At 40.1% G+C, this 143,214-nt stretch overlaps 4 protein-coding genes and 2 long non-coding RNA genes across 15 annotated transcripts in view; 2 read left to right on the top strand and 4 right to left on the bottom strand.

The window, feature by feature from the left end:
• The window catches only part of LOC104604291 (early-responsive to dehydration stress protein (ERD4)), a 2,996-nt gene extending 894 nt beyond the window's left edge, over positions 1 to 2,102 (bottom strand). Inside the window, exon 1 of the mRNA XM_010268579.3 lies at positions 1 to 2,102. This exon is cut by the window's left edge and continues 894 nt beyond it. Coding sequence (XP_010266881.1) covers positions 1 to 1,790 — 1,790 coding nt within the window. The 5' untranslated portion in view covers positions 1,791 to 2,102.
• A 37,278-nt stretch (positions 2,103 to 39,380) lies between these two features.
• On the top strand, positions 39,381 to 45,546 carry LOC104604292 (putative protein phosphatase 2C 60). 4 transcript variants are annotated; one of them, XM_010268580.3, is made up of 5 exons: positions 39,381 to 39,807; positions 40,343 to 40,766; positions 40,995 to 41,362; positions 44,073 to 44,309; positions 44,882 to 45,546. In XM_010268580.3, exons 2-5 carry the CDS (start codon positions 40,448 to 40,450, stop codon positions 45,149 to 45,151), a joined length of 1,194 nt encoding a protein of 397 aa, XP_010266882.1. In that variant the 5' UTR covers positions 39,381 to 39,807; positions 40,343 to 40,447; the 3' UTR covers positions 45,152 to 45,546. The 4 variants fall into 4 exon arrangements, with proteins under 4 accessions (XP_010266882.1, XP_019054476.1, XP_010266883.1 ...); XM_010268581.2 differs by lacking the exon at positions 39,381 to 39,807 and adding an exon at positions 39,897 to 40,055; XM_088889510.1 differs by lacking the exon at positions 39,381 to 39,807 and adding an exon at positions 40,079 to 40,205.
• Positions 45,547 to 53,903: 8,357 nt separating this feature from the next.
• LOC104604294 (protein CHAPERONE-LIKE PROTEIN OF POR1, chloroplastic-like) lies at positions 53,904 to 95,580 on the bottom strand. 6 transcript variants are annotated; one of them, XM_088889293.1, is made up of 5 exons: positions 93,185 to 95,577; positions 88,904 to 89,261; positions 87,867 to 87,943; positions 83,116 to 83,256; positions 53,904 to 53,933 (listed from the first exon to the last, which is right to left on the bottom strand). In XM_088889293.1, exons 1-5 carry the CDS (start codon positions 93,536 to 93,538, stop codon positions 53,919 to 53,921), a joined length of 945 nt encoding a protein of 314 aa, XP_088745419.1. In that variant the 5' UTR covers positions 93,539 to 95,577; the 3' UTR covers positions 53,904 to 53,918. The 6 variants fall into 6 exon arrangements, with proteins under 6 accessions (XP_088745419.1, XP_010266885.1, XP_088745418.1 ...); XM_010268583.3 differs by lacking the exon at positions 53,904 to 53,933 and adding an exon at positions 82,095 to 82,428 and having other exon boundaries at positions 93,185 to 95,580; XM_088889292.1 differs by lacking the exon at positions 53,904 to 53,933 and adding an exon at positions 82,102 to 82,344 and having other exon boundaries at positions 93,185 to 95,579.
• Positions 75,382 to 79,824, top strand: LOC104604293 (protein ALTERED PHOSPHATE STARVATION RESPONSE 1-like). Its single transcript, XM_010268582.3, has 4 exons — positions 75,382 to 76,903; positions 77,364 to 77,587; positions 78,399 to 78,622; positions 78,709 to 79,824. The coding sequence occupies exons 1-4, from the start codon at positions 76,018 to 76,020 to the stop codon at positions 79,553 to 79,555; spliced, it is 2,181 nt and encodes a 726-aa protein (XP_010266884.1). The 5' UTR covers positions 75,382 to 76,017; the 3' UTR covers positions 79,556 to 79,824.
• Positions 95,581 to 109,069: 13,489 nt separating the features above from the next.
• LOC104604295 (uncharacterized) lies at positions 109,070 to 110,056 on the bottom strand. Of its 2 annotated transcripts, none has more exons than XR_016077125.1 (2): positions 109,914 to 110,056; positions 109,070 to 109,666 (listed from the first exon to the last, which is right to left on the bottom strand). It is a non-coding gene; the product is annotated as an uncharacterized LOC104604295 (long non-coding RNA). The 2 variants fall into 2 exon arrangements; XR_002023061.1 differs by lacking the exon at positions 109,914 to 110,056 and adding an exon at positions 109,755 to 109,907.
• A 619-nt stretch (positions 110,057 to 110,675) lies between these two features.
• Positions 110,676 to 115,727, bottom strand: LOC148791109 (uncharacterized). Its single transcript, XR_736382.3, has 3 exons — positions 115,478 to 115,727; positions 111,497 to 111,771; positions 110,676 to 111,421 (listed from the first exon to the last, which is right to left on the bottom strand). It is a non-coding gene; the product is annotated as an uncharacterized LOC148791109 (long non-coding RNA).
• Between the last annotated feature and the right edge of the window lie 27,487 nt (positions 115,728 to 143,214).

Below are 143,214 nucleotides of genomic sequence, written 5' to 3' on the forward strand. Positions count from 1 at the left end.
TTAATCCAGGGGACGGGAGCCAAAAGATCATATGATATACCCAAGAATGTGCTTGTGATGAGAAATGCAAGAGAAGAAAGACATGATCTGGACAAGAACGATGCACTCATATACTGCTCAATCTTTTTGCAATCTTCTCCATCCAAATAACACCGACCCATCCGCAGGATTGCACTCTCCAGAGATGATTCAACTAGAGCCCTCAGAAGGATAAGATTTACCAGGAAGAAACAAACCATCTTCAAAAGTGCAGCACGTTGCTCCCCAGAGACAGTCAGATGCCGTTCAAACTTGCACATATAAGAAAGAACTGATGGGATCACTATATACATGCTGACAAATATAAGAACATTAGGCAGGAATTGAAGAATTACAGTTGCAGCCCAGCTTGAGCTCTGGACCCAAGCCAGCCACATTTGTGCATTATCCATTGCTTCTGCATTGATTATACGTCCAGCACTCTTTAAAGCACTAATGACAGCAAGGGGAGAACTACAAAACAACAACATCAACAGAAGGCACGTGTTCACGAAAACTCTACGCAGTTTCAATGAGATCTTTGTTGAGCCCAAGTTGTTCCAGTAAATGTCAGTGGCTGGTGGGGCTCGCTCTACTTTCCAGTGGCTCCTACCTAGTCGCAGCTCCATGACAGAGAAGAACTTCCCAATTGGCCTCTTCTTTTCAGTACGAAAATCTTGCACTGCCTTATTAGCTGTGTAGACATCCTTAAATATCACAAATGCAATTCCAGCACCTTGTGCTTGGCCTTCTTTGTAGGCAACCAATTCAGTCTCTAGTTTAGCTCTCAAATCTTGTAACCTCTTCAACCTATCTTCGTCTGTAAAACCCAACCGAGAAACAACCTCAGCCCAGAGATCCTTTAATCTCCTCCTAAGAAAATGGAACCAATTCCAAAATCCCTCAGAGGAAGCTCCCCCAGGTTCGCAATTCTCACCCTCGTCAGATAGAACTTGAGAGTCTATACGAGCCACCAACCAAGAAATACCATTGCGAACCTTCACCAGTTCTGTAACCAAATCATCCAAAGCACACAAATCCATCGGGACAACAACCCTATAAACCTTGCCAGGATACCTATGTTGGAAATATTCCTCCAATGCAGTCCTATCTGCCGCTAGTGTCTTGGGGATCCCCTGAATCATGATTGTAAAGATCGCAACGGAGTTTGCATTGGGATTACTAGGGTTCCCATTACCGTCCCTAAACCTAGTATATCTAAGCCTTTCCTCAATCATGGAAATGCCAAAATGAAGCAAACCAACTACGACAGTCACAAAAAGAAAATGAATCCATAACAAAGGCGAACCTTTTTCAATGTGAATGATGGTGGTCTTGGAAAATTGATCGGCCATCGCTGCAGTCCCAGCATAAAGATTGACAGGAAGAATGACAGAGATGGCGAAGACCGCGATCGACAAAAGGACGGCGCAGCTTCCACCTTCGATAAGGAGGAACTGAGCGGCGTCGGCACCACAGTGGCGGGCGATCTCCCGGCCGGTGGCGTGCCAGACGGCAAGGAGCTTCGTGATTAGGGCAGCGGGGCCGGGCATCCGACGGTGATCGCTTCGGAGCTTGACAAATAGAAAGATAAAGACGCAACAAAATGCGCCGATGGCTGAAATGTTTAAGAGGTACTGAATGTTTCCGTACCACGCCATTACAAATTCACCATCATCGTCACCGGAACTAGAAGGGGGAAGAGAGAAAGCGTAATCCACGGTGGGTGAAGCGGGGGAAGACGCCATGGTCAATACTAAAGAAGGTTTCATTGGTTTAGACGGACCAGTAAAGGAGGAGGCGGAAAACCAAGAAGCACCCAATATTTAGTTTTAGGTTTTCTTCCTCGTCGATTGAAATGGATGGGATGATAAAAGTATGGGTTTTCTTCATCTGGAGCAAAACCCTAAAAGATGAACAAAAATTGAGTTAAGAATTTTGCTGGTCGGAATGCATAGTCGCGGTATTGCAAATAGCAACAGAGAGAGAGAGAGAGAGAGAGAGAGAGAGGACGTGCCTTCGGGGTCTGAATCGAATGGAGAGCAAAACACGTCGTCTAGTTCAACTCGGGCATCTCTTGTTTTCGTGTAGAAAGTAGAAATCCAAAAGCGTACGCCGAGGAGTTGGAACTTGGAAGTCAGCCCGGAATTGAGACTGGGCCTGGGCCCAGGTTAAGCCTATTATTCTAATTGTAACTTATACGCCTAGTCGAGCTAGGCCCACGATCATCCGTTTGGGCTGCAAGTTGTGTCCATTTGAAGTCCGGAACTGCTGACCACAACACATTTGCTGGCCACATTCACTCAGCTGCACATATGAAACATCGGTTGTATTGTGGTTATTGATATTGATATTCTCAATGTGCGGCTGGATGAGTGTGGCCAGCAATGTATTGTGGTCAGCAGATCCAAATTCATTCATTTGTCTGTATTCAATTTTGAATCAGACTAAATTCACCTGAATTTGATCTATTTATAATTGAGCTGAATATGGATAAATATCCCAATTTGCTAATCTGGGGGCATTTGGTAAGTTTTTTCGTCTGGGTTTTTTTCGAGCTTTTCAAAGTTTGGAAGACCAAATTTTGGTTTGGCAATGAAAGACAAGAAGCTAAAAAGATCTACATCCTAAAAAGTTCATAAAAGCCCAAAGTAGTAAAAAATCTAGAACCTTCAAATGAAGCTTATCTGCAGCTAAAATCTTTCGCTTAATAGATTTGTAGATCATAGTAGACTAGGATACTTACCAAACAGTATATATTTAAAGACAAGATTAAAGGACCTCAAAAGCTCATTACATCTTTTGACCATCTAGGTTGTCGGAAGATCTTCCTTAAAAAACTTGCTGAATGGTACATAATCTAAAGATATTTACTAAATAATTATGGGTTTAAGTCTCATAAAAGGAATTTTGAAATTATTTTATTTATGATTAGAAGTATCAATTGACCTCATAAATAATAGTCAAACCAATCCCGGTCCTAAATGTATAGGCTTTTTCAAGTTATTTTAGCCCATGAATGGTATCATTTAAAATAAGTACTTATTCAAATAAATACTTAAAATAAGTAGTGGGACCACACAATAAGTAGAAAATAAGCACTTATTCCTGTTTAGCAAAATAAAGGAATAAGTTCTTATTTCGAAAATAAGTACTAAAAAAATAAACAACCTTTGAGCTGCTTATTTTAAGTGCTTATTTGTTTTTCTTGATTTTTTTTTAAGTTTTTTTTTGCACTATACATTGAGTAATATGCATTAGACGAATAACTTTATGATGTTCTTGCATAATATAGTGACAAATATGCACTATCCTTTTTTTTAATTTTTTGGAACAATATGTAATTTCTGAATTTTTATTGTTGTTGTTATTATTATTTTATTTTTTAGGCGTCCATGTGTGTTTTGCTAGTTGGTATGATTACATTGGATTTGATGTATATGTCCAAGTGACGAGTTCACATCTCCGCCCCACAGTACATCCCCTCCGTGTATTGGGAACATCTCCTGATGATAATACAAGAACCGATGATATCATCATCGGGAGATGCTCTCAATACACAGCGGGGATGTGCTGTGGGGCGGGGCATTGTGGGGCGGAGATGTGATCTCCCAAGTGACATGCGATTTCAAATGTCTAAGTGAAAACAAAGATTTGGAAGCACAATTATAATAGTTCTTCCTAAAGTAGTTTTGTGAAAGTTGCTTTTTTGAAAGTAGTTTAGGTCAACAGATATTTCTTTATGCAATTGCTTCGTAGAAGTTGCTTTTTGAAAATACTTTTTAAATGTACTTTCAAGAAATTACTCCTTAAAAGTACTTCTGAAAATCAATTATTGCAATTACATCTTTGTAAAAGTACTTTTTGAAAGTTATTTCAGTGTATTTTTTTTTTAAAGTACTTCTATGGACTTTCTTTTTTAGAGAGTAATTCATGAAATTGCTTCTTGAAAGTATTCTTTATACGTATTATATATTAGTTTTAATATTATTTTGTTATTTATTAATATATTATTATTTTAATATTAGAATTTTTATATTATTATTATTATTATTATTATTGTAATTTTTATTATTATTGTCGGTATTATTAGTGCTATTATTATAGTAATAATACCACGTGTGTTCCACATGGGCCACGTTTAATTTCACATGCATTACATGTGGGCTGATGCGCGTGTTGAAGGAATAATGTGGTAATTTCCTTGAAAACAAATAATATATTATTAAAAAACCAACATTTATATTGATTTATAAAATAGAGATTAAAAATGTTATTTCCGCAAAATTTATACAAATGAGTTGTCAAACATCCTCTCCCTAATAAGTGTAAGTGTTTTGACAAAAGAATTATCAAACAGTAATAAATAATTAAAAATAAATAGTTGTTTCTCAAATCACTTATTCGCCAAAATAAGCTTAACCTAATATGTCATTATGTCAATCAGGCTTATTGAGTTTGGAAAAGGATGATCAACAACTGGGCTGGGCTGAGCCTGTTCTTCACCCCCATGTTTGATATTGTTTAGGGACTAAGGAGGCCGGGTTTTTTGGGCATATGGTTTTAACTATGGGACTATGGTAGGCTCCGCCGGCTTTATGCGTACGCTTTTATGCGCCCAGGATGTCTAGACTTGTAATTTTTCGAGCTACACAGGCCAAGGGCTGATTGGACTTGATCAACCCAAGGATTACATAGGGTTCATTTGGTAAGTTTTTTTGAGAAGATCTTCTCGTAATTTTGACGGTCAAAAGATGTATTGAACTTTTGTACGAAGATTTGAATAGCTCAATACTAGTTTGGTAGATATACATCTTTTCGTGCATCTTTTTGTCTTTTTCCGTATGAGAATAACACGCGAAAGATGTAAAAATGCGAAAAGCTTTATTTGGAGCTTCTCGAAATCAGTCCAAAATGGGTTTCTCACAACTTTTTGGTGGTTCGACTTTTGGCGACTAGATTTTCCACGAATCAAACGGGAATAAACCAAAAATCGATCTGCCCGACTTGTAAATAACCAAAAGACCGCATGGAAAGACACGCCAAACGGACCCTATAATTAATTCAGGTCTTAATAATGCTGAACAGGCAAAATCAGTGCCAAAGACTGACATATGCTCTTCTAACTGAAAAACCCATAGGGTAATTTTACAATTAACTATGCCACGTGGCAACGTGTGGATCCAAAACCTGAGTGAACGTAATGCTGTGTTTGGTTGAAGTGCAATTTTATTTGCACTAGTACAAGTGCATGAGAGTGCAAATAAAAAAAAGTGAAAAATTCTTGTTTAATTTTGTTTTGGATTTTATTTTATTCTGCTTCATGTCTTAATTTACTCCTTTTGTGCTGCAATCAAACAAGATAAACTAAAATTTGAGACAAAAATATGTTAGAATTTACACTAAAAATCATTTGCACTGCTACAGTTTTGCATAAGTGTAAATTTATTTACATTGCAACCAAACACAGCCTAAGAAATCTTCCACATGACTGAATTTGGAAGGAATACAGATACAAATACAAGATCTAAAAATACAATATACAAGGTTTGAACAAAAAAAAGTTGATTTGTGTTTGGGGTATAATTGACTAAGCCAAATAAAGCCAATATCAGCTTATTAAGGGGAGTTCATTTGTTAATGGCTTGAAATAAAAAAAAAAACATTATCCAAGGGTGTAAAACAAGGGATTGACCATGAACAAAATTGTGTTTTACTTTATGCTATGTTTGGTTTGAAGGAAAAGATAAGAAAATCTATACAAAGTTTATATAGGTTTTCCTGTCTTTCCCTTCATTTCCCTACTTTTTCCTTCAAACCAAACACAGGATTAATTTTTTAATAGATTGAGTTTGTTTATCCTTACATATTATGTAGAAGAGCAATAAATAGATCGATCATCTTAGTTATTAATTTTTATTCCTTATCATCATCATTATTCATGCCTTGTCTCCTATGGAGTTGACTATATGAATCCTATTTAGCCAATCCACTCTAGTCTTAAGAAATTTAAACTCATTAAAAACTTTTTTTTTTAATTTTGCCTTTCTCTTAGTGGAACTTAACTATTTGTGTCAATGGTCATTTTTGAAGGAGTTTTTCTTTTTACCTTTTGCCAATCCATTCTATTCTTAAGTTGTTCGTGCTTATTACAAATTAATATTTCTTTTTTCATTTTCCTTTCTCTTAGGCTGTGTTTGGTTGCGATGCAAATAAATTTGCACTGATGCAAAATCATGGTAGTGCAAATGATTTAAGTATAAATTCCGACCTATTTTTGTTTCAAATTTTAGCTTTTTTTTTGTTTTATTACAATACAAATGAAGTAAATTAATACATGAAATAGAATAAAATAAAATCCAAAACAAAATTAAACAAGAATTTGCATTTTTTTACATTTGCATTCCCATGCATTTGTACTAGTGCATATAAAATTGCACTGCAACCAAACATAGTGGAACTTACCTATTTATGTTAATGGATCAGCTATACTAAAAACAACCAAGGAACTTGAACCCAACCCAGACTGATTGATCAAGAGTCATTACGTGGGCATAGTAATTCATGTCATTGTCTTTCTACCCCACGAATTACCTAAGATCTAGATGTAATATGCATTACAGAGGTTGATAATGGCGATGGTTAGGGCATATGACTAAGCAAAGATCCATGTCCATAATACCAATATTGTTCTTTGTTCAAATTGAAGCATCTTTTAAAAGGTTGTCGAGGGAGGCGAAAGAAAAATAAAGGCTTGACGTCAGTAGCCTCAGATTCCATCATCATGACTTCTTTTTTTTGGGGGAGGGGGGGGGGGGTATTTGGTGATATGCACCACATAACTTTTATTGGGATTGTGTCTTATTTTACAACTACTAGATTAATTTTAATCTAACGGTTGGTGTGGTCCCTCTTTAGGTTAAAGAGGTTTTACATATAAAAGATTTCTTTTGTATGTAGGGTTAAGGTCTTTTGGGAGAAAAGGTATGAGAAAAAAAACATAGAGTGCTCTTAGTGTGAGAGTGGGTTTTTTCTCTTGTTTTTGTTCTTCGGGTTGAGAGGAAAGAGAGAATGGGTGTACAAGAGTTAAGGGCTGGTTTGGGCTGCAATCCGCAAGGTACTTGTATTGTTTTCAATTTACCCTTTCATAGTGAAGAACAAATTTTGTTTCGCCTATGGACGTAGGTGGTAAGGCCGAACCACATAAATCTTTTTGTCTTTGTGGTGCTAGTTTTATTTGTCTTTGCTTGGATTTCATCTTTTTTGCTTCTATTAGATTTCTTGTAATTGTTATTTTATACTGTAGATGGTTATTGTGAGGCCCTAACAAAGTGGTATCAGATCCAGGTTAGTGTTTACAAGGTATTTGTGAAATTGCTTGAGAGATAATGGCAGCAAAAGTTACGGGTTCTCAGTTCTAGATTGAGAGGTTTGATGACAAAGGTAGTTTTACCCTATGACAAAAAAGGGTAAAGGACATCCTGGTTCAACAAGGTTTGGCTAGAGCGGTGAAGCGAAAGGATGGGAAGCTAGAAGACATGAAGGATGCTGATTGGGAGGACATCGGGTCAAAGTGTGTTAGTAAGATTCGATTGCTCCTGGGTGATAACATTATTTTAACGTTATGGAGGAAGATTCTGCACCAGAATTGTGGGATAAGCTGGAGAAGCTTTATTTCAGAAAAAACTTAACGACAAAGCTATATCTAAAGTGGCAATTATATGGGTTGAAGATGGAAGAAGGTGGGAATCTCCTAAAACACTTAAATGTGTTCAACAATATCTTGGATCAACTAGGGAAAGTTGATGTCAAGGTGGAGGAAGAAGACAAGGCCCTTTTGCTTCTTATCTCACTTCCTAATTCGTATGAAAACTTGGTAACAACATTTCTGTACGGGAAAGATACAGTGAAGCTGTAAGAAATTACTGCATCTCTTCTATCTAATGAGGTTAGGAGGAAGCCCAAGTATGAGAGCTGGCAAGACACTGCATTGGTCATGGTGGGAATGGATTGGAAAGGAAGGTCGTCTGATAGAGGATTTGAGAGCAATAGGTCTATATCCAAGGCCAGGGAAAAGGGCAAGGTACAATGTTACAGATACAAGGACTTTGGTCACATGAAAAGAGATTGTCCTGCACGAAAAAGGAGTGGGGATGAATCCAGAAGCGTGGCAATTGCATCTGATGATGATGGAGGCGTTCTCACAGTCTCCGAAGGTATGTGCAATTTTTCTCCAAATGAGTGGGTTTTAGATTTTGGATGTTCTATGCATATTAACTCCAGGAAAGAATATTTTGACACGTTCCAAGAGAGAAAGACAGGTGTTGTCCCCTTGGGTGATGGATCTACATGTAACATCATGAGTGTTAGGACAATGAAAATCAAAATATTTGATGGAGTGGTTCGCACTTTGGGTGGTGTAGCATATGTCCAAAAAATGTGCAGGAATCTAATATCACTTAGTCGGTTAGACTCCAAGGGATGCAATGTTTTTGCTGCAAGTGGAGTCATGGAAATTACACGTGGTAGTATGGTCTTGATTACGTGAGAAAAATGCAAAGGTTTGAAAAATCTAGTTGGGAATACAGTGGTTCCCAAGACCTCGATGGAATGTTGGAAACGGAATGCACAAGGTAGTGTGGCCACACGGAGAGTCTCTTTTGCGGATAGAATGGAGACAAGTGCTGCAAGTTTCCAAGGTATAGATGATGGTGAGAGGAAGATTCTTTTTGGAAGAAAGGAAGGATCGAGGTTCTTCCTTGAAATTAATTAGGATTGTTAGTTTGGGTACAGTTGCACAGGTACATTGGCCGTCCTATTTAAATCAGGTGGAGTCAAGACTGAATGATTCAAATTATGTGTAGCTGGTAATGTTTTACAAGGCCAATGAAGGTTTGCGGTATTTGCAAACAGGTGGAGGCACAAATATTATATCTCTAAGGTGGTTGAAAAATAAGCCAAGGTGGAGATTGTTGGGATTGTGTATTATTTTATAACTGTTGGATTAATTTTAATCTAACGGTTGATTTGGTCCTTCTTTAGGTTAAAAAGGTTTTACATATAAAAGCTTTCCTTTGTATGTAGGGGTAAGTTTTTTTAGGAGAAAAGGTGTAAAAGAAAAACATAGAGTGCTCTTGGTGTGAGAGTGGGTTTTTTCTCTTGTTTTTGTTCTTGAGGTTGAGAGGAAAGGGACAACGGGTGTACAAGGGTTAAGGGTTGGTTTGGGTTACAAGCCGCAAGGTACTTGTATTGTTCTCAATTTTTTCTTTCATAGTGAAGAACATATTTCATTTATCCCATGAACGTAGGCAGTAAGGACGAACCACATAAATCTTTGTGTCTTTGTGGTTCTTGTTTTATTTGTCTTTGCTTGGATTTCATCTTTTTTGCTTCTATTAGATTTCTTGTATTTGTTATTTTATATTGTGGATGGTTGTTGTGAGGCCCCAACAACTTCATCTTCCTCCAAGTTGGGTAGAATGGGGCTATGCAATGTATTTCCTCAATCTCCTACCAATTGCTTATAAATGGGAGCCTTAATTCCACTATATCCCCTTCCAAAGGGCTCAGACAAGGGGATTTCTTATCCCCTTACTTGTTCCTAATTGTCTCTAAAGTCCTTTCTTTGGCTCTCCATCATGAGCACCTTGTAAGAGCTATTTCTGGAATTAAGATAAATCACAACAGTCCTACTATTACTCATTTGTTTTTTTGTAGATGTCTTCTATGTTTTCTTAAGAACCAACATTGTTGAGGGAGGAATGATAATGGACACTTTGAAGTAGTATGAGGAGGCCTTCGATCAGAAGGTGAATCTCTCTAAATCTGATATCCTTTTTATTCCAAATTTATACCCAAATTTTCAAAAAAATCCTAATAAAAGTCATGGGCATTAAAAAAGTAGAGAACCCTTCTAAATATTTGGGCTTCCTTCATCCTTATAGATAAAAAAATGACATTTTTAATTATTTATGTGAGAGAATGGGTAACAAAACCAATGGGTGGAAGATTTTTTTTTATCCCCTTATAGAAAGGAGGTATTGTTAAAAGCCGTGCTAACTGCCATTCCTTCTTATGCAATGTCATGTTTCTTGATCCAAAAATCCATCTGCAATCAATTGTAAAAAAAATAACCCAAAGATGTTTTATGTGGGGGAGTTCAAAAATCCAAAAGAAAGTGACCTAAATTAGTTGGTCCAAAAATCCATGGGTGGGCTAGGTTTTAGAGACCACATTTTTTTAACTTGGCTTTAGCTAGGCTAGCATGGACATTTTGCACAGAGAAAGATAGCTTGTTGGTGAAATTAGTGCATGGCAGGTATTTTAAAGGTAAGAGTTTTTGGAATATTTCTGTCGTGTGGAAGTGTTCTTGGGGATTTAGAAGTCTATTATTTGGAAGGGACATCCTAAAGGAAGGGGCTTGTTGGAGCATAGACATTCAGATTTGGGATGATCCTTGGATCTTGGGGCTGCCAAACTTTAAACCCTAGGAACCTAGACCCAGAAATGGATCTATCAGTATGGTTAATGATCTTATTGACCCTCAAAAAAACCGTTGGGATGAGGAAAATTCAGAGGTTGTTTGATTAAGTCATTGCCAACACCATTAGTAAGATGGACCTTCTAAGATTTGGGGGCGGGGGGGAGGACAAACTAATATGGACCCCAGATTCTAATAGTAGATTTTCTGTCAAATTTGCATACCATGTGGCTATTATATTTAAGGATGGGGATTTTGGTGTTCTTGTCTCTAAAGGTCCCTCCAAAGTTAAAACATTTCATTTGGAAATGCTGCCACAATAGTATAGCTACAAAGCAAGTTCTTTTGAGAAGAAAAATTTTAAATGATGCAACCTATGCCTTATTCCAAAGAGAGGAATGCATCCTACATGCTCTCTTCTTGTGTGACCATGCGAGGGCTACGTGGTTTTGAAGTTCCTTGACTGTTGTTTGTTCAAATTTTGAGTCCTTTGGTTTTTTTGCAGAGTGGTGGTATTGGAGGTTGATATAGAAGGATTTGCTTGCTAAATGCCATGATTATTCTTTTGAATTATCTGTTATTATATTGTGGCCTATTTGGAAGGCAATAAATTGTTTCATTTTTTAAGATATTCAGCTTAATCTGTTTGTCTCTTTGTTTCATGTGAATAGGAGGATGAGGGAAGTGTGGAAAGCTTCCCATCAAGAATAAACTGTTTCTTCTTCAGATGATTCTCGAGATGTAAAAAACTTTTTGGTTACTAGTTTAAATCCTCCTTTTTGTATAAGCTAGAACAAATGGAAATTTTTGTTCCTCTGAATCCAGTGGACATGGTTGTTAGATTGTTGATACCTCTAGGTCTTTTTTGGTTGCTAAATGTGGGGGTTGTAGAGGTGTTTCTGCAGAACATGTTGAATTAGTAGCTATTTTGGAATGTTGTTGTACTGCTAAAGAGTTGGGATTATTTTCACTCAGTATAGAGAGTGACTCTCTTAGTTTGGTTAATGTCTTAAATCAATGATCTCATGCTTTCTCTCCCATGGTTTGGTCATGGTTTTCAAAACCATATCAGATTGGACGGTTGGACTGGAAAACCAGTTCCGCTTTACACTAGAACCATTATTTTGCCAAAAGCCGTTGGTTTGGTTAGCAAACCATTAACTCAAGTGGTCAAACCATTCAAACCGTCCAACAGTTTTGACCATTTTTTTATTTTTTATTTTTTGGTTAGAACGGGTCGTCCTTTCAGTTTAAATGGTCATACCATTTAACCTAGGAACCGGACCCCTAACTGATTCATTATCCAATTCAATTAAAAAAACTAGGTCAGTTAATGGTGCAACTCACAGGTTGGCCTCTAAAGGAAGTTTAGGTTGGCATGCTACTTGGAGGAGTTCCCCTCATGGCTGATTCCTCTCCTTTCGGTAGAAGCTAGTTGCTTAGTGCCTGAAGTTTTAGAGCCTTCTTAGTTGTTTTAGTTAGTTAGTTGTTCTGTTTTCTTTTTTGTCCTATTGTCTTTCTTATTGTTCTTTGTATGTTAGTTTCTTTTTATCTTTCTGTTTGATTTGCTTATTGTTTTATCTACCAAAAAAATGTCAACGCTGGAAGGAACCAACTAATATATTAATTTAGCCACCCCTTAGCTGGTGACTCCACCATTAGCAAGGCTTAGGCCTTAGTGATTTGGAGCTTACATCTTTAAGCTTTAGGCATTAAAATGTCTAACGTTTAAGCCACAAGCTCAATTTGGAAAGAGTACAAATATAAATATGTACAATGCAAATACATATAAAATAATACAAATTATAAGGTTGTGTACTCTATATATTTGTACTTATACTCTATCCAAATTGAGCACCAAGTATTTGGCATGTTAATGTTGAATGTAAGGCTCAGTTTGGAAGGAGTACAAATATAAATTTGTAGAGTACAAAACCTTACATTTTATATTGTATGCATTTGTACTGTATATATTTGTATTTGTACTCCTTCCAAACTGAGCCTAAGGTTCAGTTTGGAAGGAGTACAAATACAAATTTGTAGAGTACAAAACCTTGTATTTTGTATGTATTTGCACAGTACATATTTGTATTTGAACTCCTACCAAACTGAGCCTAAGGCTGCGTTTGGAAACGATGCAAATAAGCACAAATGCAAATATATAGAGTGTAAATCAGTTTATATAAATTGCAAAATTGGGTTAGTTTTGCACTGACAAATTTACCTTCTTACCCAACATACTTTTAATTGTAATGGATGCAAACATGAATTCCAATAAAGCATATGCATTTTTTTATCAAAAGCCCACTTGAATGTAAATTTACTTCTTTTTTTATTGATGTACTTTTACATCTTATTATCAATGTAAATATGCATTGGTCTGCCAATTGTCAATGCATAAATGTAATGTTGCCAAGCACAAGCAAAAATGAACCAAAGTGGAAAATTACCCTGAACCAGGATTTACACTTCATTTGCATCGTTTCCAAATGCAGCCTAAAGGTTTATATAGGAGTAAAATAGAAATTTGAGATAGAAAAAATACTTTGTTTTGTATTAGAACGTTGAACAAATAAAGAAATATGAAAAAAACAAATACATACGAACGTGCACGAAAATAGCTTGTTCTATTGTTCATGTTCTATATATTCATGCTTTGTTAACCCACTTCTCCATCTACTCTTATAGTTAATAATCCTTTTCTTCTAAAATACATTCATAACATGGGTGGTCACTCTTAGGGGGAATTCTGTTTTTGGATTTTAGAGGGGGGAAAGTTGGTCAATGGGATTTTGGTTCCCATTGATCAAGAATCCCATGTTCAATTTTCAGATTTGTGGGAGTAGGGAAAGTTTATTTTTCAGGTAAGTGATACCCATCTCGTAGGTGGGTAAATAACTTGCTAACTTAGGGGGAAAGTTGCCAACACTTGAATGGGACAAAAATATCCTTTTAATAATGGATTTTTGTGGCTAAAGTGGTCATTGCCTTATTTACATTCGAAATAAACATGGGTAAATGCACTTACCCAGATAAATGTTTCCAAGGAAAAACTTACCCAGGTAACTGCATTTACCCGGGTAAATGACTTACCGAAAAGCAAACATGGCCTTAACTCATTCATACAGGTGTAAGAAATGAAGTTCGAATGACTTGCTCTTAAAACATTGTTGGTTCATGTCTATGAACAACTGAATTATATGATATTTTTTTATAGTGTGTAGATTTTAGGCTCCAATTTTTTGGATTTTGAGAGGGGGAAAGTTGTTCCCATATGAGTAAGTAACTTTCCCACCCAGGTAAGTGATACCCGTCTCCTAGGTGGGTAAGCCAACACTTGGAAGGGGCAAAATTGTCCAATTAAATAATAGATTTTTATGGATAAAATGGTTATTATCTTGTTTACCTAGGAAATAAAAGAACATGGTTGGGTAAATTCACTTACCCAGGTAAGTGATTTTATCCGGGTAAATAACTTACCGAAAAGTGAACAAAGCCTAAGAGGAAAAAAATCCTACACTAATAAGATGCAAAAATCCAATATATCATACAAGTCGTGTAAATCTTAATTTTATGTTTTCATGTCTTTATTGTTTATGAATTATATCTCTTTTATAGAGGCTTTTAATGCCTAAAAAAAACAAAAAAAAGAAATAAAACTCTTTGAGGCTTATCCCTCATCTCCACCTTTTAACCTTTTAAAACCTTGAATCGAAGGACTCATCTTCAAGTTTTAGCAAACCTATTATAAGCTGTTCATTCTTCATGTATGGATAAATCTTCTTTCTTTTAGGCTATGTTTGATTTAAAGGAAAAGGCAGAGAAAAGAAGGGAAAGGTAGGAATCTTTTACAAATCTTGTATAAGATTCCCTACCTTTCCCTTCCTTTTCCTTAAAACCAAACACAACCTTAGGTTCTAGAATCTATTCGAATTGAGGGAGATATTGAACTTTTTCTGAATGAGTCAATTGTAGGGAACGAAGGTCATCCTATGATCCCTCGGTCACGTAGAAGGGAAGACGTATTGACATTCTTTACCAAAAAGAAAAAAAAAAAGTGCCCTCCTTGGTCACCATCATGGATTCAAAACCTTACAAGGTATATTAGTCATCTAATTTGAACATCTCAATACTTGTTGTGCTTTCTTTGTTTTCCTTAATACTAGTGAATATTGAAGAGCCCAGATCTACAGGCAACCTTTGAGTTGTGTTGAATCCCCAGTAGGAATGCAACTTCAAGGCTGTTATTACCTTTGATTTTGGTAGTTCAGATCTGCTACCAACAAGTGCTTCCAACACTGTCCCAACTAGTATTTACGGCCAGACATGGGAATATCTTCGCATAAATGACAAGGAATATTTTCCCATTGTAGACTGCAATGTCATTTTGGGAATGTTTTGTTGGTAGAAGATCCCCACCCGATCGATATATATGTCTACTAATTCCCTTATCTCTGAAGTCCTGCTGTATCTAGAAATACTTTCAGATCTTCCGGTTAACTATGAGTGAGATCTATGGCTGGATCCTTAATAGGAAAACACCTTCAAGCATGGGAATCCAGATTTTGTCCTCACAACATTGGTTCTCACACTGTCCTCATAACACTTGCAGCCATGTATTGGGAACATCTTCCCGTGAATGTAAACATAAAGAATGGAGATGATATCAACGCACAGCTTAGTGTTGTGAGGACCAATTTTGTGAGGATAAAATCTGATTTCGTATCAAGCTTAGACTACCCTTTGAATACATGCTCCCAGCTCCCAGGTGCATTACTAATGGGGCTCAGCTATAATTCACTCGGGATCTGATGCTCACCACAGTGTGTGAAAACCTAGCAACCAATCACATATGAACATTCCATTATACAGTATTAACACATGATTGGTTACATAACCCTTTACAAACAGCTGGCAACTATATATGTGAGTGGGGATGAAATTGGATTTGCTCCTCAGAACACATCACAACATTACATTAAGAACATCTTCTCATAAATAACAAAAACAAGTACAATAGTGCATAGATCATGGCTTTAAAAAACGATTGGAAAATGGAATCGTTCTAACCACTAGTTTGAATGGCCAGTCCATTCCGACAAAAAATTAAAAAATGACAAAAAACCATTGAACAAGTTAACGGTTCGACCTCTTGAGTCAACGGATCATTAACTGATTTAATGATTTTTGGCCAAAAATTAGACTTGGAATAAAAGAGAACCAATTGTCTGAATGATTCCCGAGCTGAATGGTTCAAATGTTTAGATGAATGGCAATTCGAAAACCATGGCACAGAAGCACTATAAGGTTGGTGTGAGGCACGCTCCATGAAGAGAAAATCTGGATTCGGTGGGAATGCATTAACAAAGTTTTATTTTTTTTTAATCTCTTGTGTTGAAATTAGATAATCACTTTTAATTTACCTATTTCCACCTCTTAAAGGATAATAAAATAAACAAATAAATTAGACAAATGATCTACAAGTCAAGGACTAACTCATGCTCAATTGCTCCGTCCTTGCCACTCTATCTCTATGGTGTGACATCTCTAGATGAAAGGTCTATTTGCACACTCATGTTTTTCTTTTTCAAATTTTTTTCCTAGCCTACACATAATTATTTTCCATTCATGAATTCGACAATGCATTTAGTTACATCCAAATTTTGTCAAAGTTTCAACGCTGGACTCTTTTGTAAATGGACAAAAATTAATCAATTACTTCATGGTCATAACTTTTCTCATTCTTTGAATTATTCAATGTTGAAACAGTTTTTTATTTAGAATTGTTATATGTTTGGAATGTAGTAGAACAGTTTATATCGTAAATATCTTTTTAGGGAGATTATAAATTTAGAATTTGAATAAATATAACTTTCTAATGCATAAAATTCAACCTTCTTTGATTGTCTGACAAACAACATGGTTGCATTGTTTTATGGATTTTTTTGGGGTGTAAAGAATTATCAACTCCTACCTGGTTGGAGGAATTGTGTCTGACCAAATGCATTTTTCAGTTGAAGTTTAGGGTTTAAGGTTATGATTTAACAATTTAGGGTTTCTAATATAGGGTTCAGGGTTTATAAGTTTAGGGTTAAAATTTAGGGTTTCTATATGGATGTCGTTCTGCTAAGGTTAAAATTGTAAGATCGCGATAGTCCAAGTAAGATCAACTAGGATGTTGAATGAAGGTATTAATCTTGACACATGGGATTTGTTTGCCTCTAGGAATCTTTTATATATATATATATATATATATATGTTTTATGCAGATAAGAATCTTTTATATCTGTTCTAAATTTAAAGTCTTAAAATCTTGGCTGTGCCCCTCACCACATATTCTAGCTACAACCCTATAGATTGTTCTTAGTTATTCTACGTGGCCTCCTTATGCATGATGACATATAGAAATAGTGAAGCAACCAATTTGTATGGTAAGAGTTGCCGCCAAATCTGGAATCGAGGGCAGCTTGGTAATTTCCAATGTTAGATGGCTGAAGATCTCATCTACCAAAAGTGAAAAGATGTCAGTGGTCTTGGAAGTAATCCCAAGGGTAAAGTCTATGACAAGAGAATAAAGTAGAGAATTCAAGTGTGCATGGATGTATACCTTAGGCTTTGATGCCCATTCATAGTTGGAATCGCCTAAGAGAGCAGTAATGGGCAGTCGGTAACCGTCCCATGAATCTTGGTTATGAATGTGGTTGTTACAGGGGCGATGACCAAACGCTACCCCCATCATAAGTACGCTAGGAGTGAGTTCAGCTGAGATAATAATGCCTGTAATGAATGCCTCACAGTAATGACTCAAGAAAGTTACAACTATGCCCCTAGCTGAGGACAAAGTGATGAAATTGCCTTGGGTGGTGCCACGTGTCATCATCTGTTGAAGTAGCTGATTATACCCACATTAGTAAGTAATACATATATAGAGGACGTCAGTTAATGATTACATCATCTCAGCTTGCCAATAAAATGAGAGGATAGTTTTTCAATTAGAGGTTGTTTTGTGACGTGGATTAAAAATTGGTGAATATAAACTGGTCTATAGACATTAAAAATTGATTTCATACTATAGACAAAATGCGTAAATAAAACACCCATATGTAATTATTGAATATGCCAAATAAATACCAAATATTAGAAGATAAAATATATATGATATGAATTTATCTAATAATAAAAATAATTTTTATTAACAAAAAAGATAATAAAAATAATTTAAAAACAATTACTTTTTATCTTTAAATATTAAAAATAAAATAAAATCAGAAGGAAAATAAACTAAAAACAAATTTTACCTATGAACGGGAACCCTCTGCAATGAACCAAACGGGTACACGATATATTCACGCAACTGAACACAATAATCACATTGGTCTAACTAGAAAGCTTAACCATTCAATCCAGATCGACCGGAGGATTTTGTGTAATGCCGCGAATGAAGCCTAGCTACAAATCTATGGTCAGATTTTGATTGATGTAGCCACGGGGTGCACTTGGTCTCACTCACACGTTGAATTGGATTTTGGACCGTCTAATCCTTTGGACACGTGTCAAACTTGACCGACATGAAGCCTCATTATTCATCATGTTAAGTCTTTAATTTGTTAGACGTCAACTTCGTTAATTGAACTCAACCCTTAATACATACACATTGATGAGCAAGAGTGATTTTTTGGTAGCAGGAATTGATTTCTATAAATCACTTCTCATGTCTCTTTTACGTTTATAATGAATAACCACTACGTTTAGTACGGAAATATTGAGAAAGAAAAATAAGTCCTTCCTCATGTCATGCCCACATGAATAAAACAATAAAAAAGGTAATAACCACTACGTTTAAATAATTTGTATTAAGGAGAGAAAAACAAATAAACAAAATGGACCAGTATTGTATAATCAGTTTTTTTTTTTTTTTCTTTTTAACTTTATAGATATACAAAGCCATTATATAAAGGTAAAATATATTGGTATGGTTTGTTTGCAGTGCAATTCCATTTTCCTTGGGCTTCGTTTGGAAATAGGGTAAATGCAAGTTTGTAGAGGGTAAATGCAAATAATCATGGTTCAGGTAAATGTAGGGGTGGCCACAAGTTGAGCCTTTCATGAGTTATTCGAGTTCGGCTCAGCTCAGTTTAAATTGAAATTCGAGCCCAATATATAGGCTCATTTGCTAATCGAGCCAAACTCGAGCCCAGTGAAACTCAGCTCGTGAGACTCGCAAGCCTAGTATTAAATAAATATTTTTTTATACATACATACATACATACATACATATAATATATTATTTTACTATATATAGTGATATTTTATTAATATAATGTTTTTATTTTTTATGTATAATTGTAAATAATTTTTTATCTAAAAAAAATTATACATATGATTTTTATTCAAAAGAACTTGACTTATAGTTGAGCTCGAACTTGCGAGCTATGAACCGAGTTGATCTCGAGCTCGAACTTGAAACTATTCCTGCCAGTCGAGCTCGAATAACCAAGTATTCAGCTCGACTTGACTCGAATCCACCCCTAGATAAATGCAAAAGTTAAATCGGTTTTATGGTTATTTGCACCCATGATTGTTTGGTTGGAAGAAAGCAATATGAGAATGCACTTTTTTGTGTGTATGTGTGTTTGGGAGTTTTTTACACTGCAAATCCAGAGAATGGGTCTTTTCATCATGCCATGGATTTTTTTTAACCATTTCCCCCAATATTGGACCGTTGAAGTCCCAGCATATGTATATTTGGATTCCCATAAACGAACCGTCTTATCTAGGATATATGCTCAACCGTTTGCACTAGACTTCACTATTTTTTTGGTTTTCCAATTTAACTTAGCTAGGATAGGATAGAAGAACGAGTGAGAACAAGTGAGATCTGGCCTTTGTCAAGCCCTACTGCCTACAAAATACAAAAATAAAAAAAATACAAAGATTGTTTTCCCAAATACATGCACGAACCAAGGGAAAAGTAGAAGAAAACCCAAACAGAATTTGGCCTCTATGTATTCCGGTGTTTCCCAAATCTATTTTGGGCGGCAATTTTTCCCTTCCAAATATTGTGAAATACGGCAGTGATATGATGTCACCGGTGAATCTCCATGGGGAGGACATAGATACCTGAGATGTTCTAAGGTCTTCAGAATAGCTGGCGATGCCGTATGTCGATGTCAAGTCCGTTGGAGCTCGAACAGTAGTTTTCCATTTCCGTCGTCGAAGGTCGAGACGATGATAGGTAGCCGTTGAAAAGTAATTGATGTAGCGCAATCTAACTGTTCTCTGTTGGAGGTGATTTGGCTTCCAGTCAGACGACGGACGAGGTTGATTAACAAGGAGACGATCAGAGAACCCGGGGTGGCTAGCCCGGCGAGGTCGCTCCGATGTTTAAGTTAGTATACTTGTTGCGAGCTGAAATAGCTTGAGAATATAGAGAGCTAGAGAGCAGAGAAATCACGCAAACCTTGTGCCCTCGGGGTTGGAGCCTTTAAATAGTGAAGTCCTCGCGGGTTTCGGGGAGCAGTTCCAGGATCCTCGTTATGGCGAGATCCATTTCTGCGTTAATTGGGGGATAACATTGCCAACTGATAAGGCTTATCTATTCCACCCGAACCGGGCAGGGAGGAAGATAAGGCTTGCCGTTACGAGGCATGATCCCATAAGGTTCGGAATCTGATGGCGAGGTTTCCGGGGTCGTCAAGTAGTGGTCTAAGTCGGTATCCCCGAATTGATGCTCTTCAGTCCCGAACTGGAGTGAACCCCGAAGTGCCTTGGGATCAAGGTGGTCCTAATGCTACCTTGTACTGAGGTGACCTCGTCCTGAGGTGGTTTGATTATCCGAGTTCGATCTGTTGCAGTCTTGGTATGTTGGGTTGAGCTGTCATCTATTAGTCAGGTTGTGTCCACGTGTCCCCCTATTACTAGGTCGGGCCAAATCACCATTCATCAGTAATCATTGTTGTGGTGTTCCTCAATGAGAAGATGAGACGAAGAGAGCAAATCAGTGTTCTGTTCCATTGATGGAAAGTGAAAACACAGGTTTGCTTTCTTTTTCTCGATGTACATTTACACTAGGGTTGTTCATAAGAAGGCCCAACCCGAGTTGGCCGGGTTTTCATCAGCATCGGTCGATTTCGGGTTGTACAAACTCATAACGACTTAGTTCCTACTTAACTAAAAATTGAAATATCTAACAATATATATTCCAATATCTATATCTAAAAAATATATATTATGAAATATGTCAGATATATATTTCCAGAAAATATATATTACAATATATTTGTATGTATATTTTTGTTTATATATATATATATATATATATATATATATATATATATATATTTCTAAAATACATATTTCAGTTTTAAATATATTTCCAAAAAACTAGGTGGCCATGGGAGGTATGGATGAACTTAGAGCTGAAACCGACCCAAACCGACCCAACCCGATTCAAACCGACCAGGTCGGTTTTGTTTAACACTAGGTCGATTTCGGTTTCCATCTCAGATAACCCGACCAGGTTGAATTGGTTAGAAAAACCTTAGTAAACCGACCCAACCCGACTCATTAAATGCTTTGCATAGCCACATCTTCTCTGCAACCAAATTGATGTCTTTCATTTCAGTTCAACTCGGTTACTCAGTATATCGTCCCCACCTTGATTACCAAATCTCTGTCTCTCTCCATAGTTCACTCTCAAGATGGAAAATTCTTCTTCAATCCTTTTGTAGTTCAATTCGCCCAAGGGACTTATCGGTTCGAGCTTTCGAGTCGTATTCCAAAACTAAGAATGAGGAGATTCCAAAAGCTTCCCGATGAAGGGAAATTTGGCCCGGCCTCGCAATCACCCGACACGTGGCAAAGGCAAGCAACTCGGGATAGTAGAGTGCCCGAAGCGAACATCGGAAGCAAGTCCAAGCTCACTACCGAGCCCGAACTCTAGACTGCTCTACTGAGTCCGAGCTCCCTACTAGGAGCCCGAGCTCCCTGTTAAGAGCAAGCTCCCTGTTAAGGGTCCGAGCCCCCTAAGTAAGAACCCGAGCTCCCTATTAAGAGCAAGCTCCCTACTGGAATCCGAGTTCCCTATTAAGAGCGAGCTCCCTACTAAGAACCCGAGCTCCCTGCAAGGAGCACGAACTATACTGGGCCCCAAGCATCACAAAGCTGACCCGAGCTGGCCCATGGCAGCTCGGAACACTCCAAACCGAACTCAAGACACCTCGCTCACCACTCCAACACTTCGCTTCCGAAACACCAGGCTGACCAAACGTACCCGACACCAAGGACGTCCGTATCCAAGGGCGACGCACCTGACTGATTTGGGATCTGACGCCTGACAGCCGCACTTCAAACGGCTTCCTGCTACCGCCACCTGCAACCGTCGTCACTAGCCGCAGAGACGGCTCCGACAAAAGGAACAGTGGCGGTTCTGTCCGGCCAGAGGAAATGACATCCGAACTGGCAGGAGTTCAGAAGTAATCATGCCCGATCTGACGGAAGCCTGGAAGTGAGTGCGCGAGGTGGTTATAAAAGGCTCCTACCCCCCAGGAACGAGGTATGTTAACTTTTGCGCTATCTGGTTTATCTTGCCTTTGAAGGATTCTAATTTGAGCTTCGGAGCCCTTACGCCGGGTTCTCCCCGGAGCTTCTCTTCTCCTTCCATTTCAGGCCTCTGTTACTCAGTTCAGAGGCAAAATCATTGACAGCTAAGACCGGCCAGATTGTGCATCATCACTTCCCAACATGAAGATTGCTTTGGAGGAACTTTTCAATAGCAATGGTTCGACTATTCCCATGGACGAGAACAGCCTACGTGTCTCGATAAACACACCTAATTCCAATTCACCCCCTCTGTCATTATCACCGGATAATGATCTCCATCATCTTCATCAGATTCAACTTCTTCTCTGACAACAATGAAGCGTCTGGATCTTTTGCACAATCCTCCCTCGAGTGCTACGTATGCATCAAATTAGAGAGTGTCATGTCAGTACTCTCTCATGCTTCAACCTCGAATAGGAATCCGACTTCTAAGAATTTAACGTCTGTTACTCCCACTGACACATGTGAAATTTAAGCATAAGACAATATTAACATGGCACTCTCTGATTCGATGTACAGGAATCTCTTGAGGAAGGATTGTGCAAGAGATCTGGATTCACCTTGGTGAAAACGCTCATAGGAGAGACCTAAGGAAGTTTCATTACAGTTGTGTTCCTTGCCCTGATTTCAGAAAAGGGGAATGCAGATGCAGAGATATGTGTGAATATGCAGATGGAGTCTTCGAGTGTTGGCTTCACCCGACGCAGTACAAGACTCAACTCTGCAAGGCCGACACAAATTGCATAAGGCGTGTTTGTTTCTTTGCCCACACTGCTGAGGAGCTGCGCCCCCTGTATGTCTCCACGGGCTCTGCTGTTCCTTCTCCTCGCTCAACTGCTTCAGCTGCTACTGCTATGGAGATGGCTACTGCCATGAGCCTCTTGCCTAGTTCACCCTCTTTAGTCTTTGTTTTGTCACCATCCCCTTTCACACCACCCATGTCCCCGTCTGGTAATGTCATTAATTACTCATCCTTGGCTTGGCCACAGCCCAATGTCCCAACCCTACATCTTCCTGGTATAGTAATCTTCAATGTAGTCGCCTGAGATCCTTTCTCAATGCAAGGGACATACCAGCGGAGGACAGTTTATTTCTATCGTTCATCTTCTGGAACAACGATAGCCCATTCTTATCATTCTTTTCGTTCGTAACATCTTTGTTCATCTTCTACAAATTTTTTATTAGTTGAGTTTTATTTTGAAAATTTGAAAAAGAATAGAGGATAAATTTGATATTTTATTTTTCTATTATTATTAATTTAATGATGGCAACAATTGTTAGAAACAGAGGGATACTTTAAGACAACCGAAACAATAGAAATATAGTTATTCAATTTCCTAAAACCTTAGGGGTAGTTTAAAACATTTGGGTTGATAATATATATATATATATATATATAAAGCAACGATTCGTATGGTACTTAATAAGTATAACTAATTTGGGTTGTCAAGATAAACTAGAGTACATCTTTATAGGGGTGTTTTGTAATGTAAACTAGAAGTTGGTGGATATGGACTTGATGTAGCGCAATCTGGCTGCTCCTAGCTGGAGGTGATATGGATTCCAGTAGACAACGGACTTGGTTGATCTGCAAAAAGCAAATCAGAGAACCCGGGGTTGCTTATTCAGTGAGGCTGTTCCGATGCTTAAATTAGTACTTGGTTGCAAGCTGATAATAGCTTAGAATGCAAGAGAGCTAGAGAGCAGAAATTACGCGTACCTTTCACCCTCAGAGGGTGGAGCCTTTATATAGTGGAGTCTTCGCGGGTTTTGCGGAGCGGTTCCGGGATCCTCGTCACGATGAGGTCCGTTTCTGTGTTAATTGGGGATAACGCTGCCAACTGATAAGATTCATCACTTCCGCCTGAATTGGACGGGGGAGATAATGTTAGTTGTTACGAGGCGTGATTCCGTGAGGCGCGGAATCTGGTGGCGAGATCTTCGGGGTTGCCATGCAGTGGTCGGCCAGTATTACCCGAGCTAGTGCCCTTTGGACCCGACCTGATACGAATGCCGAAGTGCCTTGGGACCGAGGTGGTCCTGATGCGATCGTGCACCGAGGTGAACTCGTCCCGATGTGGACTTGCCCCAAGGTGGTTTGGTTATTCGAGCTCGATCCGTTGCAGACTTGGTGCGTCAGACTGAACTGTCATCCTGCTAGTTAGGTCGTGTCCACGTGTCCCCCTATTACTAGGTCGGGCCAAATCACCCTACATTAGGACTAATTCTCATTACTATAATAGAATCCAATCCACACACAATGGTATCTACAATTGTTTTGAATTATAGATAAAATGTATATATAAATTGAAATTGTCCACACCTAAAAGGACGTTGTGCATATGGTATAGATTTGTTAATTTCATACATCTTACATACAACTTATAAGATAATTTATATAATGGATTATGAATGGAAGATTTGTATATTTTAAGCCCAAAATAAATTGAAAAAATAATACAAAATAATAATAGATAAAATGGAATACCAATATGTAATTAATGAATATGTCAAATATTAGAGGATAGAATATATAGAATAGAATTTATCTAATAATAAAAAATCATTTTTATTAGCAAAAAAGGTAATAAAAATAATATAAAAGTAATTACTTTTTTATCTTCAAATAATTTTTTACAAAAAATAGTGAAAATAGTTCAATGTTAAAGAAAATCATAATATTACCTTCAAATATTAAAAACTATTAAAAATAATTTAAAAATAAAATAAAATCAGAAGAAAAATAAACTGAAAATATAACTATAATGAATCGGGACTAAAATCCTATCGTGGATGGGGTGGATGGTCCACATCCACCTGTTTTACCTATAAACGGTATATTAAATAATGAATGGTCTCTATCGACGATATATTGTGGACAAAGACCATCCACAATGAACCAAACAACTACACAAGATATTCACGCAACCAAATACAATCTTAGGCCCCGTTTGGTGTTTCGATGCAAGCTGTCAACTGTTTAGAAGTCGAGTAATTTACGTTTTGATATTTTCTTATTTGGTTGAGAAAAGATGTCTCCCTGAAAAGATGCACAAAACCCATTTTATATTATTTTGGGGAAACTCCCAATGGAGCTTTTTGACTTTTTTCATTTCTTCTTTGTACAAAAAGATACACGAAAAAATACACCGTAGCCAAATAATCTTAAGGCTACTAAGATCTTAATATAAAAAGCTCACATCATCTTTTGAGTGTTAAATCTATGCAAGATTATTTTAAAACAGACATACCAGACATCACCTTGATTAAACAAAATCACATTGATGATAAACTTAACTATTCAATCGAGATCGATCGAAGGCTAATGAACCCTACCTACAAATCTCTATAGTCAGATTTGGATTGATGTAGCCACGTTGCATTTGGGCTCACACATTGAATTGGATTTTGGACCGTCTAACCTTTGGACACGTGCCAAACTTGACCGACATGAAGGCTCATTATTCATCATGATAAGTCTTTGTCTGCACGTCAACTTCGTTAATTGAACTCAACCCTTAAAGAGATACATACTGATGAACCAATACATATCAAATTGAAGAGTGATTATTGTTTGGTAGGATGAATTGATTTCTATAAATCACTTAATGTTTAGTAGGAAAAAAAACTGATTATGTGATTTCTCCTTAGAAAAAGGAATTTATCCCATACAAACCGTCTGAGAAGCTTCCAAGGCAAGACAGGAAGAGGCAACTTTGATTGATTAGTGCTGACTTAATTAAGGGCTATTTGGTACCACTACCATTAGTTTATTCAAGTATAAATGCTATTGCATCAGGACCATATAGGAGTTTTAAGTTAAAACATCCATACAAATACATTCAATGAAAAATCCATGCTAATTAAGGGGTGTGTCAAGAAATATCAATTTAATATTTTCATCTTTGAAAAATAAAGTCACAACACCTGATTAATGTGGTGCTGACCTGGATGAAAAATATACTTTTTTTTTGCCAAACAAGGTATATATATTCAAGCACAAACAATGATGTTTGTGTTTCAAGTATAAACGGTGTTTCAACTCAAGACATTACATTAGAAGTGTAAATCGGGTCATGCCGCTTACGGCCTGACATGATGGTCTGCGGGCAGTGTCAGGCTCAATACGACGATCCGTGGGCCGTGCCAGGCCCAGTACGATCGTATGGGCCATGCTGGGCTTGGGGTTTTAGGTCCACGAGCCGTGCCTTCCGCGGCACGACCAATATATTAAATATATAAATATATATTTATATATTTATATATTTATATATAACACAATATATAATATATTATATAATAAGATATAGTATATAATATATTAATAAAATAAACAAATCTTTTTAATTTTATTATACTAATTTATTTAATTATTGTATATATAAACAATTGTATACATCAAAATTTATATAAAATTAAAATTTTAAGTTTTTGCTTTCAATTTTTTTAAATAAATAGCTTTGACCCAGTCACGGCATGGTACGGGCCTACACAAGCTTGGGCCATGAGCCGTGCAGAACCAACCCCCAAATTATCGCAAAGGAGGGTGTCATGACCCGTTTTTCACCTCTACATTACATATTGAATCACCAATGATACCAAACACATCCTTATTTAAGTAGTTTAGTTTCACCCAGTTTAGTAAACTTAGTAATATTTATGGGGTTCATCATCAATTCATCCAACAATATGGGGTCGGCTATATGAACCTTATTTCATCATCTCCTTCTAATGTCATATCCATTAATGTTAAATTAATTATATCTTATAGTTTTATAAGTATAAAGCAAATTATCAACGTGTATTGACTTCAAAAAGAAATTATCAACATGTATCATTCTCCAATATATACAAATATAATACGTGGACCATTCTCTCCCATGAAGCTATCTCTAGCATGTTTTTTAAAAACGAATCGGTGATCGAATCGGTCAGGGGTTCAGTTACCAGTTCGAATGGTCCGACTGTTCAATTTGAACGGACGGTTCATTCTGACAAAAATTAAAAAATTAGAAAAGGTCAAAACCATTCGAACGATTAATCAGCTGGTTTAGCGATTTGCTGACCAAAATCAACAGTTTTGGAGAAAAAGCAGTTTTGAAGGAAAACGAAACCAGTCAAGTCCCAGTTTTTCTAATCCGACCGTCAGGTCCAGTCCGGTTTTAAAAACAATGATCTCTAGTTCTCTACTAACGATAACCATGTCTATAATTTTTCTATCTGTTGAAAACGATGTTTGCCAATTAATACTTTTTTTTTTTGGCTTCATTCAATCAATACACTATTATATTCATAAAAATATCACAGAGGAACGCCTCCACCATACGCCCCTCTAATTTTCACCAAAGCTATAGCTCCCAGTTAGAGCCGTGATTGGTGGGTTGATGGTTTGGTCGTCGATCCACACTTTGTCTGGCTGTTGAGTTTAATGAAACTCATCTCTTCTGCCAGGAAAAAATGAAGAAAGAAACTAATCGTGCTAATCAATAAGAATAATTTATTTTGATATGCACACAAATAGTGCTTGCCTGAAAGATTGTTGACAATTGACATCCATCAATTTAAAATAATAAAAAATAAATTGCATCACCTTAACCATTTTTATTATCCACTGATCGACCTACTGACGACATATCACTTTCCTTCATTTATTTGCTTAATGAAGATACGTAGAATCTTAGAGGATGACTGAGGTATTTGGGTGGCCCAGTTTCAAGAAACGACTACCAAACTTGGACCCCCACCAACTGATACATGAGAGAGATTTTACATGGGTTTTGCTCAAAACATAACTATCAAGTAATTAGGTCCAGCATATATATTCTGAGTGAAAGTCAGTGTGATTAAGGATAGAAAGATAAATTACTCCAATAACATATATATACTTATCAGACTTATTGGGACCAACCTTGAGGGAGGTTTTAACCAAGTTGTAGCAGTTCCTGGAGGCCGGCTGGAGGAATGCAGACTTAAGGAAAATGACACCATTTAAATTATTTTGAGGTGGGCTAGCTTTAACTAGGTTTTGATGATTCTTCTGAATGTTAACTTTGACTCTTGTATCCGTTCCTCGTTTCAGTTTTCTTTTTTTGAACATTATTTTACTGTTAATATATCTCTTTCGGACCCATGGTACCAAACTACCAATTATGCAATTAAATGTTAAACATAGGAAATGGAATCACTTCATCCCTGGAAGTTTCTATTTTCTAAAGCAATGTTTGGTAAAAATTTTACTCTAAAATATCACTATTTGAAGGAAGGTTTTTAAAATCGAATCGGACAATGAACTAGTTCCCGGCTTGAACGATCAGACCATTATGACAAAAAAAAATTAAAGCCGGCCAAACCGTTGAATGGTATGAACAGTTTGACCGCTCGGGTCATTGGTTTGTTGATCCAATCAACAGTTTTTGGAGAAATAACGGTTCTAGGGTAAAATGGAAATGGTCACCTGATTGGTTTCCGATTTTTCCAGTCCGACTGTCCAGTCTGGTCCGATTTTGAAAACCATGACTTGAAGAATGAGTTCGGAGTAAAACAATGATGATATTTTGAAGTTAAATTTTTTAGCTTCAAACAATTAATTATACTCCAATGTTGGTCTTAGCCATCTAGGGTCTTGGCCGGGAGGGAGAGTAGACTGGTCATAGTTCTAACCTTAATTTATTAAAATATTTTTTTACACAAAGTAGCCCTCTTAGGCTAAAACCGCATTACATTAGAGTGCAAAGCCTTGTATTTTGTAGGTACTTGTACTCCCTCCAAACTGAGCCTTAATTAATTTATAAAATTGCATTAAGCATTCTACACTACAATACTTAAAAGTAGCATTGACAAGAAGCAAAATACAGGACGTTTCAATATTCTTCTTATGAATCTTAAGGCTGCCTTTGGAAACAATGCAAATAAGTGTGAATGCAAATATGTAGTGTAAAACAGTTCATATAAATTGTGAAGTTGGGTTACTTTTGCGTTGACAAATTTACCTTCTTACCAAAGAGACTTTTGGTTGTAATGGATGCAAACACAAATTCCAATAAAGCATGTCTTTTTTTTTATCAAAAGCCCACTTGGGTGCAATTTTACTTCTTTATTGATGTACTTTTACATATTATTATCAATGTAATTATGCATTGAAAAATGTGTTTTCTGTCATTTGTTAATGCATAAATGTAATGTTGCCAAACATAGGCAAAAGTGAATTGGAGTGCAAATTTACCCTGAACCGGGATTTACACTCCATTTGCATTGTTTCCAAACGCAGCCTAAATGTTTAATCTGTGGAGACAGCTTAGGATAAACTTAACTACTTGAATATTTATTGAGTTTTCTTATGGGGTGTTCTATAGTGTAGATGAAAAATTGGGTGGTTGTTGTGGTGTGGATGAAAACACACCCCCCACCCCAACAAGGTAGTTGTTCTGCACCGTGGACAAAGACGTGTGGATTGAACCACACCACACCTCTGTATGCGTTTTACAAGGTTTGTTGCATTTCAATCCACACCTTGTGTTACGATTCCATGCATCTCAATTAAAACATGGGTTAACACATGATATGACAGTAATGGGAAATTAGGAATGCTTCTCCCAAAATCTATCTAATTTTACAATAGCATGTGCATAAATTCTTACCAGTGGTGACGATAGTTGTTGCAGCGACAGACAACCCCTGTTTGGATCTTCGAGATCTGATCATATTTAGTCGAATTCGGATCACCCCTGTTTGGATCTTCGAGATCTGATCATATTTAGTCGAATTTGGATCACCCCTGTTTGGATCTTCGAGTCGAATAATAGGATCCGATCAAAAATTGGATTAGATTCAGATCACCCCTATTTGATCCGAGAAGATCGGATCCGATATATATGTTATATATTTTTTATATAAATATATAATACATATGCATGTTATTTATTTATTTGTATTGTATTTTTGTAAATTTGTTATATTATTTATTTTTTATAAAAACATGTATATATATAATGAAAATAATTACAAAATTACTTGTATTTTTTGTTTTTCTTTATTTAAATTGGTATATTTTAGTTTTCTTTTAATAATTTATTATTTTTTAAAGAAAACAAATCGGATCGGATTATATTCGAATATCGACTTCTCGATCAGATTTTAATTCAAATCCTTGCCTATCAGATCCGATCAGATCGAATCTGCAACGAACAATGTTGGATCCGATTTGGATATACCCTTATTCGAATTTGATTTGATTTGTTTGCATCCCTAACGGGGGGAAATGGTGAAAAATAGTGAGCTTCTACCTAGCAACAGATTAGCAGTGGCAAGCCTTGTAATGACCAATGAAACCAAACAGTAAGAGGGAAATATTGCACAAAAAATAAAAACAAAATGATAGTGGAAAACGGAGATGAATCACTTACATCTGATGGTCCAATGATGCAGTGGTGTTCAGAGTAGCAACAGTGACCAACATGAGATAGATAGGTAACATACTCGAGCTTCACAGTGATGAGCCTTAAATGCGATGGTAATATCACCGTGAATGATATTTTGCCTTGTGATGTAGACCAATCCATGATATAGTATGGTTTGATCTACACCACGATGTAATCGAACCGATAATTTTGAAATGACGTATTTAAAAACACAATATCATGTAGTGCATCCACACCACCGAACACCACCTTAATGGTTGAAAATGCAAGGATAGTAGCAAATAGAAAATTATTTAAAGGCATGGCAAATTGAAGATAACATCCAATATCCCCACAACAGTGAACAGGATATTCACTAAGACTCAGTGTAGAAAAAGTACAAATACAAATATATATAGCACAAAGGTAAACAAAATGAAACAAAATACAAGATTTACAGTCTACACATTTGTATTTCGAAAGGAGTATAAATACAAATATGTGAAGTGCAAGCATAACAGTAATTGCATGTGTAGAAATAAATCAAATTGTTAGAGCCCTTTTCTGTTTTTTTTTCACTTTTTCAACAATGATGGACCATTGCTAGGTGTAATGATAAATATATCGGGCTTATATGCATGGGAATGTGGATTTCAGCATGTCATGTACATGCATGACATGGCTACTTTCCAAAAACTTGTACAAAAAGCCAAAAGTTGGGTCCATATCTAAGCATCCTGGTCCACCCCTCGCAAGATCCCATGTAGTTAAGGCCAACAGTGTATAATAGCTTATTTACTATTTCAACAATACACCATATGAATATGGTGTCAACTTTTCATGTATTTTAGTTAAAGTGGATGAACTATGTTAAATTGGAATCCTTGTCATTATCATAGGTATTTATGCTTAATAAAATTTCAAGATGACCACCCCTCCACTTAGGGCAAATATCGGAGATAAAAAAAAAAACTACCATGGATGGCTACATTAAAACTTATTAGTTCAAGATCATATGCTATGTTTGTGCAATTAGATATTAATTTTTATGACTAGCACCAAAATCAAGGTAAGTATTTGTTTTATATCGTATAAATCATGATTTTTAAAATTGGATTGGACTTAGACGGTTGGACCAGAAAATTGGGAGTCGGTTAGGTGACCGATTTTGTTTTATCCCAGAATCGTTATTTCACCAAAAATCGTTGATTTGGTCATCAAACCACTAATTTGGGTGTTCGAACCGTCCAACAGTTTTGGCTATTTTTTATTTTTTTTTAATTTTTTTTGTCAAAATGGACTATCTGTTCAATTCAAATGATCGGACCATTCAACTGAGAAACCAGACCCATGACCGGTTCATTGTCCGATTCAGTTTTAAAAACCTTGGTATAAATAGATTAACTCTTTGTTTTAATTTAGAATCGGATTGTATTTTCTCCTCTAGAATACTCATCACACCCACCTCAAAGTAAGTTGCAGTCGTATATCTGGAATATCTCCCATGCTTTTATGTTTTTATTCATGGGAAATGCTCCCAATGCAACACTGCAAATGCTATAAAATCTAGATTGATGGCATGGCACCAATCGTAAAATATTAATGCATGTTTCTAATATTTTGGCACAAATCTGTGATTTACCTGGATCTGGACTCAAATCACGGCTATCCATCAGTATTACTAACCGACTAAACGGTCGAGATCATTTCAACGTACAATTTGACAGTTTTTTATTTAAACATCTTGAAACCGGATTCAGTTAAAGCAAGGCCCGTTCGAACCGTGTTCGAACGGATCTTGCACTGATTGAATCCGATTTCAAACATCTCATTGTCTTTGGATGTTTGTCCTGGCCCCTGTGGCAGATGGGTCAATTTATTATGAGAAAAGAAGAAAAATGAATAATGTATGGGCGAAGTATAAGGTCTTACATATTACTTTCACGCTTGCGGCGCATTATTGCCTCTGAAAGTGAGCTAATAAATGGTCCTTGTGTCCTTTTGCCCAAGCCTCTCATACTGTTCACATGTCCAAATTCTGAAACAATCCAACCGAGGGATCTTGGACTGCACATGGCTTGTAGCAGTTGAAAATACAGAAAGAGAAAGAGGAAGGGCCACAGTTCAGTTCATTAACAGAATCCAAACCAATCAAAAAAGCTAAATCAATACAAGATTACAAAGAGGATCCACTTTTCCAAAATCAGTAGGAACATATAGGGTGTAACGGGTCTAGTAATCACTTGGTTTGAATGCTTTTTTTTTTTTTTCATTTCCCCTAGGAGTAGGGGTGCCAGTAGACCGGTTTTGGGTTGGACCCATCTAAATTAGAATCAATTTGGACGGATTGAAAGGACCAATAAGATATATTGAATTTGAACCAGTCTAGGTTTAATGGTCCAAAGCATTTATTGGGTTGGATTGGACCTGCTCCTTAGTCAGATTGAACCAATATCTGATCCATTGATAGAATATAAGAATACAGGTGTCAATGGATCAGGTTTAGGTTGGATTGTTGGAATAAATCTAAATGAAAATCAATTTAAAGTTTTAAACAGATTGAACGATCTGAACATTGAATTGGACCAATCTAAAATGGTCTTGATGAGGGCGGATTTGGCCCTCTAATGATATTGTGACACATGGCACCTCAGAACAACTAGGTGAGACCTAGAACCACTTAGGCAACCCACCTGGTGGCCTAGCCCAGGCACGAACTGGCGGTCTGGCATAGGTGCCGACATGCGAGATGTGCTCGCTGACAAATTTGGCATGGATATCCTGACCTGGCCTCAGGGAATCTCGGACCACTTAGACGATTTCTCGGAAATCTCGAATGCAGTGCGTGAAGTCCACGCCAAACTATGTTTATATAAAGGCACCAACTCCAATGGCATAGGGGGCAAGTAAGTATATTCTAGTTCTCATACTTTGTAATTTTTAGCTCGCAGTCTACTATGATTGTTCTAACTTAAGCATCAGAGCGACCTCGTCGGGTTAGCCACCCCAGGTCCTTTGACATTGATTCCTTGCAGGTTTCTAAAGAACTACGAAGCTCAACAATCTATCCAGTTCGGCACTCTGGTCAGCTCGGTAACTAATAGGCAGGTCGACCCTCTGGTCAACTCGACAACTAATAGGTAGCTCGACACTTTGGTCAGCTCGTCACCTAACCTGCCTAGCTCGGCCCAGTTAGTTCGACATCTAACCTGCCCAGCTCGACCTTGTTAACTCGGCACCTAATCTGCCCCCAACTCGGCCTGGTCAGCTCGGCATCCAGTTCCTCATCCAGCAAAAGTTCACTTCGGTCTCTGAATCTACTTAGCACAAAAAATTAATACATCACCAAAAATTGATTCATCAGGTCCAAAGTATTCATTAAATTAGATTGGACCTGGTTCATTTGTAATAGACTCATGTTGGACTGGTTTGGCTTAGACCATATCTACTCCAATTGATACCCTACCTAAGAGATCATTCAAACTAAGAACAAAACAAGGGGATTGAATTGAATTCACATGGGAAAATAAGTTAATAGAGTTGTGACTGTGACCACATGAATTGAATGTCTAAATGGCCAATGAAGGGAGAGTGGGAGATGGTAGAGTGAAGACAAAAGGTTTATATTCATTCACACAGTAAACGGGTACATTTATTAATGGTTCATTGTAATGTTTAACGCGTGGCAGATGTCTAATGTATATGCTCAATCTGCCCGTGAGTTCTTAGTACTCTTGTATTGTTTTGTCAATATCTCAGTCCTCCATGCCTAACCACTAGATTAAAGAGAAGAGTCCAATGGTTTGATTGCAATATAATGTAGCTATGATATCTACTTCCCTTTATTCAAGGATTGCAATGTGTTACCAATTGTACGAGCTTAGGAATCAGAACCCAATTTAAAGCAAGAGGGAGAAGTAGGTTAAAACTAGCCTTGGTTGGAACTGTGCTCAGTATTGCTACCCCTAAACTCAAATGAATAAGAAGAGTTCTGTCTAGAGGCTAAATTTTTGTCAAATCTATTCCATCAATATCCTGGGGGTTATTTGGTTAGTCTTTTTAGATATACTTTTTCAACAGTCGAGTAGATGAGAAGGTGCATTAAGCTTTTGGGATCTTATTTTTAAGGGTAAATCTTCTCTAAAGTTTCTGACAATCATAAAAATATCTCCTATAGTTTCATTTTAATAAATATCTTTCCTGAACTTTTGAAAATTTTGACATAAACCTCCCTTCCATCACCTTCCCAGATGGAAAATGTTAGACAAATGCACCATTTTTTTCTAAATACCCATTCTACCCTTTTATAAACTATTTACATACAAAATTACTAAAATAGCCCTGTTTTCACTCAACAAAAACTTTAGTAGATGATCGTTAGATGAGGTTTTGTCAAGTTAAAATAGGGTCAATTCATTAAATTTGTATGTAAAATAGTTTATAAAAGGGTATAATGGGTCTTTGGAAAAAAAACTGATGTATCGGTCTAACATTTTGTGTCTAGGAAGGTGATGGAAGAGTGGTTTTTGTCGAGTTTTTCAAAAGTTTAGGGGAAGTACTTATTAAAATGAAACTATAAGGGAGGTTTTTATATTTTATCCTATTTTTAAAAAGTCAAAACTGTTTCATTTACATTGTAGTCTATTGGACTGTTAAAAACAACTGGAAAGGTTATTTTCAACATCGAAATGCCAAAAGCTTTATTTGAATTGTCATTTTTTTTTTTCTGTGCATTTGTCTTTGAGTCTTTCGGTCTATGCAATACCAAACAGGAAAAACCATTTTTTGGTTTTTTGAGCTTTCCGCAGACTAAAAGATGCACCAGACACTGCCTTAGAGAAGATTCCCAGCTACTTTCTAGTGACGTCTTTGACTGGTTATAGCAGAGACTCCAATCCCACGTTCGGGTTGGGGCCGGGGTTTGAGATTGGGGTTGCCAATGGGTTGGGTAAACCCGTCAGACCATTTGATGGATGACCCAATTATATGTGGGTTTACATTATCATGTTTCTCAATTATAATTGGGTTGGGATTGGTTTTAGTTGTTTTGAACCGATTAAGACCCAAACTGATTACATAAGTATGTATATGTGCTACTAAGATACCCCTAGTTTAATACTTATTATATAATTATATTCAAATTTGTTAATAAATAGGGAAGTCTGTTGTTGTATTGTAGGCTAGAATATAGTTGTTAATTATAATCAGGTTAGACCAGTTAGGCCCTATAGGGTCTCTGGTTTGGGACTGGATCCACGCTGTCCTCAATCCATAGGCATCTCTATTTTCAGAGAGTAGGGAGCATGCTAAGACATGTTGGATTAAGGTTTCCCAATTTCTCAACCCTAACCCTAGTCCAACTCTCCCCTCCGAGTTGGACTCACTTAGAAGTGGGTCCCACTTTTATATTGATAGGGTGTTGGAACATGTTTTATTGTCTAGTGATTTGGATTCTTCCCCTTTCCTTCCCCATTGTATACTCCATTCATATTCTTAGATTAGAAATGTAATGCCTCTTTTAATAAATTTAATATGGACATAGTTCAAGCCAAGCCAAACAAAATCTAGAGATGTGTCTATTTTTTTTTTTTGAGATTTTGGCACAGAGTCCATTTCTTACTACTTATATCTGAGTTCACATCAGTGCCCCACGAGGGGGTGCCCCACAGCACATCTGACCTTGTATTATGAATATCTCCTAATGATAGTGTGGGAGATTATAAAACTTAATCAGGAGATGTTCCCAATATACGGTCGGGATGTGCTGTGGGGCATTGTGGGGCGCTGATGTGAACTCCTTATATCCATTGTCTATTCGCAGCATGATCAGATTGTAGCAACAAACCCTTGTACCTATCATCCAAATAAAACTAAGAGACTAATAAGGGAAAAATTAGGCTATGTTTGGTTTGAAGGAAAACAAAGAGAGAGGAAGGAAAAGACAGAGAATCCTATACAAGGTTTGTAAACCTTTCCTTTCTTTTTCCTACCATTTCCTTTAATGCTGTGTTTGGTTGCTGTGCAAATTTATTTGTACTAATACAAATGCATAGGAGTACAAATGTTAAAAAATGCAAATTCTTGTTTAATTTTATTTTGGATTTTACTTTATTCTTCTTAATGTCTTAATTTACTTCATTTATACTGCAATCAAATAAAATAAGCTAAAATTTGAAACAAAAATAAATCAGAATTTACACTCAAATCATTTGCACTTGCCATGATTTTGTACCAGTGAAAATTTATTTGCATTGCAACCAAACACAGCGTAAAATTCAAACTTTGCGCTTCACTACAAACTAAACTACATCATCCTCTGCTTTTGTTTTAGCTGGATGGATTATTGAAACTAATCTCTCAAATTGATTCAACTCATTTGTTCATTGATTTTACTATTTTTTTTTACCTGGTAAATTGGGATTCCAACAGATCCTAGAGGCTTGAATTGTGTATGTTTTTTTTTTCAACCACCACTTATGATACCATTTGACCAGTAAAATTTATTGAAAAATCGTTGATTTTGTAATTGGTTTCTAGAAACACAGACTCGACACCAAGGAAAAGGTAGAATCTCCTACTAACTTATTATAATTTATTATAACAATATAGTACAGCATAGATGGACTCGTTTGATGACATAATGAATATATAAACATCACTCTAATCAATCCCTAATGCTAATAATGAATGATAATGACTTAGTGATTTAGAGCAATTATATCTAATACCCCACAATTACTCCTAATTCATAATTAAGGGAAGCATATGTCAGCTCTTTCCAGCAGAGGTCCATTGCAAATTAGATCCTCTACATAAACAAATGGTTGAATCAATGCATCGGGTTGGGCAGGTTGGGATGAGTCATTGAATTAAACCGGATCAATGCGGTGTGAAATGTGGAGACTTCAACAGAGGAGTCCAGATCTGTACCTCACAGAGCACGCCTCAAACAGACCTCACAGCCTGTTTTGGATATCTTCCGGATTCTTCCTTATTTGCACTTATTATTCATGGGGAGATGGTATTAATAGAGAGTGGAATGTGGCTGTGAGGTTCGTGTGAGGCATGCTCTGTGCGGAGCAGATCCCAATTCTCAACAAAGCGCGTTCATGGGCCACTTCAGAATCTCAACAGAGTGCACTCATGGGCTACTCCAGAATGTACAATTAAGGTGAGAGGTCCCATTGGTGCTCATGGCCCATGGGTAATTTTTTTTTTGTCATGGCTTTTAAAATCGGACCGGATTGGACGGTCGGACCAGGAAAACTAGGAAATGGTCAAGCAACCGGTTCCATTTTCCCCTAAAATTGAATTTTCTACTCCAGAATGTACACTCATGGGCTACTCCAGAATGTACAATTAAGGTGAGAGGTCCCATTGGTGCTCACGGCCCATGGGTAAATTTTTTTTTGTCATGGCTTTTAAAATCGGACCGGATTGGACGGTCGGACCAGGAAAACTGGGAAATGGTCAAGCAACTGGTTCCATTTTCCCCTAAAATTGAATTTTCTACAAAAACCGTTGATTTTGGTCAGCAAACCGCTAACTTAGGGGTTAACGTTAAAACCGTTCGACTGTTTTGACCATTTTTTATTTTTTCATTTTTTTTTAATTTTAAATTTTTTTGTTAGAACAAGCTAACCGTTCGATTTGAAGATTGGACTGTTTGACCTGGTAACCAGACCCCTGACGGATCAGTCTCTGAGTCGGTTTTAAAAACCATCTTTTTTGTAATAACCCATGGATAAACTGATGTAGTTGAAACTTGAAAGATGTTTAAAAAATCTTATCGTTGTGGGGAATTTACATCTGCGCCCCACAAGTGCCCCACAGCACTTGTGAAATGCACGGTTGGGATGTGCTGTGGGGTGCAGATATGAACTCTGTGGTGGGACCATGGGAAAGGTGTCATCTCGTTCTCAGCGTCTCATCATATATATGAATTTACTTAATTAATAATGAGGCGTGGGTTCTGGAATTTAATTGCCACTCATTGAGAGTTGATCTTGGCGCACATTAGCATTAACTGCGGATACCATTTTTTACGGTTATTTTTCTCTTGAAAATAACCATTTTCACAGTTTTAATTTTATGTATGGGAATCAAAAGGCGTTGGAAAAAGAAAACGCAGCCCACGTTGAACGGACCGTTGGTGGCTTGGTGCTTGGGTAGCACTGTAGCCAAACTGGCTGATGCTGTAAAATCAAATCTTTTTTTTTTTTAATAAAAAAACCCTCTCTCTAAGATTGCTCATTTAAAAATAAGTGTTTAATGTCTTTGATGAAAAAGCACTTTTATAGGGGTAACATGAATTGGGATTAACAGTGTGTGAGGAGCAGATTCCACTAGGGTAATATAGGTATTTTTAAAATGATGTGATGGACCATGTTAAATAAAAAAAAATGAAATTAGTGATTATTGAATTAATATTTATAAGCTCGGATTTTGGGCTTCTCAAATAAGACTAAGTTTAAGAGTGATTAAAAATAAATGATTATTTCAATAAGTACTTATTTTGGGTTGAGACAACATCCATAAGTATTTATTTGACTTATTTTTAAGTGTTTATTTCCTTTTTGATCTATCTTTGCCCGTTATATCATTTGGAAAATACCTATATTATCCCAGTTTAAAATAAGTGTTTTTTAATCAAATGCTTATAATCACTTGTTTCTAAACACTTATTCAATGAACAAGCACTTATTTTTCAAATAATTACTTTTAAGCTTGGTCCAACTGTCCAAGTGCTTATTCTTACAATAATCAATTATTCTTGATTTATTTCTCAAACGGTGATAAGTACTTATTGGTATGGTCCCGCCTTATAATAATTGTTTATTCTCGAATAAACACTTATTTTTATGCACCTCCCAAACTTGGCCTCTGACTCGTTATATGGAGACCAGAGTAGTCGCTCTGCTTTGCTGGCTTTGAGCTCTCCCTTGTTGGTTTTTATGGGTTTGTCTGCCGGGAGAAACGAGAGTTTCATTTTGCCCAATCGGTAGAGAGTGATCGAGAACTATTTTTTTTTTTCTTTTTCTTCCTGAGGCCCCCCCCCCCCCCTCTTGTTCAATCTGTGCATTACTTCCTCCATTTCTCCACTAACGAAAGATTAAAGCAGGAGAGAGAGAGAGAGAGAAGAAACGAAAAGAGAAAGAAAAGGAAGTCGTCGTCTATTTGTATTCGATGGATCTACAGATCTAACGCTCTCGTAACCACATGGATTGACCTCTCTCCTTTCGGATCCCAATAGACTCCAGCTGTAGAACCGAGTAGCTGTCGACCAAGGAAGGAGAAAGCTCCAAGAATAAGGTCCGATTCTTTTTCTGTACTATTTATTTGTTTTCGGGAAATGTGTAATTTCTGGGATTTAAAGCGTTTCTCGGATTTTTGATTTCTAGGTTTTGCCACCCTTTTTTTCTTGGGTGAGCAATTTCTAGTTTTTTAGGTTTTGCCTGGAGTGTGAAAATGGAGACGGGATTTTGATTTTGGGTATCGAGACCGTCTCGATTCGAGATGGCTGACCAAACGCTTGTCCTATGAAAAGTGGGGAAGTAAAGGTAGATTTGGCCTCTTTCTGTTTCGACTCTGTTCGCTATTCTTATTTTTTCATTTTCATTTTTCTATTTCGACGAGAAGCAGAGGTGGGTCTTAGATTTCAGGCTTTTTTGTTGTGTTCGTATGGGGTTTATCTGAAACAAACCAAAGAGGCGGGTTTTCCTTTTCTTCTTCCTCATTTTTTTTTCTGCTTTTCGTCCTCGATTGTTTTCGACTTCTTCAATTTGCGGTAGCTTCATTTCTGGTTATGCGGCTTTTCTTTAAATTCATTTTTTCTGACCTTGTGCAGTGGAGCAGAAGGTAGGTCGACTTCTTTTTTGTAGGGGGGTTTGGATTTCTGTTACATCCTTCTCGGATGTGGAGAAATTGGAGGTTGGTTTGGGTGAGATGAGGTATGTTATCGAGATTGATGAACTTTCTGAGGGCCTGTTGGCGGTCATCGTCGGATCGTTATGCTCACACGAGCTCGGATGCTGTGGGTCGACAAGATGGGCTTCTATGGTACAAAGACACTGGACAGCACTTGAACGGCGAGTTCTCAATGGCCGTGGTTCAGGCCAACAATTTGCTCGAGGATCAGAGTCAAATTGAATCAGGCTCTTTGAGCTCACTAGAGTCCGGACCGTATGGGACTTTCGTCGGGATATATGACGGGCATGGTGGCCCTGAGACTTCACGCTACATCAATGATCACCTCTTTCATCACCTAAAAAGTAAGAATTCCACTCCCCGTTGGGATATCAAATGACTGATTGACTTTCATGTACGCAATGGATTCTGTTCTGGTTCCTTGTTATCTAGCCTTTCAAATTTCAAGCGTCGCGGTTCATTTCTTTCAATTGAGTGACTATTACTATAGCTGTGTTCATGGTGTAGTCTTGGGCTTGCAGATCACATGGCCGCTTTTCTAATGCTTCAGCTCGAATTTATGTTTTGTGCAGGATTTACCACCGAGCAACAGTCCATGTCAGTGGATGTAATACGAAAGGCATTTCAGGCAACAGAAGAAGGGTTCCTCTCTGTCGTTACAAAACAGTGGCCGATGAAGCCGCAAATTGCAGCTGTTGGATCTTGTTGCCTGGTTGGTGTGATATGCGGGGGAACCCTATATGTTGCAAACCTTGGAGATTCCCGTGTTGTCTTAGGAAGGCTTGTCAAGGCAACCGGAGAGGTGCTGGCTGTCCAGCTCTCTGCAGAGCACAATGCTGGCATAGAATCTGTGAGACAAGAGTTGCACTCTCTGCATCCAGATGACTCGCATATTGTAGTTTTAAAGCACAACGTATGGCGTGTGAAGGGCATCATACAGGTAAATTTTCCCCTTGTACAGATTATACTGATTTATGGTTGTTTTTTTCTTATATGAGTTCTGTCGTACTGTCTTTTTTATTGCTAACTTATGCACTTTCCATTGTTTTCAGACTTGTGGGAAACTTCTCACCTATTTTAATGCAATTTAAGAGTCAAAAGCTTAATAGACTAGACGAGTTGCAACTGCCTTATAGTAATCAATTCAGTTGGTACTTGGTAGTGTATTATTTATCTCTTGTACCTTTACGGGCCAACATATAAATCAGTTACTTTTTTTTTTTAATGTTTTGATCCTAATATCAAATCATTTGCATCTTGGGACGGCCTTTAGTTTCCTTTATGCTTCTTAGCACAGTTTTGATCCCTGACATTTGTTAAAAGGCAATTCCTGAGGCAGTGATGGTTGGGTAGCAAGCTTGAATCAACTTATGTCAAAGTGGATCGAATTTCTTTTTAGCCCCGTCATTGCCATTTCTCTTTTATATCTTGGCATTTTAAGAACATCTTTGTGTTTTGTTCTCTTTCTTTTACTTAACCAAGAAATAGCTAGGGAACTCAAGAATGTGTGTGAATTTCTCCTTCTTGACATAAAAGGAATGGTATCTAGTCAACTTTCAAGTGAATCAGCTGTAGATCTCATTCATATGTAATTTAGAGATGTATCACTTTTAGTATTTTAGAAATATGTACCAAGTGCCTCGATTCTTGTACTGGAGCTACTGGACCAGGCGCTTATCTCTTGAGGCTGCAATAAGAATGTACTGTCTGTGTAGAAGTTGCACTTAAAACTTTGGAGGTTAATTGAATGAACCCAAACAAAGAGAAAGAAACTTTTTATGTTTTATATTTTTAATTGGTAATAGACAAAGCAAACTTTGGAGGTACATGAGAGGAGATTTACACAGCTATACAATAGAGCTTACTGCCCCATCCTTCAAGGTAAACTATCAGGTTCAGCATTTAGATCTCTAGGAATCCATTGCAACATATGACAAGGTACTGAAATAATTCTCTGATCTTGTTAACATGGTGTTCTAACTTTCATGGACTTGAAACCAGCTCTGTTAACCCATTTATACCAGTAGCCGAGTCCCTCATGAATGTGGGTGAAATTGCTTAGCAATCCTGTAGTCGACCCCATATGTTTGGGATGTGGCTTAGACGATGATGAAAAGATCCCCAATCCCTGATGGTCCAAAGTGAAAATTGGAGCTTCTATCAAGTTGCAAAGTAATCTGATTTTTCACTGGAAGGGGGTGGGGGTTTGCATCTTTTTGTTGCTGGACCTGTGGAAATGAATGCAAAATCTTTATTAAATTCCAGCACAGGAGGTTGAGTTTCTTTGAATTCCTTGGTAGTCAGAATCCAAGAATTCGGTATGTATAAGATAAAACCTCTTAAGGTTTGAAAGGAGGTTGTTTTTTACCTTTAAGGATCTTTCCTTTCTTCCCAATTCCCCTAGCAGAGTTTCTGTGATAGCCTTCCATTATAGTTTTCCTCTGGAGCTTGGTTTGCCTACATTGAATTAAGAGGTCAAAATGCTTCTTGGAGCCACTCAATCCAGACCGATCAGGTTCAACTGTTCAAGAACAAGTTCTATTAGAGTTTTCCTCTGGAGCTTGGATTGCTACATTGAATTAAGAGGTCAAAATGCTTCTTGGGGCCACTCAATCCAGACAGATCAGGTTCAAGAACAAGTTCCGTAACTCCCCCTCATTTCCAAATAGTGGAGGAGATGTGGGGGTGATTCTTGCTGATTCAGCCCACTTTTGAATATAGGGTCGATAATAAGTTTAGTAATTTATCTGAATTAGGTACCAGGTACATGTTACACTTTAATTGATATCCTGTTACCAGGTTTCAAGCATATCCATGTCCAGTTAATTTAATTCTTTTTTCTTCTATCTTTGACCAGACGTGTAAAAGTTAGGTGTACTTTGAAATGATATTTTTCCCCTTTTCTAGTTTTCTGTTCTATTCTAGAAACATAGTAGCTAGGTTTTGCTATGTCATCAGAAGGTCATCAAAATCTAGTATTATGTTGGTGTCCGTGAACCAGTTATCAAGAAAATCTTCAGCCCATCACCTATCCAACGTTACTCAGGAAACCTAATTGTCTGAACTTTATTCATTGGCGTTCATACATTTTTGATATTCCCCTTTTTCTTCTCTTCCATCTCTTTGATATGTGATGAATGACTTCAGATAATGTTTTCTTCATTGACAAAACTTTGCTGTGGTGCATTTTAAGGGGAAATGGTTTGTGAGACCTTTCAAGAGGTTTGAAAGGCATGAATAGTTTGTGGGCCATTCTTCTTTTCATTTATGGTTCAGGTTCACGAACAAAAATTGCTATACGTTCCTAGACACTTCCAATGACTAATACATTTTATGGATAATTCCTGTTTGTCACGGAGTTTGTTAATTTCTAAATAATGGATTAAAGAGCAATTTTTTAGGTGATAAATGAGGTGACCTGTATAACTTGCCCTGGGCTTGGTACATTCAAATGCTGTTTTTTAGTAATTTTCTGTAGTTTTGGTAATTTAACAGAAATCTTCTTAGAGATGTCACTGTCAAAAGAGTACATGGATCCTTGTAACAGAAGTTTTACTTCCAAGGTTTTATATTCTTTTTTGTAGTTTTATAGGTCTTTTGATCTTCACAATGTGCCTTCTTCTGATGGCAGAAATATTTTGATATGCCAGGTTTCTAGATCTATTGGTGATGTATACTTGAAGAAGGCTGAATTTAATAGAGAACCTTTACTTGCTAAATTTCGCTTGCGTGAACCATTCAAACGTCCAATACTCAGCTCTGAACCATCAATTTTAGTTCACCCACTGCAGCCACATGATCAATTTCTTATATTTGCATCTGATGGGCTCTGGGAGCACCTAAGCAATCAGGAAGCAGTTGATATAGTTCAAAATCATCCACGCAATGTAAGTCTTTTTTTGTGGTGAGAAAACTTCCAAACCCATTTGGGGGGGGGATGAATTTATTCTGTCCTAACGAGAAACTTCCAGGAAAATCTTTTCTATACTCGCCTATCAGAAAATCTTCCGTACTTTCAACCAGCCTATAAACTGTACTTCTGGTACTTCAACATGGAAGTAACCATTTGAAAATGAAATAATATCAATAATCTTGGGCATTCTGATGGTGGGATTAGATATTCTTTACTAGCAATCCATGCGGTCTAGTCTGTAATATGCCCAAATTTGCCTGTTAATATTCGAGGTGGTCCTAGTGAAAAATAGAAATGCTCTTCGTTACAGACTATACCTCTTTGACAGGGGGATTTACTCACTCTCCAACCATCTAATTGTTTGGCATCCCATATCATCCCTGTGAGCAGTAATTTGCCAGCCTAGGTCTTATGGGTGATTTTGACCACTCTGGCAAAAACATACCCCATCTGGGAATCTGGGTTTTGGCTTGATAAAAACATGAGACGCGAGGCCTGTGCTTCCTGGTGTATCTTAATTTGTTTCTACTTTCTCTACTCATGCAGGGAAGTGCTCGGAGGCTTGTGAAAGCTGCGCTTCAAGAGGCAGCAAAGAAAAGAGAGATGCGATATTCAGACTTGAAGAAAATCGATCGAGGAGTCCGCCGGCATTTCCATGATGACACTACTGTTATCGTTGTGTTTCTGGACTCGAATCTTGTGAGCAGAGCCAGTACGGTGAAGGGTCCTACTTTGTCTATAAGAGGCGGCGGGATCAGTCTACCTGCCAACACCCTTGCCCCTTGTGCCACGCCCGTGGAACTCGCCACCACATGATATGAAGCCAGGGTCCTTTTGTTCTCTTTGTTGTAACTTGTAATAGAGGATGGGGGCCCTACTACTCATTCCCTGTGCAAAACTGTCAGGCAGCTCTCTCTCTCTCTCTCTCAAGTCTCAACAGTCAAACAACTCAACACTCAATGAGAGGTAACCCAGTAGCAGGCCTTGATTTCTGTACTGTAACATTTTAACTGTGGGTTCTGATAAATGAGTTTAGCATCTGAGCTAAAATGGGGAAAAAGCCAAGGAAGTGGAGCTTCAAGATGACAATTAAAATTATTTCTTTGCAAGTTGGAAGAAATCTTCCGATCATCTTTCTTTTGGTTCTGACGTTTGTACATTGTGTGTAACAGCATTCTTGGCAATCCGAGTATTTATTTCCTTTTTTTTCACTAACACTTTTAACACGCATTAGCTTTGTAGATGTCATCAAAGGAAGTAGGGTTAATTTTTAATCCCCTGGATGATCGATCAATGGTGCTGAACTGCTGATGGGAATTTCAACCATTAAAGACGGTCAACCGGCAACAACTCAAAGCAATCTCTTCCCTCTCTCTCTCTCTGTTTCCTCGTGTTTTTCTTGATATCGGTTTGAATAATTGACGCCTTGAGACCACATACAGTGTGGCAAGTGGCAAGTAATGGGTTGGGTGCATCAGTGACTCATGCTTGACCACTCGAGATAGAAAAGCAGATGCTGGGTCATGGGGCTACAGGACTTGGATGAATGATGAAGAAATTGTGGGCCGCATGTTTTCCACTTGTCTAATGTCAGACAAATCAGAACCACTGTTCAGATCGACTTTTTTCCCTATTTTCACATTACTCCTACGGTCCTACCTACCTACCTCCAAGTCCAGCCATGTCGAAGTACAGGTGTTCCATTTGTTAAAGATGAATTTAGCTTTGTTAATCCCCCAGACTGCACTTATGAGTAGGGCTACAAAAAGTAGGGTTGAGTTGGGGTTACAGTTAGGGTTGAAAAGTATGAATCCTTGGGTTGAGGCGTTGACCAATCTAATTAGCCAATTAAGGGTGTTAATTGGACTATATACGAGTCCATCAGAGATGGACCAGTCCAATCCAGTCCAATGAATACTTCGGACAATTTTGGATTATTTCTGTTTAATGTTTAGTCCCCGTTTATCTGTTCAAATTGGTTTTAATTTAGATTGGTTTTGACTCAAATTTGGTCCATTGATAACTGTATTTGTATCTTCTTCAATGGAATGGTTATTGGTTCAATCTGACCTAATTCAATATAAATCCATTACAGATAAATCAAGTCCAACCAAATCCCATAAATACTTTTGACTGTATTAGTTCAATTCAATGTCTTCAATGTGTATGTAGGTATTTATATATTGTATTTGTATGTTAAAAATTTTGAGTTTAAAAATTTTTAAATCATGATAACTATATTTAATTAGGTGGTAACAGGTAGTGAAACTTGAATCTGCATCTCCGCTGGGACTGTCCCAGCTAAGGTATCAATTGAGACACTATTCAGTTGGTATAGTTGATACCCAATTCAGTATTTCATGTTGTAGGGGTGGATTTGAGCCGAGTCAAGTCGAATAGTACGAGGTTCGAGCTTCATCCAATTCAAGGTTCAAAATATCGATACGCTCAATACGCTGGTATGGGCATATTGGACGAATCGATACAGTGTTTCAGGCCTTTTGTTTATTTATTTTTTGCAACCGGTTCAGGGGGGCCGGTTTAGGTCTCCTTTACCCCCTGAATCAGTTAGACCTCCAATACATCCACTGTAGGGACATATCAGAGGGGTCCCTGAACGATACCTATCAGCCGATACGGGCCGATACGTGTCGATACTTTGAACATTGATCTAATTATCTTGATTTTTTATGTTAGAACTTGTAATCATTTTGATTTGATAATTCGGCAATCTTGTAGCTCCCATTATTTGAAGTATTGGTTGCCTAATAAATGCATCGCTACATTGCGAATAATAATAATAATAATAATAATAATAATAATAATAATAATAATAATAATAATAATTAGTGAATTTAACATTTTATGCTTATATACATTTATCATTATGCATAAGTTAAAAATAATTAGTTTTTTTTCAATTTTTTAATTTTTTATCACATCCAAAATTTTGATAATCGGATCGGATCCTATTACAGTCCCACCTACTCACCTACACGGCCAGATCGTCCAACGAATCGTTTAGCCCCAACCACAAAGATACTGTCGGTCTGGCATTAAAAGTTAAATTAAGTTTTTGTAGACAAGAAAGTGAAATAAAGTTGTCTAAAAGTTTAAACATCACAAAAGACGAAATACACATAGACAGATATATGAACAAAGGTTCAAAGTATCGGAAACGTTATGTGTATCGGAAAGTCAAATTTAAGAGACGTATTGGGATACACTTTGGATACGCATGGATATGGACGAAAAATTAAGATATGCATGGAAACACATGGAAATGCTATAAATACTCTAATAAATCATAAATAAACATTAATATCAGTAAATATAAGACACAAATGAGCTATTTATGTATAAAAATAGCACGTTTTAGCGGGTTTTATGAAAAAAAAACATATATTATAATCAATAAATGGGAAGTCGAGAACATAAACATACTATCTAATTATGGACATAATAGATCAAGTAATTATTTTGCATGTTTTATTCTAATTTTCTAAAAACTAAATAATTATTTATTTTTTTCAAATAATTATTTTGCATATTTTATTCTAAAAATTAAATTAAAATTAAGAAAAGTAAATATGTAACAAAAAATTGAATGGATTTATGGACATAATAGATGAATTAATTATTTTGCATATTTTATTCTAAAAGTAAACTAAAATTAAAAAAATAAATAAATATCGATGATTCAATGTTTTAAAACATAGAGGTGTTCCACTACCTAGAGGCGTGAAGCATAATTCAGAACGCAAGAGGTGTAAGCTTCCTTAAGAGGAGGAAGGAAGAAGGAGGAATGGGGGATTTCATTTTTTTTTCTTTATCTTTAATAAAAATCTTTTATATTAAAAAAATAAAAATGCATAACATTTGTTAAAAGGGGGGTCTTGTCGAAGCGAAGCAAGACCCCCTAACTCTAAAAAATAAAATTGGTCTACATCAAAAAGGGGGATGGGGGGGTCTAGGGGGATTTGCCCCCCAACCAAAGGGGTTGGGGGCAAACCACTTTCTTTCCCCTTATCTTTTCTAACATTGGCTGAAAATGTAAAAAAAATTGAAAAAACATATTTATTTTCACTCCTTTTTACACAATCTTGAAAAACTTATTGAATCTTGGCATTTTGCAAATTTATAAATGTTTTTGGCAAATTTTTACAAGATTTGAGTCTTTAAAAAGGTTAAAAGGCTTTTTGGAGGGTTTGGGAAAGAAAGAGGGCTTCTGAAATGGATTTAGAAACCCTCTTTCGAAATCACCTCTATTTGTGTTTTAACAACAGTAAAATCGTTGTGCATCGGCCGATACACTACCATATCAGTTGCGTATCGACCGATACATGACCGAAACTAACTGATACGGCGTCGATACACCTTCGGCACGATTGATTTTGAACCATTCCCCGTGCCAAAAGCCTTAAGATACGGTACGTATCGACCGATACGTGACGAAATTTTGAACCTTGATATGAACATACAACAAAAGACACATGAGCGACATTTGCTAGCCTATTTGGTCATTTCATCAGCATCTTGATTAATCTTCTTGTACGTGATATTTTATTTCCCAATTCAGTCTTCTTTTTAATACACTCAATCATTAGTATTTGAGTAAAAAGAATTAAATATACCCTAATTTTTCATAAATTTATTTAAATGTATCTTTAGTTTCTCAAGGGTATTAATTGATTTAAGTCCTTTTAAAGAATAAAATAGTCATAACAGTTGAAACCAGAATGTTCTGTTCTCATAGTCTGTTTGGTTCAGACAGGAATGGGAATGAAAATTGAAATCAATAAGAATAAGATTTCGTTCTCAAGGGAGGGGTCGACAGGGAATGGCCATTCCCTCAAATGAGAGAATGTCATTCCAGCCGAAATGGGAATGGTATTCCAATTTCGCCCAACCAAATAGTTGAAATCGGAATAATCCTATCCAATTCTGATTTTAGACCCCTATTCCTGTGAACCAAACGGGGCTTAAGCCTTTTTGAAAAACCAAGGGTACATTTAAGTCAATTTAAACATCTCTCTTTCTTGGATGTAATTTTAGTCCTCATTGCCATGTTTCATTGTTTATTTCTGTGTTTTTTATCATCATATTGTTGGTTGATGTTTTTTATCATCATATTGTCTAAATCAGGCTTGGACATTATTTTAGGCCCACGGGTTTGCGCTCGGGCCTAAAACATTAGGCCCAACCTTTTTTGGGCCAGGCTCGGTCTTTCTCAAAGCCCAGCCCGAGCCCAAGCCCGACTTATTAATATATGTTATATAATAAATACAAATTTTATTTAATAAAAATTATATATACAATATTTTTTTGTGTTTCTCTTCTCCTTTTTAAAGTAATAGTGAGATTTTTTATTATTTTTGAGTTTTGAGGACTTTTAATATATATAAAAAAACATTTTTTATTAAATAAAAAAGAAAAAAAAATCTATTTTCAAATTTTTGAATGGGCTCGGGCTTCAGGCTTTATACAAGATCCAGGCTCGGGCTCAGACCTAAATGTATTCTATTGATACATAGGCAAAGCCTGGCCCAAACCCGGGCCAGCCCGGCCATGAACAGGTCTACACCTTCATGGTTAAAAAAATTCCTTTTCTGCCGATTATTCCTAATGTTTTATTGTTGAAAACCATTGAGAGAATATCTTATGAATCAAAAATATTATTGGTCAAATCCCTACCATGTGAAAAGCATATTTGGTTAGTGAACAACAAAACAACATTTTTTGGAACTTAACAATATTCGTGTTCCTTGGAAAATGATCAACGGATGAAATTTCGTTCAGTTTCATATCACAGTTAATACCCTAATGATATTATTTTACTTACACATAGCCGAGAAACGTCATTACTTTATAGTTATGCATAAGACAGAGAGACAGAGAAATGTAATTTTCTTATAGTTATGAAAAGCCAAAACTCAGTTCTTGTAAACCTCTTAACATAAACGAGTAAGAAAGGTAGCTTTCTCATTTTCTGCAGAGAGACAGAGGACTATAATTCTAGTTATAAGGAGAATACTGAAAATATGTACATCTTAAATCCATGTTATTTTCATTTAGGCCCTCTTTGGTTCGTAGGAATAGGGGTTTGGAATCGGAATTGAAATGGGCTATTCCCATTCCAACTATTTGGTTAGGTAGAATCAGAATTCCATTCTCATTCTTGCTGAAATGGCATTCCCCCATTTGAGGGAATGGCCATTCCCTGCCCTTCCCTTAGGAATGAAATCTCATTCCTACTGAATTCAATTTTCATTTCCATTTCTATCTAAACCAAATAGATTATGGGAATAGATCATTCCGATTCTGATTTTAAAGGATTTTGATTTCGATTCAGATTCCAACTGCAAACCAAATGAATTCTTAGTTTTCTTATTTTTGGCTATTTTCAGAATATTTGGAGAATTACAGGGTAGGTTGTTGAAATTCGTCAGAATTGCTAGAAAACATACAGTTTTCAATGGTTTGTTTGAGTCAAAGGAAGGACATCTTCTTCTTCTGAAGAAAGAAAAAAAGGCATCATAGGGGCACTGTTTACCTCACTATAACAGTCCATTGACATTAATTGTTAGTTCACCACTTTAACATAATTCTCTGATTTTTTTTTTTTTTGTATTCTTCTTATCTATAAGTATCCTCTATTTATAGATTCAGCTTTTTTATCTTACTTATAATAGGCACAAAGCAACCTGAATGGAATACACTTAAACATACATTCCAACAACACACCATTTTATTATATTAATGCATTCCAACCACACTATTTTTGAAGCTTTTCAAATCTCACACTCTAATGGTTTGATCTTGCTCCACATTTCTAGTCCACAATACAATTTGGTGTCTTAATTTTAGACTGTATTCTGAGGTCTAAAAAACAAGAAATTTTGGCAAATTGATCATAAATTAATACTTGATTGGCCATGCCTTAAGAAGTGACCATTGTTGCAGTGTAGATATTCTTTAAGAATTATTTCCTTTTTTTATCAGATTTCTTTTGGCCGTGCCCTAAGAAAGACCACCATTGTTGCAGAATGTAGATATTATTTAAGAATACAAAGAAATATAAGCAGAGAAGCATTGAGGATTGACATTTGGGGTAGGCTTAGTATGTATTTGGTTTTGCAAGTGTTTATAGATGGAGTGCTTATTGCTTTAAATGTTTATTTAAAAAATTTTAAATATTTTATTAATTTTCTTGTTTGATTGGGCGTTTTAGGTAATTAACACCCCATAATTGCTTTTCACCTCAGATTAAAGTACGCCACATAAGCATTTCATTTCAATAAATGTAGGGGCATTGGGAGAACTTCAAATTCTCATTTTCTCCTAGTGCATACAAATCTAAGTATTTCTATTTTTTAGTGTTTATCTCATAAACATTGAAAACCAAACAATGGCTTCATGTACAATAAGCTTCAATGCCTACGTGATAATGATGTGGCCACGTTTTTCTAATAAACGCCCAGAAAACAAAACATAACTTTAAAAAACCGTCCAAAACAAATTAAATCGATTTGTGCTATAATTTTAGGTCACTAGGTAGGAGAAACTAGAATTAGCTTTAAGATTTCAGTGGAAAGTAAACCAAAAGTCAGGGCTGATAAATTTAGCCACTGGATGATGAATTAGCTTTCTTTTACACTTTTGTCCAATCAATTTCAATAGTTGTTCATAAACTATGTTTACATATATAGATGAAATTGACTTTGATGAAAGAAATGCTTAAAATTTGTTTAATTAGAATTCCCTTCTACCCAGAATTGGGACTTGACGTTGAATGGTTTGATCCTACTCCAGATCTGTGAAGCTTTTCAATTTAGCATTCTAATGTCTAATGACTTGATTCCTCTCCACATTTCTAGTCCACCACAAAACAAGAAATGTTTAGCAGACTGACCATATTGAAAGATGTTTATTTGTTGCACAACACTTTTAACCATATCTATATTCGAACATATTCTTTGGTTCTAATAGAGTCTAATACAGTCGTCAGGTATATACAGGCTATTTTCTATCAAAACTAAATAAATAAATAAAATAAACATGGTCCCACACATTGTTTCATGCCTTCGCAACTACACATTCTCTCAATTTTGGCACTTGAGAAAAGTTTTCATACCAACCGAGTGGTGGCTCGGTTTAGGGGTGTTTATGGGTTAGGTTGGGTCGGTTTGAGTTATTTTCTTTAATCGATTCAATTCAGTCAATTTATTTATTGACTAAATTAGAATTGACCGATGCAAACATGAAGGATCGGTTTGAGTCGGGTTTTATATATTTTAAATTAAAATATTTATTTCTAAATATCTATTTATATTTAAGTTTTTATGCAAAATCAAAATATATATTTAAATCGATTAGTTTTTTATGCAAAACTGATTTTTTTGTTAATATATATTTAAATTTATACAAAACTGAATTAAATATTATACCATTGTATTATATTTGTATTGGTTTTACTTTTTAGTTTTTATCATAAATAACCAACTTTTTTTCAAAGCTTAAACAAAACACATAAAATTTATCAACATTTAACATATAGGGGTAGGGGCTAATTAATAATTACTTAAACATATAGGATTGGTTCGGTTCGGTTTGGTTTTGGTTTTCATGTATAAAAGCCGAAATCGAACTGAATTGTCGGTTTATTTTCTCATACAAACCGAAACCGACTGGTGATTTTGAAAAACCGACCAACTTGAGTTGAGTCGAGCCGGTTTGGTCAGTTTGACATTTAATGTGAACCCCCCTATATAGCTCGGTTGGCACGTAATTGGGTAAGCCCTAAACCATTTGCGGTTTTGAACCCTACTACTAACGGTTCCAAATCCACATCCGAGAAGAGTTTGATGTTGCTAGATAAAAAAAAAAGAAGTGTAGAAAGAAAAGTTTCCAACATCTTCAAGTTGAGAGTGATATAAAAGCATGTTTTTGCATTGCATCTACTATGGGTGAGCAAAAAAAACCGAATCCACCAAAACAAACCGACTGAAATTAAATCAAAAAATCGGTTAACTGAACTGATCAGTTCAATTTCGGTTCAGTGTTTTTAAAAAACCGAAGATGCTGATTTGGTTTCGATGAACCAATATAAAAAACCAACAGTTAATCAAACCAACCGATATGCATATATTTCTATATTGTGTGTAATATTATAATTTAATAAGTGTGTATTATATATAAATATATATTTATAATATATGATATATTATTTATTATTTAAAATATAATATTTTATATATATTTATAATTTTTATAATATATATTATAAAAAATAAAATACTAAAAAACGACAAACCAAACCAATGATTAAATGAACCAAACATAACCTAAATGAAAGCGTGAAACACAGGCCGCTGATCAGCTAAAGCGTTAACTAATCCGAATTCAAATCGAATTAGGATAAACGGATGACATTCATTTCAGCCCCACCACCAACCTATCTCGGATGGTCGGACGGAATTATCGACGATGTCGCTCACAGTGAGTCGGAGGTTCTGGGCGTGTTAGCTTAGAAGTTTCTCTGCACACGACGGTGGTTCTGCGTTCTGCCTGCGTCCGGATTCCTCTAAATGCGTACCACCTGTTTGGAAAGAGTCAACGTCTGAAAAACATGCATCGAATACCGTGCTTCCAAGCTACTGACGATGATAAAAGGCAAACCCGGTATTTGGTAATTACAGTACTATTTTCTCTCGTCACAGCAGATATCGTCATACTCCATTACTCAAAATGTATGTATGCAGCTTTGCAGGTATCAAAAAGAAAAGAAAAAGTTTTGCAGTTTGTCCACGGAGACCTCACCTCTCCGGAACCAACACCGTCAATCCATCGGATCCTTGCTCTTGTTGCTGTCCTTCACAGAGATTCTTTACAACGTACCAGCCAAATATTTGATTTGATGTTTACAGGATCCTAGGGTAAAAGCTAGGGTTTTCCTTGGGTCTTTTAGACTTTACAGTTTACTTTATTTGGGCGCATCGTGTTGAGGATATGATTGCCCTTACAAGGATGGTTGTGTCGTTTGTCAATAACAAATGCCATTAATATTGTATTAATTATTAAATCCACGTTTGATCTTCCGCATGGTTCACACTTCATGCTTTACCTTTTATAAACAAACCTATTGTGTCCCGGTTATCGTTATTATCATGGTTTTTAAAATCGAACCGGTCGGCACATTCTGACAAAAAATAATAAATTTGAAAAATGATTAAAACGGTTCGAACGGTTCTAATAGTTAATCAGCTAGTTCAGCGGTTTGCTGATCAAAATCAATAGTTTTAAGAAAAAAAGGTTTTGAGGGAAAATGAAATTGGTTAGGTGATCGATTTCTGGTTTTTTCAGTCCGACCGTCCGGTCCGGTCCGGTTTTGAAAACCATGGTTATTATCATTAATTAATAAGCATACATGTTACATGATTCTCACAACTTAAACAACTAATACAACATCAAGGGTGTTTTTAGATGAGAAATTGGTGGTAGGGATTAATCTAGACTATATCACATTCTACAATTGTTAACTGTGGATAAATTGTGTGGATTGAATCAGTTAACACCCACAGTGGTATGGTGTTTTAATTTTATGTATTTTATATATATTTTATGAATGATTTATACAATCAGTCATAATTGTCTAATTTTTGTATTTTATATGATAAATATATTGAAAAAAGCATTGATAAATTAAAAAATTATTATTTTTAAAATTTAAAAACTAAAAAGAAAGAAAAGTATATTTAAAAGAGATGTATTGTATCAAAATAAAGTGTAGAAATGTTATGGATCAGCCACATCCACGAGATATATGTGTGACCGAGATTTTGGACTATGGACAAGGACAACTCACGATATAATGTAGACCAGTCCTGTCTACAACCAACCAAACTCCATAGCAATCCCATGGCGTAGACTGAAACAGGCCTTCCATGAGATGACCACAGTTCCAAATGATAAGGATAGGAAGAGTCTGATCCCAGCAGATAAGGATAGTAAGAGTTTGATTCCAAGTCAATCAAGTAAATCACAATCGGATAGAAAACCAAAGCTATCTTTATCTCTCTCTAAAGCTTATCCTGTAAAACTATTAATCTATCTATACTTGTAATCTATACACACTACAACATACATACATACATACATACATACATACATATATATATATATATATATATAGATAGATAGATAGATAGATAGATAGATACTCTCAAGTCACTGATCATTATTGTGAATTCATTCACAGAAATCTAGTTTTCGTTTCATGGTATTAGAGCTAGGATTCATCATGTCAAGCTCGACTTCAACATTCCCCACTACAACCCGGTCAACCAACACTATTGTAAATTTGAATCTCCCATCTATAGTAAGTCATTTGGTTTCTGTTAAGTTAGATCACACTAACTATCTGTTGTGGCGATCTCAATTTGTTGCTGTGCTCAAAGGCTTTAAAGTTATGAGTTATATAGATGGAACTATTACACCACCCATGAAAGTTATTACTGAGAATGAATGGACAAAGTATTGACAATCCTGATTTCATGTTATGGGAACAACAAGATCACCTCCTTTTGAGTTGGATCCTCTCCTCTCTTACTGAAGGAGTTTTAGCCCAGGTAATAGGGTATACTACTCCAAAGAACGTATGGGATGCTCTTGCTCGCCTGTTTGCTTCAACATCGCAGGCACATATTATGCAACTTAGTTTTGAGTTGAATCATCTGAAGAAAACAAATTTGTCCATGGTAGATTATCTATAAAAAGCTAGGCTAATATCTGATAATTTAGCCGCTGTTGGAGAGTTAGTTTCAGACTCTGAATTAATACAATTTGTCCTAGGTGGCCTTGGCCCAAATTATGAGTCTTTAGTCACTCCATTGTTGTTGTGTGCTAGTGAGCACACCTTTGATGATATTCAAGCCCTACTCACCAACCATGAACTTCGGTTGGAACACACTCAAACTCTATTTGAATCTTTTCAACCACAAGCTAATATGGCTGTTCAGAAACGTTATCAATCTATTAGGACTGATGACTATAGAAACGAACAAAAGACTTCTGATGGAAAGGGTAAGAAACCAAATCCCTTTCAAGGAGTCAAATGCCAAATATGTCACAAGCTAAACCATACAACCAACCTACAAGTTTAGAGCCAAGTTTGACAAAGATTTTCGTCTAGAAAAGGGCTCTCCTACTACATATACTGCTTCTACAGGGCCAGTGATTAACAATAGTTGGTACCCAGATTCAGGTGCCAGTCATGATATGACAGTTGATCTTGCCAACTTGCACTTGCAATCTGAATACTCTAGACCAGAACAAATCACTATTGGAAATGGAGAAGGTTTGTCAATTAAACACACTGGGTTTGCTATTATTTCTTCACCATCACATTCCTTTGTTCTGAAAGATATTATACTTCATGTACTTCAGATTTGCAAAAACTTGTTGTCAGTATCTAAATTTGCTAAACATAACAGTTGTTATTTTGAGTTTCACTCAGACAAATTCTTTGTGAAGGATCAACAGACAAGGAAAGTCATGTTGGAGGGATGTAGTAGAGATGGTCTCTATGAGTTATAGACAAGAGCAAGTAAAGTATCTAATCCAAGTTCTTCTCTCTCAGCATTCCTAGGTGTCAAAATTTCGATGAATAAATGGCATGAGCGGTTGGGTCACTATGCACCTCGCATTGTGAGGCATGTTCTCAATCCAACTCGTTACCGATATTTATAAATAAAATAATTGATTTTTGTCATGCATGTCCTCTTGGCAAAAGCCATAAGTTACCTTTTTCAGTTAATGAGTCCTTATACAATGCTCTTTTTGACTTACTGTTTTGTGATGTTTGGGGAGCGTCACTTGTAAATTCAGTTCATGGATTTAATTACTATTTTATTTTTGTTGATGATCATTCTAGATATCAATGGATTTTTCCACTTGTTAAGAAATCATATGCTATTGACACCTTTGTCAAATTTAAATTGCAAGTTGAAAATTTTTTAAATACCAAAATTAAATCCATTCAAACAGATGGAGGATGAGAATTTGTCAAATTTAAATCCTTTCCGAACCAATGTGGCATTTTGCATCGTTTCTCTTGTCCTCACACCCAAGAACAAAATGGGCGTGTTGAGAGACGCCATAAGCAAATAGTTGAAATGGGGATAACTTTACTAGAGAAATCTGATGTCCCTAAGAATTATTGGTGGAAAGCATTTCAGACGTCTGTTTTCATTGCTAATCAACTTCCTACAGAAGTGCTTGCTATGAAATCTCCTTGGGAAGTATTATATCATACTAAACCTGATTATAGCATGTTGAAAGTGTTTGGTTGCACCTGTTATCCTCTTCTTCGACCCTACAACAGGAATAAACTTGAAGCCCGTTCTATTGCTTGTGTATTTATGGATTATCCTAAAGGCTACAGTGGGTACAAATGTTTCCATCTTTCTACAGGGAGAGATTTTATTTCATGACATGTTCAGTTTGATGAAGATACATTTCCCTTCAAGTCCCATTGTGCAACTTTAGTCACTTCTAACTCTTTTTCATTGGTAAAGAGTTCTACCACATCTATTGGACCTCCTCCTATTGTTGAAGCCTCACTATGTGATACTGTATCAAGTGATAATGTTCATAATTCAGTTACTTCTCCAATTTCAAGTGATAATGTTCCTTTTATCACACCATCAAGTTGTGATTCAGTTGCTGCCACACCATCAAGTTCTACTAGTTCTCATTCTGAAGCCACTCATTCCCCTGAGGTTGTTATTGAAAGTGCTGCCTTTATTCCACCACTTGTCACCAATGCACACCCAATGATTACTCATGGGAAGGTTGGTATTTATAAACCCAAAGTTTATTTTGCCTCTCATCACCCACTAGAAGTCGATGATGATGAGCCAACTTGTTTCAGTCAAGCCAACAAAAGTGCTCAATGGTGGAATGCTATGTTAGCAGAAATTGATGCCCTTCAATGAAATGGAACTTGGACTCTTGTTCCTCGCACTGATGATATGAATTTCATTGGATGTAAGTGGGTTTTCAAAACCAAGAGAAACCCAGATGGCCCTATTAGTCGTTATAAGGCACGACTTGTGGCCCAAGGTTACAATCAACGACCTAGGATTGACTTTACTGAAGAATTTAGTCCAGTTATAAAACCAGCAACTATGTGCATTGTTCTTACCATTGCTTTGTCCAAGAGTTGGACTATAAGGTAGCTTGATATTCAAAATGCATTTCTTCATGGAGATCTTGAAGAAAATGTTTACATGAAGCAACCTCCAGGCTTTGTTGATCAAAAGTTTCCTACTCATGTCTGTCATTTACATAGGTCTCTTTATGGGTTAAAACAAGCTCCTCGGGCTTGGTTTCAAAAGCTTAGTACTTTCTTACTTTAGGCTGGTTTTTAGGCATAAATAGCAGATACTTCTTTATTTATACTTACATCTCCTTCGTGTGTTATTTTTATACTCGTTTATGTCGACAACATCATTATCACTGGTTCAGATTCTACTGCTGCATCAAATCTTATTGCTACCATGAGCACCTCCTTTATTGTTAAGGACTTGGTCCATTACATCTTTTTCTTAGTGTTGAAGTGGTTCGTAGCTCCAACAGCATTTTTTTGTCTCAGAAACAATATATAGTGAATCTTCTTCAGAAAGCTCACATGGATGGCGCAAAACCTTATGGAATTCCCATGGCATCCACTTGTAAACTTCAACGGCACACTTGAGAAGCTCTTCCAGATCCCTCTTTATATAGGAGCATCGTGGGTGCTTTGTAGTACCTAACCATTACCCATCCTAGCATAGCCTTTTCTATCAACAAGGTATGCCAGTACATGCATGCCCCTATTATTGAGCATTGGAGTGCAGTCAAGCACATACTCAGATATTTGAAGCACACTATTAATTATGGGTTTTGTTTGCTTGTTGCTCCTTTTGCTTCTCTTCGCCTTCATGCATTCTTAGTTGCTGATTGGGCAGGTTGTTTGGAAGACAGAAGGTCTCAAGGTGGTTCTTGTATCTACCTAGGCCCCAATCTGATCTCATGGTACTCTAAAAAGCAAGCAACTGTTTCTTGGTCTAGTATTGAATCTGAATATCGAAGCATAGCCTATGCTACTTCAGAATTACTTTGGCTCCAATCTCTCCTTTGTGAACTTGTTATCCTTCCTATTTCTCCTCCTGTCCTCTAGTTGATAAACTTGGTGCGACATACTTAACTACAAATCCTATTTTTCATGCTCGCACCAAGCATATAGAGATCGATTACCACTTTGTTCGGGAGCAAGTTGCTCACAAGGCCTTAGTTGTTCGTTTTATCTCTAGTTAAGATCAGTCAACAGACATTTTTACAAAACCACTTAGCTCTTCCCGATTTTCTTTCTTGAGGAATAAGCTGATGGTGCATCCTCCCCCCATCTGCTTGTGGGGGGCTGATAAGGATAGGAAGAGTCTGATCCCAACGGATAAGGATAGTAAGAGTTTGATTCCAAGTCAATCAAATAAATCACAGTTGGATAGATAACCAAAGCTATCTTTATCTCTCTATAAAGCTTATCCTGTACAGCTATTGTACACACTGCAGCATATATATATATATATATCTTGAGTTCATTCATAGAAATCTAGTTTTCGTTTCACCAAACACCACACAAATACCCGCCTTTGACTCCTATTTTCTCTCATCCTTCACTGCTCCTGATGGAGGACGATTTGGCCCGACCTCGTAGCACGGGTACACGTGGACGTGACCTTGCTCAAGCGATGACTCAACGTGACAGCACAGCAGGCACAGCCGCAACTCGGTGGGAAAGTCACACCGAGTTCAACCCGGCAAATCGGTGGAATAGACTACTCACCGGGAGCCGCCTAGCCCTCACCTCCTCCCCGGGGCTAAGGTATCCCAAGCTGCCTCCGAGCTCGGAGCCCCCTGACCTCTCCTAATATCCGAGCTCCTCCTAGTGGAGGTCAGGCCACTCCCAAACAGGAACACACCGATTCGTTTATAGATACCCCGAGGTGAAGACACCTTGGGCTAGACAGCTCGGCTTAGCTTGCCACAGGCAACTCGTCGCTTACAAGATAGCCCGACACAGGGTAACTCGCGGAAGGGTAGCTCGGCATATCGCAGGAGGATCTCCTGCCCGACCACTGTACCCAACAAATTTGGGGGCAGCAACCATATCCCTCGTCAGGCAGCATCGTGCCTGCCACCTTTAAAGGGTGCCTTACACCAAACAGGCACGTACCCTACGGTGACGGCCCAGCGCGTGCCACCTCCGCCCAGCTAGTAACGGCTGTGGCAGACTAACAGTGGCGGTTATACCTGCCTTGTCAGAGGCTGGTGGACCTGATACAACAGATTTCTGTTATAAGGAGCTAATATCAAGGGACAGAGGTATCATCTTCTACTCTCATGCTATCCGCACTCTTAGCCTTCATCTTCTCCTTGCTTCTCCTACAGAATACTAACTTAAGCATCGGAGTGTTCCCGCCGGGCAGGCCCCCGGGGATTATTCTTCTTCTCCATCTCAGGTACCTTCCAGGAGCCATGTAAGTGCCAGCTAGGAGTGACCGGATTGCGCACCATCATTTGGCGTCGTTTGTAGGAAACGCTTCTAAAAGCCTTCCTCTAAACCTTCACAGTTCTTCCTTCTCTGAAAAACTCGACACTCATGGCTTCCTCAAGCAACGTTGGACGAAGTATGGCGATGGGTAACTCTAGGGCACAACCCCAGGTTCCCACGGTCTGCATTAGGTAGTTCACCATTCCCCTCTCGATGGACGGAGTCCCCAGCCTGAGCATGCCGCGAGCAACAACGCCTGTGGGGTTCCCCTACCTACCTCGGTCGAAACGACCTTTGCTAAACCAACTGTCATCCCTCTGGTGACTGGCCAGAGCCAGCTCGACGATTTGATGCAGTGCATGTAGGCCATGCAAGCCCAAGTGTAGCAGCTCCAGCAACACCAGCTTTATCAACAGCAAGTGTTGCACCACGTCTCCCAGTACCAGTGTCAGCAGCAATTCCCTCAACTGCCTCAACCTCAGCTTCAGCAGCCGCAACTCCCTCCTTGGCACCCAGTCTCACCGCGGGCTAGGTCTCGCCGCCAGGAGGAGCACCTCTCCCGCCAAGGGGAGGCCCCCTAGAACCCTCCTAAGAGCCAGGCCTCCTCCCGCGGCAGACAAGAAAGACCGGCCACTCCGGTCTCACTGCGGGCAGTCAGGTTGGGAGGACCTCAGCTCGCCAGGTCCACGTCGCTTCAACCCTCAAAGCCCGATACCTTGTTCCTAGAGAACCGGTTAGAGATCCTGGCCGCAGGCTCCAAGCAGGATCCCTTTGTCCTCAGCCATCACCAGCGGCCTGAGCTACTTCCTGCACACACCATTCTTGACAGCATAGAGGTGAGCATCACGAACGCCGAGCCCACCAAGAAGTAAAGATGCCGCTGCTGAGCTCACCGATCTGCCACCCACAACCTGTTCGAGCTCGAAGCCAGAGAAGAGGTAAGCTCGGGCGAAGCTAAGGCTCCCCTCCTTTCAGTTCCATCCCCCTGTCTTCCGAACTCCTAGCATTCCCAATGCCTAAAGACTTCAAGCCCCCCCCTCTTGACAAGTATGACGGGTCGTTTGACCCAAATGACCACGTAGATTCCTTTCAATCGCAGATGCACTTGACGAGAGCCAGCGAGTTGTGCGTGTGTGTGGCCTTCTCCACCACTTTCAGAGGAGTAGCCTGCACATGGTACCGGAACCTAGCACTCGGATCAATAAGAAGTTGGGTGCAGTTTGCGCAAGCCTCCACGTCCCACTTCATCACCAGCAAGCGGTGCCTGCGAACTGAAGAAAGCCTCCTCAACATAGTGCAGAGAGAGGGAGAGTCCATCCGAGGCTATACCAAGCGGTTCAACGATGCGTGCATGCATATACCATGCCTGGATCCCGCCGTGCGCCTCGCAGCAGCCAAGAACGGCGTGACGCATAAAGATTTCAAATGGCACATGGTCGTCAACCAATCGGCGACCATAACCGATTTCCTTAAGCTCGCGGATAGGTTTATAGCCACAGAGGAAGAGATCAACCAGAAGGGCGAAGGCGCGCCCGAGAAGAGAAAAAGGGAAGGAGAGCCTTCTAGTCAAGGGGACAACCGAAAGAAAAAAGATGCAGCTCAAGGGGCAAAGTCGGGTCAGTCGTTCCGAGCTCCTGTAGTGGACCGAACTGATTACACCCAACTGAACGCGAAGCTGGATGAAATCCTGATGGCGATCAAGGATGCCCCGTATGTGAAGTGGCCACCCCGTTTGAGGGGGAATCCCAATGAGAGAAGTAAGAACTTGTACTGTAGTTTTCAGAGATATCACGGTTACAGTACCGAAAATTGTAAGAACCTTCGCGACAAGATAGAGGAGCTCATCCGTCGCGGATATCTAAGGAACTTTATAGAAAATAATAATAATGATAATAATAAAACAGGTCAGCGAGGGGAGCACGGTAAGGACGCTCCCGAGTCCAACAACAGGCCGACTGAACAGTCGTAGAAGCAGCCTCCGGAAGAGAGGCCAGTTCGGGGCACCATCCACGTGATAGTGGAAGGCTCGATCGTCGCGGGTTGTACTTCTGCGGTAGCTCGGATGTCAGCTCGTGAAGCTGCTCGGGAAGAACAAAATCTTCCGAAGTGGCCAAAGACAGAAGAGCCAATTTTCTTCAGAGAAGATGATGCGCGAGGGGTCCATTACCCTCACGACGATGCACTTGTGATAAAGCTGAGGATCAACGACTTCGAGGTCAGGCGCGTACTCGTCGACTCGGGCAACTCGATAGATATTCTCTTTAAAGCCGCGTTCGACCAGCTTCAGTTGCAGGGAAGTGACTTGAAACCTGCGAACACTCCTTTGGTGGGCTTCAGCGGAGAAGAAGTCAGGCCCCTTGGGAAAGTGACAGTACCTGTGGAAGTCGGCACATGGCCCTACGTAGTCAGACTCAATCACGACTTCCTGGTGGTCGCGACCCCCTCCCCATACAATGCCATAATAGGTCGGCCAATCACCCATGTCCTACGGGCGGTGGTCTCCACTTATCATTTGACAATGAAGTTCCCTACAGACTTCAGTGTGGGGGTAGCGCGGGGCTATGTCGCCGCCCAAAAGGGAAAGACCAAGGTGGCCGACGACCTCGAACTGGAGCGGCCTACAGAGCAAGGCGAAGAACGAGCTGCACCCACGGAAGAAACAGTCGTTGTTCCAACATCATCCGTAGACCCAGTTTGGACGCTTCAGATCGGTGCTTCCGTTCAAGAACCTCTACGATCCGAACTGGTAAGTTTCTTACTTCAAAATTTAGATGTTTTTGCATGGTCTGCGGCAGAGATGCCCGGTATAGACCCTAACCTTATAACTCACAAGCTGAATTTTGATCATGTAGTTAGGCCTGTTAGACAAAAGAAACGCAACTTACCCCCGAAGCGGTGGAAAGCGGTTGAGAAGCTCCTCGCAGCTGACTTCATAAGAGAAGTCCACTACCCGAGCTGGGTAGCCAATCCCGTTCTGGTAAAGAAGGCTAACGGCAAGTGGCGCATGTGCATCGACTACACCGACCTAAACCAAGCCTGCCCGAAAGACTGCTTCCCGCTCCCCATAATTGACCGTTTGGTGGATGCGACCTCAGGGCACGAGTTGCTGAGTTTCTTAGACGCCTATTCGGGCTATAACCAAATCAAGATGGACCCGGCGGACGAAGAAAAGACTGCTTTCATCACGGAGTTCGGTCTATACTGTTACAAGGTTGTGCCCTTCAGGTTGAAAAACGTAGGGGCAACCTTTCAAAGGCTTGTAAATAAGTTGTTTGCGCCTCTAATTGGCAGAAAAGTAGAATGCTATGTAGACGACATGGTTGTCAAAACTCAATTTTCGCATGAATTAATACAAGACTTGCATTATGTTTTTGAAATTTTGCGTAAGTTTAATATGAGATCGAACCCAAACAAGTATGTATTCGGTCTGACATAGGGTAAATTCCTAGGATACATCGTTAACCGACGCGGCATTGAAGCCAACCCGGATAAGATTAAGGCCATCTTAGATATAAGATCACCTCGGAAGTTGAAGGAGGTTTAGAGGTTGAGTGGCCGCATAGCCGCCCTAAGCCGCTTCATGTCCAAATCGGCGGACCGCTGTCTGCCATTCTTTAAGGCAATTAAGAGCAAAGGGTTCGAGTGGACCCAAGACTGCCAGCTCGCATTTGACGAGCTCAAGAAATACCTCGCTAGTATGCCAATCTTAACCCGGCTCGAAGAGGGTGATGTTTTAGAACTGTACCTCTCGGCGAGCGACGAAGTGGTCAGTTCGGTACTAATAAAGGAAGTAGATCGGGTCAAGCGACACATCTATTATGTTAGTAAAGTATTGCAGGGAGCCGAGACGAGATATTCAGAGATAGAGAAGCTAGCATACGCACTGGTAATTGTAGCTCGGAAGCTCCGCCCGTACTTTCAAGCTCACACTGTTATCGTACTCACCGACAAACCTCTAAAGCAAGTCTTACTTAAGCCCAAGGTCTCTGGTCGGTTGACGAAGTGGGCCGTTGAGCTCAGCGAGTATGACCTCCAGTACAAGCCGCGAACTACCATTAAGGCTCAAGCCTTAGCAGATTTCATCACCGAATGGACATTTAGTTCCGAAATTCCCAGGCTGGTTGAGCACGAGGTCCCCAGTTCGGGCGAGCCCGAAGCTCCAGGCCGGTTGAGTTCGAGCCCCGTGAGGAAGCAGCCAGTGTGGCATCTCTCCTAGTTCAACCAAACGCGAGCTGGGATGAGGAGCCCTGGATCCTTCACGTAGATGGCTCCTCGAACCAACGGGGCAGCGGAGCCTGAATATTCCTGCACGGCCCAAGTAGCACGAAACTGGAGTATGCGCTACGCTTCGAGTTCACGACATCTAACAATGAAGTGGAGTACGAGGCATTGATAGCCAGACTAGCGTTAGCCAAAGAAGTAAAAGCATGCACATCGTTATCTGCAGCGACTCCCAACTCGTGGTCAACCAGGTCACTGGCGAGTACGAAGCTCACGAGCTTACCATGGTCGCTTACTTAGCCAAAGTCAGAGAGGCCCTGCTCAACTTCCAGTCACACTTCATCAGACAAATCCCTAGGTCGGAGAACGCTGAGGCCAACGCCTTGTCCAGGTTAGCCAGCACTAGCGACATCACCATGAGAACCGTGTACATAGAGGACCTGCCTTGGCCTAGCATTCTCGGGGGAGGGGGGGCAGAGGAGGTCGCTCCCGTCGTTCAAGCAGAGTCGATCTGGATTGACCTGCTCGTGAGCTTCTTGCTATACGAGACCCTCCCTACAGATTGCAATATGACCAGAAGGGTGCAGCGCCAGGCAGCCAAATATGTCATGATTGACGAACGGCTATACCGAAGATCTTACACGTTCCCCTACCTGCGTTGCTTGCGACCTACCGAAGCTGAACTCGTACTCCACGATACTCATGAGGGTCTGTGCGGTGGATACTTGGGGGGTAGGGCCCTCGCCCAAAAGGCACTTCGACAGGGGTATTATTGGCCAACGATGAAGGCAGATGCCATTGAGCTCGTTAGAAAATGTGACAAATACCAGAAGCACGCCAATATTCTCCACCAACCTGCTGCCAACCTCAAGTATCTCACCAGCCCGTGGCCCTTCGCACAATGGGGCATCGATCTACTCGGGCCATTCTCGCCAGCAACGGGTGGGAGGAAGTTCTTAGTAGTAGCAGTGGGTTACTTCACCATGTGGGTAGAGGTTGAACCCCTTGTAACGATCACATCCCGGAACATTCAAAACTTCTTTTGGAAGAACATCGTGTGCCGCTTCGGGTTACCTTGGGTACTGATTTCTGACAATGGCAAGCAGTTCGAGGACATCAAATTTCAAGACTGGTGCCAAGACATGGGGATTCGACAAAACTTTACTTCAGTCGCACACCCTTAAGCAAACGGTCAGGCAAAAGTCACAAATAGAGCCATCCTCCGCGGACTGAAGGCACGGTTAGACCGAGCTAAAGGGTTGTGGGCAGATGAGCTACCTAGTGTTCTATGGGCCTACCGGTCCACGAAGAAGACCGCCATGGGAGAAACCCCCTTCAACCTCACCTACGTCACTGAAGCAGTTATCCCCGCAGAGATCGAAGTTCCTACGCTGCGACTAGAAGCATACAGTGATCAGACGAACGAAGATGAGCTGCGTACCAACCTCGATCTACTTGATGAAGTAAGGGACCTCGCATACATCAGGACCACAGCCTACCAGCAGAGAGTAGCTCGGTACTATAATGCCAGGGTCAAGAAGCGGTACCTCCGCGTTGGCGATGTGGTCCTTCGTAAAGTCATGGTACCTGAGCTCGGCGCTAGCAAGCTTGGGTGCAACTGGGAAGGGCCTTATCAAGTGAAATGAGTGCTCGGTGAAGGAACGTACGAGCTCAAGACCCTCAAAGGAAAACAAGTACCTCGGGCATGGAATATTGTCAACTTAAGACAATACTATCTGTAACAACTGAGTAGGCCACGAGCCACTCCCCGAGCCTAAGGGCCAAAATACTGAGCTAACATGACCTCGGCGTAATAAGATCCAATCGTCTCCATAACATGGGTGAACTTCAAGGGCAGACCACAAGTCACCCCCCAGCTTACAGGCTAAGGCATTGAGCTAACCAACACCTCGGCACTACATAAGACCTAGCCTCCTTAACGGCATAGGCTAAGTACCCTAAATACCCAAGGCATAGGCAGCTCGGGTGTAAACATTACAGCACGTAGCCCGCCCTAGTGTATCACAGGTTGAACTCGGTAGGGACGACCGATGTCCACCTAACCCAGATGAAGACAGGTCGGGCATATGCCCTACTATGTCACTCACCTCGGTGTGCCCCATCACATCACCCCTACTAAGTATTAGGAGATAGTTCGGGGTGATGGCAGTTAAGCAACACCCACTTCGAGAATTTAACTCGATAGGTTAACAACTTGGGGTGAGACGATCATTTCGGCAAAAGTGAATTGCACAAACACTTGGCAAAAAATATTTCTTCATTACCTAAATATGTTCAGTACAAAGGAGAAGGAAGTCGAGCTCGCAGGCCCAGAATACAAGGAGCACCTGACTATTTGGGAGGCTCATCAGCCTTACTCGGGGCTTCTTTAGGGGTCTCCTCGGAAGAATCAGTCAGATCGGCAGCGTCAACCTCCCCGTTGCCGCCATCATCTTCAGAGTCTGGGTCATCCGCGGCCTAGCGTGCCATGTCATCCATGATGTTGAAAGAAGTGAAGGCGCTTATATCCAAGTTGGGGTAAGCACGCCTTATCCACCACCGACCGAGCTTGAACCCCCTACGGTAGGCCTTTGACATTACGTTATCGAACCTCGACGACTTGACGTTGTCGATGACGGACTGAACCTTGGTCTGCTTCAAAGCGTCGTTGAAGATCTCCGTCTTCTCCTTAATATCGACCTTAAGAGACTTCTCATGCTCCAAGGCCTCCTTGGTTCCCTTGTGGGCCTGCATCTCGAGTTGCGAAGCCTTCTGGGCCATTTTGAGGCTTTCCACCTCGAGCTTTAGGGCTTCCTGACCAACTCGGAGCCCGTTCACCTCGGCCTTCAGCCTGTCTCGTTCACGGGCCAGCTCCTCCCTCTCTAACGCCAAGGCGTTATTCAGGCTCCTCTGAGCGGCGGCAACACTCTCCAACTGATGGACCTTGTCCTGTGTTGCCTTCAGCTCGGCATGAGCCACGCGGGATGACTCCTCATCAGCCAAAGCGCGCCTCAGGTGTTTGTCAGATTGGAAAGTCAAGGCATGCCCGACAGTGTTTGCCTAGCAGAAGGAAACTGGTCAGTAAAAAAAAAAGGGGGGGGATAGAGTGTTGGCTCACGGAATACGAACTTACCACCATGATGTGGGTTGCAGCACGGCCCCCGAGCTGACCTGGGGAGAGTTCGGCCCAACTCACGACCTCTGCATTGATGATGCCCCTCTTACTTCGGTCGAGGCTGACCTCGGGATCCAAGATGGACTCCTCCTCCTCTCCAGTCCCTGAACTGGACGCCGCCGCATCTGCAGCGCGGTGAGCCGACTCTTCGGTGGCCTCGGCAGCTGCCCCAGCAGAACTCGGGGCCTCAGTGGCAGCCCCGATAGCCTCCAGATCTATCACTGGAGGGGTATTGTTAAGCTTGGGCTTAGGGGTGGGTATCTGGGGATGATCGGGCTCCGGGGAGGGAGCCCTCAGCGACTCCACACGAGCCTTCTTGGCAGCCCGCTTCTTCCTCTTTTTCATTTGGATGAGGAGCCTAGGAGCTGTAATCCTTTCTTCCTCGTCCATGGAACCTGCAACGAAGTTGGCGTCAGTAAACCCGAAGACACCAAGCAGATAAAAGCAAAGCACCAAAAGATAGAAATAGACCTACCTGGGCTCAAACCGACCTGAACGAGCTTATCTTCGGTGATGTACTCCTGATGATCGAGCTCGGCCTGAGCCCACGAGTGGAAGGTCTCCCGCGTCTGCTGGTTGAGGGCGATGCTGGTAGCCTGGGTGGCCACCCTCCAGCTAGTAAGGAAGGGCCACCCTGTGCTGGCCCAAAACACAAAATATTCCTTCTTCTAGGCTGGGACCTTGCTCAGGAACTTATGCAACAGCTTGAAGCCTGAGCGAGGAGACAAGTAGTAGACCTGCCCATGCTCGAGTGGAGCGCTAGAGGCACTCTTTTTTATTAGCAGAGTATGCCCACGTCCAAAGAGAACTTCCGTTCGTGATAGAGGGAAATGGTTCCCACCAAATTCCGAATGGAATTGGGGTGAAGCTGATCCAGTGTGATGCTGAAACACCCCAACACCTCGGGGATAAGGGGGTGAAGAGAGAGACGAAGCCCACCGATGAGTTGTTCCCTGAAGATCACGACCTCATCTGGACCGTGCTCCCAGGGGAAATTGCCAGTGGGAAGGCTGTAGGAGTACTCTGAAGGAAGGTTAAATTGCTGAATGAGGTCTTGGAGCCTCTCCAGCATCAGAGTAGAAGGACCGAACTGGTCTGACATCCGAACTCGATGAGAGGTGAACGCCAGTTTACTCGAGGTTGCCCATGCCTCGTGGGAAGGCCGGGCAATAGCAGGGTCACCATGTCCCGAGGTGCCCGCCTCGGGTCCGTCCAAGATACTGCCCCCACTAGACATAAGGAAGAATGAACTGAGAAAAAAGAAAAGAGGGAAGACTCGAGGACTCACCAAAAAGAGACGAAACCGAGCTAGAGACCTCAGACGCGAGCTCAAGGCGAAAAACACTTAGCGATGAAGGAAAATGGCCAAAATCCCGCTATTTATAGTCACGGGGCTCAGTAGCCAATGATCAAGATTGGATCAATCCAACGGACCTCAAAGAAACCGTCTGCGGGACTCTCAAGGCGAATTTGGTTTAGCACGTTTTTTGACATCCATGCAGCATAAAGCGCGTGACGTTCGTGTGTGAATTGCACGAGACACAGGTTTTTCCCTCCACACAAACCGAAGACCCAACCGGTCCAACCGCTAAACCGCCCAACATCGCGGCATGAGAACCGAGCCAAATCCACCCAGCAAACCATGAACTCCTCGCACTGGGGCCCCGTCCCCAGCACGGGGAGTGGGGGCAATTGATAGAGGACGATTTGGCCAGACCTCATAGCACGGGTACACGTGGGCGTGACCTTGCTCAAGCGATGACTCAGTGTGACAGCACAACAGGCATAGCCGCAACTCAGGGGGAAAGTCACACCGAGTTCAGCCCGGCAAATCGGCGGGATAGACTACTCGCCGGGAGCCGCCTAGCCCGCACCTCCTCCCCGGGGCTAAGGTACCCCAAGCTGCCCCCGAGCTCGGAGCCCCCTGACCTCTCCTAATATTCGAGCTCCTCCTAGTGGAGCTCAGGCCACTCCAAGACAGGAACACACCGATTTGCTTATAGATACCCCGAGGTGAAGACCTCGGGCTAGACATCTCGGCTTAGCTTGCCACAGGCAGCTCGTCGCTTACAAGATAGCCCGGCACAGGGTAACTCACAGAAGGGTAGCTCGGCATATCACAGGAGGATCTCCTACCCGACCACCGTACCCGACAAATCTAGGGGCAGCAGCCATATCCCTCGTCAAACAACGTCGTGCCTGCCACCTTTAGAGGGTGCCTTACACCTGACAGGCACGTACCCAGCGGTGACGGTCCCACACGTGCCACCTCAGCCCAGCCAGTAACGACTGTGGCAAACTGACAGTGGCGGTTATACCTGCCCTGTCAGAGGCCGGTGGACCTGATACAACGGATTTCTGTTATAAGGAGCTAATATCAAGGGACGGAGGTATCATCTTCTACTCTCGCACTATCTGCACTCTTAGCCTTCATCTTCTCCTTGCTTCTCCTACAGAATACTAACTTAAGCATCGGAGTGTTCCCGTCAGGCAAGCCGTCGGGGATTCTTCTTCTTCTCCATCTCAGATACCTTCCAGGAGCCACGTAAGTGCCAGCTAGGAGTGACCGGATTGCACACCATCAGCTCCCTTTGCCATCCACTCCTCTCTCTCTCTCTCTCTCTCTCTCTCTAGAATACCCCTATTATGATTTAAGAATAAGAATGGTTGCCCTAATTGTAAGTTAGACCCTCACGGTTCAGTTGGGTTTATTAGAAACCGAATTGGTCTTTCGAAACCAAACTGAAATCAATAAGCTAATTGGTTCTTAATTCAACCTTTTGTTTTTTATTTATAATATATATTATCAATAAATATATAATTATATAATATAAATATTGCAGATAACTGTAATAGATTTATAGAAGTATTGCCACGGAATAATCGCAGTAGAAGGACTATTGACTCCATAGATGTCTGGTTAGTAATAATCGTGTGAGGAGGATCACTAACTCTCTTTGCAAAGGCCATTCATGGATACTCTTCATATTTAAACTTAAAACACAAATACCTTTCGTAGGACATAAGACAAAATAAATAAAGTAAAATGTGGTCTAAGAAGCAAATAGAGAAAAATACTATTTATACAACATATATTATTTAGGAGAATGATTGTTCAACACACCTTAAGAATTCTTAGCCCCATAGTACATTTGGGGTAGGTGTCAGCTTGAAATTGATGTTAATATACAAGCGAGTATTGGTGTTTTAGGGTGTGATGTAATGGTTTCTGGTCGTGTATCAAATTTTTGACTAAGTACCTTGTTAGCTTGTCTACTCCTAAGTGGCTTATGACTCAGGCCGAAGTGGAGCTCCCTAGTGTAACGCAACCCTTCTGCTCCCTACTGGAGATGATCTGGCTACCAACAGTGACGATAAATGAACTGGCTACTCCCTGAGGAACCTACGAGAACTAAATCAGAGAACACGGGGGTGTTTACCCGGCGATGTCACTCCGATGGCTAAGTCAGCACTTAGTAGTGAGCTGAGAATGATATTAGAAAATGAGAGAGCTAGAGAGTAGGGGTTACCTTCTCCTCTTTTTTGCATTCCTTCGCCCCTGGGGGGTGAGGTCTTTATATACTGGGGTTCTTGCGGGTTTGGTGGAGTAGTTTCTGGATTCCTGCTGTGATGGGACCTATTTTCGTGTTAGGTGGGGATAAATCCACCAACTGGTAAGGTTGCCCTTTTCCGCCTAAGTCGGAGAGTGGGTGAGCTAATATAGCTGTTACAAGTCACAATCCCGTAAAACGCAGGGTACAGTGGTGAGATCCTCGGGATTGTCAGGTTGGTGCGTGGGCCAGGCTGCCAGGTCGCGCCTATGCCAGGCCGCTAACTCGCGCTAGGGTTAGGCTGCCAGCTCGTGCCAAGGCCAGGTCGCGCCAGGGCCAGGCCACCAGGTCGCGCCTAGGCCAGGCCGCCAGGTCGCACCTGTGTCAGGCCACCAGCTCGCATTAGGGCCAGACTGCCAGCTTGTGCCAAGGCCAGGTCGTGCCAGGGTCAGGCCACCAGGTCGCGCTTGTGCCAAGCCGCGCCTGTGCCAAGCTATGCCTAGTGGGACACCATCAACTTAGCAAAGGCAAGTTGTTGCCAAACTGGTCCCGGGTGTCACCTAGTTGTTCTGAGGTGCCAGGCTACATGAGGGTGAGCTGCTTGTGGCAAGCTGCCTAGTTGTCAAGAGGCTGCACTTAGTTGTCATAAGGTGTCAGGTGTCATAATGTCATTGGAGGGCCAAATCTGCCCTCATCATTTGCCCCCCACTCCCGAGCTGAAAGTAATTCGGCGAAGGGAGTAGATTTTTCCTTTTGGCCCGTAATTCGACGAGCTCGTAAGCACTGATTCAGTTCCTTAGGTTCTGGGAGTCACTCGCAGTCCACTCCTGAACTTTGACCATGCCGAAGAGGTGACTGGGTCTTAAGTGCCCATGCCAAGAAGGCGACTGGGACTTGTGAAGTGCCGAGCTGCCTGTGAGGTGTCGAGCTAACCAGGTGTCGAGCTTCCTGTGAGGTGCCGGGCTGACCAGGTGCCGAGCTCTCTGCCAGTTTGGTACTTTAGCCCTTAGGCTTTGGGAGTGACTTATAGTCCACTCTCCTGGACTTGCCCATGCCGAAGAGGCGACTGAGTCTTATGCAGTATTGCAGTTCTTAGGCTTCGGGGAGCGACTCATAGTCCATTCCTGAACTTTGCCCATGCCGAAGAGGCGAATGGGTCTTATGCAACAGTACAACCCTTTAGGCTTTGGGAGCCACTCATAGTCCACTCTTGAACTTTGCCCATGCTGAAGAGGCGAATGGGTCTTATGCAGTAGTATAGCTCTTTAGGCTTTGGGAGTGACTCATATTCCACTCCTGAACTTTACCCATGCCGAAGAGGTGAATGGGTCTTATGCAGTAGTACAACCCTTTAGGTTTTGGGAGCGACTCATAATCCACTCATGAACTTTGCCCATGCCGAAGAGGCGAATGGGTCTTATGCAGTAGTACAACCCTTTAGGCTTTGGGAGCGACTCATAGTCCACTCCTGATTTTTGCCCATGTCGAAGAGGCGAATGGGTCTTATGCAGTAGTACATCCCTTAGGCTTTGGGAGCAACTCATAGTCCACTCCTGAACTTTGCCCATGCCGAAGAGGCAACTGGGTCTTGAGCGATGAAGAAGTCTTTTATTAGTCCGTCAGTTCGCGCCTGGGCCAGGCCGCCAGGTCGGCGTCCATGCTAGGTCGGCGCATGTGCCAGGCTGCCAGGCCGCACGCGGGCTGCGCCAGACCGTCAGGCCATGGGCAGGCCGTGCCAGGCTGCGCGCAGGCCGAGCCAGGTGGGCGCCTTAGAGCTATGAAGCGAGAGATTCAATTTCTAAAAAGGTGAGGACTTAGCTTTTTAGGAGAGGAGGACTTAGCTTTTTGTAAGATAAGAACTTAGCTTTTGTAGGATGAGAACTTAGCTTTTTGTAGCGTGTTCCCACAGACGGCGCCAATTTCTGGTTGTGTATCAATTTTTTGACTAAGAACCTCGTCAGCTCGTCTGCTCCCAAGTGGCCTATGACTCAGGCCGAAGTGGAGATCCCTAGCGTAGCGCAACCCTACTGCTCCATGGTGGAGATGATCTGACTACTAGCAGCGACGGGAACTGAACTGGCTGCTCCCTGCAGGCAATGATCTGCTCATCTTTGTATGCGGTGGGAGCTGAGGGACCTGCGAGAACTAAATCAGAGAACCCGGGGGGGGGGTGTTTACTCGGCAAGGTCACTCCAATGGCTAAGTCAGCTCTTAGTAGTGAGTTGAGAATGATATTAGAGAATGAGAGGGCTAGAGAGCAAGGGTTACCATCTCCTCTTTTTTGCATTCCTTCGCCCCTAGGGGCTGAGGTCTTTATATATTGGGGTCCTTGCGGGTTTGGTGGAGTAGTTCCTGGATTCCCGTTGTGATGAGACCTGTTTTCGTGTTAGGTGGGGATAAAACCACCAACTGGTAAGGTTGCCCATTTCCGCCTAAGTCGGGGAGTGGATGAGCTAATATAGTCGTTACAAGTCACAATCCTATAAAACGCAGGGTACGGTGGTGAGCTCCTCGAGGTTGTTAGGTTGGCGCGTGGGCCAGGCCATAAGGTCACACCAGGGCTAGGCTGCCAGCTCGTGCCTAGGCCCGGTCGTGCCAGGGTCAGGCCACTAGGTCGCGCCTGTGCCAGGCTACGCCTAGTGGGACACCATCAACTTAGCAAAGGTAAATTGTTGCCAAAGTAGTCCTGGGTGTCACGTAGTTGTTCTGAAGTGCCAGGCTACATGAGGGCAAGCTGCCTAGTTGTCAAGAGGCTGCACTTATTTGTCATAAGATGTCAGGTGTCATGATGTCATTAGAGGGCCAAATCCACCTTCATCAGGATGTATTTGTCATTTTGAATTACGTAAGATTATAGTGGAATTCAAAATTCTATAGGCTACGTGAGCCCTCTTTATGAAATGATCTTTCCCTTATACAAAGTGAGCCCTCTTTATTATAAGGCTACATTCGGTTTTTTCCGCGTTTGGAAAGAATGTATAATAATGATGAATGTCAAATTCCACTCCGGTCCAATTTTGTGCATGAGTAGAGTTTTATATCGTTAATCAATATCAAACCTCATCATATATAAAGTTTTACATCGGTAATACTACTATATTAATAATAAACTTTTATACCGATAACATTTTACACTGATTCCAAACACAACTATTTTATTAGTTTAAGCATTCCAATCCAGTCTCGTCCTTGATGCCACTGTAATTCCCAGTATCAAATATAAAATATATATAAATATATACACCTATCAATTCAATTAATCACCGGTTCTTCATATTGATTAACCAAACTGACCGGATTTTTTTATCGGTTCGATTCGATTTTCAGTTTTCGGTTTTTGATGAACACCTCTACACCAAACACTACAGAAAATGATCTTAAACGATCCTGTTTTACTTAAGCATGGCCTTAATTCACCACCTATTTACCACTTTTCTCCTCCCATCGACATCGAGTATACTCCCTGTTCCTACAAACCCTTTCTTACATCCAACATCTACAGGTCCTACACTACCTTTTCTTTCTGCGTGAGAAAGTGGAAGAACCAGAGAAGACAAAAATAATATTTGTTTCCTTCTCTTCTCAGTTCTCACTCCTCTCTCTCTCTCTCTCTAAGCTAACCGGATTCTAGAATGACAAGAAATTAATTGCGCTGCCTCCGATGCTGAAAGAACACCAACAACAGATTACAGAACAACCATTCTGTATCCTCTCATACTAACCTATTTTCGTCTCCAAGCCCGCTTTCTCAGGTCTAAAGTTCTAAACTATTTCTCTCTTACCACCCTCTTACTCTCTCTCCCTGCAACTATTGCCTAAACTGGCACCGTCACTACTCACTACGAGACTACCTCCATTTCACTTTTTGAACCAGAAACTTTTCTTTTTTAATTTTTTACCGGAAAATGAGATTTCTTGGTCTGAAATTTCTGCAAGAAGCAACCGTCTTTCTTTCTTTGTCTGAAACCTCTTTCAAGACAAATACAACTTCTATGAAAGCACAAACCCACTTGTGTCTTGTTGGCAATGAGATGGATTTCTCTAAAACCGCCATCTTTTGTGTTTTCTCCTAAAGCTATCACCCACCACTGCCATTTCATCTGAAAGCCTGAAGCTCACTTTTAGCTTGACTATAGAAGAAATGGGTTGCGCAACATCTAAGCTAGAGGGAGAACAGGAAGTCGTCAACCTCTGCAGGGAGAGGAAACGCCTTATGAAATCAGCGGTGGAGCGTCGTTTCGCCCTTGCTGAAGCGCATTGCAGATACCTTCACTCTCTCTGCGCCGTTGCGGCTGCGATTAGGCTGTTTGTTGCTCGCCATTCCTCTCCGCCTTCGCCGTTCCTCATAACTTTTCCTCCTGCCTGTCCTGCTTCTCCCCTCACCTCCACCCATAACGTAATCTCCAATCCCATGTTCCTCCAGCACCCACCATCTGAATCAACGCCGGAACCTGTCGCCTGTCAATGGGCGGATTCTTCGAGTTCTTCAGACTCTTCGGAGACGGGAAGGGAGGAGGGAGTGGGAAGAGAAGAACAAGAGGATGAACAAGACGTCTGCCAATACTTCTATACGGATGTGCCCCCGCCAATGCCATCCCCGAAGGGGGATTTTGGATGGGATTTTTTCAACCCTTTCGACGGAGTGAGAGCAGAGGTGCTTGGCGGATTCAGTCGGAGCTCCGATGAAGATTTGAAGGTGGTGAGGGAGGAGGAAGGGATACCAGAACTGGAAGAAGACGATGAAAGAGAAATAGGGAAAAGTAATGCAATGATGGTAGTAGAGGATGAGAAGCTTGGAGAGGAAAGCGGAGTTGAGATGGTTAATATAGCAGCCGGTGCAAATGTAAACCGGGAGGAGCAGATTGGGTTGACTGTGATCGACACTCCTAAAACGGGTAGGGAACTATTGGAAGCATTGAAGGATGTGGAGGACTATTTTATCAGGGCTTATGACTCTGGCAAGGATGTTTCCAGGATGCTGGAGACTAATAGAGTTCATCTGCAATCTGGTTTTGAGGAAATTAAAGGTGTTTTTCTTTTACACATAAGAAAGTGTTTTTCCCCATGTTTTCTATTCATTTACCTATCCTTGGACATATACCGTGAATCGATTATTGTTATTGAATTTTCTGCTGCAAAATTGCAAAGATCATTTTCTTTTTCTTTTTTAATTTACTGTACTGCACTTTTGTAACGAAATCTATTAACTGAAAGCTTGACCTTCATCCAGTGATTAGGAAAAAAAATGGAAGTTATAGGTTTTCCATTTAGTTCCTAATGTTCACCATCCTCTCTATCAATTATTTGTCTGAGTTCTAATCTGGGTATTCCTCCCTGAATTCAGGGAAGCATAAACTTATTCAATTAATATTTCTGTGGCTTATTCTGCCATCAGTTGTCTTGATTCACGATTTCACATTTTTATTAAATTCTGCTTAAAAGATGAAATAGAACTGTGGCTCATTTATTTATGCTTCTCGAACGCAGAGAACTCCACAAAAATCATCCAAGCTATTACATGGCACAGGTCCACTTCTTCTCAATCTTCGTCCTGCAAGAGTTTCCTTGCATCCAGTTCCAAAGGTTCTTCCACATGGACAGAGTTCAACAACGACCTCTTTGAAGACTATGGAGGAATGGAATCAGGGAGCCATTCACTGACGCTAGGAAGGCTATACGCTTGGGAGAAGAAACTGTATGAGGAAGTGAAGGTAAAAAGTTTTCAAGTATCCCTGTACCCACATGAAGTTTTGAACTCTTCTTCCACAGCCTATGATGGTGATTTGTTATCTGAAATCTTCCATTATAGCACAGCATCAATTCTCCTGTTATATGTTATTATTTATACTTTTATGTATACATACAACTATAAGTAACTCTCTTACCCAATTTAAGCAGGCTCAGCAGCATCAATCCTGTTCTCTCTCTTCTAGTTGTGGTCACATTCAATGTTGAAAATTCTCTTCCTCACTTCTTCAACTTAGGTTCTCTTTGAGATTCTTATCCTTTTAAGAGTCTCAGATGCAGGAAAACATTTTGAGTTTTGTCAATGAGCAGGATATTTCATGGTATTGCAGTATAGTTTTCACTGTTTGCATTGATGTTTCTACTTTCTACCAGTGAACTTGTACAACTGAAGAAAAAAGCAAATAGAATAATGTAACAACTCGCAAGTTTTTCATATTTTATATGAACTCTAATTTAATTCTCCAAGACAGTGTCCATAAAAAAAAATGGCTTTGGAGTTTTGATAGTCTGTGGAACTTTGATATATGGGGCATACTTGGATCTATGGTTCAGTTGTGCCACCTGGAGGTCCATGTCATGATTGACCTGATTTTGGCCATTCAGCAACTATGCTGCATGAAAGATAATTGCCTATGACTGTAGCAATATTGCATATAATTGTCTATGACTGTAACTCAGTAACTTTCTTTCCCTCTACAATAGCAATTCTTTATCGTCAAATGAGTACTAAACTGTTACTCCCTCTCTTAATTAGTCTCTTTCTTGCCTTTTTAGGCTGGTGAAAGCACGCAGAAACTTTATCAGCAAAAATGTGCACAACTGAGACGCCAGGATGCTAGGGGAGATGACCTACATTCTGTCGACAAAACCAGAGCTACAGTAAAAGACTTGTACACCAGGATTTTAGTTGCCATTAAGAGTGCTGAGTCGGTCTCAAACAGAATTCAGAAACTAAGAGATGAAGAGTTGCAGCCACAACTTGTTGAATTGCTACAAGGGTAAGGCAATAAAGTCTCAAACTTGTATTGTTCCTAGATCTTATGTGTAATTGTGGGTCCCCTTCCCTCCTCTTTTCCTTCTGCAGCTTAATGAAAACCTGGAAGATTATGTCAGCAGCTCATGAAACACAGAACCGGATAATGTTTGAAGTTGAATCTTTTACTTGCCCCACTTATGGAAAGTTCTGCAATGATTCTCATCGCCTTGCTACACTTCAGCTTGAAATTGAGCTTCAGAATTGGCACGAGTGCTTTACTGGGTACATAACCGCACAGAGAGCCTATGTTGAAGCTCTAGATGGGTGGCTGTCCAAGCTCATCATCCCTGAAGTGGAGTTCTATTCCAGGGGCAGGTCTTCTATACCACCATATCGTATTAGTGGCCCCCCATTGCTTGTCATCTGTCATAACTGGTTAACCTCCCTTGAGAAATTGCCTGATAGGGCAGTCACAGATGCCATGAAGAGCTTCAGAAAAGATATTAGAGCTCTGTGGGTTCAGCAAAGGGAGGAACAGCAGCAAAAGAGGAAGGTCGACAGCCTTTCTAAAGAACTTGACAGGAGGGTTGTTTCATTCCAGAAGGAAGAAAACAGAATTCTTCAGTTCAAGCTTTCAGAACAAAAAACCGACTCAGATGGCCAGCATCAGGTTGAATACTTGACAGAGAGGAGGAACCTGTTGAACACATTCAGGAAGAGGCTGGATGGAGAGAAGGCAAAACACCATAATTGTATGCAGGAGACACAGCGGATTACATTAAATGGGTTTCAGACTGGATTTTCATCGATTTTTGAATCACTTGCAGAATTCTCCAAAGCATCTCTAAGGATGTATGATGAGCTTGTGACGCAGGGTGCAAGGGCAGAAGTGGGAGATGGGTGTGAGAATACATCCTACCTAGAAGGTTCCCAAGTTGAAAACGATGGTGGATGACATGGAATTCCAGGAGATGGTTTCGAGTTCGAGGGCTCGAATTTTAAGGGTCTCGAGGATGTCAATGTGAAATTGTATATGTAACTCTCGTCAAAGCAGCTCGCTGAGACAACTTTATTTATGATAGGCTCTAGGAAGTTGCCTCTTTTGATTATTCATTGCCAAATAAGCTTTCTTCTTAGTTCTTTCTGACAATTTGTTTTCTACGAGATGTTTGACATCTCATTGCTGCGATTCCTCTTGGCCAAATGCAGTGAAGCTTTGTGGAGGGATTCAAATGAGCAATTTCCAATTTGTGCAAGTACTAAGGTTATGTTTGATTTGAAGGAAAAGGTAGGGAAACCTATACAAGTTTTGGTAAAGGTTTCCCTACTTTTTCATTCAAACCAAACACAGCCTAAAGGTCTGTTTGAGTCTCAGTGGAATCGAAATCAAAATCTTTCAGAATTGAAAATCGAATGGTTTATGTTCCATAGTATGTTTGGTTCAGACAAGAATTAAAAGGGGATTTGAAATAAGTTGGACTGGGATTTCATTCCCAAGAAGAGGGGGAGGGAATGGCCTATTCCACCTAACCAAATGGTTAGAATTGGAAAGACCCATTCCCATTCCGATTCCAAATTCCCTATTCCAACGAATCAAATGGAGCCTAAATATTAATTTGGTTTTTAATACAAGACTTAAAATTTGATACTGAGGTGTCGTCTGATTGCAACTCATCACATTGAATATTTACCTTGGTAGATTGCATTTGGCATTCCTTATTTTAAAGTCTTATCTCTTTTATGCAGTTAAAATATTTATCTAAATACTGAGTTTTTAACTATAAAAATGAGATTAATCCTTAAAATAAAGAATGACAAAACAAATGCAGCCTTAGTCTACAGAGAATCCTGGCTTTTCTGACAACCCACAGCCAAGACCAAGAGCACATCTCATGGACAAAAAGCGAAGACACTCGTGTGCAGTTTTAAACATTTTTGCCTGCCGCACGCGAGCCGGGAGGCACGAGCCTTTCGATAATGGCTCTATTTCCAGCCATCGGGTCTGATGGCCGAACCATGGCTCTATTTCTAGGTCTTTTCCTTTTTTTTAAACCTGGACTTTGGCAAAAAAAAAAAATTGTCAATTTGGTCAAAACTTGTTTGACCTAGGCTGTTAAGTATTGACCCATTTGACCTGCATTAGTTCACGGGCTATGCATTGCATATACATGCAAACTTCGAAGTCCCTAACTTTATACTCATTTGTTCAATCAAAGTGATCTTTATATTGAGTTCAGATAAGTTTTGAAGATACATGCGTTCCGAGGTGGAATGCATTTTGCCCAGCTAATTTTGTCAAAAAAAAAACCTTTTGGCATCATATTCTAATTTTTAGCTTTTATTTATTTATGAAAATAAAAATTGAATATATATTGATGACGTGTCATGTTCTGACCTATCCAACCTGAGAAATTGAAATCTAGAGGTAAAAACAATTCAGCCTCAGGTCTGTTTTTAAAATTAAAACATGGTCCTCCATCCATTATATTTTCACTAGAGAACAGCTCATGGATCCATGCATGGAGTTGATTGGAATATTATTTCCAATTCAATCTCTTTGTTTTAAAGCAGGGCTTCATAGAGGAATTCAGGCCCAATCAATTGGGTTATACCCGTCGGACTGAAAACACTCTCTCCAAGCATTGGGAACTAAGAGAATAAAAAAGAGAGAGATATATGAATAATGGTCGAATTGATTGTATTCGATTCTTCCTTGTTTATTTATATAGAGTACAAGAGATATACAATGGTAAGTTCTATCTGATTTAGGATAGGTTTAGATGTTATCCTATACAAAGGTAATCTACAGGGATAACTGTTACTAGGATAAGGGTTATCTACAAGTAGGATATATATAATAGGAGAAGAACTTAAAGTACAAGATGAAGTAGGAGTAATGGTTGGATACGTGCATGTGCCATGCACGTAATAACTATCACTTACACCCCCCTCAAGCACAGCCAAGAGAGAAACAATGAGATTGTGACGAAGAACCTCAAATTGTGGAAAACCAAGGGGCTTGGTGAGAACGTCTACTAATTAATCAACCGAGGGGATGTATCGTACATAAAAAAGCTTAGCCGCAACTTTTTCTCGTATGAAGTGAATATCCAACTCGATGTATTTAGAGCGAGAATGAGGTGCAGGATTATTAGCAAGAAATTTAGCCCCCATGTTGTCGCACCATATCAAAGGAGTTGCAAAGAGGGAGATATCTAATTCTTGGAGTAGCATGTGAAGCCACAAAACCTTAGCAGCCGCGGAAGCTAAACTGTGATATTCCGACTCAATGCTTGATCGAGCCACCGTGGGTTGCTTTTTGGAACTCCAAGAAATTAAATTAGAACTAATGAACACACAATAACCACTCCAAGAGCGATGATCCATGAGGCAACTTCCCCAATTAGCATCAAAGTAAGCAACAAAAGAAAATGTATGGCATGATTGAAGAAGCATACCATAAGTGATTGTTCCTTTTAGGTATTGAAGAATCCTTTATGCAGCAGCCCAGTGGACAGTAGTGGGAGTTTGCATGAATTGACATACCTTATTCACAACAAAGGCAATTTCTAGACAAGTAATAGTCACGTACTAGAGAGCACCAACAATACTGTTGAAGAAAGTAGGATCAGCGGGAGGTTTCCCTTCCGATTTTGTGAGCCGAGTGGAGGCAAACATAGGAGTGGAGAGAGGTTTGGCATCATGTAGTTGTGCTCGATGCAGAAGGTCATCAATATACTTGTTCTGAGATAGATGAACACAATTGGACGATCTGTGAAGTTCAATACCAAGAAAATAATGCGTAGAGCCCAAATCTCGAAGAGAAAACTGAGAAGCAAGATGCTGAATTAGAGTGCTAGTGGTAGATGAAGAAGATCTTGTGCTGATAATGTCGTCCACATAAACAAGAACTAAAATGATATCAAATTCAGAACGAAAGATAAATAGAGAGGCATCTGCTTGGGATTCGAGAAACCCTAGGGATAAAAGGGAACCATGTAAACCATGCACGAGGTGATTCATATATATCTCTTTTGAGAGGATCAATGGAGACGACAAACATGTGTTGGGAATCTGGGATCAACAAACCCAAATGGTTGCTTCATATATATCTCTTCTAAAATGTTACCATGTAAGAAGGCATTGCTAACATCCAATTGGCGAACATCCCAATTAAAGGAAACTACAAGTGATAATATTGTGTGAATTGTAGCTAGTTTAACCACAGGGCTGAATGTCTCATTATAATCAAGACCAGCTTCCTGAGAGTAGCCCTTGGCAACAAGATGGGCTTTGAAGAATTCAATCGGACCATCAGGCTTACATTTGATTTTAAAAACCCATTTGTTGCCAATAATATTTTTATTAGGTGGGGTCGGGACGAGAGTCCATATTTTATTATGAAGTAAAGCCCTATACTCATCAGCCATAGCAAGAACCCAACGAGGATCCTTATGATCCTAAGAATAACAAGTTGGTTCAGATGCGGAAAGGGAATTAGCAAGTAGGGCATACCTTAGATTTGGCTTGAAGATACCATGTCGAGCCCGAGTGGTCATGGGATGCAAAGAGGAGGAGGGCGGCAAGGCAGTCATTCAGCATTTGAAGGTGGTGATGCATCATACTGAGGCGAAGAGGGAGAAGATGAAACTTCACCTAGAAAAGTGTTGTCAGAAGCAGCAACAAGGGGAGGGGCCCCAACTGAAAGAAGTGGAGTCGATGATTGGGGTGGTGCAGTATTAGTGGCAATAAGAAACAGAAAAGAATCCTCATTACAAATAACATTGCAAGAAATAAAAATCCATCCCACAGAGTGATGCAAGCAAACATACCCCTTGTGAGAATTAGAATACCCAAGAAATACACATGAAAAAAAGCGAGGTTGTAACTTGTGCTTATTATATGGTCGAACATGTGGAAAACACTCACACCCAAAGGCATAAAGTTCGAGGTAGTCCAAAGGGCAACCAAATAATTTCTCAAATGGAGAGCATGATTCAAGCACCAAAGTAGGAAACCGATTAATGAGATAGGTTGCAGTGGAGAAGGACTCAAACCATATTTAGGAGGAACCCCAGCATGAGTCATAAGGGCAAGGCCTGTTTCAATAATATGGCAATGTTTGTGCTCAGCATGCCTATTTTGTGCCTGTGTATGCGAACATGATATTCGACGAGAGATACCCACATGATTGAAATAGGTTTCAAAAGTTTTGAATTCATAGCCACCATCACTTTGAAAATATTTAATTTTTAGTATCAAAAAGTAATTCAACATTGGCTTTAAATTTAAAGAATGCATTCAATGATTCAGATTTGCAAGTATGAGGAAATATCCAACTATAGCGACTGAAATCATCAACAAAAAGAATGTAGTAACGATATCAGAAGCAAATGTCACTAGAGAGGATCCCCATAAATCACAATGAATTAATTCTTAGGGAGAATTACTAATGGCATGATTCTGGGAAAAGGGAAGTACATGACTCTTAACTATTGAGCAAGCTGAACAAAAATTTAAATCAATACTAGGAACTACTAATAAATGCTGAGAAGAAATAATTTGTTCAGTCATTCTAAGAATAGGGTAATCTAGTCGGTGGTGCCAAATCAAAGGATTGGCATGAGTACCTACAAATGCAGAAGGAGAAGAAGTTGATATCTTGAGTGGAATACGAAGTTGATACAAACCATCCTTATTCGGCCCTTGAAGAAGTATCATCTTGGTGCATTGATTCTTCACAAAGAATTCATGAGAATGAAATTCAAAACAGACATTATTATCAGCAGAAAACCGGACCACGGATAAGAGATTGAAGGAGATCCGGGGAACATGAAGAATATTATTCATAATCAATGATCTGGAAGATAAAGTAGAAACATTAGAAGACCTAGAATGAGCAATCGGCAAAGCTGAACCATCACCATTAGAGACACGATCAAAACCATCATAGTCAGTGCATTTGTAGTTTATTCAAATCCGAAGTGAGGTGATGTGTCACACCAGAATCAGAAAACCAAACATCTGTATTCTGCTTGTCACATCCTAATGCAGCCATAAACGCCAGAGGTTGGGGTTGTTTAGGGTTCTTCAAACTGTCAATATGTGCAAGGAGTTTTTGACATTACCTAGCAAAATGATTTCGTCCTCCACAAATTTAGCAGGGATTATTGCTATATTTGGAGGGCTTAGAGGATCCATTACCCGTTTGTGGTAAATCAATTTTTTATATTTTTTGGAATCCTTTCCTTTAGAGGCAAGATTCGCAGAAGGGGAGCTAGCCTGTGTAGATACAGTTACTGAATGAAGCAAACGATTTTCATGAGTGAGAAGCATACCTTGTAACCTAGCAAATGATAACTCATCTGTTCGAGTAATAATTGTTGTAGAGAAAGCATCATGGTCTGGACCAAGGCCATTGAGGGCATGATGAATTAATTGCGAATTTGTTAGGGGCTCACCGATTGCAGCTAGCTTGTCACTAAATACTTTGAGTTTTTGCAGATAATCACTCATGGGGAGATCATTTTTTGCAATGCTCCAAATTCATTCCTGAGACCAACGACACTAGCTGTTCCTCGGGGGGAATAAATATTCTCAAGGGTTACCCAAACATCTTTGCTTCCTACGACCTATGCCAATGCTATTTCTGTTAGAGAGGATAGAAGCCAGCTAAAGATGTAATGATCCTACTTGACCCATTGTGTATAGGGTTCTATCATCGAACGAGATGGAAAAGGGATAGTCCCATCGATATGACTGAGGAACTCATGGATCAGAAGGACATTCTCAACTTGAAAACGCCATAAGATGTAGTTGGATCCATCCAACTGAATCGAAATCAATTGAGGAATATGATTCCCCGATGCTCCGAATTTAATTGGTTGATCGAATTGGTAGACATAGTGGAAGACATGATGGAAGTCTGGAATTGACTACTTATGACTCTGATACCATACGAGAATAACAAAGAGAGAGAGCGAGAGATATGAATAATGGTCGAATTGATTGTATTCGACTCTTCCTTGTTTATTTATATAGAGTACAAGAATGAGATATACAATGGTAAATTCTATCTAATCTAAGACAAGTTTAGATGTAATCCTATTTAGGATAAGACTTATCTTACAAGGATAAGTGTTATCCTTTACAAAGATAATCTACAGGGATAACTATTATTGGGTAAGGGTTATCTACAAGTTGGATATATACAGTAGGAGAAGAACTTAAAGTACAAGATGACGTAGGAGTCCTAATTGGATACATGCATGCATCATGCACCTGAACACATGCATATGCCATGCACGTAATAGCTACCGCTTACAGGAACATCTCCCGTGCATAACATGTATGTTCCCATATGGCTGCAATGTTATGTGGGTAAAGTTGTAGTGGGTAAGAAATGAGGACTAAAATGACTAGGTGACGACTGTCACACACGATCAATATTAAGAAAAAAAATAGTTTCTGCACATACAAAAATGACAAACATCTCCTAAATGGATTGAGATCCACATTTAGTTGCTTGCCATTTGTTTTTAGTGAAAGAAATATGAGCAAGTTTACCTTTAAAGCCTGTTTGTTGATTCTTAACGCTGAGTGCTGAAAATCATTCACGCGTTTTCAAAGGCAATCAGGGTATTCGGGTTCAATTTTTTCAATTCAACCTTAAGGCTATGTTTGGTTTAAAGGAAAAGGTAGGGAAACTTATACAGGGTTTGTAAAGGTTTCCCTGCCTTTCCCTACTATTTCCTTCAAACCAAACACAGCCTAAATGTCTCATCATCCTTTCTTTACCAATTATTGTAATTTTTGTTAGAACTTCCTTCTGCAGACGCTATAATTTGAAATATATACCTGAAATTCCGCGGTCCTATCCGGAATCTGATCCGATTAATTTTCTCAGATTCAGATTGTGTTAACGTAATCTGATCGGATTCGGTTTGACTCCATCTGTTCTGATTAAAATCCGAATCCTATTATAGTATAATATACATATTATATATATATATATATTATAATAAGATATATATAATAAATTTAGTATGTTATGTTTACATTAACTTATATATAAAAGTTGAAAAGTAATTAACTTTTTTTGTATTTTAAAAATTAAAGCAGAGTCAGATTAAATCCGAATCCAGTTTGGGTTAATTAGGATTCAGATTCAAACCCAAGGTCTTTAAATTTGATCAGGTTACGGATTTTGCTGAATCCGATCTATTTACAGCCATAGTAACGTATAAACTATTATTATTTTATTAATTGTCTTTTTATTATTTTATTTAGTAATATTTATTTTATTATTCATTAAATTATTTAATACTTCATTATTTTAATTAACTAATTAATTATGAAGTACATAATTGTTAATTATTAACTAACTAATTAATAATTATATAATTATTTATTTTAAATATTTATTAACTAATTAATAATTGCTCAATTCTTTAAAATATTTAATTATTTATAATTTTTATCATTTCTATTATTTATAAATTATTTGATATTCATTTTATAGTTATTAATTAGTTAGTTAAATAATTAAACAAACTTCTCATATCTAATGTTAAAATGTTGTCATTTTTTAGAACTCAGCATTCAGATTTCAAAGTAATATTCTTTAGATTCAGACTTCAGAAGCAAGAAAGTTCACCAACTCCAATACACCTCTAAAAATAATTATTACAATTTCAGAAGCATTCAGAGGTTAGACTTCAATGCAAATGAACAGACCAATCATACTGTTATTGTCTACAAGAGTGGTGCCAAAGGAAGCCCTTATCCTTACCATTTTAATACAAAGATTGTTAGATAGTACAAATTTCCTCATATCTAATTGATAATAAAAATAGGTACAATAGATAAAAATATATAATTTTCCCAAGAATTTCTCCTTTCCAATAAATTGTCTGGATTAAGATCAGGTGGCATTGTCTCTGAGTTTCTGTTCCTAGTTTCAGTGCTTGAGGTTGCTAAAATGAATAAAAATGGCATATAAGTTACAGAAATCCATTGGCATATTTAGAGCAAAATCTATGAAACATGGAAGCTTTCTTACATTTTTTTTTCTGTATTCTGCAATGATAATACATTCCAAGAACGAACAACATTTATAGGACTGAACCAGTTTATACACTACTCAGCAGTTAAAACAATAATTAGAACTACCTTAGGTATAGGGAGACCAAAAATTGAGACAAGAGTATGAATTCACCTACTACCACTGCAGGAGAATGTATGCCAAAAAAAGGAACAATGTCTACCTGCAACCAGTTCTCAACTACAGATCCCACTGCTGCACCAATGACAAGGCCTCCAATAGTCATCACAGCTGCCTTTCCTGCAAAAAACATGGTTAACAATCCTCAGAGGCATTCATCTCAGCTGGTCCTGCATGGTTGTGTGTGATAATGAAGCAAGACAGATTGAAATGCATCCTATATTTATAAGATTGCAAGCAGAAATAGAATTTATGCATGAAATGAGGCTTACACACACATGTGCATGCATGTGTGGGAGAGAGAGAGAGAGATCACATAAATTGATTCAACTAGACTAATCCTTACCCAATCTATTTGGGACAAGCCATATGAATCCTATACTTCAATTGCATTATGCTAGAGACCATGAACCCAGGACCCTAGTAGCAACGGTAAATCATTGCTCTCTAAATCCATCTGAGATTGGTCTCTCTCGATATCTCAGCATCTCTCATCTCTCCCCCCCCCCCCCTCCCTCCCCCCCACGGCTAGAAGAAGAGAGGCTCCACCCCCATCACCACCTTTTCCTTTCTCACTTACCTCTTTCAAAGGGCAGACCGAAGTTGGTTTGAGCTGCTTCCATTTTGCTAATTTGCTTAGGTTCGTTATGACCCCAAGCAGTAATGAGCTTGACTTATTGCAGTCCTACTGACAAAAATTAATGATGTACTAACATGGTCTGCTCCTACCAGAAGTGATCATGAAGCCCTGAATGTTACAATTGTACCACTAGTAATATAAGATACGAAGACTTGTAACTTCAATTCTGACACATCCAAGTCATTAAGATCTGAAACATCTGTCAATCAATCCAAGTGAAAGCTTTCAAAGCAAATAATGTTTATATCTATACTAACACAAACTGATGTAAGAACACAAGACCATAACTATTTCTTTTTAGTTCATTTTAAAAGTATGTCATTCTGGTGATCTAGTCACTTACACATGCACAGATCAACAACCCATGGAGGTATCAGTTCCTTTGGATCCTAACAAAATCCATGCATAAGAGTGCTAAAAAAATGCTAATGGCTCCATACCTAGGTTGATGTTTTTCTTTGTCAAGAAGTATAATGAAGCTCCAATGCTTGTAGCTAAGATGAACCCTGGCACATCAGGTCCAGAGTATGGACTTGATGATGTTGAGGCTCCGTTCACAAATGTTAATACCATAAATGCTCCATATACCCCTGCTTGTACACCTAAGCTGCCTGTAGGTAGTGTTTCAACTGAAATCGGCACGTTCTTAACTGTAGTTTGTAGCCACTGAGGCATTGATTCCATTGCTGGTCCCTTTACAGGTTTGACATCAGCATAGCGTATGCTACGATTTGTAACCTTTCCTGCCTGACGCTGTGTTAAGCTCTGCATAAGCAACATATCATATGCAGCTTCTACCTGAAACACAAACAATAACACAACTTCCATGAATGAAATGATCAACTCTTGGACATTATGGACAAGCTATTAATGGCATGATGAAGAAACTTGCAGTTGATGAGCAGAACAATCATTGGACACCAAAGTCTAATCACTATTTGTACTAAGAACAACGTCCAATCGGTTTCTAAAATACCTGTAAATCTAATGAAAGAGGATCGTGATGACTGTAAACAAGATGATTGGAGGGGTTAATTAAGTCATTTAGATGACCACGTAACCAGAAAACGTCACATGGATAACATGATTGGGGGAGAGTCAACGATTCAATGGGATCCATCTATGACATAACTTTTTTGTAGGGTTCTGATTTATGATGCATGAAAAGATATATTCTAGTATAAAGGTACACAATTCTGTCATGGCTATTCTGACAGGACTACTGATGCAAAGTTGATCACTAATTACCATTTGAGATTATGTTTTTGAGAATTGTTTGGGGGAAATGAATCTTAGGGTTAAGTTATGATTATACAGTGCCCTTTGAACAATGAGACAAGTAACTTCCCAAACATATTCACTTTTAATTGATCAGTTGTATAGGAAGGAAGCACTACCAGCGCCCCAGATTGAATTGCCAAAGGCTGGGTTTGGGAGTTGGTATAGAATTGGTTAGACTTTTTTTTTGGTCAAATAGGTCTCCTAGGTCCATTAACTGAACTGACAAGACCATTCATGACTTTGAAATTTATTTAAAGTATTACTGTAGTATGGTAATCCCTAAAATAAGGTCATCTAAAACTTCCACGTTCTCAACTTACATATAATGGGTAAGAAAATTGATTGGCTAGCTAAATGAAGAACCACTGAAGTACTACTTAGCATGGAAATCTGTAATATGAAATATCTAAGCATTTCTTGCTAATCAGATGGTTTATTGAAGGTAATTATCGAGATTCATTGTAAGTAGTTGAGTAAAGTGATGAAGAAAAGGGGGAAAGAAAGAAGGTCTGAGAATACAAAAGGATAAAGAAGCAGGCAGTAAGATTAAGAAGGGTAGATCAACGGGAAATAAAAGGGGAACTGCACCATTGATGTTGCCAATTCTCTATCTCCAAATTGATGGTGGACAGTTAATATGTTTAACAAGGTCCATGCCCGCATGGATAACATAGTTTGTCTGGTCTTTATTTTAGTGCCTGAAGTTGTTTGAGTCATTGGGTTTAGTAAATTATATGCACATGCATAACAGGACTGCTCAACCCCAGAGGAACCTTTATTTATGTTGTTTGGCATTGTTTTGACTTTTGAGTAGTGACGAATGGAATTGAGATCAATTGATCTTGTGGAGCTCTCTTTCCCCATCCCCTTCCCTCCAACCCTCACCCTATAGAGAGGATGTACACTTTTTTCCTTTCTCTCTCTTGTTTTACATTGGACTTATACTTTGATATCTTCAAGTAATTAATTTTTTTTGAAAATTTCAGCACTTGATGACTCCTAGCCAATTGAACCAACCATAATACATATAGAAATTAGAGTGATTGTACCACTAGATAGGAGATCTCCCCCGGCCTCTGTTGCAACTGCTTCTTTTTACAAGTAAATGGTAAGAGATTCTCTCAGCAAAAACACGTACTAGTATGCTTTATCTTGTACATGAGAAGAAAGAGAATGAGCAAGACACCTTCTACCCCATGCATTGTATCCCTTGTCAAATCTCAAAATTACCATAAAAAACAATGCCCTTCCAATAATTACACAAATTCTGTCATTTGAAGCTTTCTATGCTCTTGTAGCATTGCACCCAAAAGATAATAGCCCTCTTGATCCTGCCTATGATTACTACTTTCGGTTGTTCTGAATTCTCAAATATTTTGCTATTGTGTTCTTTCCAAAGGATCCAACATAAATCCAATAGCACTAGCTTCCACAACACTTTGCCCCTCTTGTTTAGACCCCCTACCTGTTTCAACTGTTTTTAGTTCTTTCAAGTTCTCTCTCAGTAGAAATTTTTCAACAGTAATCTTTTTGTCTCTACTTAAACTATTATAAACCGTAATCCTGCCTGCTACACAGCATGTGAGAAAAATACATGGGCCCCACACTGAGAGGTTGAATGGTTGTGGGTCCCATGTATTTTATGACTGGTGTGGAGTGTTATCATTGGCTCCACAGCCTGTTGAACAGCTATTGTGTTCAGCTAATCCTATCTCCAGTCCAGCAGTAGCACCCATCTACAAACCTAACTTTGTTAGGTCAAGAAAAGTGACATTGAAATCAAATAGACTGAAGATGAAGTATTTTTTTTTCTGTTTTTTTGGCAATCATATATTAATTAAACATGAAAGAATGGGGGCAGTACTGGTAATATAAAAATTGTGTATAGTTGGTATTTGGACTAAGGATTCAGTATATATGCAAAACATTAGGAGTATTAATGTCATTGCACAATTGTCATTCAGAGTTTCTTCGTTTGAGTTCTGACTAGAGGGGTGATTGTAATCTTAGAAGCATGGGCTGGGTATCTGTTATTGTTCGAAACCTCAGGGAGGGAATTTACCCTTTTCATGTTTGTATGAATTTTGACAGATTATTTGTCTAGTCGCTTATTTGGAGATACAACAAAATATTATTAACTGGTATTGTTACAATGTCAGTTTAACCTTGTACGCTAATCAGACTTTAAGACAAATGTTATGTTTTAGTTTGTTATCACCATGCTGTTAATCATCACTTACTTATTTTGCTCTTGATATTCCATTTGTTGGATAACCATAATAGAATGCATCTTGATTATGAAATATTGCTAGTTTGCTTACTTCAAACTTGCACATTTACCATTAATGTACAAAGTTCACTGTACTGCACTGAAGATTATTTGAAAAACTTGAGCCCTAAGGTTTTGAAACCTGAAGTAATGACCAATAAGAACTGTCCCTTCATCTCCATCTCCCTCCCCCTCCACACACCCACATGCTAGAAGTTCCATTGAGCATTCCCTCCATATCTGAAAACCACTAGAAGCTCACTTTATTGGCATATGGTACCACGGTCTTAATGTCTGAGTTGAGTTCACTCTAAAAAAGTCCATGAAACATTTTTTCTGAATAATACCAACATATTATTTCTTGAATAAACATAAATTCTTTTGCTTTAAATGATCCATCAGGTTGCATGTCCTATAGGAAAATTTAACTGCTAAAAGAGAAGATAGCAAAAGGAGAACTGAAGAAGTATTCCATAGAAGATTAAAAGCCTTAAGAATGCACAAGTAACCATGGGAAAATAACATGAAAAATGAAAGACGGTTCTACAAAGTAAAACAATAAGTATAACGTCATGATCTCTTTCCTAAACATTTGTTCTACTTCTTTTCTCTCTTTAAATATATTAATTTTCTCTTATTTTTTATATTCAGTGGTGGTTGCTGGCCGTAATGTAACTGTGATTTGATATGGTAATAAGCTAGAAAATGTCAAATTATATTCTGTAGATTGATAGCGAGCTAAAGAGCTTCTGCAATTATAGATTGAACAATGACGATTTAGCTTCTTACTAAAAAAGATGACTAGGCTCAAACCCCGAACAGATTCCCGGGTTTTTAAGTAACCTCTCCCTCAAATTCTCCCTGAATCGGACATGATTCTTTTCCCCACCTAATCCAAAAGCCAAACACATTAATTGAGCTTTGAATAAGCAATCCGGATCGAAAATTCACCAGCCAGGCATGGAATTCTAATTTTTCTACGGAATGTAGAGCTCAAGCAGATCATCAAGTCTCCTTATAACCAAACCCAGGTTATAAATTTCAGTAAAAGCAAGACAGAAAAAATAAATAAATAAAACAAAACCGAATTGAACAAAACTAAAGATCATCCCAGCAACTTTTATGATTCTGATTCACGCAAAAAATTGACAGAGGAGCGTAGGACAAGAACCTGGGCCACAGTCTTCTGGTCGTCCTTACAGGAAGCGAGGATAGAATTCTTAGCGCGAAGGATGTCGTCAAAGGAGGCCCCTTCGGAAACACCAAGCAGCTTCAGAGCATTCTCCACAGACATCTCGAAAGGAGCGGAGTCGTCGGCTCTGGAAGAGGCTAGGACGATACTGGAGGGCCTGGTTAATGTGCACCGGGATGGCAGGACCACACCCCAGCAACGGTTGTTGTTAGTCATCCCCAGCTGCGCTGTCCGACGATACAACAATGCTCCAGCCCAGACCATCCTCACCGGTTTACTGTAAACGATAGCTCGGTCGGATCCGACGCAAAGAGCAGCAGCCATTTTGTTCATCTCTCTCTCTCTCTCTGTTCAGTTTTTCTTCTTTTCTCTCTCTGTTGCCTTCTTTCCAACCATAAACATGTTATTCTCGAATCTAGACCCCATGAGTTGGTTAGTCTATACTCTGAAGGAAAGAGGAGAGGCGAAAATAATCTGCTACGCCCGTTGGGCTAAAACCATGAATCACGCAATCATAGCCCCTGATTGTATTGTTGTGACCCCACCTTGAATTAGATGAAGTGACGCTAATCATTTAACTATATCAGTTAGTCTGATTTTTAGCCATACGATCGTAAGGAAAACCTTTCCTCGTTAATGCAGACGTGGCCTTTCAGAATGGACACGGACCGCGCCTCACACCGACCTCACAGTATCTATTGATGTGATTTAATGATCTTCGTGCTGACACGTTGGTTGTGCAAATTCTTATTCCACCGTTAAGATCGATCATTCATTTACTGGTGAGGCGAGATGCATGTGGGCTGGGTTTGGCCGTTTGGGCTGGGCCCTGGGCGAGCTGGGATTATAAGCCTTGGGCAATTGGGCTGGCCGATTTTAGTGAGAAGTGAAGTGCTCTAAAGTCTAAACCTGATGATCCAAAATTCGAATTCACATCTGCTCCACAGAACGGGCCCCGAAAACGTCCCACATCACATCCCAACCGAGTTGGGTTGGGTGGGTCGTGCTCGAGTTGGTCAAGACACTTCGGATTGATTATGGATTAGATTGAATTTCGAGTTGAGTTGTCAAATGCTAGACCCTAATTCTAAATATTTGGGTTAAGGTTGATCCATGGGTATTCAGATTATCCTAAAAAATAACTGAAATTAAAAAAAAAATAAAAAAACTACATGAAAATGCCAAAATTTAAAGAATTAACCTTAAAATTCTAAATATAAAATAAAAAACTTAAACATTTAACAATTTAAAAAATAAACAATAAAGACTAAAGATTAAATAGAAAAAATTAAAGAGTAAAAACTTTTAGCAATGCATAAATAGTCCCAATTAAACTTGACAATTGGGTCAGCGGGTTGCTCATGACCCAACCCAACCCAATTCAGTTTTTTTCCGGATTGGATTGGGTTGGGTCATTCTCACATTCAGATAGCTAAATATGAGACCCTAACCCTGTTTTTTCGGGTTGGGTTGGGTCGGATTCGCGAGTTGCGTCAACCTTTTGCCAGGTCTACTCAAAACCCTCAAATTCAACTTCTCGCCTGAACGTAACTCTTCTCTCTTCCAAAGCCAAAACCTCCTCATCGACTGCCTTCCTCTCTCTGGCGGCAATTAAGAAATGATGGATCAACATCCTTTGAGAGAAAAGCGATAGCTTCACCTTTGTTCTCACTCTTTTTTCTTTTTTTCTGGTAGAAACTTTCACTCTGTTTTCTGGGTCTTGAAGAAATTCAAAAAAAAAAAACGATTGCCCTTTTTCCTGTTGAAACCAAGGAGGGAAGTAAAACATATCCACCCCGATAAATTGGTTTTATTCAAAACCAAAGACATGCCCCTTTCTAATTTTATAAGAAATAATAAATATCTCATAGCAGGCCTAATGAGATGAGCTTAGAGAAAAAGTCGTCTCCTCCTTTTCTCTAGTTCTGATACTGCCACAAGTGAGAACAAAAAACAAGGCCACAGAGAATCATAGGTAGAATTCGCAGAAGATTGAATGAGTGAGCGATCAAAGCAACAGAGGAAAATGAAAGAGTAAATTGAGAGAGAGAGATGGATAGGGTGTTCTTAGTGGATGATACTTCCAACCAATTTTGGCCACCACCACCGGTAGTGCTGCCGCCACCGCCTACTAATTCACTGATGGTGGAACAAGGGGAGGATTTTAAGATGAACCGGAGCTCGTCCGAATAGGCTTTTCAGAGGTTTCGTCATGAGGCTTCTTCAGTTGCCACAACTTCTCCACCTTCTGCTAGCTTCTTAGGTTTCTTCGCCTTTCTCTTCTCCCAAAATTTCGGAAAGGCAGGGAGAGGAAGGCAGTCAATGGGGCATAGGGTTTTGTCTCTGGAAGAGAGACGAATTATGTTCGGGCGAGAAGGGAGAATACAACGTAATAGTTGAATTTGGGGGTTTTGAAGGGCCAACGGGATGAATTGTCCATCGCACATGTGTTCTTTAGGCACGAGCCAAAGAACACGTGGCACTTTTAAGTTGTGTGAGGACAGTTTGAGGAGCCATGATGTCAGGAGCAAATCCGAACTTCGTGTATTGGGAACATCTCCCAATGACAAATACAGGAGATGTTTTCAATGCACGTTGAGATGTGCATGTGGAACGTTTTTAAGGCTGAGGGCAGATGTGAACTCCCAAAATTCCCAATTAGAATGGAATATTCCTAACTCGAAAAGATTTTGGATCGGGACGGATTAGGTTACAGGTCACCTCGTATTTCAAATTGACATTGACCTCGATGGTTGAATTATTCAAACTGAATGGTTAAATTCGTATTTTTTGATAAAAAAATGTTGACTTAATCAAATATAGGTTGATTCGGGTGGTTGAGCCATTAGTCCATTTATCAACTCAAATTTAAATATTTAGGGTTATGGTCCAACTTTTATCGACCCAACCTGAATCACCTTAACCCAAATTAAACCCAATTCAAACTGGCCTGATTGCCAAGTCTTCATATTTGAAGTATTGAACCACAAATTGTTTGGTTGTAGGGGAGGTTTATTGAATGGTTGTCAACTCCTTAATGGGCGAAGCTAAAATTATGTAGATTAATGCATTCTACAATATTTTATTATTTAGCCCCTGTTTGATTTCACTTCTAAAAAGTACTTCTTTTAACAAATACTTCTATTAAGAGTTGGGACCACACATTAAGTGATTTTATGTATTTGGTAAAAAAAGTGGGGAAGAAGTACTTTTTGTTAAAAGAAGCACTTCTTAAAAAAGTGACATGTTGGCTTTTCTTTTTCAGTACTTCTTGGAAAAGTACTTCTTCCAATAGAATGGGACAAACCAATCCCTGGTATTTTTTTAATACCCAAAATACCCCCGCACGAGGGTTTTACCTCCCTCTTCTCTCATTCAAACATAAGGAACCAAGTAGCGGTGCACCCAATTACAGGTCCACCGGCAACGATCGACGATGAGGAAAAATGGTCAGAGGACTTGTCGTTTTGCCATTTTCTTACATTTTGTAAAGTTTTTCTTTATACTAAGCCATTTTCTTGGGTTTTCTTAAACTTGAAACTCCCCTATTTGATGTGTTCGCAGATTTGCAATTTGAAAGAGTTTAACGGCGACAATCTTACCGTCCAGCCACTGATGACAAGGAGGTTAGTTTGCCAACTCCTCCCCTCCATGTTTGGTGTTTTTTTTTTTTGGTTTTTTTGTATGATTATTTGTCCTATTTTGGTTTCATATATGAGAAATCCAATTTTTTTTGTTAAAAATCATGCAAAAAAAATTGCTGAAGTTGGATGAATATTTGATTGCATTTTGATGTTTGAATATTTGTGATGGTTTTATTTTTTTTTAACTTCTGATTAATTTTTCATTAAATCCAAAATATTTGTGATGTTTTATTTTATTTTTCTTTAAATTCTCATTGGTATTGGTGATATTTTTTGTGATTTTTTTTGAATAATCCAAATTTTAATTTGTTTCATTATCCCATTTTATTTTTTTTAAACAGGATATTGATGTTTTTTCTATATTTTCTTAAATAATCAAAATTTCATTTTTTGATTTATTATTAACATGTATACTTAATATTATCCTATTTTATTTTTCTTTAAATTCTCATTGGTGTTGGTGATTTGTTTTGTGTTTTTTTTAATAATATTATCCTATTCAATATTTGTTAAATTATTATTATTGTTATTTATCAACATTATTCATTATTTATTATTATTATTGTTATTATTATTATTATTATTATTATTATTATTATTATTATTATTATTATTATTATTATTTATTTGTTATTATTTGTTGTTATTGTTGTTATTTGGGTCTACATGGCATTTCACGTATAGGTCCACGTGGGCTCTTAATTGTCATGATGTGGTGTTTTTCATTGAAATGTATAGTATAATATGTGAAAAACATTGTATATATGTATGAGTGAAGTGAGGGTTAAAATTGTCATTTGTGTCAATATATGCACTTATAAGGAAAGTAGCTTACCAAACATCCCCACCCCAATAAGTGATTTGACAAATGGACCACTAAACAGTCTTAAGTGGTTGTTAAAATAAGTACTTCTAAGTACTTGTACAACAAGTACTTCTTTTAACATCTTAATCCTCAAACAGGGCCTTAATCATTTTACCCACTAAAAATACAAAAGTTGTTTTGGTTAACAACTTCAACCATTATGACAACTGCTCCGCAATCAACAAAACAAACCAACCATCTTTTCTACAAACTAGAAGAGCCCATGTGAAAGATAATCATGTTTTATATTTTATAGGGTGTGATTACGGGGGTGTTCTGTATTGTAGATGAGTTTTTAAAACTGAATTGGATAGGGAATCGTTCTAGGACTGGTTCCCGGGTTGAACAGTCCAACTGTCTAGTTCAAATGGGCAACCTGCTCTAACTTAGCGGGTCGTTGACCAAAATTGTTGTCTATATCAACGGTTCAACCACTCAAGTCAGCAGGTCGTTGACCAAATCAACGATTTTTGGCCAAAAAGTGGTTTTAGCCTTTTAGAGTGAAACTGACTGGTTCCTAGGTTTTCTAGTCCGACCATCCTATCTGGTCTGATTTTGAAACCATGATTAAAACACATGTTGAAACCATTAATAATAATAATAATAATAATAATAATAATAATAATAATTAAAACACATGTTGTATGGGATCAATCTAGAAACAGTAATTAATAAAATAATATTATTAATAATTAGGATAAAACACATGTGTGGTTTTAGGGTAAAACACATTATTTGAGAGTAATGTGAAGCATGGGATCAATCTAGAAATAAATGTCCACGGTAGCATGAACCTGTCCACAAGAAATTGCCATGGACGATATTTTACCATGTGGTGTGGGCTGTTCCACAATATATTGTGGTTTGGTCCACATCACAATGCAACCAAACACTCAGAGAAAACATGGCGTGCTTCAACCTGCAATATATCGTGGTTGAGCCACAATTCTGAACACCACTTACATGTTTCAAAATAAAAGGGAAATTGAAACGGTTGTCATTAGCTAGTATCTTATTTTTTTATTTTTTTTAAATAAAAAGGTACAAAATTTGAAGGGGATAAGGATGCAAGAGGAGTAGGGTGACATGGACAATTGCATTCTAGAATATATTAGAAGGGACCCATGTGATGCACAAACTAGTGTTAAAAAAAATGTCATTTTGTCTCTTAACTGAATTGGTTGTGTGTGAGTTTGATTAGTTGTGGATGAGTTTAAAGAACCCAATATTTAACTTCTTATTTTTAAAATTGAAATAAAAACTATAAAATTCTAAAATGGTTGGGAATAGGGGTGCAAGCAAGTAAAGGTGTAAACGTGTGAATTTCTAAGCCAAATAAGTGGGTTTAATTTACATGTTAGCCCTCCCAAATTAATATGGGCCTCCATGAGCCTAGGGCCCAAGTCTATGTAAACATGGCCTATGGCCCAAGGATTCAAATGTACCAAGAGCAATTAGGCTCATGTCTTATTTTAATAGGATGGTTCCATTGGCAAGACTACTAACTCCTATATAATATAACACGACATCCCTAATCCTAGGCTATAAAATAACCTTGCTTAGGAAGAAAGCTCTCTCTCTCTCTCTCTCTTGACAATCATACTTACACATTTGAGAGTTCTCACAATCTCATGCCAACAATTGAAAATTGAAAGCAATCACAAACTCTTGCTAATTCCAACTTTACTTAAAGTTCAAGAAAGAAGAAAGAAGGGAAGAAACTTCACACATGGATTCAAGTTCTCCCAAAAAGATCAAGCCGTAGTAAAAAATTCCTTAGATAAGCATTATTCACAGTCAATCAAGTGCGGAGTCCAAAATGAAGAAATATACATCAGTTCTTCAAAAGCAACAAAGTCAAGGAAATGTACAACACTTTAGAAAATACGAGAAACATGTCAACGGACGTCTTTATCGAATTCGACCATTAATCAGAGGTTTCTCACGTCATCAAGCAGAACCAAAGAGAGTTTCATCCTTTGTATTTTCTTTATGAAAAATTTTATTTTATAATTTGTCTTCGTATTTTGTGTTAATCAAATACATTAAATTTGTGTCAACAACAGGTTAGATTGGATTGAGGTCAATCCTAACCCACACCGAGTTATTGAAACCCCCAACCCTAAAACTTCGGGTTGTGTTAGGATCGGGTTAGATTTTGGTTAGTCTTGGGTTGGCCCAACTTCTTTACTTCCTTTTGCCAAATGTACTTGTTTCCTAAACTCGTGGGGGTCTCAAGAACCAAGAACAAATCTGCTTCACAACCTTGGTCTATCACATAATGCTTACTAAATGTCTCACAGTTTTCTGTGCATGGCGTCTCTTCTGCTTGTTCTTCCTTCTTTTAACACCGAGTTCAGTGGTTCCAAAAGTATGAGAAATGGCCTTGGTTTATCAGATAGTGCTTACTAAATGTCTCACAGTTTTTTTGTGCATGGTATCTATTATGTTTGCTCTTCCTTCTTTTAACATTGAGTCCAGTGGTTCCAAAAGTTTACTTCCAGAAGAATGAGAAATGGCCTTAGCCTATCAAATAGTGATTACTAAATGTCTCATAGTTTTCTGTGCATGGTATCTCTTCCCCTTGCTCTTCCTTCTTTTAACATTGAGTTCAGTGGTTCCAGAAGTTTACCAGAAGTGTGAGAAACGTCCCATGAGAAATATCCTTGAACAGGATGGGGGTTGAGGTGGGGTAACAAGGTCGGAGTGGACTTTATCAAAACATTCCTGAGCAGTCTTTCTAGGCACCTGAAAAATTTGTTATTATATGACATTCATAGTAATTGATTCCATGGAAATGTACATTTAGAATGGAGAATTAAAGAATCATCACATGATATTACCAGTTAACATCTAAAATGATGAAATCTAACTTCTAAGGAAAAGGAAAAGGAAAAAAGAAATAAACAATGATGTTCACAGTAGCATATGACATAAAAGAATATTGCACGATGTTTAAGCCTCATGAGATTTCATTGTTTAAGAAGAATTATGTGAATTAAGAAGCATAGAACCATGTAACAAGGAACTACAATTTTATGTAAAGATGAATAGGTGAATTTCTCATCATACAAACAAGAACAAAAAGGTGATAAGAAATGTTTAAGGAAATTAAAGGGAAAAAACACAAGTGATCAAAGGAACAAATAATTAGCATGCAAACCTTTAAGACCAGCAGTGAATAAAACAAGATCCACGCTGCTTCAAGAATTCTTTTTGATTGCAATCAAGCTCATGAGGCATAGCCAGATTGGATTATGCCTATCCAATTGTGTTTACATGCTTCTCTTGGTTACCTTCGGTTTTTCCTGGTTGTTTAATGTTTTGTGCCGAATGATTTTCTTCTCCAACCATCCCTTTCATAATTGGTTGTTTCTTGACCAAAGCCTCCTCTCACACCATATGCTATTTCTCTTTCTCAAACATGGACAATTATAATATGGTGTCTGAGTCTAATTTTGTTACAAATAAAGAAAATGTCAACCATGCCATTTATTGCCCCATCTAGTCTTGTTGTGAAACCAATAGTGGGAATTTGACAATATTTGGTCACACCTTGGGTTTAAAGTTTACATTCAACAGGTTTTGTATTCTACTCCCATTACTTACATTTCATAATGTCCTAACGTTGGAAGTAGGAAGAAATGGTAGCTTAAGGGCTTCATAATGGATATGTTAATACATAAGAAAGAAATAACATGTCTTGTAAGTCATTATTGCCAATCAATAAGTCATATATTAAATCCGACAATATAAAATAAATAAATAAATAAATAAAAGAACAATTGGGGCACACAGAGATGCTAAAGAACTTGCCCAAGCATAAAATATGAACCTAAGAAACCACTTCTCAAATGTACTTTGTACTCAAACCGAACATAGCAATAAGATTAGGGAGGCACCCATGTGTGCTATACATAGTATATACAAAAAGAAAATGACAAAAATCAACTAGGCTCGTGATCAATAAATTGACCCCACTTAACTCCTTTAGAGAAGCCCAATTTGCTAGTAACCTCTCTGCTTTGTGTATCACAACCTCCACCTACAACACTTTGCCTTTGAAAATGTGGTTGTTCCTCTCCCTCACAACACCTTGCTAGATTACAAGGGGAGAGGACAACCACATAATAGAAGCATAACAATGAAAAAGCTAAACATTGCATAAGGATAATATTATGGAAGTGTAATTCGAATGTCTGTTTATCTCCTAGTGATTAATCATATAACTTTTTTGATAATTAAAAATTTAGAAAATTAGAAAGAAAAAGAATAGATGGTTTGAAGTTTAAATCAAAATATTACATTGGTGTGGGAATTAAAAATAGTAGGCATGGATTATTAGATATTAGAAAGCTATTTTAATTAGGTTTTATAGATCTGTTATGTTTGTTTCCATTGACAAAAAACACATTCCATTTATTCTAAGTTAGAAAAGATCATGGGGATATGTAAAGCTGTGCAAGGGACATAGAATTAAAAATCAACATTGGCTTTGGTACACCTGAATAACATTTGAAATGCCAAGAACCAATCGCCTAAAATTTTCACAAACAAATGTCAAATTCCTCCAAAGTTTCTTTGCAACAATGCTGACTTGATTAGATTGGTTGAGATTACTTTTATATAATGGTTGAATCATTTGATAAACTAAGTTAACAATCTTAAAGTCAACAAATATTATCAATTACTAAGCTATGTTTAACTATTCAATTGGAATGAAGACTCATAAAACCAAGTCCAAGTTTGATCAACAAATTTCACCTTAGTTTTCTTCTTCTCTCCTCTACAAAGGACCATTGTGTAAGGGTTATTGTGATGGTTCCCCTCAACGTAGTTGGCACCAAGGACTATAACCAAAAGCAACCTTGCCTCACTGAAGTGATTGTCTTTATTTTTTTTCTAACATCATTATAATAAAGAAGCAAAACAGCATAGAAGTTTAGGAAACAAATGAGAAAGATTTAACCTTATCCCGGTCATATACATTTATCTGAAAAACTTGAGAGTTGAGACTCAGGATTCAGGTTCTTCATCTTAGCTGTGGTTTTCTTTGTTGGAAGCCTTTCACCACTCAATCTGAATTTAACTTCCCAAGAAATCCACCTTCATGAGCTTAAGAGCCCATACAACCCTCACATGTAATAGAGATAAAAATCAATGAAACCAGTCATTTGGAAGAGCTGAAAATATCTAACTTGGACTACTGGAAGGAACTCCATTGGAATTCATTCAATTCAAGAAAGGTGGAAAATAAATACAATTATAGAACTAATTTAGTCCAAGTTGTAAGCTTAAATGCAAACTGAAGAAATAACATGAATAAACAAAGGAAAACACAATTCCAAACTCACATTCTGTTTCATACAACAATCACAAGTTTGTCTTCCAAAATCTTATAAGATAATTGAAAGAAATACAGCAAAACAAACATTCAATCATTGATGCAAAAACAAATATAAGATCCAATACACTTTAAATTGGAAAGTAAACAAATATAAGATCCAACACTAACCAAATACAACAATAAATTAGAAGTTTCTAAGCATTCTAAAATAGAGTAATGCGGCATGGAAAGAAAATGGTCTAAATTACTCATGCCCCTCTCGTCTCTCTATCACCAACTGAAGAGTCTCCTTGTTCATCCTCACTGTCTTTCCACTGATTAGTAGTTGCAGCGCCAGCCCTATCCTTCCACCTCTTTAAAGCAACATAATCTTCTCACAAATCACCATTACCAGGACCAAAAAGATCTTTGCCATCCTACGTTGAATCCTTTGTCACTAGATGTTGAATCCTTGGAAACCCTAGAAGTTGCTTCTTCCCTGCATTTCCTATATCTTCATGGCATGACAAGTTCCAAAACAAATAAAGAAAGAGAAATCCAAAGTTTGAAAGGCCAGTAGCACAACAAAATCTCAAACAAGAAAGGCAACAAAGACGATTGAGCCCTACAGAGGACCCCAAAAAATCAAGAACAAGAGAGAGAGAGAAGAGAATGAGAGATTGAAGCTTTTTCCAAAGAGAGGACGAGCCAGAGAGTTGTTTATAAATAAAACCGCTCAACGGCAGAAAGACAAGCAATGGCGGCTGAGGGTTAACACACCAATAGAGAAGAAAGGGGGGACAGTAGACGACTAAAGTGAGAAACCACAAGCGGTCACTATTCGATCGAGAGAGAGAGAGAGAGAGAGGGAGAGGAAGCATTACTCAAGACAAAGCTTCTCAAGAAGCCAAGAGAAGAGAGTTCGGGAGTGGTGGAGACAAATACATGCATGAAATACTTGCACGTGAGATGTTAATCTATTCGCATGAGTAGATTTCATTTGTGCGGGTATATATATATATATATATATATATATATTAGTTGATGCAAATATAAAATTGGATTTGGGTTATGTTTTAACGCAATCCAAAGTTAAGTTGAGTTCATACATTTCAACCCGAATTTCAATTCAAACTCACCCTAACCTTACTTTTTTTAGGCCAGGTTCAGGTCAACCCAACCGAAGTTGCAGCCCTAGTTAAGAAACAATATAAGAAGTCTGACGTGGATAACTACTTTTTTTGAAGCTCAAAGGCAAATTTGTTCAACAAAATCAATTATTACATTGTTCGAAGTTCACAATATGTTCAATAATATAGGAGTCACTAACCAGGTGTAGGTGCATGAGATGGATGCATCAAACTTGGCCAAACGGTCAATAGCTAAATTACAAGCCCTAAGGCAGTAAGAGACCAAACAATGATCAAGGGAAAAAATTACAACCCTGCACTCGACTACTACATGACATAGCCTCCATTGTGGGTTTGGACAACAACCTAACAAGATACTAACTAAAAGTTAAGAATCTTCATCTAAAATGACATTAGATGCAGTTCCTTAGAAAAATGAGCACTAACAAGGAAAACATGTGCCTCGGCTTAGAGAGGTGGTGTGGATAACTACATTATAGAATCTAGTATAGATATAGATATATAACTTAAGCTAGTTGATTAATTAAGTTAAACTATAAATGTAATATATTAAGAGAATAATCTAACTATGATACAAGAAAAACTTATAATCAATCATATAGGTGGTAACCAATCAAGTGGGATTTATCAAAATTTATGGGGGTTTGATTGGTCACAACCCTTTGGCATGGTTTTCTCCACAAAGATAGAAAAATATATAAAAAATCAAGAATTTAATTATTAAATTATTAGGCTACATTTTAATATATTTGCCAATTTTATTTAAATCATATTTAATATAACTTCAATAAGTAATTAAGTAATGAAGTTTATTTTTAATTAATGCAAATATGCTTAGTGTTATTAGTATGGTTTAAAGTATCGGAAACGTAAGCTATATCGGAAAGATAATTTTAGGAGGCATATCGGGATACGCTTTGGATACGTATAGATACGGATAAATATGCTAAAAAATGCAAATAAATCCTAAAAAATATATTAATAACGATAAATAAGTTATTTAAAAGTAAAAAAAAAAACTGTAATTTAATGGTTTATATAAAATTCGAGATATCGAGACACACTTGGTAACTATTGACAAATGATGGAATAACTAAAACGTGAAAAAAAAAACTAAAATGTATATTGATATGCATTAGTTTTAAAATAATCAATATAATTTATCTTAATATTTATTAATACATAAATTTTAATAATTAATTCTAACATTTATTGGTAAGCATATACTAAGAAAAAGAGAAAATTTACTTAAAAATAAAATTGCATAAACTTATAGCAAACAAATGGGCGTGGCTTAGTGGTGATTGGTGTACCTCTAGTTCTTGAAGTCTAGTGGCTAGGGTCCGAATGTTTCTATTGCTAATTTATAGTTTTATACTAACAAAACAAATTAATGAGAAAGAGGGTTATTAATTAACGAAATTAATGAGAAGAGAATTCCAATTAGATGCTAAAAGTGAAATTCAAATTTAAAATTATGCATTAATTACAGGAGTATTTAACTAATTAATGAGAGAAATTCATTTAAATATAGGAGTAAATATAAAATTAATGAGAGGTAATTTGGCCTTAAATTTAATTTAATAAAATTAATGAGAGAGAAGGGGATTTGTAACAGATAATTTCCATGCGTTATTAGTACACAACAATGTGGACCCGTAAAGGGTACAAACCAGATCAATGGTCCAAATATCTAATACCCATGTATTGGACAAGTCTTTATATAGCCAATCCATTGAACATTAGAGGACATGTTCTATATGGGTTGTGCCAAATGGATTATGGGGAGATAGAAATGGCCTAAAGAAGAGAGAAAGACAACAAAGGAGAAGCCTGAGTTGGAGAAGGGGAGGAAGGAGAAGCCATATGATAGTGGACAGTATTGTTTTAATATAAAATGTTCAATTTCAAATATCAATGAATCAAATTTGAGCTTACCAATCATTCATTCGTACCCCTACCTCAAATAATAAAGTTTTCCTCATGTTTTCATCAATTCCCCATGCCCATAATTAGATGCAAAATGTGGTGTTTCCATATCAAATTAAATTGCCAAGATGTGGTATGCCCAAATCATTTTTGTGTCAAAACACAAACCATTTTATGATGTTTTGCATAGTCATAACATCATAGTGGGAAGTAAAAAATGGGCTATTACAAAAAAAAAAGTAAAATTAATTGGCAAAGCAAAACACAAATTATTAATTTTAATAACTACTATTTGTTATCATAATTAATAATTATTATAAGAAAAAAATATTATACCATCCTATATTCTATACCATAAACTAATCATTCAATTTATGTTTGATCATTTGTTCTATCTACCTTACCAAAAATTAAAAACCTTTTTATTGGAATTTACATCAAGAAAGTATACCAGAGTGAGAGTTGGGGCCACAAGTATCTTACTTGTTAGGGTCAGTGTGCAAGATTAGGAGTGAGCATTATTCAGTTAAAACCGAAAATTTTGATTTCGGTTTTTGGGTAATTCAATTTTTAGAAATTTTGATTTTCGGTTTTGATTTTCAGATTTAGAAATTCAGTTAACCAAAAAAACTGAATTAACTAAAATTCATTATATAATATATAATATATAATATACAACGTATGTGTTTGGTTGCGTTTACGTTTATTGGAAGGGTGTTTATCAAATAAACGTTTATCTGATAAACGCTCACTTTAAACTTTTTTTTTTGTTGTTTGATGGCGCGTTTCAAGAAATAGCCATATGGATGCTTCAGTGTGACACTTTCACTTTGATGTATAGGATCTGTTAGTCAATCCAATTGTCTAAATTACATGTGCTTGTTTTTAATGACCGATTTTCATATCTAATGGTGGATAATTAGACCAGTTCATGGGTCGGGCTTTTGCTTTTCATTAACAGAAATTTTTCAGGCCTGAGCCTAAGCTCGGCCCAACCAACAGGCCTACAACTTGGGTCTAAGCCCAACCCTCATAAAAAGCCCGAAGCCCGGCCTAGGAGTCTGAGCATCGGTGCTTGAGTTTACCGGTGCCTGAATTCACCGGTTCCTGGGAGTTTGAGAGTGAGAATGAAAACTGAGAAAGTGAGAAGGTAGAAGATGAAAATGTTGCCGACCGGAGAGAGAGAGAGAGAACCTAGTTCTGGTGGCACCGACCACCGGTGCTTGAGTTCGTAGAGTGAAAACGATGCGCCTAGGTTTGCCGATTCTGAGAGTCTAAGAGTGATAAACTGAGGATGAGAAGATAGAAGATAAAAACGGTGCCGGCCGGAGAGAGAGAGACGACCTAGTTATGGTGGCATCAGCCACCGGTGACTGGTTCTGCGAGTCTAAGAGTGAGAAACTGAGAATGAGAAGATAAGTTAGAAGATATAAAGAATTTAGGGTTTAAAGTTTAAACTATATAAAAGTCAGGCTGGGCCAGGCTTTTTTGACAAATCCCAAGCCTGGCCCGAAAAAAAATCAAGCCAGTCTTTTAGGCCCAAAGTCAAGCCCGCGGGCTAAAACTCATGTTCAAGACCATCCGGGGACTGAGCTAACCCGTCGAGCTACCTGACCCATGAACAGGTCTAGATGTAACCCACATCTAATGGTCAAAATTTGTGGTATAGGTCCTCAAAGTTTGAAAACGATATTTATTGATGCATATTATGTAAATTATCAACTTTTTCTTTCATTTAGGGATGACAATTTTCCCCATCCCCGACGAGGACCTGACTTCCCCGACCCAATCCGACTTCCCAAAACAATGTACCAATGTTTGTACCTCCAATTCCCCCCCCCCCCCTCTCTCTCTCTCTCTCTCCATGGATAGCATGGGCATCTTAATGGTTTGAATTGCCTAAACTTTTCTGTTTGATGAGGGTGCTCTCTCTATCCATGCTTTGTCATGGCGTTTATGTGAATATGTTGATGGAGACTTCAAGGTAGTTCATGGTTTTGGAACTCTAAGAGAACCATGCCTGATTATTTTGGCCTGAATGAGATTTCAGGGAATGGCCTCCAAACCTAGATATTCTCCGTTCCTTTATGAAATCTATTATTATATGCTTGTTTTCTAGTGTAATCAAACCCAGTGGGGCTTTTCACATTTTTTGTAGACAAAAATAAAACTAGTAGAAAGTAGTTTGTAACCCAGTTTCTGCATTTGGGCAAGTAGATGGTTGAACATGAACATGTGGAATCATTTTGTGCACTTTATGGACATTTAGTTAGGACTCCATGTCATTTAAGTTCAGTTCAATTTGGCATAGTCACATGACACACACACACACTCAAATACATCCAAGAAAATTAAAAATAAAAAATAAAAGCACAAAAGCCTTATGTGTTCCACACTAACAAGTATGCACTGCTAGTTAACAAGTCTAAAAAGTTTTTGTATATAAGCCAACATCACTATGAAATCTATTAATTTTTAGTACATAGTTAAGTTTTAGTATGTAGTTAAGTTTTAGACGGGTTCCATATTTTTATCATTTTACTTCATAAGCTTGAGTACCAGAACAACCAAACATACCCATGCCCAAAATATAAAGCACAGGATATTGCAACCACAACAAGTTAACAAAGTAATGTTACTATTATTTGGTTGTGGTTGCACAACTGACGAGGAACGGTGTTGTTTTGGGGCATTCCTACCAGGTATTGGGTATCCCCCATTGTATTGGTCTACCCATATGAAAGAGCCCCTATGATCCCCTCTCAATGGACAACGGAAAAACCATCATCCGTAGTTATTTTCGGTCTTGGCCATATGCGATGTCATTTCTCCCTTTCCACATGAGCACATTGGCAAAAAAAACTCCCTTCGTCATTAGTATCTGCATATAGTTTTATATGACAATTGTAAAAACAAGTATCATGAATAAACTAAATGGTAACATAAAAATGGAATGAACAATTGCAATGTATACATGTCCTGCAATGTAAGCTAATGTCATGTTATCAAACTAGACCAGTGCATATTAAATGTACAAAATAAAAATAAATTGAACACAATTCACACTAGACTACAAATATACTAGTGTGTCATCTGATATCTCTCCCATAGCTCATTGGCAATCTGATCCCGCACTAAGTTGATCTGTGAGTTGCTACTAGAAGCATGTTCACCATCGTGCCCACCATCACCATTTACTTCATCATCTTCATTGTCCACCATTTGTTCCTCGGCCCATATGTTTAGATGTACATCCTTACATGCCTCTCTCCTGATGAAGTTATAAGTAATAAAGCATGCCATAACTATAAACCGTTGCAATAACAAATCATAGCATGGCATGTTCTTCAAGATTGGGAATTTACCCTTCAGTACACCAAAACGTCGCTCTATTATGTTCCGTAGAGATGAGTGCGTATAGTTGAATAGGTCTTCCTTGGTTCTAAACCTACCACATTGCCCATGGGATTCACTTAGGTAATAGGGCTGACCAGAGTATGGTGTGAGATAGCAGGGTGCACTAGCAAAGCCAGAGGTAGTATTTCCCTGCATGTATATAATAAAGAGAATATACCATTACAATGAAGTCTACTAATTAATGTAGTAAAGATGATGATGAGATAGTTAGTCTCACCTAGGGGAGGTTCTGGGAAATGGATGTTTGGCCTAACAATAACTTCTACAAGTATCCTAGAATCATGAGTTGAACCCTCCCATCCAGTGTATATGAATCTAAACATCATGTCAAAGTCACACAAGGCCAAGACATTTGATGTGCAAACCTTCTTCTTACCTCTAAAGGGGATTTGCTTGTCACGTGGTACACATGTCGAGACATGGGTGCCATTTATAGCCCCCACACAATCCTAGATACAGAAGCACCATTACCTTACTCCACTGGTATAATAAGATTTAGTATAAGCAAGTATATGCTAATTCAAGTACCTTAAACATAGGAAAGTATCTCTCTGATCTTCTGATGTGTGTTGGTGTCTCTATGAAGGATGGTGGAGTAATGAGCTCCTTCCCCAGCTTGCATATTGCTCTAACAACCTTCTTTATGTGGGTGTTAATGGTCCATGTTGAAATCGCTCGGCCATTGCACAGTTTCTATTGTTTTGGCTTACGATGAGTAGGAACATTGCAAGAGACTCCTCAACTATGGTCCGTCTTGTGTTTTTTAGAAGACCCCTCCCCCTAAGCAGGTCAACAAAGTTTTTGAATAAATGGCATTCCATCCTAAATAACTCATAGCACCTATCTAGGTTTTCAAGGTCATTTAATATTTCTTGTCACATATAATTGTGTCCAGTCATTGAAGAGGTGTGACACGGCTGCCTAGTTAAGCTCAGTGCATATGTCTCCAATGACAATGGGATAACAATTGTGTTAACTATCAGTTCATCCCCATCCAATGATGAACTAGTTTCATGACCACTTCGAAGAGGCATTGCTGCATCATAAGATCCACAAAGCTAATAAAACATGAAGCAAGCTATGAATCAAAGCAATATATTGCTATCAAAAAGCAATCCATAAGGCATAAAGCATTCCATTTAACAAAAGTTCATAAAAAACTCCATAAAAACACAGAGTGCATTACAACTCAAGTAATGTTAAGTTAACAAAGTTTTATGTCTCAAAAAACAAACAAAGACATGTGAACAACTAAGGCTAATCAAAGAAGCTCTTTTCCCAGTTCTCATCCTCAGCCAAGGCATTAAGCCATGTAGCCCTCAAATTTGGATCCAGTGTAATGGAGGACCGCCTTCAGTGGTCCTCTTGAAACAACTTTGTTGCCTTGACGTAGCAAGTAGCGGGTAAGACGTGGACTCAGAACACGTCATTAAGCATCTGTATGCATGTCTCCAAGTTTCCAGTGTCAGTTACTACCTCCATACGTTCCTTTTGCATCTCATAATTTAGCTTACTAGCTTCCACCCAATTACCAAGGGCTTTCTCAATGCTTGGCGGCAAACAAATCTTCTTTCCTTTCCTCATGGATGAAGGGGGGTTGCCAACTCTTTTGTGCCTGTCTCCCCCTTGTGTAGATGTGACATTGCCGCCAACATCTACAATGTTCGAACTAGCTTGAGATTCACTTGTATATGGCGGTCCATGCTCTTCGTTGCTAAATGTGGGTGAAGAGTGCACATGTTGTGATTGCTCAACCACAATGTATGAGTCTTCATCATTACTATACCCGTGCTCACTAGTTGCATGTGTCCCCTAAAAAATATAATGAAATTCATCCCAGTGATGATAAACTTTCGTTCAATACTTCTTAGCCCATCTATTATTCTGCAAATATACACACAAAGTCAACATTCACCACTACACTCATATGTGAAATGAATCAACTCAAATACTACTTACTTTGCATAATTCATCCCACACTTCTTCACTGGCAGTAGGCGTCACTGTCAGTGGGTCCATTGCAAAGCCAGTGTGGTTAATAAGAGACAAATGCTCTGATCATCTCTTCTTTAGTGCATGAAACTTGTTTTTGAACTTGTGATGATGGTAAATCTTCCTGTGAATGTTCCTGTAGGCCTGTTATTGGCCCTTACCATTTCAACCATCAACATTATAAATGTTTCTTCCTCCATGTCTGACCATGCTACACTATCTACACATCTTGATATGCAACCCTGTATACAGAAATGCATATGCAACCCTATCTAATTAAACTCTTGCATCTAAATAAAATCCTCCTCCACGTCTGGCTCAATGATCAAAATGGCTACTGCAATAGCATCAGCATCAGCATCAACTATGGAAAATCAAGTATTATGCTTATTGGCAATGTGCCCTAGGAGACTTGGGTTTTAGGAAAAGCCAACCAATGAATAATGATATATTTGGAAAATAGTTATGGAAATTAGTCTCTAATCAATAATTTGTGGTTCCCTAAGAAAACTAGTAAAAATCTAACATGGGCTTTTTTTGTTACTAGACTGTTTTTAATATATGGAATTTGCCCTGGATTAGGAATGGGGACTATACTCTCTCTCTCTATATATATATATATCACAAAATTAATTGGGTTTTTTCTTATCGGGATGGAACAGATAAAACTAATTGCCATCATCATGATGCAATTGGAACTCAAAAATGCAGAAAGCTAACACAATGTAATTAATAAGGTTGGATTAGGTCGACTTGGATCATTATGCCACAATCAGACCTTTTCATGGGAAATGGGCCCAGCCCCAAGTCGGGGACCGAAGCAGTGTAAAATGTTCACAGTGATGAGAGAAAGAGAGCAGTAAATATGACTACTGAATCATGTTCATGCCTTACCAAAAGGGTTGGAATTAATAGCACATGATCATGTTCACAAGGAGACCAGATTCAAAAGCATTAAATCATGCTTCAACAAATTAAAGTTTCAGATTGGTGTTTGAAAGGTGCCAACTGACTCAGTTAATGAGGTCTCTAACTGAGACTTGGTGTTGGCTATGGGAAACTAATTTCCCATCAAAGGTTTGATTCTTTATGTGGACAGTATTGTAGGACAAAATTGTAACAATCAACCGTGGTAAGTATTTGGACATTGGATGATCATTGTTTGGGGAACAAAAGGGACCGTGCCCTATTTACCACACCATTGTTCTTTCTTTCTTGTGGCGTGAACACTTTCTGATGATTTTTTCAAGAGAAGTTGGGTATTACCTAAGGATCTTCCTATTCTAATATCCTCAAGGCCAGCTATTTGTTTCCGTCCAAGACCATGGGGAATCTGAGCCCTTTCTCAATTTGCTGGAATTAGTGGAAGGAACAGAACAGGTGTTTCTTTGATAGAAAAGCATGCCCAACCTTGACGGTGATTGGGAGAATTGAGTGGCAGCAGGTTTTCTGGGTTTTTATCCACAAAGAGTTCTGTTGATTGGAGCACATAAATTATGATTCTAACTTTGACAATATAAAGTATTTTGTATCCACACATATTTTCTTCTTGGTGCTAACTGCTAACTCAATCACCATGTAATGGCTTCAATGTCTTATAGATTTTTTGCCAATATTAATGCTATTTGTCATACTTTAAGTATAAAAAAAAGCATTAATGAGCACATGTGGTTAGTTTAGGGTATATAAAGTAGAAATGATTCATGAATTAAAAGAAAAGATAGTGATTTTTAGGTCTTCTTTTGATCAATGTCTGGGTTGCACTTGCAGATACTCTTTCTAAAAAAACAAATGCTAAATGATTGCTAAGCAGTGACCTGTGAGTATATACCATACTCTTTTGATCAATTTCCCTTATTTGCTTATAAAACTATATTATACACTAATTTTTTTAAATGATAATTTCATTGCAGTTGCAATCTTTTTTCCCTTACATATAAGTTTGCATCATTATATTAAATTTTGAATTTTTTTTCAATGAGTAGTCAACACCCAGGCACTGACCAGTCATCAACAATGACATTGAGTAGGGAGACCAAGATGGCTAGTTATCAGCTTACTGCATTGACAACACTCTCTGGAAGAATAGAGATCAGCTATTCCCTTATTACATTACTTTCATCTATAAGTCATGAATGCTGTAAAATGATACCCCTATTTGTTCTTCTATAGACACCACTCACACCGAAGGGGCCTGGGTTGCCCATGGAGCAGCCCTCTAAGTTTAACTTGATACCCACCAAATAAGCTCCCCCTGCCACTAAATGTAGCTAGCTTTTTTTCACTTAACTGATTCTATATTGGATAAAGAAATTGGATATTCCATCCCTTGGTCCACATTGAGCTGCGCTGCTAGAAGATATGCTAATTGAGATAGACTTGCTATTGACTAGAGGGAAGCAGCTCTTGTTCTTCTGAAGTCTGGTACTATGCAACTATTAGAAGGATTTGGAATCTCCTGCTCATATAATTCATAGTTGGTAATAGGTTGGCCCAGATGGATCTTTTTGGGATCAGTGCCAAGCACACTGCTATAGACTTCAATGAGCAGAGGGAATTCATTTACTATTTGTCCTGTTGGTGTAGGGAATAGAACAAAATGGCTAATATGTCAAGGACTGTAAATGAAAATTTGAAATAGGCTCGGGACTAGAAAAATTTTGACAGATGGACAGATAGTGGTGGTTCTTATTCCTAATGCACCAGTTGTCTAGGTGGTGCAAAACTAGCCACTGAAAGATTGCATCCACAAATGCATACATCATGCAATTCTTTTGTAAGCATCCAATGAGCTACTTGAATGAGATCATCAATAATAATGTTGACATCATTTCTCCTATTATTGAAAATTCTAAATCCTATAGACACTCCAAAAAATTGCAGCCACTGTAAAGTTGCAAAAGGATCTTTCCTCTTTTTGTGGGAGGAGTTGGAGCCGGTCCAAATGTATCTTTAGTTTCATTAAGAGGAGTTCACAATAAACCAAAAAGAGGAAGGAAGTGGTTCCATAAGCCTAATCTCTAGCAACATTGCAACGATTTTCTAGAAAACCAATGTCCTTCAAATATTTCTCTTAAAACATATCTGAAAGTACTAACATATGGTTTTCAGTTTTCAGTTTTCAGTCAAAAACTCTTTCGGGATGACCATGCAATCTTTATAATAGTTTTTTTTTTTTTTTTTTGAAAAGGTAAAGCATGGTGTTAATCAGAAAATTACAAGTTTACAACCAAAACCTCAAAATACAACAAGGTGCTGCTACTAAAAGAAAAAAAAAAAAAAACTCTCAGAGAACAACATCCAACCGCATATGGATATATGGGTAGAATCATGAAGAGATGTTTCTAATATGCAACATTCATGTTGTGGGTTGTTCTGGTATTTGGAAACATTTCCAAATACTAGTATTTGGAAACATTTCCAAATACTAGTATTTGGAAACATCTAATATGCAGCATTCATGGTGGTTTGGGATCTTTCAGTTTTCTTCCACCATTCCCGGTGCCTGAATTTCTAATCCAGAGCCTAATAAGTGCTCTCTTGTAGTTTACTTTATGCCAGATATTTTTTTCTTCATATATCTTGTATATTATTGTTTGTATGAAGTTTTTAGTGCTTGTCAATCTAGTCGTTGCTAATTGTCCAATGCACATATGTTATTCTATGTCTAAGTTTCAGATACTCGGAACAGGGTGGAGTTCTTGGCGTAAGGTTGCCATTCATGGGAACCTTGTTTCCTTTTGATGTTTCATGACCAAGGGACCATGAGGCTCGTTCAAACAATTAACAATCAAAGTTAAAATTAACAAAGCCATTGTTAAGATTTAAGCCTAAGATTAAACAATTAGGGAAAGATCAAGGAAAATTTTGTTGTCGAACTAAAACAAAGCATCCTTCATTCTTTCAAGTACAATGAATCGAAGGCAAAGTTTAGGGAAAAACGATCACCTTGCCGACGAAGAATGGTGGATGAAGAACGATCACCTTTCTGACGAAGAACGACAGACGATTTGCAATCCGAAGAACTGCGGACAAGCACCTTGTTGACGGTAGAACAAGAGAAAAGTCACGACTTATTTGAAAAAAACACCTTGCTGACGGTAAAACAAAGATGAAAAGTTATTATGGGACGATAGATCCGCGTTGGACTGGATAAAAATTTCGGTACGCCACATTGCTCGCAATGACTCTTTTCACGAAACCGATGAAAATCATTGGGGAAACGTTTTTTCATTAAACGCTCATACCAAACAGTGGTTTCAATGTGAATAAGCGTTTATTGCACCAAATGCTGATATAGCGCTGAGGTGGCAGCGTTTTCTCAATAAATGTAAACAGAACCAAACATCCCTAATGCTATATATTTATATATTAATATATTATATATAATATTTTATAATGAAATTAAATTTCATAATATATATTATAGGTTATAATATATAATATTATATATATATATTAATTAAATTCAATTTTTAATCAAAATAACCAAAAATTAAACCGAAAATTTAGGTTTTATTGTAATTTAGTTTCGGTTCGGTTTTTTTTTTATTTTGGTTTTAAAAATTTTGATATTCAATTAAAAACAAATAAATCGAATGCTCACCCCTATACAAGATTGTATTTGCTTTTTAACTTTGTTGTTAGAACTCAAACGACTGCTTTCATTTCAATCTCAACCCGTCTCTAGCTCTCTACTTCTCATAATTTCTTACTTAATCCATTTTTGTTAGAACTATTACCATAGTACTTTTTACAAGAAGACTCTAATAAGAAATTGGTAAGAAAGTAATAACTTGGGTAAAACCTTTCCAAGTTATGGCATTGCTACAAAGCACAAAGGCTAATAAAGTCTCACTTCAATTTGTGAGTGTCCAATATTGTCACATATTAGTAAATTTTGTTTCATGAGCTCCCAAGACCACTATCATCATTGTAATGGTTAGAGTCTATAGCATTTAGAAAAAGAAAAATTTCAAAAGAAAAAAAGAACTATGCTTGCACAACCTTATTTTAATATGTAGATATAGATTTGGGATTTAATGGCTGAAAAAAGATGCATGTTACAAACATTAACTATTAGAAAGAGAGAAAGAGAGATAATAGATTTTAATAGAGAAAATTAAGACACAAGAAAGATTTTATAAGAGACATGCTTGTATTTTGAGATTTATGTGACTTTATGATAAGATATTAAGATAATTTAGAAGTTTTTTTTTTTTGTTTTAGAAATTCTTTAGTTTTAATTTTTCACATGTGAAAAAGATGTACCTTGGCCCAATACACTTGGGCCCATTTCTGATTCAAATCACTCCAACTAGATTTTCAAATTTGATTGGCTGGTCTTCAGTCTCCACTCTTGGCACTCTCAGTTTTTGTTATTCTTCTATTCGTAGGGGTTTAAGTTCTATTTGCTTTTGTGATGCTTGAGGACGAGTTACCCTCATCTTGTGTAACTTCTCCTATTTCTATCAAAACAAAAATTTAGTTGGCTGATCAATTAAAAAATCTTGAGACAACACATTTCTATTTTATATTTTATCATTTGGAATATATGGAGGGCCCGGAATAACTTTATCTTTCAGCAAAAGAAATTGTTGACACTAAGATTAGGAAATTAAGCTCTAAAGCTACTTTTCTTTATCTTTGGCAAACCCTTCTTTAATTAATGTAAATAGGATATAGAGAACAATATCATGGCAACCTCCATGTACGAAATGGATTAAACTTAATACAGATGGAGCTATTCATGATATGGCAGAATTGTGAGCTATTCATTATTCATGAAGGAATCAAACAAGCTATTCAAAGAGAATATTCTAAATTTCTGGCCGAGTCTTAAATCCCGTTGGAGTAAAAAAAATGGAAGATAGATAACCTCTTTATAAGTACTCTATCTCTAATAAATCAAATCCTAGAAGTCCTTTTGTCTCACTGTTTCCATGAAGCAAACAAGTGTGCTAACACATTAGCTGTAAAGGCTCATGATCAAGAAGATAGATTCAAATTTTTTGATAATCTTCCAAGTGAAATATTTTCTTTACTATGGGAGGATGTTTTTGGTTTTTTTAGTTTAAGGTCATGTAGACCTAATATGCAACTTTTTCTGTTTTTATTTTTAAAATAAAAAATAAAAATAAAAAAGAACTTAGGTAGGCCAGGTTGAGCTATGGCCAATTGAGGTCCACTGTTAAAGGTGAAACCTAGGCCTCGAGCTAGGATCTAGGTGTTTGTCTCGACACCTTTCTAACTTTGGAGGCCCATGCCCAACGTTGCCTAAACCCAAATACTTCTAAGCCTTAAAATATGATTAACTTTCCAATATAAAAAATAAATTACATCCATCAACAACTATTTTTGACTTTATAAAAACACTTATTTGGTGAGATTTGAAAGTTCATTTGAACGTGATCACATTGTTGACAAAGGGCCCTGTTTTTTTAAGATGACTTGTGTAGGTATATGTTGATGTCATGACTGCGGAGGTGCAGAAAGTGCTAAACTGATTCCACAAGAATACCCGCAATGAGTTCATGATTCGGTTCACATCCGTGATGATCTCAAAAACCACAAAGACTTGCGATGAGCTTAATAAACTATCGCAAATTTGTGATGAGCTTTGATGGAGGGTGATTTGACCCGACCCCTTAAGACGGTGACACGTGGACATGATTCAGCACAAGTAACAGCTCAGCACAACAGCCTCACCACAACTAAGTAACGAGCCCGCAGGACAACTCGCTACGTCACAGTTCGCCATAGGGTGAGCTCGCTATAGCGCGGGCTCGAAGACCCCCGATGTACTAAAAGGGAATACTCCAAGACAAGTCTACCCCAGCTCGCTCCAATACTTAGGCAGAAAAACTTCCTCAAGGGCCACTTCAAGAGGAATCCCCTCGTAGTACCCTCAGGAGCTCGCTACAAGGTAGCTCGCGACAGGATAGCTCGCTACAAGGCAGCTCGCTACTAAGCGACGCGATGTTTTCAGGAAACTTCTATCTGACAAGACCGTACCCGCCAGACTGCACCACATCCCCTGACCGACGGCGCAGTCCCTGCCAGCCCGACAAGACTGCACCCACGTCTCTCGACAGATGGTGGTGTGTCTGTCCTTCCGGGACGTGTCACTCATCCGATTGGGTAGTACTCTGCAACGGTTACCTGCGCAACCCTGGCAAATAACGGCTGCAACAGAGGTTCAGTGGCAGTTACGCCCGATTTGACAAGAACGCTCGTATATAAGAAACCCTCGGTCGAAGGGGAAAAGGGATCTTATCTTCTCTCGAATATCTTGAATATCTTGAACTTACTCAGACTTTCTCTCGAGCTAACTCAGTGATCTAGCACGACCTACACTCTTAGCCTTCTTTGCACTCTTTACAGCTTTCTCCAGCATTCTAACTTAAGCATCGGAGTATTCCCACTAGCCAAGCCCCCCGGGAATCCTTCACCGTCTTCTTCTCAGGTACCGTCCGTTGCCAGATAGGAGCCAGTCAACTGCCAGCTAGGAGTGCCCGGATTGCACAGTATCATTTGGCGTCGTTGGTTTTGCCCCCAGTGGGGCAAGCCCACGCTTGCTAGAGGAGGCCACTCCCTTCCACGGTTGGAGCGACATTTGCTGAACCTTCGGTTGTGCCCCCAGTGACCAACCAGAATCAGTTGGAAGACCTAGTGCAGTGCATGCGAGCCATGCAAGCTCAAATGCAGCAGTTCCAGTAGTTTCAACTCTACCAGCAGCAAGTGCTGCATCAAGTCTCTCAGTACCAGTATCAGCAGTAGTTCCCTTCCTTACCTCAGGCCCAGCAACCGCTTCCCCCTAGGCACCCAGCCATGAAGCAAACCAAGCCCTCCCGCCAGAGCGAATGACCTCGTCGGGGAGAAGCCTCTAAGGCCCAGGATCTCTCCAAGAGTCAAGTATCTTCCCATGGCAGGAAGGAGAGGCCAGCCACTCCCACCTCGCAGCCTGTGGGCAGGTCGGGGGCCTCCCAGCCAGCCAAGCCCACATCGCCATAGCACTCGCAGTTCAAGCTCCCACTCGCAGAAAATTCGTTTGAGGTCCTAGCCGCAGACTACAGACAGGGCCCTTCGATTCAGAGCTACCACCAGTAGTCCGAGCCCATCGAGCTTGATAACACTGAAGCAAGCAGCACCAACGCTGAGCCGACAAAGCAGCAGGGAAGACACCGGCGAGCTCGCCGAACTACTACTTGTGTCTTGCCCGAGCTCAAAGGTAAAGAGGAGGTGAGCTCAGGTGAAGTAAAAGCTACTCCTCTCCTCTCAGTCCCTTCCCCACTGTCTCCAAAACTTCTTGTTGTCCCCATGCCAAGAGATTTCAAGCTCCCTCCACTGGACAAGTATGATGGATCCTTCGATCTGAATGATCATGTGGATGCCTTTCAGTTCCAGATGCACCTGACAAGAGCCAGTGAATCTTGTATGTGTGTGGCTTTCTCCACCACCTTCAAAGGGGTAGCCCGCACATGGTACCGAAACCTCGCGCCCGGTTCGATAAGAAGCTAGGCACAGTTTGTGCAAGTTTTCACCTCCCACTTTGTCACCAGCAAGAGGTGCCCAAGAACTCAAGAAAGCCTCCTCGGCATAGTTCAAAAGGAAGGGGAGTCCATTCGGAATTACATCAAGCGGTTTAATGACGCTTGTCTACAGATACCCGATCTGGACCCCGCAGTTCGCCTCACCGCGGCCAAGCGAGGTATTACTCTCAAAGAGTTCAAGTGGAACGTGATTGTCAACCAGCCTAAGACCGTGACCGAGTTCCTCAAGCTCGCAGATCGGTTTATAGGAACGGAGGAAGAGATCAACCAGAAGGGCGAGCAGGCCCTCGAGAAAAGGAAAAGGGAACTAGAGCCCCCAACTCAGGGCGACAACAAGAAGAAGAAGGACCAAGCTCGAGGGGCAAAGCCAAATCAGCCTTTATGAGCTTCAGCAGTAGAAAGGGACTACACGCTCCTCAATGCGAAGCGGGCCGAGATCCTCATGGCGATCAAGGACGCCCCGTATGTGAAGTGGCCACCTTGGTTGAAAGCAGACCCTAATGTTAGAAATAAAAATTTGTATTGTAGTTTTCATAAAGATCACGGTCATAGCACCGAGAGTTGTACAAAATAATAATAATAATAAAGTAGGTCGACAAGGGGAGCAAAGTAGAGATGCCCCCAAGTCCAGCAGGCAAGCAGAACAGCCGCAGAAGCAGCCCCCCAAAGAGAGACTAGTTCGGGGGACCATCCACATGATTGTTGGAGGTTTGATTGTGGCAGGCTGCACCTCAGCTGCAGCTCGGGTATCAGCTCGTGAGGCTGCCAGGGAAGAACAGAACCCCCCGAAGCGGCCAAGGATGGAAGACCCAATCTTCTTCACAGAAGATGACGCGCACGGGGTTCACTACCCCCATGATGACGTGCTCGTCATAAAGGTGAAGATCAATGACTTTGAAGTTAGGCGCATCCTCGTCGACTCAAGCAGCTCAGTAGACATCCTCTTCAAAGCAGTCTTCGACCAACTTCAGCTCCAAGAGAGCGACCTGAAGCCCGCGAACACTCCCCTAGTAGGCTTCAGCGGAGAGGAAGTCAGGCCCCTGGGAAGGATTACAGTACTTGTGGAAGTCGGCACTTGGCCTAGCATAGTGAGACTCAACCACAATTTCTTAGTGGTCGCAACCCCCACCCTGTATAATGCCATAGTAGGTCGGTCGATCACCCATGCCTTACGAGCTGTGGTATCCACCTACTACTTGGCCATGAAGTTCCCCACGGAGTTCAGAATCGGGATAGCGCGAGGTGACGAACTTGAGTCTCGCAAATGCTACGTCGCCGCCCTCAAAGGGAAAGCCAAGGTGGCCGACGACCTCGAGCTAGAGTGACCTACGGAGCAGTGCGAGGAGCGAGTTGCACCCATGGAAGAGACCGTCTCCATCCCGGCATCGATGGGGGACCCAACCCGAATGCTTCAGATCAGCGCTTCCATTGAGGAGCCTTTGCGATCTAAACTGGTATGCTTCTTACTTGAAAATTTAGACGTTTTTGCATGGTCTATGACAGAAATGCCCGGCATAGACCCTAGCATTATCACTCATAAGCTTAACATTGATCCTGTAGTTAGGCCCGTTAGACAAAAGAAAACCTAGCCCCTGAGCGATGGAGGGCAGTCGACGAGGAGGTCGGGAAGCTCATTGCAGCCAATTTCATCAGGGAAGTCCATTACCCGAGCTGGGTGGCCAACCCCGTTCTGGTGAAAAAGGCTAACGGTAAATGGCGCATGTGCGTCGACTACACCGACCTGAACCGAGCTTGCCCAAAGGACTGCTTCCCACTTCCCAGGATCGACCGTCTGGTGGACGCGACATCGGGGCATGAGTTGTTGAGCTTTCTAGACGCCTATTCGGGCTACAACCAGATCAGGATGGACCTGGATGATGAAGAAAAGACTGCCTTCATAACTGAGCTTGGCCTGTACTGCTATAAGGTCAGCCCTTTGGGCTAAAAAATGCCGGGGCAACCTTTCAAAGACTTGTAAATAAGTTGTTCGAGCCATTGATTGGCCAAAAAATAGAGTGTTATGTAGACGACATGGTCGTCAAAACCCAATTTTCATGTGAATTAATACAGGACTTGAACTCAGTTTTTGAAATTCTGCGTAGATTTAACATGAAGTTGAACCCAAATAAGTGCGCCTTTGGTGTCACCTTGGGTAAGTTCCTGGGGTACATCGTTAACCGGCGCGGCATTGAAGCTAACCCGGACAAAGTAAAGGCCATCCTAGACATGAGACCACTCCGTAAAATGAAGGAGGTTCAGAGGCTGAATGGCTGGATAGCTGCTCTGAGCCGCTTCATGTCAAAGTCGGCAGACCGCTGCCTAACTTTCTTTAAAGCAATTAAAAGCAAAGGGTTTGAATGGACCCAAGATTGTCAGCTCGCATTTGACGAGCTCAAAAAATACCTTGCTAGCATACCAGTCTTAACCCGGCCCGAGGAGGGCGATGTTTTAGAGCTGTACCTCTCGGAAAGTGACGAAGTGGTCAGCTCAGTACTGATAAAAGAGGTAGATCGGGTCCAACGACCTATCTACTATGTTAGTAAGGTGTTGCAGGGAACAGAGACAAGATATCCGGAGATAGAAAAGCTGGCCAACGCATTGGTTATTGCAGCCCGAAAGTTCCGTTCGTACTTCCAAGCTCATACTGTTATCGTCCTCACCAACAAACCTCTAAGGCAAGTCCTACTCAAGCCCGAGGTCTTTAGTCGACTGGCGAAGTGGGTCGTTGAGATCAGTGAGTACGACCTCCAATACAAGCCTCGAACTGCTATCTAGGCCCAAGCCTTAGTAGACTTCGTCACAGAATGCACTTTCAGCTCCGAAGTCCCCAAGCCGGTTGAGCACGAGGCCCCCAGTTCGGGCGAGCTCGAAGCTCCCAGGCCGGTTGAGTCCGAGCACCGTGAGGTAGCAGCCAGTGCGGCATCTCTCCTAGTGAGGCCAAGCGCGAACTGGGATGAGGAGCCCTGGATCCTTCACATAGATGGCTTCTCGAATTAGTAGGGCAGCGGAGCCAGAATAGTTCTGCACGGCCTAAGTGGCACAAAATTGGAGTATGCACTGCACTTCGAGTTCGCGGCATCCAACAATGAAGCAGAGTACGAGGCGTTGATAGCCGGGATGGCTCTGGCCAAAGAAGTGAAAGCCAAGCATATCGTCATCTGCAACGATTCCCAGCTCGTGGTCAATCAGGTCATAGGCAAATACGAAGCTCACGAACCAACTATGATTGACTACTTAGCCAAAGTGAGAGAGGCTCTGCTCAACTTCCAGACACACTTCATCAGGCAAGTTCCGAGGTCAGAGAACACTGAGGTCGATGCCCTTTCCCGGTTAGCCAGCACCTGTGATAATAGCATGAGAACCGTGTACATAGAGAACCTGCCTCGGCCTAGCATTCTCAGGGGGGGGGCAGAGGAGGTCGCTTCTGTCATTCAAGCAGAGCCGAGCTAGATTGACCCGCTTGCGAGCTTCCTGCTACATGGGACCCTCCCTGCAGATCGCAATGCCGCCAGAATGGTAGAGCGTCAGGCGGCCAAATACGTCATGATAGACGAACGGCTGTACCGAAGATCCTACACACTTCCCTACTTGCGCTACTTGCGACCTTCCGAAGCCGAGCTCGTACTCCGCGACACTTGGGGGGCAGGGCCCTCGCCCAGAAAGCGCTACGATAGGGGTACTACTAGCCAACAATGAAAGCAGATGCTATTGAGCTCATCAGAAAGTGTGACAAGTGCTAGAAGCATGCCAATATCCACCATCAGCCCGTTGCCGACCTCAAGTATCTCAGCAGCTCATGGCCTTTCGCACAATTGGGCATCGATATACTCGGACCGTTTCCACCAGCGACAGGCTAGAGGAAATTCCTAGTGGTAGCAGTGGATTATTTCACTAAGTGAGTAGAAGCTGAACCTCTCGTGACAATCACAGCTCGAAACGTGCAAAACTTCTTTTGGAAAAACATAGTGTATCGTTTTGGGTTACCCCGGGTACTGATTTCTGATAACGGTAAGCAGTTCGAGGACACTAAATTCCAAAACTGGTGCTAAGACATGGGGATCCGACATAACTTCACTTCAGTCGCACACCCTCAAGCAAACGGTCAAGCAGAAGTCACTCTTAGAGCCTAAGGGCCAAAATGTTGAGCTAACATAGACCTCTGCACGATAAGACCCAGTCACCTCTATGGCATGGGAGAACTACTGAGTAGACCACGAGTCACTCTTAGAGCCTAAGGGCCAAAATGCTGAGCTAACATATACCTCGGCGTGATAAGACCCAGTCGCCTCTATGGCATGGGCGAACTACTGAGTAGACCACGAGTCACTCTTAGGGCTTAAGGGCCAAAATGCTGAGCTAACATAGACCTCGACGCAATAAGACCCAGTCGCCTCTATGGCATGGGCGAACTACTGAGTAGACCACGAGTCACTCCCAGAGCCTAAGGGCCAAAATGCCGAGCTAACATAGACATCGGTGCGATAAGACCCAGTCGCCTCTATGGCATGGGCAAACTCCAAGAGTGAACTATAAGTCACTCCCTCAGCCTAAGGGCTAAAACGCCGAGCTAACTAAGACCTCGGCACTGTGAAAGACCTAACCGCTTCATTGGCAAAGGCTAAGTATTAGTACCAGAGGCGTAGGCAACTCGGGCTTGAACCCTATGAAGCATAGCTCGTCTCGGTATACTGTTTGAAACCCAACAAGGAACGACCTGTGAGCATACAGTTCGGGCATACATGGTAACTACTTCAGGGTATACTATAAAAATACCTCAAGCAACAAGGGATAGTTCGGGGTAACAACTACCGAAAAATTCTACTTCGGGTATGTAGGTCTAACATTTCGGGTGATAAAATCGCTTCGGTAGAAAGTAAAGAGCACACCATAAATAGTAGAAAAAGATAAAAATTCCATTACTAATTTATGTAAATAAAAAACCAGGCTTAACAGCCCGGGGAGAGTTCAACAAAAGTAAAAAAGGGCCCAACCGCCCAAGAAAGAGATCTTAAAATCGGGTTCTGACACCCGGGAACCACCATAATTCATTCAGAAAAGAAAAACAGAAGAGCCACCAGCCTCAAGGATCCACCGCCTCCACCTCGTCATCATCCTCCAGAGAGTCAGGCTCCTCCTCCTCCGCTAGGTCCGCCGTCTTAGGATCCAGACCCTTCATTGCTATGCCGTCGAGGTTGAGCCCAGAGAACTTCTTGCGGACCAACCAGTGGCAGAGTTTAAATCCAGAGCGATAAGAGCTCGAGCCATACTCCACTTGGAGGTCGTGGTACTCCTAGGAGTCCTTAAAGTCCCACACCGCCTTAGCCCGCTCGGCCTCCACCATAGTGTCGAAGTTCTGAGTTCGGTCCTGAAGCGTGGACTCCAAGTCCCGAACCTCCTCGCGAAGAAGCTCCCTCTCCGCTGCCACCCTCGACGACTCCTCCCGGTAGCAAGCACTCTCCTCAGTTAGCCGGGCGATCTGTGCCTCCTGGTCCCAAACGAGCAGCTCCTGGGCCTCGCTCTCCTTTTGAGCCAGAAGGACTTCACCTCGGGCCCGGTCGAGCTCACCCTGGAGCTTCTGCACGGTTGACCTTTGAGCACGAGCATTGTCAGAGTGGATGTTGGTCTGGAGGGCCATGGCGTGGATGGTGGAGTTCACATGCCAACAGGAGACTAAGGTTAGAAAAGAGAAAAGGAGAGAAAAGAAAGAAGGAAGAGAAAGGACACTTACCACCATGCAGTGAGTGGAGGAAAACCTGGCAAGCTCCTTGAGGTCCATCTCTCCCCAATTAGCGACCTCCTTGTGAAAGATCTCCCTTCGGCTCTTTCGTGCAGCCACGATGTAGTCATTAACACCCTCCCAGTTCCTGGTAGGGAACTGCGGGAAGGGGAAGGGGCAGGATGGCCCAGACGAAGGAAACTGCCCTTGTGCCAGGAGCTCGGGCTCTTCTACGCCACCTTCCGTGGTGACTCCCTCAATGGAACTGGCGGAACCTCAGGTGGTGGAGAAGCAAAGGCTGAGTCAGTAGACTCGAACTCAACGCCCCCAGAAGTGGAAGCTCGATCAGGACGCGACCTCTTTGCCTTACGCTTCTGGTTGCTAGACCAAAGGCGGTGTGCGTCTACACCAGACATGATGGCTGCCAAAAAATCACAAGGTATTAGTCCAGTAAAAAAAAAATTTGCAAGGCACTACGTGACCTAAAAGGCAACCTACCCGGGCTCAGGCCAGCCTACGCGAGCTTTTCCTCGGTCAAGTAGTCCGACCAATGGAAGCCAACTGTTGCCCAGGACTACAGCATTTTCTGAACTTCGGGGTCCAACTCAACCCCTGAATCTTGGATGGCGGCCCTCCAGTGAGTTGGGAAGGGCCACCCTTCGGGGTTACAGACTACGAAATAGTCTCGCTTCCAGGCCGGGATCCTGTTCGACAGCTCGTATAAGAGCTTGAAGTCGCGGTGGGGAGAAAAATAGTAGGAACGCCTTTCTGGAGGCGCTCTGGGAGAACCATTCTTAATGCACAGAATGGTGGAAAGGATGTCAAGATTAAGGGGAAGACAGTACTCATAAAACAAAGAGATAGTCCCAACTACATTTCGGATGGAGTTGAGATGAAGTTGGTCAACGGTGACATTGAAATGGCTCAAAACCTCCACTATCAGAGGATGCAGAGGAAGACGCAAGCTAGCTACGAGCTGCTCCTGGAAGATCACGATCTCGTCGAGACCATGCTCCCAGGGATAGTTACTGGAAGGGATATTGTAGATAAGGTCTCTGGGAAGGTTAAAGTGAAGGACTAAGGACCTAAGTCTCTCCATCGACATGGAGGAAGAACCAAAGCTATCGGGCTCCCTGCCCCGAGAGGTGGAAGCAGTCTCACCAGAAGCCTCCCGAGCTTCTGGAGCCTACCCCCAAGCTCCCCCTGAAATCGAGGGGGCGTCATCTTGGTCATCACCTCGGGAAAAGACGTGGTACTGATACCTAGACATACTGACAAAATGATAAGACTCACCAGGGAAGAAATGAACCGAAAAGACGGTGTGAGCAGAAGAAGAGCTCGGGAAGCTAGACGAAGACACGACCTCAGAATCCGAAGGCAAGACAAGTTAGTGTAAAAGAAATGAGGCCTGGGGCCCTCCTATTTATAGCCACTGTGCCCTCAAATCGACGGCTCGAATTGAGACAGATCTGACAGTTTGCAGTCAAGCTGATCGCACGTCTTCTGAAACCGAAATGTGACTGGCTGCACGTCTCCCATGATTAAGGTAATGACGGCTGCACGACTTCCGGAACTGAGAGCCACTTCAGCATGTCTTTTGGCATTCAAAAGGTCCAGAAACCCCCTGACTTCTGCACGCGTATTTAATGCGATTAGTCAATCAAGTTTGAACTTCGGGTCAAATCCACCCGTCACACTTCATGAACTCCTTACGCTAAGGTAGCACCCTTAGCCCAAGGAGTGGGGGCCAATTGATGGAGGGTGATTTGACCCGACCCCTTAAGACGGTGACACGTGAACATGACTCAGCACAAGTAACAGCTCAGCACAACAGCCTCATCACGACTAAGTAACGAGCCCGCAAGACAGCTCACCATAGGGTGAGCTCGCTATAGTGCGGGCTCGAGGACCCCCGATGTACTAAAAGGGAATACTCCAGGACAAGTCTACCCCAGCTCGCGAGCTAGGATAACCAGCTCGCTCCAATACTTGGGCAGAAAAACTGCCTCAAGGGCCACTTCAAGAGGAATCCCCTCGCAGTACCCTCAGGATTTCGCTACAAGGTAGCTCGCGACAGGATAGCTCGCTACAAGGCAGCTCGCTACTAAGTGACGCGATGTTTTCAGGAAGCTTCTATCTGACAAGACCGTACCCGCCAAACTACACCACGTCCCTTGACCGACGGCGCAGTCCCTGCCAGCCCGACAAGACTACACCCACATCTCTCGACAGATGGTGGCATGTCTATCCTTCCGGGACGTGTCACTCATCCGATTGGGTAGTACTCTGCAACGGTTACCTGCGCAGCCCTGGAAAATAACGGTTGCGACAGAGGTTTAGTGGCGGTTACGCCCGATTTGACAAGAACGCTCGTATATAATAAACCCTCGGTCGAAGGGGAAAAGGGATCTTATATTCTCTCGAATATCTTGAATGTCTTGAACTTACTCGGACTTTCTCTCGAACTAACTCAGTGATCTAGCGCGACCTACACTCTTAGCCTTCTTTGCACTCTTTATTGCTTTCTCCAGCGTTCTAACTTAAGCATCGGAGTATTCCCACCGGGCAAGCCCCCCGGGAACCCTTCACCGTCTTCTTCTCAGGTACCGTCCGTCGCCAGCCAGGAGCCAGTCAGCTGCCAGATAGGAGTGTCCGAATTGCGCAGATTGCGATGAACATAAAATACTACTTGGGATTCATGGTAAACAATAGGCATCGCCTGAGATAACATCACCGATCTTGCCCTTTAACACGTGACCCCCAGGAAACCCGTAAGGGGATGTAGCCTACACGCAAACATTGTAAGCAAAGTGGCATCACACATCAGAAAATCATACAGACCAACACCGAATGAGATGATAAAATGGGGTAGATTCCATGTTTGAAGATAAACATCGACATTTTGGCTCCCCTGCCACAAGAGATACCTTACAAAATTCTCACGGGAGAAACTATTCTCATTCAAGTCCAATACGAAAGACTCCCGAGATTGGTTACCAAGTTAATAGTTGCCTCTTCAAACACAAATTGAAAACAACCATAGACAAGATGTTGGAACTAGACGAAGAGAGAATTATGATGGACACTCGAACACCAGTATCGTCCCATTCATTGCAGGCAAGGAAAAACTCAAGAGTGGAAATTTCACTACAAAAACATCCATCGTCACCGGTACCAAAGAAGATGGTGAATCCAACCAACGAGATCGGGTTTCTGGCTCTCAATCCAACCAACATTTGGATCGGGTTTCTAGTCTCCTGTAACTGGACAGAATTCTTTCCAAATGCCAATACATTTCGTCTACCTACTCTTTAAGTGACCATTCTCCGTTAGTTTTACATATCATCTAAAAACAAAAAAGAAGAGGACATACCCGTTTTGAATCATTCTGGTTCAAGGACAGGGATTTCTATGTCAATTTCAATGAGAAGTGAAAACCTTAAACATGGGATGGTTTCTTGGCCTCAACGCAAATATGGTTGCATTCACCACCACATTCGAACATTGGAATATCAGGTCTCTTATTTGTAAGATCTAAGAGGAAAAATTTGTGAGTCTTGAACTTGAACGATGGCTGGATAAAGAAGAAGATTACTGGAAACAAAAAGAACAACTGGATCAGAACACTTTCTATTTCTACTTACTAGACCCCATTAATAGACAAAAAACAACTATCCATTGGTTAAAGAATGAGAAAGGCTCCTAGACATCCTCCCCTTCAACTATCAGGCACATCTTGAACAAATTATTATAAACAATTATTCCACTCTTTGTCTCTAGATCTATCCGATTTTCGAAGTCTAAACCCAAAGATCACTTCTCATGAGAATGACATGTTGTGTCGTGCTCTAGAGATAGATGAAGTATGCTATCTTTTGCATTGGTTCCACCAAGGAAACCAAAACCATGTCAAGATTTATCAACGTTGTTGGCACCTCATTGGACTAGAATTAACTCAACTTAATTATTCAAGATTGTTTTAAGATCCTTCTTGAATTGCAGAAGTAAACCAAAACCATGATCTACTTAATCCTGAAATCTAACAGTGCTAAGGAAGCAAAGGACTTCGGACCTATTGAATTGCACAATGTTACTTATAAAATAATTGCAAAAATCCTCGCATTGAGACTTATGCAGCATTTGGAAGCTATGTAAATCAAGAACCGTTGTAAAATTTGCGTCGGTTTGATTTCGTAGGTTATGAAGGGCATTTTGGTCCCTCCACACAAACAACGACACATGGACGCTGACGCTGTCGACAACTCAACGCCGAGTCACCAAGCCAACTCGACAACTCAGCATGTGTCATCCAACATCAAAAAGATGGCCGAGCTGGGGCAAGCTTGAGAAATCGGCAATGCGAGCTCGCCCAAACCGTTATGCGCATGCCTCACCTCTGAGAGCGCCACTACCGCGACTATGAAGACAACTCGTCATGTCGTACGTCACAAGACAAGCAATCAACCTATAATCGCCATGCGAATCCAGCAACTAACATCCCAGCACACCATGTATTGCGGAAACAGCTCCGCCAAAGGCTCAGAAACGTTTCCCAGAGCACCTGAACCCTAGATAACTATAAAATGACCCCAAGTCCAACCAAAAAGGTATGCGTACTGAAATACTTGAGCTCTCTCACACATTCTCACAAGATCCCCCATACTAATTTAAAAATCGGAGTGTTCTCTTGGGTAAAACCTACCCAGGCACTCTCATCTTTCTCTCTTTACAGCCCTTTTAGCTTAGACACACAGATACTAGCTCGGCACTACCAAATTGGAACCTTATTCGAGCCCAATCACTGGACGCTAGGGAGCGAATAGATCGTGGATCATCAATTGACGTCGCCTGTAAGAAACGCAGCAAAAGGCTAAGGTTCCTTTCTATTATTCTTTTTCAAAAGCTTATCAATGGCATCCTCAAGCAACCCTTCTGCCAAAAACAACGTCAATGGCCAAATCCCCATTATCACCATAAGCCAGATTGACATTCCCTTACCTCCAACTGAAGTACAAGACAACATTAATGTACCACCTCCTGCGGCCAACCCAGTAGCAACGCCCATGGCAGTCAACGTATAATAATTCAATGACCTGTTACGATGCGTGCAGAGCATGACCAAACAACTCAGGTCATGGGAGAACAAATTTGCCTTCATGGCCAAATAACAGTAGCAACAACAGTGACATCAACAGTAGTGACTCCCGCAAGTACCTCTCCAATAGGTACCAAGGAACAATCAGCAGGTACTGCTGATGTAGCTCCAGCATCTACCGCCCAATGATCAACAAGTACCTCGCAATAACCAATAGGCACCATGAAACAGCCAACAGGTGCCTCCCCAGGACAACGGCCTGAACCAGACCAACCCAGCTCGCCCACAGGTTCATAGCCAGGTCCAGGTGCCTGACAGAGGAGACAACTGAGACCACACCAATGGTGCAGCCCGAAATGATCAAGTCCTAGCAGAAAGCTGAGCTGAGGTTCATGCTGGGACCGATGCCACCAATTCGACCGAGGGTACCAGGAAGAAGCACAAAAAGTGCATGCACCGCACCGGGAAAAAGATTCAGCTCGCTTGAGCAAGCAGTGAAGCCCAACATGGAGAAAACAGTGTTGCCACCAACAGGATGGTTCCCCTCCCTGAATCACCCTGCTTGACTCGAGAGACCCCACTGGCCCCTGAGATCCTTAAGGCCCCAAGACCAAAGAACTTCTGGGCCCCAACCCTAGAATCCTACAAAGGCAAGACGGGCCCAGTGGAGCATGCCAATAACTTTCAATAACTCATGCTTCTTCATGCATCGAATGATGCTAGCATGTGCATAGCTTTCCCTACAACATTGAAAGAAGAAGCCTGCTCTGGTACTCCAAATTAACTCCATGTTCCATTAAGAATTAGGACCAGTTCGCCAGACTCTTCATCAACTAGGTCGCCACTAGTAAGAGACATTCAAAATCGGCAGCCTGCTTGCTGAACGTCTTCCAAAAACCAAATGAAACCCTGAGGGAGTACATCAAGAGATTCAACATGGAGCGCTTGCAGATCTTGGACCTAGATCCAGTTGTACAATTGATTACAGCAAAGAACGGAGTTATAACACCCTGATTTGAAATGGGAAACCGAGTTACACCCTTCACCCACCATGGAAGACTTTCTCGACTTGGCGCACCAATTCATCAAGGCTAAAGAGGCAGTAGGATCGAAGGCCGGCTTGATTGGGAAAAGGAAAAGGGATGAGAAAGAAGCAAGTCACAACAGAACCAAGCGAAGAAGCAAGTCTCCCAAGAGGAGCAAATCGCCAAAAGGTAGGCGTAGCAGCTCACCACGTAGAAGAAGTAGGTCGCCGGCCAAAGGTTCCAACAAGTGATTAACAACGCCACCAGCATATACCGGGACCTTCACTCCTTTGAACAAAAAAAGAAAAGAAATTCTAGTGCAGATCAAGTCCAACAACTATGTGAAATGGCTATCCAAGATGAGGGGAGACCCCAGCACTAGGAATCCAAACAAATACTGCCATTTCCACAAAGATGTAGGACCCGACACAGAGAATTGTTGGAACTTGAAAAATGAGATTGAAGTTCTCATTAAGAGAGGCTATCTGAGGCACTTCATTAAAGATGAATTAAGACCTGATGAAGGAACCAGCAGAGCAGTGCCCTAAGCCAATAAGGAACAAGAGCCAACTCCCCACAACCAGTAGCAACAAGAAAGGCAGGTCCGAGGGACCATTAACGTGATCACAATAGGATCAATCATTGCAAGTTGCACCACATCAGCAGGTAAGAATTCAGTAAGGGAGATAGAGTAGGAAGATAACAACCTGTCCAAGCGCCTTCGGAGAGAAGAAGTGATCTACTTCACTAATGATGACATGCGTGTGATCTAGTACCCACACGATGATGCCCTAGTAGTTAAACTGCTGATTAATGACTTCTAGGTGAAGAGAACTTTGGTGGATTCCGGCAGCTCGACAAACATTTTGTTTCTGGAAGCTTTCAAGCAAATGGATCTCGACAAGGCAAACTTGCAGCCAGCCGACACCCCGCTGGTAGGCTTCAACATAGAGGTGGTCCGCCCTGTGGGCAAGGTAAGAGTGCCTATCGAGGTGGGCTCCCCACCTCATACAGTACATTTCGATAACGACTTCCTGGTAGTTGCCACCTCATCTCCGTACAATGCGATCTTGGGATGACCAATTCTACATGCGTTGTGAGTTGTTGTTTCAACATACCACCTCGCATTAATGTTCCCAACAGACACAGGCATAGGGATGTTGCAAGGAGACCAGCTGGAATCCAGAAAGTGCTATGTAGAATCTCTGAAAGTAAACGGCAAGATAGCCGCTGATATAGATCTGGAACCACCTCTGGAAAATACTGAAGAAAGAGCTCGCCCGACCGAAGACACCATTGCAGTCCCAGTCTCCAAAATAGAACCAAAAAAAATGCTCCAAATTAGAGCTCGCTTGGTAGAACCCGTAAGATCTGAGCTGGTAAGTTTCTTACTAAATAACTTAGATGTTTTCGCCTGGTCGACAGCAGAAATGCCTGGCATAGACCCTGGACTAATAACTCATAAACTCAATGTTGACCCTACAGTTAGACCCGTCCGACAGAGGAAGAGAATCCTCACCCCGAAAAGGTGGCACATAGTAGGCAAGGTGGGAAAGCTGCTAGCAGTGAACGGAATTTATGAAGTCCAATACCCGAGTTGGATAGCAAATCCAATTCTGGAAAAAAAGGCAAATGTCAAATGGCAAATGTACATAGACTATATAGACCTGAACCGAGCTTGCCCAAAAGGCAGCTTTCCCCTACCTAGCATAGATCGCCTGGTGGATGCAACCTCGGGATTCGAATTACTCAACTTCATGGACGCATGCTCAGACTATAACCAACCTAATGGATCTAGAAGACTAGGAGAAGACTGCTTTTATTACCGAAACGGGCTTGTACTATTATAAGGTCATGCCCTTTGGTTTGAAAAATGATGGGGCGACCTTCCAGCGTCTTGTTAATTTTGTTTTTTTTATTTAATTGGAGATAAAGTAGAGTGCTATGTAGATAATATGGTTGTAAAAACTCTTTTTTCAAAAGATTTGATTTCCGATTTAAACCTTGTGTTCAATGTTTTGAGAAAGCATAATTTGAAGTTAAACCCAAATAAGTGTGCTTTTGATGTAACCTCAGGTAAGTTCCTGGGTTACATCGTCAATCAGCACAGCAGAGAGGCTAATCTCGAGAAAACCCAGACTATCTTAGACATGAGACCACCTAGCTCGGTTAAGGAGACCCAAAGACTGACTGGACGGGTAGCAGCTTTGAATTGATTCATGTCCAAATCGGCTAGGAAGTGCCTTCCCTTCTTCAAGGCTATAAAGAAGAACAAAGCCTTCGAGTGGACTGAGGAGTGTCAGCTTGCCTTTGACGAGCTAAAGCAGTACCTCAGTTCACCTCCCTTGTTGACCAGACCTGAGACTGGGGACGAGCTCAAACTCTACCTCTCTGCGAGTGACGAGGTGGTTAGCTCAGTCTTGATAAGAGAAGTTGTTGAAATACAACGACCAATGTACTACATAAGCAAAGTCCTACATGTGGCAGAAACAAGGTACCCCGACATAGAGAAGCTCGCCTTTGCACTAGTGCTAGCCGCCCAAAAGTTAAGACCATATTTTCAAGCCCACACCATTATTGTCCTAACTGATCGATCCCTAAAGCATGTCCTTCAGAAACTCGAGGTCTCGGGTAGACTAACAAAATGGTCAATAGAGCTCAGTGAGTATGACATCCGGTATGAACTATGGTCAGCGATAAAAGCACGGGTCCTAGCAGATATCATTGCCAAGTGCACCTTTAGCTTGCCACCCCTTGTGATGACAGAACCAGAAGCGGAAGCTTCATCTAATGCGGCATCACCTCTAGCTCGCAAGATAGCAGGCTGGGACGAGGAGCCCTAGATACTTCATGTTGATGGTTCATCTAACCAGAGTGGGAGCGAAGCTGGGTTAATACTCTATGGACCTAGTGATGTAAGGCTGGAGTATGCGCTCCGGTTTCAATTCTGAGCTTCAAATAATGAGGCTGAATATGAAGCATTGTTGGTTGGCTTGGCACTAGCAAAGGAAGTAGAAGCTAAGCACCTAGTGGTTTGCAACGACTCATAGCTCGTCATAAATCAGGTAAATGGGGACTATGAAGCACAAGAACCTTCCATGGAAGCCTACCTGGCCAAAGAGAACTCCTCCCCAATTTCAACTCTTTGTACCTCAAACAAATTCCGAGATTGGAAAATACAAAGGTTGATGCCTGATGTGTGCATAATGTACATATAAAATTCTGGTTTTATGCATGGTTTTTATGCTGGTTTGTATGAATTCTTACCCCAATTGAGCTTGATTTCAAGAAAATTGTCAAAATGGACAAGTCTAGGGAAGAAGAGCATAAAACCATGCTAATGGAGGCCAAATTGGAGGGAATACAGACCAGCTTGAAGCAAGGCCCAACCGAAAAGTCAAAGGAGGGCTATTCGGCCCTTAAAGTCCATGCAACACTCTTTGGGAGAGCCCAAAGAGAGAGCCCAGCCAAAGCCTTCCAAGGAGCCAATTTGGCCCAGCAAAGAGGAGGCCCATGTGCAGCTCAAATGCAGCCCAAAATTACAGCCCAAGAACAGCCCATGTGCAGCTCAAAATCAGCCCAAAGTGCAGCCAAGAGAGGCTAGGGGCGGCCGCTTCTAGAGAGTTCCAGAGAGCTAAAGGCAAAAATTTCTAGAAGGTTCAAGAGGCTAAAGATGCCAAACTTTCTAGAGGAGAGAACTTTCTAGATGAGAGAACTTTCTAGAGGAGAAAAGGGGCTGAAGAGAAGGCTATAAAAGGAGAGGAGAGCCAAAGGAAAAGGGGTCACTCACCTTTTGGGCGAATTCCTTTTATGGAGAAGAGAAAGCTAGGTGCAAGAGAGGAGAAGAAAGAGATGATTCAAGAATATTCAAGAAGAGAAGAAGCCATTGGAGGGGATCAATCTAGGTTGTCTTCTTCCTTGATTTCTGCACAAGTGGTAATCGAATTCAGCTAGGGCCTTCATGTTTATTTTCTCCATTTATTCAATCTTTCTTGCTGTAATTGAATGATGTTTCATGTAAATTCAGTTCCTTAATTAGTTCTCTAGGGTTATTCGACTGTTAGCCGAGCTGCTATCTTGTAAATCTCATATATGAAATTTTAGATCATGCAATTGTGATATCCGAACAGCTATTCTTATAATCTCAAATTTGTAATTTCAGCTCATGAACTTGTAAGATCTGAATTGCTATTTTGTAATCTCAGATCTGTAATCTCATATTATGAAATTGTAATATCTAAATTGCTTGAGAGAGAATTCAGATAACTTTAATTCAGTTTGGCCGATTTGTTCCTTGGAAATCTTAGAGTGCTTGAGAAAGACTCTAAGATTCCAGATCTGCTGATCAAGAACCGAATTGAGTGCAAAGTTAGAGATAACTTGCACAATTCGGTTGGTGATCATTCAAATATGAATTGATGCCCTAAAATTGCTAGACTTTAATGCATGCATAGGGATTAAATTCTTGCTAGAGATAGAAGAATTATCACCCATGCATAAAATGAACATGCGCTTGAGAGAGGCTGTTCATTGCCTTGGGGTTTCACCAAACCAAGGCTGAATCATAATCTAATCAAATGACCTAGAGATCTAATTGTTGAATCAATTTTGTAGCTTATCTTCTCAATTTGCTTGCAAGTTGTTTGATCAAATTTGTTAGAGCTAGTTTAGTATTTAGGATTTCATTTTTGCATTAAATTTAAATTTTGGCTAATCAGATAAGAGTAGGCTGATATACTATTAGTAGTTGCTGCATAAGTCCTCGTGGGAACGATACTCTATTCATCACTCTATTACTTGTGCGGCTAGTGTAGCAAATACGCATCAATGCCCTTTTTAGACTTGCGAGCATGGTTGACTCGACAAAACGAACAGTCTACATAGAAGATCTACCTCGCCCCTCGATAGAAAAAGAGGGAGAGGAGGTCGCACATAAAACTGACATAGAGCCAACCTGGATCGACCCGATCTACAAATACCTAAAACACAGGACACAACCGACAGAGAGGAATGCAACTCGGTGAATAGAACGACCGTCAGTGCACTACGTGATAGTAGGCGAGCTACTCTGCAAAAGATCCTTCACACTGCCCTACCTACGGTGCCAACAGCGATCCAAAGCAGACCATGTCCTGCATGAGATTCACGAAGGCCTTTGCGGAGGACACATGAGGGACAGGGCCCTCACTCAGAAGGCTTTGAGGCAAAGGTACTATTGGCTCACTATGAAAGCAGATGCAACTGAACTGGTCCAGTAGTGCGACAAATGCCAGCAACATGCCAACATCCTATACCAACCCACTACTGATCTGAGATATTTAACTAGCCCGTGGCCATTCGTGCAATGGGGCATAGATTTGTTGGGCCCCTTCCCACCAGCAAAAGGGCAGAAAAAGTTCCTTGTAGTGGCAGTAGATTATTTCACCAAGTGGGTAGAAGTCGAGCCTCTAGTCACCTGCCCAGCTCGCAATGTCCAAAACTTCTTTTGGCGCAACATTGTCTGCAGGTTTGGTCAACATAGAGTTTTGATTTCAGACAACGGGAAGCAGTTCAAAGATATTAAGTTCCAGAACTGGTGTGCACATATGGGAATAAGGCAAAACTTCACTTTAGTAGCGCACCCACAAGCTAATTGACAAACTGAAATCACCAAAAGGGCCATTCTACATGACCTCAAAGCTTGGCTCTCCCAAGCTAAGGGTTTGTGGGTGGACGATCTGCCCAGCGTACCATGGGCCTACAAAACCACCATCAATACAGCAACAGGTGAGACGCTTTTCAATCTATCTTATGGGACTAAAGCAATGATACCAATAGAAATGGAGGTCCCAACGTTGCGATCTGAAGCATTCGATAGGGCTGCTCATGGGTCGGGTTGGGTCGGTTTAGTAGTGTTTTTTCAACCGACCCGACCTGGTTGGGTTACCTATAGACCAAACCAAAACCGACCCTCTATTAAGTAAAATCAATATGGTCAGTTTGAGTCGGTTTGGATTTCAACCAACTCCAAGCTTGCGCAATGCACATGAAGTCAAAGTGCTAATATTATATACAATATTTTAGAATATATTTTCTGGAAATATATATTGAAAACCAAGACATATATACAAATATATCGAAATATATATTTTCTAATTTCTAGAAATATATTTCAAAATATAGATTTATATATATATATATTTATTATTTTAAACTAAATTATCTATATTTAACAAATATTTTTTAGAATATATATTTTTTCACATAACTTGGTTCGGTTCGGTTCGGTTTCGGCTTTCACATATGAAAACCGAAACCAAACCGAATTATCGGTTTGTTCATTTTTGCAACTCGAAAACCGACCAGTAGTGAAGAAAAACCGACCAACTCGGGTTGGGTTGGGCCGGGCTGGTTTGGTTAGTATGGATTTATTTGTGAACAGCTCTAGCATTTGAAGAAGAACCAAATGAAGAAGATTTACAAGCCAACCTCGATCTGGTAGAATAAGCTAGAGACTTGGCCTACATCCGGACCGCAACATACCAACAGCGCGTAACTCAGTACTACAACGCCCGAGTCAAGAAATGCCACTTCAAAGTAGGTGACCTGGTGTTCAGTATGATACCCGAGCCTGGTGTGGGAAAGCTTGGCCCGAACTAGGAAGGCCCCTACAGTGTTTCTAAGATTATAGGTGGGAACGCATATGAGCTCGAAACACTTGATGGGAATGCAGTGCCTCCGGCCTGGAATGTGGACAACCTACGTAGGTACTACCTCTGAAAAGGAAGTGTTTCGAGCTGCATCTAAGAGCTCACCAGAATCAACTAACAGCTCGGCCCAATACCGCGAAAGGTAGATCAACACTGCTAAAGGTAAAAGAACAACAAAGATATACTCTACGGCAGAGTCAAGCTAATCAACATGGAAATAGTCAAGCAAACAAAGGATGCTACAAGAAACAAATGCTTTTATTAACCAAAAAAGGCCAAACGATTGAACAAGTGAGCGGGCCAAGTGGCCACATAAAAAGAAGAAGAAGAAAGAAAAAGTTCAACAGGTTCGGACAAATATAGGGCACACAGGCCCCTGAAAGCCTATAGGAGCACAAAGCCCCCGGAATAGTAAGAGAAACCACCATCACCACCACTAGACCGCCAGTTGAGCTAAAAACCGAGCTACTCATCACCACCGTCATCACCCTGGACCTCCTTGTCGCCTCCCTCCATGACCCCCTCCTCATCGTCATCCTCCTCCTCCTCCTCTGGGGTCAAAGGCTCTTTATCCACCTATGTGACGAGCTCACTTGGGACCTTGGGCGCAGTACCAGAGCTAACATCAAGATCAGGATACAGGGACTTTAGATAACGACGACACAGCTAGAATCCTCTCTTCATGGAAGGGATACCTTCCATTGTCCTCTGCTTCTCGTACTGAGGAGACTGCATATAAGAAGCAACAACCTCCTCCTTAGATTGAAGCAAGTCCTAGGCGCACTTTGACTGCCTCTCCTCCGGCTCATGATACACCTCACTCAGCTCGCACTATAGACTCTAGTTCACATGATATAGATGTTGGCGCTTTTGGCACTCTCCCTCTGAATCGGGCCGGAATTTCTGCACTTCAGCGTTAAGCAGGCCGATGTTCACTTGCATGCTGGCCTGCGCCTTTTACCCTGAGTGAGCACGGTCCAGTAAAAGCTGGCCATAGGTGTTTGCCTACGAGAGTCAAAATCAGAATGAGAAGTCTTGTAGAAAAAGATCAAGGAATTTAAAGAGAGTAGCAAACCTGGATGATGCACTGGGTCAGCCGAGCTCCCGTCTCGACGAGATCCAACTTGCTGAAGTGTCGCACATCCTCAGGAAGAAGAATCCCCTTGGCCAACTGGACAGCCACGCACGCATTGCTCGACTATTCAATCACGGACACGTCAAGAATGCTGGGGATAAAGGGGGGATGTCAGACATGTAAGGGCCAGCCTCTCGCTCCTGGATGACCTGGGGCTCAAGCGGCTGATGGTCAGTACACATCAGGTTCTCCTCCCCCTCCAGATCAACGAAAGGAGGGGTCTCAGACAAAGAAACCTTCCCCTTGGAAGACCAACGTTTAGGTCGGTGCTTTTTACGAGAAGACCTCAACTCCTCATCAGCTGACATCAATGAATACAAGCTCGCCATACCTGCGGACAAAGATAGAATCATCAGCCAAGCTAATAAGAAAAGGAAATATTTAGATGTATAACCTAGAGAAAATATGCAATGTGCGACCTGACAATTGACCCACCTATACGGCTCAGTCCTGCCTGAACAAGCATCGACTCGGCTAGAAACTCTTCAATCCTAACTCGTTCCTAGACGAGCTGCTGAACCGCAGCTTGCAGCTAGGCGTCCCTGCACTTAGCAACTTTCTGGCAACTACTATACCAGGCTGCCTCAACATCCCAACCTCCATCCTTTTCAAGAAAAAAGAACCTCTTCTTCCAGCCCCTAACCTTGTTGGGGAAATCGAAGATCTTCCTCCCATTGCAGAAGGGAAGGTAAAAATACAACGGGCCAGAGATTCTTTTCATTTGTACTAAAGGTAAGAAGGCCTCAAGACTCAAGGGGAAAACTCGGTGGTGGCATAAACTAATCAGCCCAACTAGTGTTCTAACCCCGTTTGGGGTGAGCTGACCCAGTGACACTTTGTAGCGCCTCAAAACCGCAATCATAAATGGATGAAGAGGGAAGTGGAGACCAGCCGCCAATGACTCCTCATAGACGTATAGCCCCTCCTGGCCATGGTCCCAAGGATAGTGATTAGCAGTAGGCTCAATCCAACGATAATCGTCAGGGGTCTCATACCTTTGACATATCTCAATTGTTTCCTCCCTAGATAGTTGGGTTGGCTCAAACATACCTACTACAACTTCTACCTCCTCTCTCTTGCCCACTAAGGCACCATCAAAATAGACCCCATACGAGCCCTCCCTAGAGGAACTTGACTCGTCATCCGACCTACCACCAGACGACCTATCCTCAGTAAAACAATGAGACATGATGAAGAATCAGAAGTACTTACCAGAGAAATAAGGATGAACCAGAAACGATAGCAATAGGACTCGAGACAAAGGGAAACTAGAGCTTGCCAATAAGAAAATGGAGCTCGCCGTAGCAGATTGACACTGGACACCAACTCACGAAGCCCCCCCTTTTTTCTAGGAAAACCCAAAAATAGTGAATAAGTGGGGACCTCACAAAAGGCCCCGTATTTATAGCTCGCGGGAGACAAAACCAACAGCCCAGATGAAAATAGCAGTTGGAAAAGGTGCGCTGCCAGGAATTCAAACGGCGCAACAGCAGGAATCTAGCGCACGGGCTCAATCCTTGAGCGTGCAAATTCAAAAATTCAAAATGTGTGTGCGCGCATGCTCAAATTCGAATCTGAGTGCGCATTTAAATTTGAAACGCCTGCCATTAGTGTCGTGCACGCGAAAAAGAAATTGCGCCCCTCTCCCTAAACTCTAGAAGATTCTAGAAGAAGCGGTTTGGACCACGAGCCCAAACCGGACAAGCTGAACCGTCGACGAAGGCGAGTAGACCAAAACACCCCAGAAGGTCCTACTCTCTTCACTAGCTGAATAGCAACTCAAGAGTGGGGGGCAATTGATGAGGGGAATTTTGGTCCCTCCACACAAACAACGACACATGGACGCTATCGACAACTCAACGCCGAGTCAGCAAGCCAACTCGACAACTTAGCATGTGTCATCCAACATCAGAAAGACGGCCGAGCTAGGGCAAGCTTTAGCAACCGACAATGCAACCTCGCCCAAACCGTTACGCGTGCACCTCACCTCTGAGAGTGCCACTACCACGACTACGAGGGCAGCTCGCTGTGTCATACACCGCAAGACCAGCAAGCGACCTATAACCGCCGCACGAATCTAGCAACTAACGTCCCAGCACACCATGTATTGCGAAAACAGCTCCGCCAAAGGCTCAGAGACATTGCCCAGAGCACCTAAACCCTAGATAACTATAAAAGGACCCCAAATCCAACCAAAATGGTATGCGCACTAAAATACTTGAGCTCTCTCACACATTTTCACAAGATCCATCATATTGACTTAAGCATCAGTGTTCTCCTAGGTAAAACCTACCCAAGCACTCTCATCTTTCTCTCTTTACAGCCTTCTCAGCTCGGACACACAGATACCAGCTCGGACGTGTAGCTCAACATTGCCAGATCAGAACTTTGTTCAAGCCCAGTCACAGGACACGAGGGAGCAACCAGATTGCACATCATCAGTAGGCATTTGGAAGAAGCGTGTAATCATGATCAACGTAAAACTCCACTTCAGTTTAGATTTATTGGCGTTTGGATGAAGTGGAGTTTTACATCGTGAATCGATATAAAATCTCATCAAGCATAAAGTTTTACATCGATAATCGATGTAAATACAACATCGATTTTACTGATTTAAAACTTTACACTATTTTTATCACAGTTTTCAAAATGTAGCAGTCACCTATATATACGGTTCAATTAAAACGTCATCAATGTACTTCCCAAACGAAGCCTTAAGAATGTTCTACCTGTATCATATCGCCTTTTCAAAGTGTAGGAGACAAATTTTCGATAGCACAATCATTGCACATGAGGTGGTCCATATGATGAAAAAACAAAAGGGTAAAACAGGTTTTTTCATGTTGAAGGTGGACCTTTAATTCCATGACCTACGTACGATAGAATTGAATGGTCCTTCCTCATAAAGATTCTACAACCACTGGGCTTTGGGGACTATTTCTGCAATCTTCTTCTAGCTTGCATCTCCACCCCAAGTCTGGTAGTGTTGGTCAATGGCATTTCGGGTCAAGCTTTTAGACGAATGAGAGAACTATGGCAGGGTTGTCCGCTGTGGCCCATACTTATTCATCTTGCGAATAGAAGCTCTGTCATCCCTCCTCTATCCACCTAGACTTTCGTGCTCTCCGTGGTATCAAGATTAACCACCTTTTTCTTTGTTGATGATTTGCTTTTGTTTGGTAAGGCCTCTTGGGCAGAAGTTTCTCAAATTAAAAATATTCTCGAGCTTTTTTGCAATTGGTCAGGGTAGATGATTAATTTCCATAAATCAGCTATTTACTACGGTAATAATACCCATCAAAGACTACAATTGAGATTGGCCTCTTTCCTTGGGGTAAGGCAGATGAACATAGCTTAGAGTTATTTGGGTGGACCTATTTTCTTCAACAACTCTAAAGTAAAAGACTAGAACCTAATTGTAGAAAAAATTCAAAAGAAGCTAGTGGTTGGAAAAGCAAATTCCTCTCTCAAGC

This window comes from Nelumbo nucifera, chromosome 6, assembly GCF_055504915.1.
Source record: "Nelumbo nucifera cultivar China Antique chromosome 6, China Antique-T2T, whole genome shotgun sequence".
Classification (NCBI taxonomy): Eukaryota; Viridiplantae; Streptophyta; class Magnoliopsida; order Proteales; family Nelumbonaceae; genus Nelumbo; species Nelumbo nucifera.

Excerpts from the sequence above, each read along its gene's own strand:
- LOC104604292 (XM_010268580.3), top strand. The coding sequence starts at position 40,448 with ATGTTATCGAGATTGATGAACTTTCTGAGGGCCTGTTGGCGGTCATCG. Across the intron at positions 40,767-40,994 it reads CCTCTTTCATCACCTAAAAA|GATTTACCACCGAGCAACAG; the intron begins GTAAGAATTCCA and ends TGTTTTGTGCAG. Across the intron at positions 41,363-44,072 it reads GTGTGAAGGGCATCATACAG|GTTTCTAGATCTATTGGTGA; the intron begins GTAAATTTTCCC and ends TTGATATGCCAG.
- LOC104604293 (XM_010268582.3), top strand. The coding sequence starts at position 76,018 with ATGGGTTGCGCAACATCTAAGCTAGAGGGAGAACAGGAAGTCGTCAAC. Across the intron at positions 76,904-77,363 it reads TGGTTTTGAGGAAATTAAAG|AGAACTCCACAAAAATCATC; the intron begins GTGTTTTTCTTT and ends TCTCGAACGCAG. Across the intron at positions 78,623-78,708 it reads CTTGTTGAATTGCTACAAGG|CTTAATGAAAACCTGGAAGA; the intron begins GTAAGGCAATAA and ends TTCCTTCTGCAG.
- LOC104604294 (XM_010268583.3), bottom strand. The coding sequence starts at position 93,538 with ATGAACAAAATGGCTGCTGCTCTTTGCGTCGGATCCGACCGAGCTATC. Across the intron at positions 83,257-87,866 it reads TAGTTGAGAACTGGTTGCAG|GTGAAGTTTCATCTTCTCCC; the intron begins GTAGACATTGTT and ends ACACTTTTCTAG. Across the intron at positions 82,429-83,115 it reads ATCTTCAAGCCAAATCTAAG|TTTTCTCTTCGAGATTTGGG; the intron begins GTATGCCCTACT and ends CTTGCTTCTCAG.